Here is a 142,470-nt window from a genome sequence, read left to right as displayed (position 1 = left end):
AATAAATAATTATTATTATCATCATCATTATTATTATTATTATTATTATTATTATTATTATTGTGATGGATTTTGACCAGACCCTCCAGATGAAACCCCACAACAAATCTACTTCAAACCTGGCTGGGTCAACAAAGGGGAAATTACCCAGTCAGCAGGCAAAGAGGAAAAGGAAACGCTCAGTCACATCTGCAGCAGGATGTTTAAGGCAGCATTTCCCCTTCCTTTCCACAGATGTATTTGCCGTGCATCTGCTCTTTGGAGAATACTCCAGGCTCCTCCACCCTATTCTAAGCTAACAATTGCATTGCATGTTTTTTTATATAGCATAACACAATCAAAGTAGCTTACATTGATACCATAAACACACACAATGCCTTGCGGCACCTTGAAGACTAAAGGCATGTACACATTAGCAGCTTGAAGCACAATGAGGTCATTTCCCCCCAACCCACCCAGCTGTGTTTCAACCTAGGTTTCACATTGCTGTACACAACATTACCTGATTTGTTTTCCCGCGCAAAACCTGATTTCCTCCCCATCTTGTGCCTGCAACCTGCAAAACGCTTATCTAGGGGTCAGCAAACTTTTTCAGCAGGGGCCAGTCCACTGTCCCTCAGACCTTGTGGGGGGCCAGACTATATTTTTGGGGGGAGGGAAGAATGAATTCCTATGCCCCAAAAATAACCCCGAGATGCATTTTAAATAAAAGCACACATTCTACTAATGTAAAAACACCAGGCAGGCCCCACAAATAACCCCGAGATGCATTTTAAATAAAAGCACACATTCTACTCATGTAAAAATGCCAGGCAGGCCCCACAAATAACCCAGAGATGTAATTTTAAATAAAAGCACACATTCTACTACAGTGGTACCTCAGGTTAAGAACTTAATTCGTTCCGGAGGTCCGTTCTTAACTTGAAACTGTTCTTAACCTGAAGCACCACTTTAGCTAATGGGGCCTCCTGCTGCTGCCGCGCTTCCAGAGCACAATTTCTGTTCTCATCATGAAGCAAAGTTCTTAACCCAAGGTACTATTTCTGGGTTAGCGGGGTCTGTAACCTGAAGTGTCTGTAACCTGAGGTACCACTGTACTCATGTAAAAAAATGCTGATTCCCAGACCGTCCGTGTGCCGGATTTAGAAGGCGACTGGGCCAGAGGCATTGACTGGCTTCACGGTTTTCCCCACATTGTTATTTCTGCATAACACACACACACACACACACACACACACACACACACACACACACTGATTTGGAATATATTGCCAGGTCAAAAATTATGAAACCGCTATCACGATATGGACTTGAAACTGGTTTTGGACAATATATCAACATATTGCCCAACCGTACTGCTAAGTTTACTTATTGTTTGTAAAAGTATTGCTATATTGCCATATCACAACATATAAAGGAAGTGTGCAACCCTAAAACACAATTAAAAACAATAGGAGGAATTCAACACAGTGCTAAGCAGATTGCTCCGTCAGCTTGCCTGATGGACCAACCTGCCCTCTTTCCCCCCTGCAGACCCCTCTCCAAGAGCCAATGGGGTGCACAGAGGGGAAAGCCCCATTGCACCAGTTTAAGTCCTTGCACGGGCTTCTGTCGGTGGGAAATCCCAGAGGATTGCTTCCAACAAAATTCTACTCCAGAGTAGACCCACTGAAATTCCATCCAAACATTAAAAACATCCACAATTAAAATATACAAGACAACAAGCTAGTAAAAAAGCACCTCAATTTAAACATTTAAAAGAGCAATTAAAACAACTTGGTCAAGAAGTTCAAGTTCAGGAGAATGTTGGTCTAAACAGGTGTATCTACAAGAGCCAGGAGCTGCTTATTCTTCTTTGATGATCACTCGTAGCCAAGTAAGATTGTCTTCCATAAACATGGTTTTAACAGTGAGTCCATAAGTGACTGTGGAGGCCAATTCTGGATCCACAAGTCCTTCCACAGTGGGGACATAGGTTTCTGGGTGGGACTTGATCATGGTGAAGGTTTGCCAAGCATGCCTTCCTCTTAGCACTCAAAGCCCATGACACCTTTGGTAAAGGCTGTTCTCCAACTGGAGCACTTGCAGGCCAGTGTTTCCCAGTTGCCAGTGTTTATACTACATTTTTAAAGATTTGCCTTGAGACAGTCTTTAAAACTCTTTTGTTGACCCACCAGCATTATGCTTTCCATTTCTAAGTTCTGAATAGAGTAGTTGCTTTGGAAGACAATAATCAGGCATCCGCACAACATGACCAGTCCAATGAAGTTGATGTTGAAGAATCATTGCTTTGACACTGCTGATCTTTGCTTCTTCCAGTACACTGGCATTAGTTGCCTGTCTTCCCAAGTGATGTGTAAAAAATTTTGGAGACACCATTGAGGGAATCTTTTGAGGAGTTGGAGATGGCGTTTATAAGTGGTCTGTGTTTCACAAGCATACGGTAAGGTTGGTAGTACAATAGCTTTGTAAACAAGCATTTTGGTTTCCCTGAGAATGTCCTGGTCCTCAAACACTCTGCACTTCAATCGGGAGAAAGCTGCACTTGCAGAGCTCAGGAGATGCTGGATTTCGACATCCGTGTTGGCCCTTGTGGAAAGATAACTGCCAGGAGTTTGCCAATTCCAATAGATTTTCTCTTATTTCAGCAGGGGAGGGCATTCCACAGCACTGGTACCACCGGTGGAAGAAGCCCATCTCTGTGTTACCACAAGATCATGGGTCCATGGCAAAACTACATAAATTGTATGTTTCTGGTCAAAAGGCCACCGAACCCCGGCAAACCTTCTTTGCATGTTCTTGATGGAAGTTTGTTCATTTAGATTCCTCTGCAGGAGGGGTCTGTCTGTCTGACCTCTTCCCCTCCTTACTACAGTCTTCAGTTACAAGGGAAGGACAATTTCAGCCAGTACGTCATGAATAAAAGTCCCCATGGCAACTGGGAAGGCTATGAAGTTGCTTGGCTACCGGAGCTTGTTATACCATTTTGCCCCTTAAACACGGAGCGAGGCTTTCTGCAATGAATCAGCCCCACCAGTTTGCATTGTCTTGTGGCATTTTAGGATCTTGTTTACAACGTACAGTTTTCCTGTCTCCCCGCTTCCCCGGATCCTTTGTGCACATTAAGCAGCTTTTGGCCTGGCGTTCTTGCAGAGGAGGAATGCAAGGTTTGAGGTGCTAGGAATTCAGTCCGGTACAGGGAAAGAAGTCGCGTTCACTCGAGGACCTGTGCATCCCGTTCCGTTTTTCAAAGCTTCAAAAAGTCTGCTTTGTTTGTTGCATTTATTGTTTCCTTTTGTGAGTCAGAAAGCTTCTTCTTTTGCTGCCTCAAACAGAATGACAAAAGAAGCGAGAGACTGTAAAACAGCAGCTTCCAAACGTTTTGAGGGAGTGTTCTTGTGCCTGGGTCCTGCTTCCAGTAGACATCTGGTTGGTCCCAGGGAGAAGAGGGGGCTGGATTAGATGAGCCACTGGCCTGGTCTAGGAAGACTCTTCTTAAATTCTAAAGGGTATTAGACAGAGTCAGGAAAGGTAAGGCTATCAGTGACTCCTAGACACAAGGACCATGTTTTAGCTCCACTGTTTATCTCCACTCTTCTGCTCATGTCCTCCTTGCATAAAGGTAAAGGTAAAGGACCCCTGGTTTTGAATTATGGTGCTGGAGGAGACTCTTGAGAGTCCCATGGACTTCAAGAAGATCAAACCTCTCCATTCTTAAGGAAATCAGCCCTGAGTGCTCCCTGGAAGGACAGATCCTGAAGCTGAGACTCCAATACTCTGGCCACCTCATGAGAAGAGAAGGCTCCCTGGTAAAGACCCTGATGTTGGGAAAGATTGAGGGCACAAGGAGAAGGGGACGACAGAGGACGAGATGGTTGGACAGTGTTCTCGAAGCTACCAGCATGAGTTTGACCAAACTGCGGGAGGCAGTGGAAGACAGGAGTACCTGGCGTGCTCTGGTCCAGGGGGTCACAAAGAGTCGGACATGGCTAAATGACTAAACAACAAAGGACCCCTGGACGGTTAAGTCCAGTCAAAGGTGACTATGGGGTTACAGCGCTCATCTCACTTTCAGGCCAAGGGAGCAGGCGTTTGTCCACAGACAGCTTTCTGGGTCATGTGGCCAGTAGGACTAAACCACTTCTGGCACAACGGAAAACCATGACGGAAACCAGAGCGCACAGAAACGCCGTTTACCTTCCCACCAGAGCGGTACCTATTTATCTACTTGCACTGGCGTGCTTTCGAACTGCTAGGTTAGCAGGAGCTGGGACAGAGCAATGGGAACTCACTCCGTTGTGGGGATTCGAACCTCCGACCTTCTGATTGGCAAGCCCAAGAGACTCAATGGTTTAGACCACAGAGCCACCCATGCTCCTCCTCCTGGTGTGCTTCTCATTGGCATCAGGTGTGCCGCTGTGAGAACAGGATGCTGGACTAGATGGGTCAGTGGACTGCCCCAGCAGGGCTCTTATGAGATCACGGAATCATAGGATTGTAAAGTATTTCAGAGGTCATCTGCTCCATGCAACCACAGTACCTATCTCCTATAAATAAATTCAAATGTGTATCCCATTTAGCGTAATTCAGTGTGGCTAGAAGTTCAGACACACATGCTGCACATCTTCACTTCCTGAACCAGGGAGGGGGAAACAAATGCTGGCTGCCTTCTTGAGCTGACCTACTGAACTTCCTGCCATGTGAACCTTATACTGTACTCTTAGGGGTGCTGACATCACTTCCTCTTCCTTCTTTTCTATGCCTCTCTTGTGAGAAGAGACATCTCTCTTTTGAATCTCTCTCCATCCGAGATGCAAGAGCAGGGAAGGCTCAGTGCATCATCTTCACCTTAGTTAGAACGAAGATCTTTCCTCTATCAAGTTATGTATTTCCTACAATAAATGTAGCTGTATTATTTTCCAAACTCAAGAGTCTCAGTGTGCTTCTCCAGCAGGAATTCAATTTTCCGTTCAGCTCCTGTCAGCATTTTAACTCCAAACAGCAAACATGAAAACTCAAGATCTCCTTACTAGGTGTAGGGCAGCAATTTGCGGAACTACCTCTTTTTAAAGAATTGTTGGAATTGCAGCTTTTGAGAATACGGGAAGTTCTTTGAAACTTTGGGGATTCCCAAGAGTTCTTGACTGCGAAACCCCTTCCCCCTCTGATTTTCTTTAGATTTTTAGTATAAAGACATCATGTCAGGTCTCTTGACTGCTGCTGAAAATGAGGAAATGAAAGCCACTTCTCTGGAAGCCGTTTCTGTATCTGTTTCAGCAGCATCTTTCATATGGCAAAGGACTTTTCTGAAGGTCTTTTCATAGCGTTCTCCTGCTGGATATCCTGTCTGCATCACTTTTATTAGAAGTAGGATATCTGTTGCATTAGCCAGGATAACCTTTACCCTAATCTACCCATTATAGACCTTTAACGGTGACAATAGCAATCTTTCATTTCGCAGTATAAATAAACCCAGCTGCTATCTCGAAACAGAAGGCAGAAATGAACAAGCAAGACTTGTCAAAAGATTAGAGCAATTTATACTTGCCATATTTCCTGCTATTATTTCTCTGGAAGTGGCTGCCAAGATACAGCCCACTGTTAGCATGTTGCCTGTTTTGCTTACATCTTCCTTCTCTTGTCCCCCCTCCCCTTATATTTAAAAGGGGAGGGGGGACAAGAGAAGGAAGATGTAAGCAAAACACCCAAATGCAGCTGTGGTGAGTACTCTATCCAGTTAGCACAGCAGCCCCCGTGGGAGTTAATACTTAGGGAAGAGCAGAAACCCAGAGATAGAGCATGTGCTTTGCATGCAGTGGATTCCAGGTTCAATCTCTGGCATTTCTAGGTAGAGATGGGAGCATCCCATCTGAAGTCCTGCAGAGCCATTGCCAGTCAGTGTACTGAGCTAAATGGACCAGTGGTCTGACTTGGTGTAAGCTATATCCATGGTGGCGCTGTGGTCTAAACCACTGAGCCTCTTGGGGTTGCCGATCAGAAGGTTGGCAGTTCAAATCCCCACAGCGGGGCTGTAGCGATCACACAGGGTCCCCGGACGTTTCACCGTCTATTGATCCCTGTACCACCACTTTATTTCTCGCTTTGGAACATAAACTTATGTTTATTTATTGCAGTTTAACAAGCGTGTGGTTTCATAAACGGTATCAGTCAATTACAATCATGGAGTGCCTATCCAGACCTATAACTTTCGCTACCTGCTCTCACTCACTAAACCACCTCTCAGATGTTTACTTGTCTTCCTAGCTCCTAACTGTTCCTGACTCAGCTTACTTACACTAACTCAACCTACCCACAGACTCTATCTCAATTCACTCCCACTCCAACCAACCACCCAACTCCCAACAAACTTCCCCCCTTCACCCCTCCCAGAGCTGGTTTTATAGTCCCTCTGACTCCACCCCCTGGGTTCTGATTGAGTAACCTGTTTAACTAGTTCACCTCCAGCACTCTCATATGTTAACGTCACAGGGGTGAGCTCCCATTGCTCTGTCCCAGCTCCTGCCAACCTAGCAGTTCATTTTTTTTTCATACATAATTTTTATTGTTTTTAAATCATAACAAACAAAAAATAAAACAATTTACACCTTATTGTCACAGATTCCTTTCTTTGAGACTTCCTTCAGCTTCCCCTCGAATCATCCATGCCCTTAATTAACACATTCACACAATTCCTAGTCTATATTGACATTATTTTCTCTCTCCTTCTTTTTCTCTTTGGACAATATTCCAACCTTTTCACAGAGCCTTTTTAAACCCAACTAGCGTTATCTGACCCTCACTTATATTATCCAGATATTCCACAAATTTCCCCCAGTCATCAATGAACCTTTGGTCTTTTACATATCTAATTTCCCCCGTCAATCTATCCATTTCCGCGTAATCTAACAGTTTTGCTCTCCATTCCTCAAGCGTCGGTATATTCTGTTGTTTCCAATTTTGAGCTAATAGGACCCTTGCGGCCGTTATTGCATATTGAAAAAATTTACCATCATTGTTCTTTATATCACTTCCTGCTAGTCCTAACAAAAAGGTCTCCGGTTTTTTTACAAAGTTGTATCTTAATATAGTCTTCATTTCATTGTATACACTTTCCCAAAAACCTTTGACCTTTCTGCAGTCCCACCACATGTGGAAAAAGGATCCCTCTTTTTCCCTGCATTTCCAGCATTTATTGCAAGTTTTATAAATGTTTGCTAATTTTGCAGGTGTTATATACCATCGGTAAAACATCTTCATGAGGTTCTCCTTTAACGTTATGCAAGCTGTAAATTTGAGGGTTTTTTTCCAAAGTTTCTCCCATTCTTCGTAATATATGTTATGACCGATGTCCCTTGCCCAATGAATCATCACCGACTTCACTTCCTCATCTATCAGGTTGCACTCTAATAGCAAATTATACATTTTAGAAAGAATTTTATCATCATTATTTATTATTTCGGTCTGGAATTTAGATTCTTTGTCCGCATATCCTCTCTCTTTAATATCCTGTTTAAACATTTTGTTTATTTGGAAATAGTGTAGCCAATCAAATACTTTTTATTTAACCTGGTCATATGGTTTCAGTTTCCATGTCCCCCCTACTTTTGTTAACAATTGTTCATAAGTTATCCAATCGCCTCTCATGTTTACTTTTTTCACGCTCATAACTTCCAGTGGGGATAGCCAGTGTGGTACTTTAGGTTCAAGTAAGAGTCTATTCCTCTCCCAGACTTCTATCAGAGGGCCTTTAAAGATATGTGTTGCAAAACCCTTGTGCTTCCTCTTCCCCCGCCATAAGTACGCGTGCCATCCTGCTCTGTTGTCGAACCCCTTCAGATCTAATAGTTCCTTATTTTCCAATTTTATCTACGTTTTCACCCAGCAAAGACACGATGCCTCGTAATATAGTTTCAGATCTGTCGGGGCAAATCCCCCTCTTTCTTTAGCTTCTGTTAACAATTTAAACTTAATCCTAGGTTTTTTGCCCTGCCAGACATATTTTGAGATTTCTCTTTGCTACTCTTTAAATATCTTGATGCCTTTGATTATCGGTAAACTCTGGAACAAAAATAACATCCTCGGGAGTACGTTCATCTTAATTAAGGCTATCCTACCCCAGAATGACAATCTCAGCCTCCCCCACCTCTCGACCTAGCAGTTCAAAAGCACACCAGTGCAAGTAGATAAATAGGTACCGCTGCAATGGGAAGGTAAATGGTGTTTCCGTGCTCTCTGGTTTCCGTCACGGTGTCCCGTTGCACCAGAAGCGGTTTACTCCTGCTGGCCACATGACCCGGAAAGCTGTCTGTGGACAAATGCTGGCTCCCTTGGTCTGAAAGCAAGACGAGCGCCGCAACTCCATAGTCGCCTTTGACTGGACTTAACTGTCATGGGGTCCTTTACCTTTTATTTCCCCCTACCTTTTTATATATTCCTATACATAGGCACCTACTCCCTGGGTGCCCAAGCATCCACAAAATTCCCCATGAAGGGGCCGGGCACCCACAAATTTCAGCGCCAGGGCCATGCACACTGCATGGCACCCATGGCACTCCTGTTCCAATGCCACCTCTTTGGTAGACTGATTTTACTACCCCGGATAAAGCTAGTGATTGATTCAAATACATGAAACTATCTTGTATGCAGGCCTGGTTCTCACGGATTAAAAGTGTCTAGGATGAACTATGTTATGAACCTGGGGGTGGGGCTCACATGGCTGAATGGTCCTCCCTAGAAGAACTAAGGCTGCACACTGAAAGCTAGCAGTTCAGGAGACTAGGCTGAAAGGATCCTATAAAGTGCTAGCAAAGTTGTCATTGGAGCATTGATTCTGATGTAACCAAAAGGGCACCATTCACACACAAGAGGTTGAGATAACCTCAGGGGTTATAGAAGTGATATAAAAATTTGCAGGGTGGAAACTTAGTTGATGCTGAGTGTCTCTTGTGATGAGGAAGGGATGGGAGAGCAAATGAAAAAGCAATGACTGCTGGCTGGCACACTGAAAAGGAGAACTCCACAAGTAGAAGTCTCACTTAAGGCTCCCAAATTTATGGTCCCTGTTTAATCACCCATTCCTATTTTTGCCTTTTTGGTTCTTCTTCGACATTTTGTTAGTGTCACGCTTCAAATGTCAGTTCCTGTTCAGAGTTCTTAGAAGTTAAATCTTAGAGAGATTTACAGGAATCCAGGAATGGCCTCGTAAGGGATTTTAAAAAAACAACCCATGATGGTGATGATTTATTTCATTTACGAATTGCTTCCCGCCAGACACCCCGATGCAATTTACAATAACATACGTAAAAACAGTTAGAACAAAACAATTGTAAGTATAAAAACAGTTTCAAGCAATAACGGCCCATACATAAAATCGATTCAAGTCCAGCAGACAGCAGCTGGGATAAAGATTTTTAGAAGGATTGCATCTGGACCATTGTTTTTTAAAGTGTAGAATGAAGGTCTGGTGGTGGAGGGAAGCAAATAAGCAGGGATGTGGCAACAGACATTTATAAAATTACGTGGTGGAAAGAAAGTGGAAAAACAGGTGGTTTTCTCTCTCCCCCATAATACTAGATCAGGGTTTCCCAAACTTGGGTCTGCAGCTCTTTTTGGACTACAATTCCCATCATCCCTGACCACTGCTAGCTAGGGATGATGGGAGTTGTAGTCCAACAACAGCTGGAGAGCCAGGTTTGGGAAACCCTGTACTAGATCATCCAATGAAACTGACCAGCAGGAGGTTCAGGACAAACAAAAGCACTTCTTCACACATCACAGTTAAACTATGGAACTCACTCCTAACAGGAGGCAGTGATGATCCCCAGCTAGGATGACTTGAAAAAGATTGGACACATTCATGGAGGACTAGGCTGTCAATGGCTAGTAGCCATGATGGCTGTTGCTCTGCAGCCATTATCAGAGGCAGGAATCGTAGTTGCTGGAAACCACAGGAGTGGGGAGAGGGGGATCTTGTGCTCAGGCCCTGCTTCCACCTGGTTAAAGGTAAAGGGACCCCTGACCATTAGGTCCAGTCGTGGCCGACTCTGAGGTTGCGGCGCTCATCTCGCTTTATTGGCCGAGGGAGCCGGCGTACAGCTTCCGGGTCATGTGGCCAGCATGACTAAGCCGCTTCTGGCGAACCAGAGCAGTGCACGGAAAAGCCGTTTACCTTCCCGCCGGAAGGTACTTGCACTTTGAGGTCCTTTTGAACTGCTAGGTTGGCAGGAGCAGGGACCGAGCAATGGGAGCTCACCCTGTCGCAGGGATTCGAACCGCTGACCTTCTGATCGGCAAGCCCTAGGCTCTGTGGTTTAACCCACAGCGCCACCTGCATCCCCCACAGCGCCACCTGCGTCTGGTTAGCCACCGTGAAAATAAGAGGTTGGACTAGATGGGCCATTGGCCTGATCTAGAAAGCTCTTATGTTCTTATCTTATGTGTGATTTTTATGGAAGCCACCATCCCATGTTGTGGGGGCAGCTACTGTGGCTTAGATAGCATTGAAAGAGAACTGGGCAAACTCCTGTAAGGAAAAGGGTGTCAGTGACTCAGATAAAGCTCCCAGACAAAGAGGCGTTGTGCTGCTAAGCTCCAGTTGCTGAGAACAAGGCCAGGGGGGCAGTTGCCTTCATGTCCTGCCTGTGAGCTTCCCAGGAACATCTCATGGGCTCTTCTGCCCCACAGGAAGCTAGACTTGATGAATCACTGGGCTGATGCAGCAGGTCTTTTGGTAGGTTTCCTTGGCATCAGGAACTGGCTGTAAATGATTGTTTAAGGCACAGCAGGAGTGCACAGAATCATCGTATATTTTCGAGTTAAAAGGAGACTTTTTAAAAAAGGTAGGGGAGCTGCATCATCCATCGCGAAAAGCATCAAAGGGAATGTCCAACGGGGACCAGTGATAACACTTGTCAGGGGCTCAGGAGCTGAGGCACAGGGAAGATGGGAGATGGAGAGCGAGGGGGAGGGGGAGGAATCCGAAGGGAGCGTAGGAGGGGACAGTGGTCCGAGGGATTCCATGAGCCTCTCCAGCGAATTGGAAGATTCACAGAGGGGAGCGCCAGTGGCCAGGGGCAGGGGGGTCCCAAGGGGAACGCCCCAGGAGCAAGGGGGCAGCAGGGACTCCCAGAGCAGTAGTTGGAAATCAGGAACAGCTTCCCCACCAGAGCAGAGTGGGGGGGGAAGAGTCCCAGGCATCGGGGCCAGTGCTTTCCCCACCAGGGAGAGGAGACGAGGCAGAGCCTACCACGCCTCCCTCGGAGAGTCAGACAACGGAAGGGAGGTCAGATCCGGCCAGTGTCACGGAAGAGGGAAGCAGTGATAGAAGTAGTGTAACGGTTAGGAGAAAGGTCACTGGGTTGGCGCGAGAAGCAAGTTCAAATGTACAGGAGCGCGGGACAGCAGAGTGAGGATTGGGAACCGGGTCCTAAAGCCCGCCGGAGGCAGGGGGAGGAGCTAAGCGACTCAGCGTTGGAAGAGTCCAGAAAGGGCAATGCCCCAGAGGGCAGGAAGACCCAGAGGAGAAGAGAGCAGCGCAGGAGGTGGAGCAGGGCTAGGATCTTAAACTGGTGTGGAAGGGGCGGAGACTCAGACGGGACTTCGTCGATCTAGAGTTTAGACGTAGGGCTGCACGCTCTGGCTTTGAAATGGAAATTAAACTTCAATAAAGACTTTTGTACATAACATCAGCCTGGCATTGGTCCTGTGAGCTGGGACCTAGAGGCAGCTCTGACAACACTGGTTCACATTTTGTGCATCGGTCACAACAGCAGGTGATGTGCTATTTGGAGAGAGCATCACTTATTCTTACTTAGCAAAGGTTCCCCCTTTTAATGCCAAATCCCTTCGACAGAAGCGGTTCCTTGCAAGACTGTGTATTGCGAGCAACGAAGGAGCATCTATTGTGCATTAATGTTTCACGGACATAATTATGTAGAACACCTTCCATTTTCTCTTCTTTTGCAAGACTTTTCAGGGAATCTTCTACCTCCAGTCTTCAGGGTGAAACCTTTCACTTGGTCTTCTTACAATGCAGGACTGCTGCCCTTTCAGGAAATGCCTAGCTGCTTACACTGCCTGAAGAAGTAGGTGCCTTGCTAAACAAATTTAGGATGTGGGGAGGCAATGGGCCCAGAGCCATTGCTCTCTGTTTCACTTCACATGCTAGAAAGAGTTCCATTGACTATATACTATACACAGATACTGAGATTCCCTCCTGATCTCAGAAAATCAAGCCAGATTTGCTTCTGTTACACCCCCCCCCCATTAGCTCTTTTTCTGTATACAGTGGTACCTCATTTTAAGAACAGCCCTGTTTATGAACTATTCGGTTTAAAAACTCCACAAAACCGGAAGTAGTGTCCCGGTTTGCAAACTTTACCTCGGTCTAAGAATGGAATCTGAATGGTGGAAGGGCACCGGAGGTGGGAGGCCTCATTAGGGAAAGCGTGCCTCGGTTTAAGAACAGTTTTGGTTTAAGAACGGACTTCTGGAAAAGATTAAGTTCATAAACCGAGGTACCACTGTATTTTGATTGCTCATGTTGTTGCTTTGGGAGGCGGGTTTTCTTCACCGCTGTGTATCAGCTGGAAACTGGATTCCCACATACAGTGGTACCTCGGGTTACATACGTTTCAGGTTACAGCCTCTGCTAACCCAGAAATAGTACCACGGGTTAAGAACTTTGCTTCAGGATGAGAACAGAAATTGTGCTCTGGCGGCACGGCGGCAGCAGGAGGCCCCATTAGCTAAAGTGGTGCTTCAGGTTAAGAACAGTTTCAGGTTAAGAACGGACCTCCGGAACGAATTAAGTACTTAACCCGAGGTACCACTGTACAGTGGTGCCTCGCAAGACGAAATTAATCCGTTCCGTGAGGCTCTTCGTATAGCGGTTTTTTCGTCTTGCGAAGCAAGCCCATCGACAGCTTAGCGGATTAGCGCTATTAGCGGTTTAGCGGCTTTTAGCGGATCAGCTGATAAGCGGCTTATCAGCGGATCAGCTGATAAGCGGCTTAGGGCTTAGGAAAAGGGGGGGGAGGGGAAAAACCCCCGCAGGAACTCGCAAGACATTTTCGTCTTGCGAAGCAAGCCCATAGGGAAATTCGTTTTGCGAAGCGCCTCCAAAACGGAAAACCCTTTCGTCTAGCAGGTTTTCCGTCTTGCGAGGCGTTTGTCTTGTGGGGCACCACTGTACTGTGTAGTATACTGTGGAAGCAGAGGAATAGTTTGGCACCCAGTTACCAACAATCACACAGGATGCAGAGGAGAAAGTGGAAGGCAGGCCTCACAGTGCCCCACTTCCTGCCCCACCCACGCATACAGAGGCTCCTATGTGCAAATAATAAACAGATCTATTCAGGTCAGTTACAGTACAGGCTTGGCAGCAGACAGAGTTCAGTAGTCACGATTTAGGAGTTCAAGATGCTCAGAACTGGATGGAAGCAACAAAAGCGTCCTGACGGTTTCCACGCCCTGCCATGCTTTTAATGATGAGGCATGACCTGCTCTTCAGTGAGACTTTGCAGGAAGCTTGGGATTGCGAACCACACTCCTCCGGGATGGGAAAGTCGGCTGCTCCCACCTGATGGTTTCAGGGTTCCTAAGCCTTTAAAAAGGCCAGCCCTAGACTGCCATGTGCTGGTTCAAAAACTACAGCCGGTGCAGAATGCAGTGAGTCGCACTGCTGGTGGAAAGTAGGCGGTCAGGACTTATGGCGCCAGTATGAGCATAACTGTACTGGCTGTTTATACATTTCTCTGCCCAATTCAAGGTCTTGCTTTTCACTTTTAAAGGCTTCTGTCTCAGAACCACAATAGCTGACTGACCACCTTTTCCAACAATGGCGTAGTGATTATTGCTTGATTAGGACCTGGAATAGGGACGTGGGTGGTGCTGTGGGTTAAACCACAGAGCCTAGGGCTTGCCGATCAGAAGGTTGGCGATTCGAATCCCCACAACGGGGTGAGGTCCCGTTGCTCTATCCCAGCTCCTGCCAACCTAGCAGTTCGAAAGCACTTCCAAGTGCAAGTAGATAAATAGGTACCACTCTGGCGGGAAGGTAAACGGCGTTTCCGCGCGCTGCTCTGGTTCGCCAGAAGCGGCTTAGTCATGCAGGCCACATGACTCGGAAGCTGTACGCCGGCTCCCTTGGCCAATAAAGCGAGAGGAGCGTCACAACTCCAGAGTCGGCCACGACTGGACCTAATGGTCAGGGGTCCCTTTACCCTTTAGGACCTGGAATACCAGGGTTCAAATCTTCTCAGCCATGAAACTCACTGGGCAACTTTGGGTCCACTGTTGTCTCTCAGCAAAACCTGCCTCACGGGTTGTTCAGAGTATGAAGCACATACACCACGTCAATGGGACCTAAGATAGTCTGGATCCAACTCCATCGCAGAGAGGGGAGATCCAAATACCTCTGTCCATTAATAACAAAAAGCCTCTTTCCACCATTTAACTCCGGGGAATTTACTTTCATTTAATCAGTCACTCGAGCTTGTCAGGCGAAGAGCGGAGACACCTGCCATTGAGTTGGAAGGAATTCAGGGAGACAGGCAGTGCTTGGTTTGTTTTCATTTGATTTAAAGCTAAAAAAGAAAAAAGAAAAAGTACCAGCAAAGGAACAGGAGCAATTATGCCACATAAAGGTATCCCGTCTGCTCTGGAAACCTGGGTATACTACTGCCTTTAGCAGATGATGGCTAAAGTATGTTGTTGCACAAGGCCACTGTGTTCATTCTAGCATACCCTCCAATACTCTCAGGGATATGCTTTTAACATTTATATTTTTCATTCCTGGGATCACTTTGCAAGTTGCATTCCCTCTACTATTCATACATTCGTGAAGGCTCTTTGCCTTGTGTGTGCTGCATTAATTTACTCTCCATGCGTCCACTAATATAAAAGCTGGAAGAAAGTTTGTTTGCTTAAATAAATACCAGATAAATCATAACTGCTGTATCTCACCAATGGTTTGGAACAGACATCAGTTGGGTTGGGATGTGGCTCAGCAGCCAGTCCCCTTGCTCCTCTTTTTTATGCAAGTGAGCAAACAAACCAGAAAGCCTTCCACTAACTTCAGCTTCCCACCCGAGCTCAGATTTTCACTTCTTGAAATATGGCAGCCCTAGGTTAACAGTCTCAGAAAAAGCCAAGACATTAAGCCAATTGCAGGCCATGGCTTCCTTCTTTCCACCCTATTTGTGGGCTGAGAAATGGAAAGGGCAGGGCAAACTGTTTTAATGAATTTCTCCACAGAGAATAAATTCTCCAACAAATTCTCAGTGGCAGTAACTACCTCTTTCTTCCCCTAAGGTTTTTAATTTTTTTGCCGCTGCTATAAAGGTGCCTGTGTTGGCAGCCTGGCCTCCATTTCACATCCTCAGAAATGTCCTGGACTAAGCATCATTGTGAGGCATGGTGGCAAGGGAAATGGCAATTGCAACAAGACTGTTGCAACAAGACTCAAGCATAGTTGAGAAAATTCTGCAGAAAGTAGCCTTTTTCCAAGAATGGGTTGACAAAATTAAATATCTCAAAAGTTTCACAGAAACCTCCAATGGAAAGCTTTCTTCTTATTAAACACATCAGTCATTCACTCTAGAGTCACAGCCAAGAAAACTCCTAAAAGGCAGCAGAGGTACAATTAAAAAGGGGTGTCTGTAGAAGCAGAGCATTTACTTAGGGAGGTTCCGGAAGGCCTGGTTAAGTTACTATCGATGTTCTTGGGAATCAGAAGCCGTGTGCTTCCCCAAAACAGCCAGGATCATTAATATTTGGTCTTTGACTCACTTCTTTCACTGTGCCAAATTACAAGCGGTAGTTATGGAACTGAAATACTTGCAATGACTGGAGCTCAGCCTGCAATCAAGGAAAGGGCTCCCCCCACTGAATTCACATTGTCCTTCTAGTACTTAACACTTATTAATGTTTCCTGTTGGCAAAATTTATATTTCTAGAATGCCAGAAGTTTTTAAGGACGCACTGTATTTTAAGGCTTCTGTCCAGAATCAGTGTTGGTCTCTAAGTGTCATTTTTTTATTTTATTTTTTGCAAGATAGAAAACTGTGGCCAATGAAGTAATTTTCCATCCAGATTTTTAATGCACAACTGTCAAAACCGGTTGGCCTAGAGGCAAGCAAAGCACAATTTTAAATGCTTCCTTACCCTATGCCCAAGGGCTAAAAATGAAGTATGATTTCTATTATTTCCCATATTAGGGGGGGGGGGTCACACAATGGTACACCATTACATATCACACTTACATGTGACTACTTTTGCTGGTGTAGAATCTACACTCTAGATCATGGGTCGGATCAGGCCCAATTGCCTTCTAAATCCGACCCGCGGACGGTCCGGGAATCACAGCGTGGATTGCCAGCACAAGAGTTCTTTCCCTCTCACGGTGGAGCCTCCTCCTCCTCCCTCCCTCCTCCTGGCTTCTCCCCGCCCTGCCTAGAGGAGGAAGGGGGCTGGCTTTGTTGCTGCCAGCCCCTCTCCGGAGCCCTTTCGCACACCGCTTATCATTGTCCCACTGCCACCACCATTTGCAAGACACAGGAGCCGCAGTTAGCTAAGCACCCCTCTCAAGCGGCCACCATCTAAAGCAGCCCGTGTTCAGAGCCCTTTCACGCGCCACTCATTGTTCCTCCACCACCATTCATCCCCCCCCCCAAAAAAAATATAGTCCGGCCCTCCACAAGGTCTGAGGGACAGTGGACCGGTCCCCTGCTGAAAAAGTTTGAGGACCCCTGCTGTAGATGCTATTGGAGTCCACTGGACACTGAGGCTTCTCATGCACTTGTCACATGATAGCATGTCACAGTATGTGAATAGCATTCAGTTATGAGAACTCTCACCAATGGATGAGGTTCACCACCTCAACTACAGTTTGCACAAACTACGCCTAAGGCAGTGGGTCCATGCACTGGCTCCCTGCTAAGCCGTTAGGAAACTTGGGAGCCATGCTTGCATGTTCCGTACTCAAATGCTCTCTGCTTCCCAGAACAATTTATTTAACTGTGGCTATGAATTCTGTCCGCTTAGTGCTAACCATTTTTTGTTTGTTTCTAAAGCAGGGTATTTAACCATACAGTGGTACCTCGGGTTACAGACACTTCAGCTTACAGATGCTTCAGGTTGCAGACTCCGCTAACCCAGAAGTAGTACCTCAGGTTAAGAACTTTGCTTCAGGATGAGAATAGAAATTGTGCGGTGGCAGCGGGAGGCCCCATTAGCTAAAGTGGTACCTCAGGTTAAGAAAAGTTTCAGGTTAAGAACAGACCTCCAGAACGAATTAAGTTCTTAACCCGAGGTACTACTGTAGTTTGAAACAGGTTCCAGGTCCTGGGTTAAGGTTGGGGAAATTATTTATCAATATTTCTTGCTATCCTGGCTTTCCTCGAAATAACTAAGGATGGTACTTCTTTCCCTTGCCTAAGACCAAAAGACTGTGGCTGACCCAAAGTCACCCAGTGAATATCACAGCTGAGTGGGGATTTGAATGTGGGGCTCCCCATCGTCTGATGCTTCAGCCACAGTTCTACAACAGAATTGCTCCTGGGAGGCCGCATTCCCAAGGTGCATGTTTGCTTACACCTGAACCAGCATTACAGTGGTGCCCCGCAAGACAAACGCCTCGCAAGACGGAAAACCCGCTAGACGAAAGGGTTTTCCGTTTTGGAGGAGCTTCGCAAAACGAATTTCCCTATGGGCTTGCTTCGCAAGACGAAAATGTCTTGCGAGTTCCTGCGGGGTTTTTTCCCTTTCCCCACTTTTCCTAAGCCCTAAGCCGCTTATCAGCTGATCCGCTAAAAGCCGCTAATAGCGCTAATCCGCTGTCAATGGGCTTGCTTCGCAAGACGAAAAAACCGCTATACGAAGAGCCTCACGGAACGGATTAATTTCATCATGCGAGGCACCACTGTATACCCGAACCAGCTCAATGTGCATCCTTCTCAGTTTATCAGGTATCCTTATCCTATTGGAAAGTCTAGAAATAACAATACATACGTTCAGGTGAAGGCACCTAGTTCACACCTCACACAATGCATCTCTGCCCATTCCCCATACATTAGCCACTGTTCCCATTAATGAGTCAACTGGCCAGCTCGCAACTTGAAACAGAATGGAGAATTTCTTAGCTTTTTTCACCCCCCTTTAAATCTCAACATACCTAATAAGTACGGCAAATAATTAAGAATTGTCTTTCACAGCAAACAAGTATTGTGTGCAGGGGGAAAATATTTGGCAGCTCCTACATAATCCTTTGGGAATGTCTCTTTTTGCATTCAGACACCGCAAAATGGAATGCAGATGCATAATAGGGCATAAGCTGATTTGTTAGTGCCTTAACTATTTTGTTTTTTAAACTTCCAGCCGAAGCCAAAAACATCAACATGAACATACAACTATAAAGAATACTATAATTTTTCCACAAAAGAAAGTTCAGTGCTCTCAAACCTGCCTCCTCTGAACCATAAAGAGTTGAGTCTGAAGAAATAAAGGTAATTCTTTTTCATATTTGATGGAAGAATGTAGGAGGAAAATGCACACTGGCACCTCAAAGCATCCATTTTCCAACATTCACTAGGAGAGCTACATCATTCTGGTAATTTCCTAGTAATGTCACTTTCCCAGTAGGAATGTTATGAAAGTAATAATATTATTAATAATAATAATTTATTATTTATACCCCGCCCATCTGGCTGGGCTTCCCCAGTAATGTTATAAAAGGTTTATAACCTATTGTATCAAACACATGTAGTTGGGCGAGGCATGGAATAATTGCCTGAGATTCAGTCTCTCTCTCCCACTATAAGAGCTGCTGCCACCAACGGAAAGCTTTTGATCCTGTGGAGAAATCTTACTGGCGCAATCAGGAGACAATTATAATCAATTCATGCCTCCCCTCTAAAGCCCTGTGTACCCTAAAAATCTGCTGGTGCGGCTTGATATTCTATTGAATAGTATGGAAGGTGACATGGGGGAAAGGAAAAGGGGTGGAAACTCCTCCCTTCTTCTGATGGCAGAGTACCCTTTAGTAGATCTTTGCTCAGGGGGTATTTCTGTTGCCAGAGCAACATCTGGATTGCTGCTATTAAAAGTTTTCAAAATGATTGTTTCGGTGCTAGCCAGGCAAATTGTTTGCCCAGAAGTGCCTGGGTGGGCAAACATGCCTGCAGCTAAAATGAAGACCTGGAGTAGATTCTTTAAAGCCCTAAACCAAGTTAGTTTAAGGCCCCCTTCCATATACTGGGACTTGAACAAGCCTTGAGATTGCCATTAGAGGTTTTGATGTCTGACCCATCATTCGTAAAAGAGATAACTGGCGAACAACTCGTCCATAGCAGAACTGAAGTTGTAGAATTCTCTCTTAAAGGAGGTTCACAAGGTCCCTCTCTCTTTTTAAGTGGTTGCTGAAAACCCTTTAAGTGCATCAGGATTCTTACGATTGATTTCTACTGTTTTTATGTTGTTTCCTTTGCTTTTAATGTTGCTTGGTTTGTGTTTATTTGAAATCTCGTGTGTGTGTGTGTGTGTGTGTGTGTGTTTTACTTTGTAAACAACTTGGGGGGGGACTATTTCTAAAAGTAGTATATAAATATATTTTCAGATGCAAAATGTGGTGTTAAAACATGGCATATATACAATAATGGTAAAATAAGCCATGGATAACCGGAAGATTAATAGAGTAATAAAATTGTGGAAGAGACCCTGAGGGTCATCTAGCCAACTCCCAGCAATGCAGGAATCTCAACTATTATTTTTTTTAAAAAAATTTTATTGGATTTTCACATTTTATAACAACACATACAAAAAAACCACACGAAAAAACTACACATGAATATTTTCATATCCTTACTTTCATAACCCTCTTTCCCTGACTTCCCCCCACCCCCCCATACATCCCAATTTCCATATTTAATTCAGCAAGTTCTTGTTTCTCTCCTTAACCCTATTCTTATTATGTTTAGACTTAATTCTTTCTGTTAGGCCCAATTTATTGTCCCATTCACTTATATACATTAGATCCTTTATCTAAGATCGATCAAGGTTCTTATACCATAAATTTCCCTTTTTTATATTAAAATATAAATCAAAATTATAAAACCCCAAAATCATAAAATTTTTGAATTCTGTTTTTCCCTCTTCCTCCCTGCCCAGGTATCTGTCCCTTCCCAAATAACTGTCCTCCCATGAAACTCCTAGCCCGGATTCCTCACATCAGAGGATTTAAGTCTCTTTCAGTCTCTCTCTGTCTGTTCTGTTGGTAGTCTTTTTTGTTGGTCTTCAGATCTCGAGGGATGTCTGTCACAGTCACTTCATCTTTTCTCGAATCAAACCTAATTGGAAAAGCTTGCTGCCAGGGTTCTGCCAGGGGTCCCTGAATTTCAAAGTCATCCAAGCCAGAAAAGAGGAGGAAGTCCCAGTTATGTTTCTTTACTCTTTTAACTTCCCATGTTCCATAGTGTCCAATGGCTTCCTCCTTTGCTTTTCTCTTCTCATGGTTTGTAATCCAAAAAACTTCTCTGTTCCCTGACTGCAAAAGGTCCTGTTCGAAATTTTTTATCTGTACTTTTCCCCCTCCAGCCTCCTTTTCCACCAGCTCCAAAGATATCTTTTCTGTTTCAGCTGCAGAATCTTTCAGAGTCAGATCCTTAGTTCCATCAGCAAGGTTGCTTGTTTTAGCGATCAAGGTCGTGAGTTGTTTGTCCATAGCCATAGCTTGCTCTTGTAAAGTTCCCACGAGAAAAAAGGCTCTTTCTATTTGTGCTAGTAATTTTCCTTCTGCAGCCATTGTAGTGTCACTGGTTCCCCCTAGAGGGATTGCAATTGTTAGAGTTCTTTGCCAACAGTCTTATACCTTGTTATTTACTTTGTTTCCAACCACTTCTAGTTAAATGTAACACCTTTAAATCAGAGAGATATAAAGTAATGCAGTTCTTATCTTGATCCAGCCGTTTGACAGCTCAATTAACAGCTGTCAAACTGTTTTTTTTTAAAAATTATTTTTTTTAAAAAAATTTTATTGGATTTTCACATTTTATAACAACACATACAAAAAAACCACACGAAAAAACTACACATGAATATTTTCATATCCTTACTTTCATAACCCTCTTTCCCTGACTTCCCCCCACCCCCCCATACATCCCAATTTCCATATTTAATTCAGCAAGTTCTTGTTTCTCTCCTTAACCCTATTCTTATTATGTTTAGACTTAATTCTTTCTGTTAGGCCCAATTTATTGTCCCATTCACTTATATACATTAGATCCTTTATCTAAGATCGATCAAGGTTCTTATACCATAAATTTCCCTTTTTTATATTAAAATATAAATCAAAATTATAAAACCCCAAAATCATAAAATTTTTGAATTCTGTTTTTCCCTCTTCCTCCCTGCCCAGGTATCTGTCCCTTCCCAAATAACTGTCCTCCCATGAAACTCCTAGCCCGGATTCCTCACATCAGAGGATTTAAGTCTCTTTCAGTCTCTCTCTGTCTGTTCTGTTGGTAGTCTTTTTTGTTGGTCTTCAGATCTCGAGGGATGTCTGTCACAGTCACTTCATCTTTTCTCGAATCAAACCTAATTGGAAAAGCTTGCTGCCAGGGTTCTGCCAGGGGTCCCTGAATTTCAAAGTCATCCAAGCCAGAAAAGAGGAGGAAGTCCCAGTTATGTTTCTTTACTCTTTTAACTTCCCATGTTCCATAGTGTCCAATGGCTTCCTCCTTTGCTTTTCTCTTCTCATGGTTTGTAATCCAAAAAACTTCTCTGTTCCCTGACTGCAAAAGGTCCTGTTCGAAATTTTTTATCTGTACTTTTCCCCCTCCAGCCTCCTTTTCCACCAGCTCCAAAGATATCTTTTCTGTTTCAGCTGCAGAATCTTTCAGAGTCAGATCCTTAGTTCCATCAGCAAGGTTGCTTGTTTTAGCGATCAAGGTCGTGAGTTGTTTGTCCATAGCCATAGCTTGCTCTTGTAAAGTTCCCACGAGAAAAAAGGCTCTTTCTATTTGTGCTAGTAATTTTCCTTCTGCAGCCATTGTAGTGTCACTGGTTCCCCCTAGAGGGATTGCAATTGTTAGAGTTCTTTGCCAACAGTCTTATACCTTGTTATTTACTTTGTTTCCAACCACTTCTAGTTAAATGTAACACCTTTAAATCAGAGAGATATAAAGTAATGCAGTTCTTATCTTGATCCAGCCGTTTGACAGCTCAATTAACAGCTGTCAAACTCCTGTTCTTTCACGCTAGGTTGATGCAGGACGCTCCCGGGTCCAGGGGGGGTACACAAAAGTTTTCAAAGTTCACCTCTTCCCTCCAGCGCAACTTAAAAATAAATAAAAGCTTGTTCTCACAAATTAATGGAATCTCTTATCAGTCCCAAAAGACACGAAATTTTTTATTCCGATCTTAGGTTTTCGCTCCTTGCTTTAAATTGTCTGTATGTAGGGGGGTGCGGACTTCCCTTTAGCACATCCCCCCGTTCGTTCCAAATTAAAGGTATAAATTTCTTTTAAAGTCCAAATTTCCTTCTACTCACGGGGTATTTATTTCCAGTCCAAATGTCGGGAAGAAAGTTGACGCTCTCCGGTAATGGCTTGCGGCTTCACTCCACTGAAGTAGCGGTCTACTCCCAGCACCACGCCATTCCTCGTACCCTCTCCGCAGCCTTTAAAAAGGCTCTTCGATTGTCGAGGAGGGCGCTTAAGGTGCCCACTGAGTCACCAAGTCCACAGGTATCAGCACCTGTGGTTTCTAAGGGTCCCCGCGTCGCGCGGAGCCGATTCCCTCCGGAGCTCGGAGGGGATCCGCCATTAGACCGATTGCGTCAACCCGGAAGTGCAGGAATCTCAACTAAAGCATTAAAAAAAAATGGAAGGAAGAGAACCAATCAACTGTTTTAAAAAAATGGTCATGAACTCTACCGGCAGCAGCAGCCTAAGCACAGAGGGTGTGGTGCCGATAGTGTTGACTGAGAAGACACTGGCCGTAAGAACCAGAAACCCCCAGAGACCAAGCCCCTTTCCACAGAGGGGCTTGCATCCTCCAAGGGACTCACATTCTACCAAGCTGGCTTTTCACATACAGACAGTGGGCTCAGTATGAGATCCTGGCAGGGGTGTTGCGTCCCATTTCGCCACTTGAGGAGAAACAGGAAGTGCCGCCCAGCTCCGCCTCTAATTTTCAGCAAGTTCTCATGAGATCTTGCAGAAATCCCCCGAGATCATCTTGCACTCTGCGAGATCTCTCGAGATTTCGGTGAGATGCTGCCGGAAAGCAGTGCCAATGGTGCAGCTGCTGCTTCTCTGCCAGGGCAGGCACCTGCGGGAATGCTGCCTTGGGGGCTTTGGCCGTCTGAGGCAGCTGCTTCACCCTGTTTCATGGGCAGGCTGGCCTTGGATCCTGGAGAGGCACTGGAGCGCCAGGCTCTAAGCCAAGGGATGTGCACTAACTAGCAAGAGGGTGGAGCCTTGAGAGGGACAGTCAAGGGCTCAGCTGAGATGGTTCTTCTCAGAATAAGCTGCCTGCTCCCTGGGCTCTGTCCGGAGTCCTGAAAGATTTGCCTTCAGCTGTCATCATTGTTCAGATTTATGATCCTTACTGAACCCTACCTTTCTGTTTTCCGCATCTGCACCCTCTAGACCAGCTTTGTCCGACTCCCAAGAGACTGTGATCTACTCCCAGTATAAAAAAACTGGCAGTGATCTACCCATTGTCATTGGAGGTAGGAGGAGCGTGTGTGGGGTGGGTGGATTGCCCAGTGAAGTGCCCAGAGTTGTTGAGCTTTTTTGGGAGGAGGATTGGACAGAGTTTTTTTACTTCCCCACCCCATAACTTTTTGTACACAATAAGGATCTCATGATCTACCAGGATCAGCCAGGGATCTACCGGTAGATCGTGATCTACTGGTTGGAAATCCCTGCTCTATAATAATAATAATAATAATAATAATAATTTATTATTTGTACCCCGCCTATCTGGCTGGGTTTCCCCAGCCACTCTGGGCGGCTTCCAACAGAGATTAAAAATACACTAAAATGTCACATATTAAAAACTTCCCTGAACAGGGCTGCCTTCAGATGTCTTCTGAATGCCAGGTAGTTGTCCATCGCCTTGACATCCGATGGGAGGGCATTCCACAGGGCGGGCGCCACCACCGAGAAGGCCCTCTGCCTGGTTCCCTGCAACTTGGCCTCTCGCAGTGAGGGAACCGCCAGAAGGCCCTCGGAGCTGGACCTCAGTGTCCGGGCAGAACGATGGGGGAGGAGACGCTCCTTCAGATATACTGGACCGAGGCCATTTAGGGCTCTAGACCACGGGTAGGCAAACTAAGGCCTGGGGACTGGATCTGGCTCAATTGCCTTCTAAATCCGGCCTGCGGATGGTCCAGGAATCAGCGTGTTTTTACATGAGTAGAATGGGTCCTTTCATTTAAAAAGTATCTCTGGGTTATTTGTGGGGCCTGCCTGGTGTCTTTACATGAGTAGAATGCGTGCTTTTATTTAAAATGCATCTCTGGGTTATTTGTGGGGCATAGGAATTTGTTCATTATTTTCTCTCTCCAAAATATAGTCCGGCCCCCCACAAGGTCTGAGGGACAGTGGACCGGCCCCCTGCTGAAAAAGCTTGCTGACCCCTGCTCTAGACACACCCATGGGCTTCATCATAGAGGGGGATGGAGATAGGGAAAGAAACTGAAGACTGGATGGACAAAAACAAACAAACAAACCAAAGCATGCAATGTTACTGTCATAGACGTAGCCAATATCCACAACTTTGAAAGTAGCAATAATTCATGTGGCCAATGAAACACAAGTAGAGTAGAGATATTTTTTGATTAAGAGGTATACAAACATTGCGAAATAAAAATAAATAGAAGCAAAACACACTGAAGCATTAAAAAGCACATTACAAATTCTGAATACTGGTGGACCAGTTCATGCTAAGTGAAACCCATGGCACACCCTAAGTATAAAATGAAATGGTCTGTATTCCCATTTTTTGTAATATGTAGATCAGCAAAATATTGATGTTCACGGCATCATCAGATAGCACAGGGATTTTACATCAACCAAGACATAAAATGAAAAATTTATTTGATTAAATTTTTCAAGAACAAACCTGCATTGGCTACATCTAAACACCCAATGCTTTAAAATAGGTTCACATCAAAGCTATACAAACCAAACATGGTAGATACAAGATAATTGCTATTTACAAATTCCATATACATAAGGTAAAACTCACAGATAAAACGGTATCAAGACCTTACAAAAGGAGAAAGACAAAACTTTAAAAATGGAACACATTCAGATGCATTTTAATGAGTTCTAAAATTGTTCAAGATTCAATGATTTTAAAAAATTATCCTTCAGCACCATCTTACCACTAGGACAAAAGAGAAATAAGTGCATCCAGAAATTTGCTCCGATCTTCCATTTTCAATTCAATAACTAAAACAATAAAAGAAATGTCTGTAACGGCACAAATACTGTAGAGATAGCATTTCACAGCATGATGGACCTGTTCTATATTACAGTGACAACTTGATTTAAACATTTTCTGGTGGTAATAATAATAATAATAATAATAATAATAATAATAATAATAATTTATTACTTACACCCCGCCCATCTGGCTGGATTTCCCCAGTCACTCTACATTGCTAAGAGTCAATTTAGAAGCCACCGCTACCAGTATTAACTGGTAACCGTTACACTTGCAGAATTCATTTTAGGACTAGTTAACCTAAGGGACGTGGGTGGCACTGTGGGTTAAACCACAGAGCCTAGGACTTGTCCATCGGAAGGTCGGTGGTTCGAATCCCCGCGACGGGGTGAGCTCCCGTTGCTCGGTCCCAGCTCCTGCCCACCTAGCAGTTCGAAAGCACGTCAAAGTGCAAGTGGATAAATAGGTACCACTCTGGCGGGAAGGTAAAGGGCATTTCCATGCACTGCTCTGGTTCGACAGAAGTGGCTTAGTCATGCTGGCCACATGACCCGGAAGCTGTACGCCGGCTCCCTCGGCCAATACAGCGAGATGAGCACCGCAACCCCAGAGTCAGTCACGACCGGACCTAATGGTCAGGGGTCCCTTTACCTTTACCTAACCTAAGAAAAGCCATTTTTTCCACAGTGGTCAGCCATGTCTGCGGGAAGGCCGCAAGTTGGACATGAGGACAGCAATTCTCTCTTAACAGTTGTTCTCCAGCAACTGCTCCTCAGAGCCACCCTGATGCTACTTCACAGCCATCATGCTTAGTAGCTACTGAGAGCGTTATCCTCCACTAACTTGTCCGATCCCATTTTAAATATGTCCATGTTGGCGGCCATCACCACTTCTTGTGGTAGAGAATTTCACAGTTAAACTATGCCCTGTGTGACATTCTTCCTCTTCCACTAAGTTGGATGGCTCTAAAACTATGAGAGAGAGAAACTGCTTCTTTCTATCCACTTTATCTACACCATACATAATTTAATGTGCCTCTATTATCTCCCTACTCTTACTAATTTCCCTAGAGTAAAAAGCTCCCAACACTGTAATATTTCCTCATAGTTCATTCATTCATTCATTCATTCATTCATTCATTCATACATACATACATACATAAATGATCATCAATCAAATCACTCAGTGACTCACACTCAAAGATAAATGTATCAAGTGTTCCCATCAAAAAGCACTTTAGTTGAAAGAATATCAGGTCATTAGTCTGTGATGTGGGGTCATTTTTTTATACATGCCAGTCATCAGTTGGTCTTGTGCTCATCAACTGATGAGTGTGCACGCTTGAAACTTTAAAACTAGAAGCTGCACTACTTCAGTGCCAAGAAGTAAATACTTGGAGCCGATAAGCCTTTTCCCTCTTTGATCCATCATCCATGCAAAGCAACAGCAGCTACTTGGTTTTAGGGCACATCAGTAGGTGAAGCACATTGTTGGCTCCTGGTGCACATTCCAAGTCTCAGTGATGTTTGACTGCCACAGCTCTTTTACAAGCTTACAAATACTCAGTAAAGTACTCAGACTTGCACAATTTTCTCAGAAATGTGCCTCATTAAAAAACAAGTAAACAAAGGCATGCATGGAAAAGCCTAAAAGTTGCTGATGCTCTCGCTTATATAAGATATGCAGCATTTACTTACTAGACATGTCAAAATGGTTGTGTAAAGTCCGAGAACTGGTGTTTTCTGCAGCTTTTTCAAATGCTCTTCCAAAAAAGCTAGAGAGGGAGAGAAAAACAAGCATTTTGCATTTCCCCAGAAAGGAAAAGTCAACAAGCATTTAGCCTTTCTCTAAAAAGTACCCCAAGCATCCGTTAAATAAGCACACGCACCAAAAATACAACCATCTAAGGCAGGCATAGGCAAACTCCGGCCCTCCAGATGTTTGGGACTACACTTCCCATCATTCCTGACCACTGGTGCTGTTAGCTAGGGATGATGGGAATTGTAGTCCCAACCATCTGGAGGGCCAGAGTTTGCCTATGCTTGGTATTTGGTCCTAGAGTAAAGCGCTGATCTTCCCTCGGTTACAGCCCCCTATACTGCTCTAGAAAGTCCTCCAACCCCCAGGAGCAGTTTTTCAGGGAATGTGGGAGGCTGTAGGGGATTGGCAAAATCCAGGTGCCCCACGTTATACAAGTGCAAAATCGTTTGATACAACAGCTTAAATTTAACAAGCTGCAAAAATGGCAACTGTGCAAACTATTCCCATACTTCCTTTCCTCCAAAGAGTTTAGGACCCCACCAACACTTCATTTCATCTTTGCAACAACAACAATACAAGGTAAGATAGACTCAAAGAGTGACTGGCTCAAGACCACCCAGAGGATTTCATGGCTAAGCAAGGTTTTGAACTTGAGTCTCCTTGGTTCAAGTGCAAAATGCAAGCCACTATACCAGGCTAGTTCTCAGCATGCACCCAAACAACCATACAGAGTTGGCCTGTTTCATTGCAAATGCGTATCTGTTGTTTCTCCTCCCTCCCCACACATACTCCAGAACAATGATCAGACTTGGAACAGCCAGCTCAGTTTATGGAGCATCTTATCTAAAAGGGCCAGCAAATAAAACTCTTACTTCTTTTTGTCTGAGCTTTCCAGATGAGGTGGAATCCCCACCATGATCACTGTGCCTTGTTCAATGTCCATTGGTGTGGCCATAACCATTGGCAGCAGCTTACAGCGTTTGTTTTTTGTCTGGAAACCAGAAACCACATTGATTACATAAACTTCAAAGACAGAATCAGAAAACTTCAGCTCTGCTTTTTAAAGTACTGATGAGGAGTTAATTTGAGGGTTAAAGTTATCTAAAAAGGATTATAGATCAAACGTTTGCTAGACATTTTGAGGTTCCTTAGGCAGCAGTAACCAGACAGATGTTGTTTCCAGCAATCACACACACAGATATTTATTTATACTTACTGCTCTGCTAGGTTTATGAGATTTTATCTTACCCATATTTAAAAGGAACTCATGTGTGCCTTACAATAAAAATAGTTTAAATGCTATGCTAATTTGCTTAAAATGCAATTTAATAAAATTTAAAAACAGAAATTGTTACAGCACTATGGTGGATGAAATGCATAATTCTTTTTTGAATGTGCTTTTCTTTGGAAAACCTAGTCCTTTTGTAGATTTGCAATGTTCTGCCTTACCAAATGAATAAAAAAAAATCATCCAACACATGATGCTCAGAAATAAAACTGTCCTGTAGTATTACTCTTCCAATACAATGCCTTGTTTAAGTCAGTTCTTGAGTTAATTTAGAGTACACATAAGAAAGCCTGGGGGAAAACAGAAAGATTGGGGGGAATGTGGGCTCCCTGCATCGTTCCTTTCCCCCCGCCCAGGCCTTCACATCTAACTCTAGAGCCAAAGTAAGGAGCTATATTAAATTGCAGCAAATGGGGAGGGGAGAATTTAACCCTTTCACCCCTTGCCCCTAACCTAAGAAAAATTGCTTGCCCAAAAGTGCCATTTGTACTGTGAGTAAATTTCCCAGTAGCATCACTGGCGCTATTTGTTTGTTTTTTTTTAAATCTGCACATTAAATTCAACTACAGTAAACCCACAACGTGCACACATTTAACTTGTGTGCATTCAGCTTTATGCTCTTGGAAAAACAAAAAATTAAAAAGGAAAGAAAAAGGGGGCAGACCCCCAGGAAAAATGATTTTGCCAATCCCACCCACCATTGCAACTAATGTTTTTTGCCTATACAGTGGTACCTCTGGTTACATACTTAATTCATTCCGGAGGTCCGTTCTTAACCTGAAACTGTTCTTAACCTGAGGCACCACTTTAGCTAATGGGGCCTCCTGCTGCTGCCGTGTCGCCGGAGCCCGATTTCTGTTCTCATCCTGAAGCAAAGTTCTTAACCCGAAGTACTATTTCTGGGTTAGCGGAGTCTGTAACCTGAAGCATATGTAACCCGAGGTACCACTGTACACGGTTTTGGCTTTAGGTGTGATCCCTGAAATACAACCAGGAAATACAATACAGGCTTACTGTATGCATTTCAAGCCATGTCCTTTGTAATTTGATCCTTATGAGTACAATTCTATATCACTTTGGCACACCTCTCTTTAAGAGTGCATTTTAAAAGAAAATTGTGCTGTTCAACATCATGGAGATGATGAGTTGTATCCAGCAGGGCCACTCAACACCCCCTCCTTTAAATGTGTTCAAGAGGTGTAAGGGAGCTCCTGGAGCAGATTATGTGGGTGTGGGGACTGCAAGACATCTCAGAAAATTGCTCCCCCCCCCATTCTGCTGTGGGAAAAGGTCTTGTCTGAGCAATGCTGCTAGATGCAGAACATCAGCGTAACTTAAGCAAACCCAGAAGGGGAAAAAGAAAATGACTTACAGAACAAACAAATGACTTGAGTAAGTATTTACTAAGCAAGCATAATGATACTGGTCTGGAGAACAATTTCACATCTGGTGTGCCCTGGGAAGGAAAAAAGAGATATAATTACTAAACCCGCCCCCAAAGGCAGTAATTTCCACATACAGGTTATAGGGCAGATGGTCCTTTTAGATGTGTGCCAGAGCTTGTACATGTATACCAGGCCACTGGGTCTTTTTTCTCCCTGACAGATTCTCTTGCTGAGATTCAAAAGGTTCTTGTCAAGCAGTATGCAGGGCTATTATTAAGATAAATAAAAGTTCAGCTGAGCAGCTGCTTTCCTGAAGGTGATTACTGAACCTCCTGGATCACAAATCTACCACCATCAACATATAGTATTTCTTACCTGCCCTTCACCACAAACTCCCTGGGGCAGGTTGCAACAATTTTAAAAAATACAATACTAAAATCAGTTAAAATGAAGTGTACAGTGACTGGTATCCTTGCAAGTTTCACTCAAAGCCCTGTTTTCATGCAGAGTGAAATCTTAAGATGTTAAAGGAAAAAACACTGCACTCTCCTGGACTCCATAATGCAGGGCCAAACATTGCAGATTTGCAATCAGATCTCTTTACATTTCTTTTAAAAGCACTTCCACCATCTAATCTAAATTTGGCTCTGAAAAGCTGTAGATACAGCATGTGTCAAGTGTGTGAAGCTAAAACCATTCAGTTTAGAACTTCAAGCTTGTTAACGTAAATGAAGTGTTTTAAACGTACAGCACAGAACTGAGAAACAAGTCCAGGCAAATTTTACCTCCATGAGATAACAGTAAAGGAACGGTCCCTGATTGATTACAAGATTGGTGCAGATACAGCTGGCTATGGTCTGCTGAATTGCACGAAGTTGCTTTTTGGCTAGTTCCAGCCCTTGATGCAACTTGTCCAGGTTACTCCTGAAAAAAAAAAGGAAAACAGAAAGAAGCTTACTTTACCAGAGAAGAGGAAAACCTGTACTGAAGACTTCTTAATTTATTATCAGTAACCACTTGCTTGGTACATTCTTACTGACCTTGAATTTTTAATGTAACAGTTTAGAATGCCTTACTGCCAATCAGTTGTGGGTAAAAAAAAAACTAAAAAGCAGATTTGAATGAGCTTGAAAAACTATGTGTGTTACCTGGAAAGACTATCCAAAGCTTTGATGAAATTGTCAGTTCCACTTTCGTCCTTCTCCATGTTCTCCATTAAAGAAGCAGCTGCATACACGACATCACTTGCTAAAAACTTATTTTTAAAACCAAACTGGATGCTGAAGGTTTGTACTCTTAAATTCTTCATTCTGCAAAACCAAATGAAGCCAACAGAGAGATGTTAAAAGCTTTTTTAAAATCCCTGCTGTCTTAGCACTGAACATACTGTATACACACACCATGAAAGTAGCTAAAGAAATCATGAATTTAATGTTCTAAAGGCCATTTCTGGAATAACAAAACTCTGTCCACCTGAATCCCTTCCCTATGTAGCTCATGGCAATATGTAGGAGCTTGTCTTTCCCTCAGTTTTCCTTATTCTTTTCCTCTTCCTCTCATTTTTCTAGGCATTTCCCTGCTCCAATCCTCATTTCCTTGGCCTAACACTTTCTGCTTGCCTTGACCCTCTCTAGGATTAGATCAGCTCAGTTCAGCTGGTGGCAGCTGAAGAACTCTGCCTGCCCTGCCATTTCGGTGATATCAGGGCAGCTAGTCCAATCAACAGTCAAACAGTTCCTTTTAGAGCATTACTATTTATAAATAGTACTTTTCCCCCTAGGCACACACCAAAAAATCATGTTTTTAAAAAATCATGTTACTTTAAAGGTAAAGGGACCCCTGACCATTAGGTCCAGTCGTGACCGACTCTGGAGTTGTGTGCTCATCTCGCTCTATAGGCCGAGGGAGCCGGCGTTTGTCCACAGACAGCTTCCGGGTCATGTGGCCAGCATGACTAAGCCGCTTCTGGCGAACCAGAGCAGCACACGGAAACGCCGTTTACCTTCCCGTCGGAGTGGTACCTATTTACCTACTTGCACTTTGACGTGCTTTTGAACTGCTAGGTTGGCAGGAGCAGGGACGGAGCAACGGGAGCTCACCCCGTTGCGGGGATTCGAACCGCCAACCTTCTGATCGGCAAGTCCTAGGCTCTGTGGTTTAACCCACAGCGCCACCCGCGTCCCTCATGTTACTTTAGAAATTACTAAAACAACCCTGCAAATTAGGTTTGTGTTATAATCTCCATATACCACCCTAAGACTCTGAGCTCCTTGGAAGGGGTAATAAATAAAAATATTTGTGAAATAGTAAGCAGCAAGGGCAGACCTGCTAGCAGTGCTTTAGTTTATTTTTTAAAAAATTGATGAACTGTTCAATAGTTGGTTGAAAGTTTAGTAGAAATGTAAGGGCAAGGGTGGGTTTCCGCTTCTGCTCAGTCCAGACAGGCTACAATACACTTTTAGGCCATCACACAGAGATGAAAAGGTTTACTAAGACTTGCAAACTTACCCAAACTTATTTGCAGATTCTTCAATCATCTCCTGTAGATTCTCTTTCAATGAAATGTCCATAGAGTGGAATTTCTGTTTTACTTGCTTCAAAGGTAAGCTGAGGGAGAGGAGTGGGGGTGGGGAAGAGATCACATTTTCAGTGATGAAGCAAGTCTGTCAAGTCACAATCTCTTCATGTTCATTATTCAAAAACTATTAATAATAATAATAAATTTTTATTTATACCCCACCCTTCCCAGTTCATAAAACTGGACTCAGAGCGGCTAACAACAAATTTTAAACACTTAACTGATGTAACAAAAAACAGCATAAAATACAGTATAAAACGTGAATAACAATAAATTCAGAATTCAAAAATCAATTTAGGGGGGAAATCCATCCAATAAACATTAGATGACCACCAGGGCTGGTTAGTTAATGGCTGTTTTCTAACTGACTATAGAAGACTGCCTTAAACTGAATCAAGCCATAAGGCCATATAGTTCAGTAATTGTCTACACTGATTGGCAGGATTTCAGACCAGTTGTACCTGGAGATGCTAGATTTTAAACATGGAACTTTCTGGAGACATTCCCAATAGTCTAGGTGAAAGCACGTCAAACTTCGCCTGGCTTGGCAGCCTTGCTCATGACCTTTACTCGAGCTCCACTACCTTCAACCATACAAATGACTCTCCCAATTCTCCTTTTGCCCCTTATGCAAAGGCCTGCATGCAACATTATCCATGCAATGCCTCCTCTTGCTTCCTTCAAAATCCACCTTCAAAACCATTCCTGCAAATCCTTTGTCTCAATCCCCTAGTCCAGGGCCAGTGAACTGGATCCAGCTAGTGCTCCGGATCCTGATCTCTCCAAGATCTACAGCGTACTCCTGTCAATCACCTAACATCACGATGACAGCAGATGAAGTATTTCATTCCCGGCATAACTGGAAATCAAACTGCAAGGGCAAAGGCAGAGGGCTTTGCAGACACTGCCAATCAGCAGATTGAGAATGCCTACAAACCCTGCTGTGGGCAGGGAATCAGTCGGGCATAGGGGTTCCCCATCACTGCCCTAGTCCTCATGCCCTACTGTGAATAAGCCTGTTAAGTGAAATAAATGCAAATCCCCCCCATTATCCCTTTCTCCATTTTGCTCCCCTTTCTATGTTGTATCCCCTGTGCTTTCTATTGTAACAAGGGCCCATTCTCCTGAACTTTGTAAAAGAGCCACACACATTGATGCTGCTATATATTATATACAAACTCCTTATTTATTTTAAACCTCCTTATTAACTCACCCCATATCAGCAAGGAATTCCTGAAGTCTCTTCTGACCTTGCACAGACCAAAGCTTGAAGCTGGCCGAAGTGTAGCAGGTATTACAGAGGCTTTCATACAGAGACCAATGTTGATAGAGCGCAAGGCACAAGCTAAGACCATCGATAAGAATTAGGAAAAGTAATTACAGCAGGTTGGATCAAAAAAAGCCTATTGCATTCTAGTTCAAAATGACTTGTCTGGATCACAATGACCTGCAGATATGGCAGGGCTGCTTCAATAAACCATAGTTTGTTGGAGCATGACCAAATGGCAACCCCAAGTCCTCCCTCTCCTGTTGAGGGACTTTCCTGGTTTCGGAGACCAGCTTCCAGAGGGGAAAGGAAAGGTAAGGGCACTTGAATTCATCACTCACTTGTGCTCCAATAAACAGGTTGCTTTGAAATAGTGCCATTATGTCTGAACTGAACCACTCACAGACTGAGGGCCCAAACTGCAAACCAAAACCCACTTATTTATTGCAAAGTGCCCAAAGTTTTTCAGCTTTTTTGGGGAGGGGAGACAACAGAAAAATCCCTGCGGGTCTTGCCATCTCCTTCACTCTTCCCCCCCACCCTGTGCGCCATGGCGCGCTCCCCAGCTGGCTCACTCTTGGGCTGCTACGATGGGGAGGACAGAGCAGCCCTTAGGCCAGGTGAGCGGCGGCCAGGAGGAGGAGGAGAGCCCCCACCCCAGCCAGCCAGCACAACAGCCGTGGCTGCCTGCCTGTTCCCCACCCACGATCCCAGCGTGGTCTTCCCCATCTTCCTCCCTTCCTCTCTCCAGCAACATCACCGCGGCAAAGGGGTGAGGCTGGGTTGGGCCAGGCACGCAGGGAGGCGACGGGCACAAGTGCCCTCCTAGCCCAGGCAGGTCGGGCCGCGGGAGGCGAGGGGCCTGTGGAGGATTGGAGCTGGGGGAGTGGTGGAAGGGAATGGGTGAGGCCTGGGTTGGAGGGGGGAGGTGGGAACTACCATGCAGCAGCAAAAAAAGCGCAGAAAAAAAATCACAAGGAGGGTCAAATAACGAATGCTGTTGCGCCCAATCAGAAACAGCCACTGCCAATTGAAAAACAGACCAATTGCTGGTTACCAACAAAAAAAAAACCCTATGCGTGCCATAGGTTCGCCACCACTGGCATAGGCAATGCAACAACTGGTACTACAAACCACTTCACCCAAGTCTTAGAAATATTTCCGCAAAGTTATTTAGAAGGATACTCATATTCAAATGCTATTCTCATGCAGTCAATAGAAAGAGAATTTTCTTCATCCCCGTTGCGATGGTTATGCCGAGAGACATGCCGCTGTAGAGACCCAATGTCTGTTACGTATTTCATTCTTTTTACAGAGAAAACAGATACGAAATAGTTAGTTCAATCTCTTTTCCCGGCAGCTCTATTATCTGCCTTTTAAATATTAAATGTCTTTTGGAGAAAGGATGAGCAAATAAATATACTGATATCTACCAGTAGATCTCTAGGGGATGAGCAGATTTGCAAGGGTTTATGTTTGACAGCAGTGAAGGCATTTTCTAAGTTAGGTTGGTGAAATTAAGAAAAGTATGGGAGAAGCCAGAAGTGGAATTTAGGAAGGGCTGCAAGATTAGTTCTGGTACTAAACACAAATCACTGAGCTCAGCATGTGCTTTGTAGATGCCCTGCTCCTTAATGGTATGAAAGTATATGTCTGCCACCCTCACCCACTGTTTTGCAACTAGCTCTGATTGGTGGAGTTCAGGGTTCTATAGAAAAGGAGATAAAGTTTCACCATTCCTGCTTTCAGGATATTCAGTGTGGAGAGAAGTCAATTCATTAGAAACAGCTTGCCAGTAAAATGCATGCTGTAAAATTCCTTTGACATTATAAAGGAATGAAGTCTATTGTCTCTCAAATACAATGCAGCCTTAGCAAACGCTATAAATACTGTGCTTCTCAGAAAAAAACAAGTTTCCCAGTTCTTTGCAGATTTGGGGATCGCCCCTAACACATGAAACGGGCATGCTGCTTTAAAAAGTAATTTCTGTCCTCACCATAATTGTATAAATTAAAGGATTCAATTTGTTATAAAATTATTTAATTCCCTCTTTCTGTCCAGTCACAAGGACACCCAAAGCAGCCAACAATTTAAAAATACCTATTTGAATAGAATATTTACTGCTCACTTACTGAGTGATTTTGTCTTGAATCCACTGGTCTGTTAGTCCAACAATAGCCCACCTAAAAAGCAAATCAAAACAACTGAATCAAGAATTTGTAGATATTCTCTGTCTGTCCCTGCTGAGACTGAAAAGTGAACAAATATTTAAAAGCTTCCCTGAAGACTTTAAGGTGCTATTCTATACCTTAGCCTACCTCCATCGTACAACTCCCAGTAAGCATGCCCAATAATCAGGGATGGGCTTTATATTTCAAAACATCTGGGGGGCAGCACAATACAAAGCTGCTATACATACATACCTGGGAGTAAGTACCATTGAACTTAACTGTATTTCTATGGGTCTTTGGACCTCAATAAAGGGGATATATCTATCTATCTATCTATCTATCTATCTATCTATCTATATCTTGGAGCAGACATGTCTAGGCCTTCACTTGAAGTATTTCAGATAAGCTTTCAGGTACTCACAGGTATGCCTAAATAGCAAGTATAAAATATTTCCCCACACTTTCCAATGTTCCAATGGAACATTTGAAGCTGCTTCATACCACCTCAGACTACTGGTATAACTACCCAGTTCTGCCTATTTCAATTGGCAGAAGCCTTTCCAGACCTTTTCCAATTCTGCTCCCTGGGTTCCTTTTAACTGCAAATATCAGGAACTGAGCATGCATGATTCTGGATATATTTCTACTGGATTTGAAATTGTTTTGATGTATGAATTTTTTTTATTGTTAAATCATCTTGTTTTAAAGGAAGAAATTATTAAATGGAAATAAAGAATAGAATGTATGAAAATACATATAGCTATGAATGACATTTAATGCATGTGCCTCAAGGACATTTCCTTTTATATCTGCCTTATTAATAGCATACAACCAGTGTTAGAAAATCAGATATATAAGCTAGGTGCCAAATGGCTCCTTAAACCAGGGTTACCAAAACGGAATGCCTAGTTGCCATTTGGGGGCCAGACAGCTCCAAAGTTGTATTTTCCAATATGACTTTCTGGTTCCTGAAATTCATTCTGATTGTGCAGATAAGATATCACAGACAGAATTCTACAGGATGTGTTTCTAGTGTGTGAAAACAGTCAAGATGCAAGGGCAGCCCAGGCATGCACCTCCAGATGGTGGAGACGACAGGTGCCATCCTGGCACCCGGGCATCTTCACTTGGTCGCAAGTGGTCGATAAAGGTAAAGGGACCCCTGACCATTAGGTCCAGTCGCGGGTGACTCTGGGGTTGCGGCCCTCATCTCGCTTTACTGGCCAAGGGAGCTGGCCAGCATGACTAAGCCGCTTCTGGCGAACCAGAGCAGCGCACGGAAATGCCATTTACCTTCCCGCCAGAGTGGTACCTATTTATCTACTTGCACTTTGACGTGCTTTCGAACTGCTAGGTTGGCAGGAGCAGCGACCGAGCAACAGGAGCTCACCCCGTTGTGGGGATTCGAACCGCCGACCTTCTGATCGGCAAGTCCTAGGCTCTGTGGTTTAACCCACAATGCCACCCACAATAGTCAGGTGCAAAATGTGCCTGGCGAATTTCAAATGCTGCATTGAATGGAGGGCCTCATTTGTAGAATTCCACCATTAAAAAACATGTTTAGTAAAGCATCAGGGATTATGATCTCACCCTAAAAAACTTGAAATAGTATTTTATATGACATCTGTAAGAGCATAATGAGAAATGCTTTCAATGGATTTTCCTCTTTGGTAGAGCAATTGGCAGGGGCATTTCTATACAGGTTGGAACATATCTGGAAGCAAGTCAGCAATACTACTATTACAAACTAAATTACGTACCACAACATATCATTTAAGTCTTTAGACATTATCCATGCCAAATCAAACATCATCATGGCAGACTACAAGAGGGGAAAAAACAACAATTAATAGCTGAGTGTGATTGGGGAAGGACAGATTTTTCCACACAAGCAAATGTTTTCAGCATCTAGCAGCACCAGTGTTACTACTCTTATCAAAAGTAAGGGGCAGCCGTGGCTTGTTACAGTCTCTTCAGAAACTGAACTAATTACAACATCTGTTATTTACTGTTGTTGCTTATTTCTGAAAGCAGCAGCAGACAAGAGCTCAGCCTCAAAGTGTACAGGAGTGACCTGAGCTTTCGGCTCCCTCCCCACACCTGCACATTCAGAATATAGCACCACCACTCAGAAGTCTGTCAGGGGCAGCTGAATATGTAACTCATGTCATCACCAAGGTTTGGGGGATAACAAGACAACCAACATGCTTATGTGTAATTAACATATGAAGGGGTTAATATCATAGAGTAAGCTGTCCTGCTGTGTTAGCTTCCTCTCACCTTGGGAGGAACTAGGTAATCATGCCTCTCTTTACCCCTAGTCCACCTATGAAGCTCAACATGTGAGGAGGTCTGAGCTGGTTGCTCCAACTCAGACTGCATGCCTCTCACTAGTCAATGCTGAGTTCCTATACCAATATTTAAGAACTTTCACCACTTTGTAACTAACCCAAGTTTTACCGCCTGTGCAATTTTCTGAAGTACAGTGGTACCTTGGGTTAAGTACTAATTCGTTCCGGAGGTCCGTACTTAACCTGAAACTGTTCTTAACCTGAAGCACCACTTTAGCTAATGGGGCCTCCTGCTGCTGCTGGAGCATGATTTCTGTTCTCATCCTGAAGCAAAGTTCTTAACCTGAAGCACTATTTCTGGGTTAGCGGAGTCTGTAACCTGAAGCGTATGTAACCTGAAGCGTATGTAACCCGAGGTAGAACTGTACAGTAATTGGTCCTTTGAAAAGTTTGTAAGTAAACCAATTTTTAACCTACCAAGTGTGCGGTTTTGGAATTCACAAGGGCATGTTTTAAAGGTCTAGCAGCCTGTATTTCCACGCTTTACTTTGCTGCAAATTTTGTGATTTTAAATCTCTGCTGGGGTTCTCTCACCAAATAGTACTTGCCCCAAATTGGATCCTGGCATTCAGGAATTTGTGTGTGTATGTGTTCCCAATATAGTATTTCCCTGAAGTGAAGATGCACTCCCATTAGAAATCACTCTCTTATTGTTTGTGTATAAGTAACACTAATTGCTAAACTTATTTATCCCTGAAAAGCAGCATGGTTCAAACGTTTCCCCATTCTCATAGAAAGGTTAAAAGCTACTGCAAAAATGTATACCCAAGAAGAGAGTCAGGGGCTTTTCTAAAGATGTGGCATGACAAAAGAGCCAGAAACACAGAATTAATTTATAAAGAATATACTATGCCGCTACTAGCTGAGCTTCCTTTCCTCAAAGTAAGGCATCCTGAACTAACTGCTATTAATTTTGCAAAGTAATAACATCTTCACTTGAAAAAATGGTTCTCCTTCAAGGTCTACTGACACTGATATTTGATACTCACTGAAGTACCGTGATATTCATACTGCTCATAGTCAAACAGAATTTCTTGCCTGAAGAACAGAAAGAAGTCATGGGGTTTATTCAACGCAGCACTAAGTTAAAGGCACCTAGCAATAGAGTTGTGCTGAAGGACTGTCGTTGTGCAAGGGAAAACACAAGTACATAACTGAAGATTTATTTATTTCATAAAATTTATACAGCGCTTGACTGTAGAAAAAACTGCACAACAAGAATCATCTGTTGAAAAACAAGCTTCTGCTAGTATAATTGTTGCTTAGGGTTCTTTTGCTCTGCAGCTTTAAACGTTGTCCTCCACTAGCACAAGGGCTCTTCCACTAGTGGACAAAGAACGCTGTACTCCAACAATTGTTATGTACACAAGGTTAAACTTGTAAAAAAATATTTCCACTATGTAATGTGGAAAAAGAGAGCCAACCCAATCAAAAGCACTCCATTGTGTATACAGAGCTCTTACATGCAAAGGTTGCCCTGTTTATTTTCATGCAAGGAAAAACGAGATCTAGATATATTATAACTGCTGCCTCCACTGAAGCAACTGGGGAGTCTTTAGAGGCCGGAAAAATTTGTGTGCAGGAGAGATCCTGTACCCACAAGAAATACAGGGAACCTCAGTTTTCGAGGGTCTTGGAAGTCGAATGTTTCAGCTTTGAAACGCCAAAAACCCGGGAAGTAACTGCTTCGGTTTTTGAACGTTTTTCGGAAGCCGAACATGCCATGGTGGCTTCCGTTTTGAGTTTCCCTATTGTATTGAGGCTTCCACTTTCAGTTTTCGAACATTTCGGAAGCTGAAGGGTCTTCTGGAACGGATTACGATCGAAAACCAAGGTTCCACTGTATTTGGATTTGGGGAGGAAACACAAAGCGGTAATCAATAAAGCCTTTCCTACTAAACGTGACCAATTTCTATCCTTGATAATATCCTTTCATCCAATTAATGCCACATCATAGAATCATAGGCTTGGGAGGAACCCCAAAGGGTCATCTAGTCCAACCCCCTGCAATGAAGGAAACTCAACTAAAGCACCCATGACCAATAGCCGACCAACCTCTGCTTAAAATGTGACTGCCTGAGAGCTATATTTGAACCTATAACATATTTTAAAACACAACTGCTGAGCACAGATCTTTGTGTTCAAGATATATAAGCTAAGCAATTTTTTTAAAAAAGGAATAGATACACTTTCTATGATGCACTAACCACGTCAATATTTCAGAGCTTGCAATCTCAATTTTACCATTAGACAGAACAACAGAAGTATAATGTGTACAATCTGAAGACATACCTGCGTGCCTCCCACTCTCTTCTTTGCCGTCTTTTCATTGTTCTTTCCACTATTTCCTGCAGAGATGAGAATAGCAAATTACGTTTCCCTTCTCTGTCCTTGTCACAACTGATTATAAAGTAATCCTGCAAGTAATGCCTGAAAGAACAGTCGCCTACTGAATTCTAACTCCCTGAACTTGTAGTTTTTATGTTTATATAGAACGAAGTTCTCAGAAAAAAAACAATAACCCATTTGCTTGCTTAGTACATCTTCCTTCACTTCCTTATAGCAAAGTGGCTAGTAAATTATGAACGCCTATTTACAAACTTTGCCCTGTGATAGAAACAATTATTTCCCTTTAATACATGGGTATATTTTATTTAAGCTTCTGTGATTTAAGGAACTAACCTCTTCAAATCGCCTCCGCTTTCCTGAAGGCTCTGAACCATCACTTTCATTACCAGAATCTTCCTCCTCCTCATCGTCCCTAAAGATATCATCATAGGCAGGAATTTCAAGGTCATCATCTTGCTTTACCAATAGTTTGATCTAGTAAAAGAAAATGCCTAATTAAATAAAACATTTTAATGAAATAACGATTCAAGTGAAAGATAATTAACAATCATTAACAAGTCAATAAAACAATTACAATCTATAAAACACTATTAGCTAAACAGCAATAAAAAAATTAACTAAACTAAGCATCACAACTACAGCAAAAGTCATCTTATATGGTGAACAAATCAATATGGAATTTATGATCTATAAAACAAGACAATCTATTGGAATTTCACCCATGCCAGTTTAAGGAGCCAGAGTATGTCCTAGAAGCAAAGGATCCACCTATAAATTCCTATCTATCACAATGTGAATGGATTCCGGTCAACCATTTTCTCAAGAAGCAGAATTTACCTGTGACTCGTTGTAAACATTCACTATATTGATAGGCCTGTGTGTGTCACAGACAAAGAAAACACAGTCTTCTTCAGGTTGAAGGACATCAAGTAGATCAACATTGGCACCGCAATTTATGAGAACAAAATACTGGAACTGCAAATAAGGAAGTCATATTAATATGCAAGCAAGACTGTTGTTGTTTATGAAATGCTGGCCCATATCCAATAGATTAATGCTTCCTTTAGTCTCATATCCTCAGGGCTATTATGAAATATTAGCTCTTTACATTTCCTGAGAGAAAATATAGCTAATTCCCTGGGACTACAGAAAGCAATTAGTCTTCCTCTAAGTTGTCCACAACAGAATCTAACATGACACTGTTTAATCTAAGAACTCAGGCTACCCACAGCAATAAAAAGTAATTAACTCCCGTGCAGAATCAGTCACATGTGGAGAAGTGATATAACTCAGTGATACTGCATCTATGTTGCATACAAAAGCCCTCAGGTTCATTCCTTAGCATCTCCAAGTAGGGCTAAAAAAGGAAATTCTGGAGAGCCATTGAATATTACATCATGTGGATCAATGATCTGGCTTAGCTTCATATGCTAACTCTAGATAAGAGGGGGCTGGACTGCTGTAATAAGATGTACAATTATTTGGGAGGAAGCACCAATGGAATTAATAGGATTTCCTTCTTATCAAATACACATAGCGCTTTTAACATGAGATGCTAGAAAGGAAATGGATTTTTTTTTAAATCCTAATTATGTTTTTACCTGATCTTTATGTTCAAGAAATGAAGTTTCCAGTTCTTGCCATCCAGATACCGGGACTAAAGTATACTGCACATGATCACACTGAAATAAAGCCTCAAAAGAAATGAAAGTGACATTTTAGAGGAAGAGGTAGGCAAGCCATCACCATTAGTTTAATAATGAAATTTATGGCTTTTGCTCAACAGCAGTTTGAGCAAGGCCAAACATGTATCACACTGTCATATAAAAATAAATAAGATTTACTTGAAGACAAGTAGAAGAATCCAAGCAATCAAAAATTCACAGAGTTCTGTAAATAAAACATTGTTTAATCATAAATTTTTAGTGCCTGTTTTGCACTCTAAATATGGTAAAGTGTCCCAAATAATATAAGTGTGAAAAGGACTTCACTGCTTATTAGCCTTTGGCTAATTAAAAAAATCTATGGCCTTTTAAACTGGTGTGTCTGTGTGTGTGTGTGATTGTTTTTGTTTGTTACGATGGCGTGTATTTTTGTGTTTTTATATTGTGAAGCCTGTGATTCTCAGAGGAAGGGCAGTATAGAAATTTAATAATAATAATAATAGTAATAGTAATAGTAATAGTAATAGTAATAATAATAATATATCTACTTATATATACTCCATCTTTTTCCTTGACAGGAACTCAGGGCAGTTTAAATATAAAACACTGTTAATTTAGATATAGTTTTGCTTATCAGGTGACAGTATTTTAACTGCACAAAAAAAGGCTGCAGATTCCCATCTCTCCATCAACCAACAAAAACTTTCATGCTGGGTTACATCCAATGGAGTAGATCCATTGAAATAAATGGAAATGACAAAGTTGGACCCATTAATTTCACTTTGTCTACTCTCAGTAGAGATTAGCTGGATATAATATTAGAAAAGTAGACTCCCCACATCTTTGCACACAGGTCAGTTTACACCCATTTTGACTTCTGCACATTAACAGGACATAAAAAAGAGACTTACTTGGAGTATTTTACAAGCGCATAACGCATCTACATCTGAAGCAACAAGAAGTAGCACCCGCTACCAAAAAAGAAAAGGAGAGAGACAGCATTTTAATTAGTGTCTATGACAATAGCACACTACAAAATAACAATCTGTAACCACTTCATTCATCACAATTCTGGATACAGAAAGAACTTGAAAGAAACTTCACTTGAAGGTGTATAAAAAGTATCCTAGTATATGAGAAAGGACTCAGTCTAGCCACCTCTCCAGCATTCTATATTGCTTGGTCAATGTTGCTTTTCCACACTGCAGTACAGTGGTACCTCGGGTTAAGTACTTAATTCATTCCGGAGGTCTGTTCTTAACCTGAAACTGTTCTTAACCTGAAGCACCACTTTGGCTAATGGGGCCTCCCGCTGCCGGAGCACGATTTCTGTTCTCATCCTGAAGTGAAGTTCTTAACCCGAGGTACTATTTCTGGGTTAGTGGAGTCTGTAACCTGAAGCGTATGTAACCTGAAGGGTATGTAACCTGAGATACCACTGTACTGAAATGCAAATGCCAACCTGGAGCATGAATTGGGCTTTCCTTTTGGGAGTGCAGTTGCTTGTCCATTTATTTTATTGTGTTATGTTTTTGTTCATGTTTGGTAACAACAGAGGAGCAGCTGTATTAGCCTGCTGTAGCAGAAACAAAGCGGAAACTTTGGGCATCTAAAAGCCAAGCAGATTTAGAAAGCCATCCCATTTGAACAGCTACTGAGGATGGACTAAGCCCAGTTGAGTTCAGTGAACCTCTGAAGTAGTAGACAATGTGCAGGTTAGCACACATGCCTAACTGGAGAAAAGCCCCACTGAACCTACTGGCCGTCCCAGTTTCTGATTAAATCTTGGAATGTCCTGTTGTTCCTTAGGACGTCCCTATTTTCAGTGGAGAAATGTTGGAGGGTATGCAGTTATGCAACCCCCGAGCCAAGGTGATAAGTAACTATACAACCTTTAGAAGACATCTGAAGGCAACCCTATTTAGGGAAGGTTTTTAAAAAACGTTTAACGGTTTTATTATGTTTTTCTATATGTTGGAAGCTGCCCAGAGTGGGTGGGGCAACCTAGGAAGATGTGTGGGGTAATAACAACAACAACAAAATGTTATAATTATACATGCAGTGGTGCATCGCAAGACGAAAATAATCCGTTCCGCGGCTCTCTTCGTCTAGCGGTTTTTTTGTCTTGCGAAGCATCCCTATTAGCGGCTTAGCGCTATTAGCGGCTTAGAAAAAGGGGGGGGAGGGAAAAAACCTCGCAATACGTTTTCGTCTTGCGAAGTAAGCCCATAGGGAAATTCGTCTTGCGAAGCGCCTCGAAAAACGGAAAACCCTTTCGTCTAGCGGGTTTTTCGTCTTGCGAGGCATTTGTCTTGCGGGGCACCACTGTAGTTCCGTATAATTATACAAACGTCTGTATAGTTAAAGCTATGGTTTACCCAGTAGTGATGTATGGAAGCGAGAGCTGGACCATAAAGAAGGCTGATTGCCGAAGAATTTATGCTTTTGAATTCTGGTGCTGGAGGAGACTCTTGAGAGTCCCATGGACTGTAAGAAGATCAAACCTCTCCATTCTGAAGGAAATCAGCCCTGAGCGCTCACTGGAAGGACAGATCCTGAAGCTGAGGCTCCAATACTTTGGCCACCTCGTGAGAAGAGAAGACTCCCTGGAAAAGACCCTAATGTTGGGAAAGATGGAGGGTGCAAGGAGAAGGGGACGACAGAGGACAAGATGGTGGGACAGTGTTCTCGAAGCTACCAGCATGAGTCTGACCAAACTGCGGGAGGCAGTGGAAGACAGGAGTGCCTGGCGTGCTCTGGTCCAGGGGGTCACGAAGAGTCGGACACGACTAAACAACAACAACATGGTCATAAGAACAAGAACGGGCTCGCTTCGGCAGCACAGATACGAAATACAGTGCTATCTCGGGTTACAAATGCTTCAGGTTACAGACGCTTCAGGTTCCAGACTCCGCTAACCCAGAAATAGTACCTCGGGTTAAGAACTTTACCTCGGGATGAGAACAGAAGTCGAGCAGCGGCAGCGGGGGGCCCCATTAGCTAAAGTGGTACCTCAGGTTAAGAACAGTTTCAGGTTAAGAACGGACCTCCGGAACGAATGAAGTTCTTAACCCGAGGTACCACTGTAATATTAACCACATCGACCGAGGCCACCCAACGGGCTTCGGGGCTGAGCGAGGCCTTCTCCGTCGGGGCTCTCCTGGCCCCGCCGGGACCTGCTAACACACACAGGAGGAGCCCCGCTCACCTGGTTCACGACCACCTCATAGAAATCTCTGCGAAAGTCCGTCAGGAACATGGCCGGGAAGGCCGGGCTTTCAACCCCCTGAGAGGAACCCGACGGCGGCAAAGGCGAACTGAGGCGGCGATTTGGGCTCCGCTCAAAGGAAGGCGCCAAACCCCTCCGGCTTCGCCCATTGGTCGCCGCGCTCCGAATCTCGCCCAATAGGCTTCCCGACCCGCCCACCATGCGGCCTCTCTGGCGCTTTGATTGGACGCGTGCTCCACCCTCCTCCGCCCATCAACCCAAACGGGCAGTTCTGAGGCGGACCGGCAGAGGCCTTTTTGCACAGTAAGATTGAGCGGCAAGGGGAAAGGAGGTGCAGTCTTGTTCAGTAAGACGTGACGTCCGGTTCCCGGGTGCGTGTTGGTAGTGGCAGCCTCCATTTGCGAGAAAGAGTGGCTGAAATATTGCAGGGAATGGATGTAAAATTGCATAGGCGTGGGTTAGAGGCTGTCTTTCCTACCATCGCTTGAAATAATCATTCCTGTATTAAAAAAAAAGGTTGGATCAAGGTTATCACTATTTTCTGGGGCTGCGCTTGCGGGGTGAACCCTGCTAATCTTATGTACATGCTTACGCTGGTTGCTGTGTATAAAATGTATAAAATATAGGATTACACCGACAATAAGGTTTTTCCCCAGGGTGCTGCTTAAAGCTCAAAAAGGGAGGCATAGCCGCTTTCTGCCAACCTTGCCCCGCAAGAGGTCTAATCAGAACCGGAAGAGAGGATTGTGAAGAACACTTCCGTGTCGACCCTAACAACTCTTTGGTCACAGGAGAGGGCGTGCCCATCCACCATTTTGTTCGTTTTAGAAGAGGGAAAAAACAAACAAAACCACCCCCGCGAAGGAGGGAGCCGGAGTTTTCCATTGTAGTAGGGACAAGCAACGCCGTGGTCGCCATGTTTGATTCGGGCAGTGCCTTTCCTTTTAATGTCCTCCTACACTGTGGGCTGATAAAAACACCAAAAAAGCGCCTCACAAACCCCGAACCGATGCAAAACGCTGTGATTTAAAAAAAGAGAAATTAAAAACGAGACGTTAAAAAGAAGGAGAAACACGAGAGCCTTCCCCGCCTCCCCCCTTCATTTGAACTTCACACGGAACAAAACCTTGGGCGGACCGAGCCTTCGAGTGGCATTCTGGGAAATGTGGTTTTTGTTGCGGTTGTTGTTAATGCCCGAACGAACGTGAGGGGCGCGATCCTGTTGAGGTTTTCAACCCACGGCAATGCCGGCTTACCGGGCGTCGAGTGCAAAGGCGGCTTTTGAGTAAAGGTCGCTGATTTCCAGCCCCTGGGAAAGAAGCCCCCACCCGCTTACCGCCCTTCGCTCCGTTTCCCTCGGCGCCTCACGAGGCTTCCTGTCGGCCTCGAAAGAGGCAAGTTGGCCGGAGCTCCCCGGCCCTTGAGGAGGCCTCTGCGGGAGGCCTGTCACTAGCGAAGGGGACGAGGAGGAGGAGGAGACGCCACCATCATGGTAGGAGGCCTTGGGGGGGGGTCTTTCTTTGGATGGGGGGGGGACTGATGGTGGTGGTGGGAAATGCAGAATCATCCTGGCTGTAATTCCAGTTACAGATAGGTAGCCGTGTTGGTCTGCCATAGTCAAAACAAAACAAATTCCTTCCAGTAGCACCTTAAAGACCAACTAAGTCAGTTCTTGGTATGAGCTTTCGTGTGCATGCACACTTGTGTATCTGAAGAAGTGTGCATGCACACGAAAGCTCATACCAAGAACTGACTTAGTTGGTCTTTAAGGTGCTACTGGAAGGAATTTTTTTTTGTTTTGATCCTGGCTGTAAGGAATTGCAAAAGGACACACACACACACACACACATCATCATGGAAAAACCATCTTCCGCAGAAACTGCTGCTTGCCTTCTATCACTGTGCCATTGAGAGCGTGCTCACTTATGGCTTATGTGTGTGGTACGGAAGCTGTACTACCCAGGACAGGATGGGGTTGTGCAGAGTTGTGAAGGCAGCAGAGAGCGTTGTTGGCTGCCCCCTCTCCACCTTAGAGCAGATTTATGCCACAAGGTGCCAGAGGAAGGCACTGGACATAGTAAAAGATCCATCGCATCCTGGTCACTGTCTCTTCGAGCTCCTGCCGTCGGGACGGAGATACGGGACGATGGAGACAAGAACGAGCCGTCTCAAAAACAGCTTCTTCTCCAGAGCGATCTCGGCCCTGAATGGGAAACCTGGACTTTGAAAGTCATCTAATCTTCCTTGCTGTACTATACTGTATTGTTTTAATTAGTGTTTTTATAGTTGTTCTGATTTTGTGTGGAGTGCCCTACCTGGGTGGATGGAGCAGCCAAGTAATTTTCGTTGTCCCTGAGAGGGGGCAATGACAATAAAGATATTATTATTATTATACTATTATCATCATCATTTATTATTTGTATACCGCCTTTGCACAGTTAAAAAACAATTCTCAAGGCTGCTTACAGCAAAAAAGATATACATCGTTACAAAAGTCATAAACAATAAATAAACCACATCAAAAAAATACACAACAAAATGGGAAGCAGTTTCCACACAAATCAAAATCTAAAGCTAAGTGTACAGCATTCATATCACACTTTAAAATGACATAGGTAAAAAATAACAGCAATTTGAACAAAATCAAAACAAAACTGAGCCCTCACACACATACACACCCCATTGTAGTTCTGTGGTACCTCAAAGAAAAGTTATTAGGATGAGGGACGGGGACGATTACGATTCACATTTTTCCACTCAAGTAATAATATACAGCCCAGAAAACCTTGCAAATCTTTTAGCAAGGATACTAAGAATAAGATCTGTTGTTTGATTGACTTTCTGACATTGCTCAGTTGTTGTTGTTGTTTGTTTATGATTAAAACAAAAATCAAAAGGAAGCTTATCGGTTCACCTGTCTTATCTGCGGATGAAGGATGATGTGTCAGGCTCTGTCATTCGCGTCCACGTGAGCCTCTAGAACGTATTTGGTATAGCTCAGCATTTAGCTCTGTCCTCAATATATTGTATTTTATTTTATTGCTACGGCCAGTGGCGAATGTAAATAGGGTTTCTATGCACTTATGCCTTGCAAAGTAAAAGTAAAGTGACAACATGGGTGAAAACCACAACGAGCGAAAGCACACCTTGGCAGTATGTTTAAATGGAACAAGTCATGCCCAACCCACTTAAAGGTTTAGATTTGCAGCAGCACAGTCCCCATTTTACTTTTGTGTGCATACAGCACCGTAACAGCAGTTTGCGCGACGGACAGTAGATTCAGGCAGGTAAGATCCAGAGAAGGCTGGAAAAAAACAAAAACCCTATTAAAAACTAAATGGCAAAAGAGAGTTTTGACTAAAAATTGCCCCCAGGTCAAGTAGGAATCTTAACCAGTCAGTCGCCAGGCCGGTTTCCTGGGTTCAGGGTAAATTATATGCAGATTGCAGTCTTACCACGAGAGCAGCTTTTGTGAGCTCTTGTTTATGTATTTATTTACATTTATACAGCTGCCGCCTATCAGAAATTCTGCAAAGTGAAATAATAAAGACAACAACTTTAAAGCATAGTGTACCATTCTTGGCCTGGGAAAGCCCAGATTCAGTCAGCCATGCTCTAAGAACCTCACTGTTGGAGACTACTGCAATGCGTTCTGTGTGGGGCTGCCCTTGAAGATGGTCTGGAGGCTGCCACTGGTACAGGATACTGCTGTCAAGTGGGACAGCGAGATAGAATTGTATGTGGTTGAGCCTTAAAGCACTGTGCTGGCTCCACGTGAGCAACAGAGCTCAATTCAAGGTCTTGGTTCTCGTGTACAAAAGGTTGGAACAACTTGAGGCCCCAGGACTGGGCATATTGCTTTGAGGCCTACTTGTCTCATCAGTGAGTATGTGCTCCCATGCTCTGAAAATTTCCAGATTGTATCACTGTAATCTGCTCTATGTGGGACTGCCAGTGATGATGGAGGAGGAGGAGTTTGGATTTGATATCCCGCTTTATCACTACCCGAAGGACTCTCAAAGCAGCTAGCATTCTCCTTTCCCTTCCTCCCCCAAACACTCAGTGAGGTGAGTAGGGCTGAGAGACTTCAGAGAAGTGTGACTAGCCCAAGGTCACGCATGTGGAGGAGCGGAGACTCGAACCCAGTTCACCAGATTACGAGTCTACCGCTCTTAACCACTACACTACACTGGCTCTCTTGATGGATGTTGTAGTCCAAGAACACCAGGAGACCTAAGGTTGAAGAACACAAAAGTTGACAGTACTAAGCTAGATAGACGAATGGTCTGATTCAGTTCGGCAGCATATTATATATAACTTGCCTCTTCTAATGCATTCTCTTGTTTTTCCTCCCCAGTTTTCTTTCAATATGTTCGATCACCCAATTCCCAGAGTGTTCCAGAACCGCTTCTCGACTCAGTACCGCTGTTTCTCAGTGTCCATGCTTGCTGGGCCTAATGACAGATCAGATGTGGAGAAAGGCGGGAAGAGTATGTGCACATTTTTCTTTTTGAATATTCTCTTGAGGGCTAGATGGTTTTGTGTTTTGCAGGGGGTGGTACTTGAAAGAGCGTTAAGCAACACGTGCTGGCTAAGCTCCCCCAAATAGCATAAGAGGAGCCTACTGGATCAGGCCAATGGCCCATCTAGTCCAGCATCCTGTTCTCATAGCGACCAACCACATGCCTGTGGGAAGCCTTCAGGCAGGACCCAAGCACAAGAGCACTCTCTCTTCCTGCGGTTTCCAGAAAATGGGATTCAGGAGCATTACCTACGGGACCGCCTCTCCTGGTATGTCCCACAGAGGAACTTACGGTCTTCAAATAAAAACATCTTGAAGGTCCCAGGCCACAGAGAGGTTAGGCTGGCCTCAACTAGAGCCAGGGCCTTTTCGGCCGCGGCTCCAACCTGGTGGAATGCTCTGTCACAAGAGACAAGGGCCCTGCAGGACTTGACATCTTTCCGCAGGGCCTGCAAGACAGAGCTGTTCCACCAGGCCTTTGGTCAGGGCGCAGCCTGACTCCCTCCTTTGGCAATCTTTACAAAACTTTAGTTTATGGTTGCCATCAATTTTGATTTTAATTAACTTTTATAATGTTTTTATAATGTTGCACTGTTTTAGTGTTGTTAGCCGCCCTGAGCCCGGCTTCGGCTGGGGAGGGCGGGATATAAATAAAATTTATTATTATTATTATTATTATTATTATTATTATTATTATTGAAGTCCAAGGGCCACATTCCCTTCTGGACCACCTTCCAGGGCTCGCATGCCAGTTCTGGGTGAGGCCAGAGGCACAAGTGGATGGAACAATGAATGTGACATTTTGCCTTTGTATGGTAGGATAGTTTCTACACACATGCACGTGATGACCCTCTCTGTTATCTTTCCAGATAAGCAAGAGGTATTTTCTGTGGTCAAGGACCCATTCCATCCAGTAAGACGGGTAGCCTGGGGAGAGGGCTAAGGGCTCAGCCTAAGGGCCAGGTTGAGAGGCCTAGCACTGAGGTGGGGAACCTGTGACTCTCGAGATGTTGATGAACTGCAATTACCAACAACCCCAGCAAGCTCAGCAAGATGAGGGGAGATTTAGTTCATCAACGTCTGGAGGGCCACAGGTTTCCCACACCTGACCTAGAGGGTCACATTTGGGCCACAGGCCTGGGGTTCCCCATCCCTGTGGTAGCCTCGTGTTGAGTCTCCCTCCCCACTGAAATGTGTAGTATATAGGATACTTACTCTCTTGGTTTTCACACCCCCTGCTCTGAATCAGGAGAAGGAAATCTAGGTGTTATGACATAGGACATTGGATAAACTTCTCTTTGTGTTAATGTCTGCGGGCGGGAATTCAATGAAGGAATATATTCTCGTATTAAAGTACATGCCTTGATTTTCCTGTGCTTGTTTTCCATTGCCATGCCATACCTAATCTTACTGTTAATTTCCTTTTTTCGCAGTAATTATGCCACCCTCTGCTTTGGATCAACTCAGTGAGTATCTTCTATTCAGCCTACTTATGAAGATGTAAAGTGTATTCTCTCACTGCAAGTGTTTTCAGTGTTTTCCGACCCACCTTTAATCGTAACAGGGGTTTAGAGACCCTCATCTTAATTGTTTTAATCTTGTATTTGTATGACAGCAATGTCATCATCGCGCCCCACTTTGGTTCAGGACACAATCCAGTTGTGGGTCCTGACCTACCAGTTAAATATTAAGGTTGTAGCTGGTTAAATCAGTAAGAAGCCAATAAGCATTTTGGATTGGCAACGTATGTGAAATTGCTGCTACGGTAACGCTACAATTATTTCCTCTTGACATTCCATCCCATAGGATGTGGAAGGGCACAATGATGGTCACCTCTTTTCCCAACTTCTTCTTGCTCCAGAGTCACACAGTGCTCAGACAAAACTATTTTTTTCTGGGTTTTTTGCCACCACATTACACTGCTACTGAATTAATTGCACTGGCTGTCAATAAGGTACAAGCCTTCATTCAAGGGGCTGCTACTGGTGTTCAAAGCCCTATACAGCTAGGGACCAGGATGCCTAAAAGGTGGTCTCACCCCTTATATACCCAACTGTTATAGGAATTCTAAGGTCTCACATATATATATAAATCATGTGTTCATAAATCTACAAGGCAAATATAAGTATATAAACCACATCTGTAATAGTACAGGAGAGCAATCCTGAAGCCATTTTGACTTTTCCAGTGATTGACCTCAAATATTCTCTGCTGTGAGGAAGGAAATGGAAAAGGCCTCCCCATGGTCTCTTTGCTCACAAATCCTGTCTTAAGGGTGTATTTGTGCGTGAATAGGGTGAGCCTGTGACCTGGTTTCAGGAACTAAGTAGTTAACATCTCAGAAGGAATGGCTAGGTTGCCCTGGTAAAGCAATCAAGTGACCAGTATCCTGCCAGACAGGATTTCTGTTGTAGACCGCCCCACTGTGATGTATTTCTGCTGTAGCCCACCTCTCTGTAGGAGAGGGCCTCCTGCAGATATCCCATTAGGAGGTCAGTTCTGTATGATTTCAGGTATTTAGGTCCCAAGCCAATTAGGGCTTTATATTTTGCTACTAACACCTTGAATTTGCAACGCTTTCAAGGCTGAAGTCACATGGTCCTATCAAGATTCCTCACTTACCATCCTAGCAGCCATATTCTGCACTAACTGAAGCTGTCTTCAAGGGCAGCCCCATGTAGAGTACATTACAGTAGTTCATGCAGGAGGAATAGGAATACTGTGTTTAGTGTTGCAGTGCCTACTCCTTGGAGCTTGGAAACCCTGAATTAGATCAATGGTATTTTCCTATATTCAACCCAGTCCTACACAAGTATTGTTGGACGCAAATCATACTGAGTTCAGTGAGGCTTACTCCCAAGTCAGCAAGTGTAGGCTCACAGTCCAAGATTCTTTATGCGAGCTTCCAAGAAAATTCTATTTGATATAATGCAGTGCTTCTCCCCCCCCCCACCCCCATTTTTTTCTAGGCCGTCTTAATATCACCTATCCTATGTTGTTTAAACTGACAAATAAAAATTCCGACCGGATGACGCACTGTGGCGTGCTTGAGTTTGTGGCCGACGAAGGCATTTGTTACCTTCCACACTGGGTAAGTAGACACCTTGATTCTCTTCTCAACTTAAAACTTCTACAAGGGTTGTTTGAAATGAGTTATCCTCTTTTTTTATTTTTTTAAAAATCATTTCACTATAGCACAGGCTTGTGATGATGTCTCATACAGACTCCGGATAGACTGTACATTCCATCACGGAGCTACAATTCTCAGAGTAGTTTATACTGTTGGTCCCTCTTCCCAGGGAACTTTGGGAATTACAGTTCTGTGAGAGGGAATAAGGGTCTCCTGGCAACTCTCAGGACCTTAACAAACTACAGTGGTACCTTGGGTTAAGTACTTAATTCGTTCTGGAGGTCCGTTCTTAACCTGAAACTGTTTTTAACCTGAAGCACCACTTTAGCTAATGGGGCCTCCAGCTATCGCTGCGCCGCCGGAGCACGATTTCTGTTCTCATCCTGAAGCAAAGTTCTTAACTCGAGGTACTATTTCTGGGTTAGCGGAGTCTGTAACCTGAGGCATCTGTAACCCGAGGTGCCACTGTACAGGCCACAGGATTCTTTGCGCGAAGATCTGAGTAGCTCCCAAGACATCATTTGAGCACCTGTCTTTATTTCCTTTTGACAGATGATGCAGAACCTGCTCTTGGAGGAAGGGGGCCTGGTGCAGGTAGAGAGCGTCAACTTGCAGGTGGCGACGTACTCCAAATTTCAGCCGCAGAGCCCTGATTTCCTTGATATCACCAACCCCAAAGCAGTGTATCCTTTTCGTTAAACCTCAGGGGAAGCCGCAGAGGGTGGTTTGAGCTGTGGCCCCAGGGAAGGAAGATGAATTGCCTTTTTCCAACAAGGGAGTAAGGAACCTCAGGACCAAATGTGGTTCTCCAGGGCTGTCCATCTGGACCTTGGAGCTCTTATTGGTGTTTGGCAACTTTGACCAGTTGCAGGACCTTGGCCAGACCTTAGCAGAGCATATGCAGAGTTCTCGAAAGCAATCAGCTGCAGGCAGGATGGATGAAGCAGGAACCAGTAACTTGTTACTTATAGGTGTGTTTATTATGTATAGCAGACTTCAAGTTACTATGTACAAGAACAGAACAGATACACAGATCTTAACTAACTCTCTCTCACTCCAAACAACTCTTAGATTCCACACTGACCAACAACACATTCCAGTCATTTAGGCCATAAATCATTATGCCTGTGTGAGACTTTAGCCAATGGTAAAGCTGTTTCCAGGCTTCTTATCTCTAGGCAGATACAGTGGTGCCCCGCAAGACGAACGCCTCGCAAGACGGAAAACCCGCTAGATGAAAGGGTTTTCCGTTTTGGAGGCGCTTCGCAAAACGAATTTCCCTATGGGCTTGCTTCACAAGACGAAAATGTCTTGCAAGTCCCTGCGGGTTTTTTCCCCTCCCCCCCCCTTTTCTAAGCAGCTAAGCCGCTTATCAGCTGATCCGCTGATAAGCCGCTTATCAGCTGATCGCTAAAAGCCGCTAAACTGCTAATAGCGCTAATCCGCTAAGCTGTCAATGGGCTTGCTTCGCAAGACGAAAAACCGCTATACGAAGAGACTCACGGAATGGATTAATTTCGTCTTGCGAGGCACCACTGTAACTCCTCTTTACTCAGTCGTCGTTGGCTGTTGGCCAACTCTTAATTGCTTTGTGTGAAGCTGCACAGAATTGCACATAGTCAAAAAACCCAACAGCTCTGCCTAGCATGCACTTCCTCCCCAGGCCACACCCCTTCCTGTCTCTTCTTTGGCCCGGCTGACCCTGAGGGTCACGTAGTCCAACCCCATGCAATGCTGGAATATGCAGGTGACCCATGTGGAGTTTGAACCCAGGCCCTTGGCGTTATCAGCACCACGTGCTAACCAGTTCAAGCTGGCAGAGCCTCTGAGTGTACAGAGTTGCATTGTCTTCCCTCTGGCCTTGCCTGCCATTGGCCTGCAGCCCCAGAAGGTTACTTAGGAGGGAAGGTGGCCCCTGGGCTCCAAAAACAGGTGCTATCTGAAAATGAACAAGGGCCACTTCAGAGACAGCTTCCTCTGATGTAGCCTCACTGACTTCAGTTTGCGGTGGACGCCAGTGACACCAATCTGTGTTTCTCCTTTCCAAAAGCTGGTAACATGCCATGAGCTGGTGACTGAGGAGGGGAGAGTTTATCTTAGGAGAATAAGATGTAGGAGAAAGTCGACAGACCATGTTATTCTAAAGCAGATTTTCTGCACCATGGAGGTTGGGGGTCTATTTATTTTCAAGTATCTTTACCCGGCTTTGCAGTCAGAAAGGCTCCCAGGGTGGCTAACATAAGATCAATAAAGAGTAAGTCCTCCCTGCCAATAGGCATAGCACAAAAGGAAAACGAGTGAGGAAGGAAGATGGAAAAAAAAACCCCACACCAAGCAGACACAGGCACTGGTTCATATAAAGACCAGCTAGAACAGAAAGCTGTTCAGGGAGAAGAGCCTGAAAGAGCCAGACCCAGTAAAGTGTTCCTGCTTCACCTCTCTTCCTCTGCTCTAGCCCAGTGGAATGGCAGCCTGCCAGGTGACAGTTGAAGGAGAGAGGGAGCCTCAAGGAGATGGGGAGGGTTAAATGCAGCTGCTGATGTACCTGCGGTTGTGAAATGTAACCTTCTATGCTACCAGCATGGTTTGTTTTTCAATTTAACATCCTGTAAAGATTGGAAAACGCTCTCAGAAATTTTGCTTGCCTGACCACCGGAGATGTTATAGCCATCAACTACAATGAAAAGGTAATACATTGCCATTTAAAGCGGAATAAGCTATACCCGAGGAGCCCTGGAGGGAATGATTACCGTATTTTTTGCTCTACAAGACTCACTTTTTCCCTCCTAAAAAGTAAGGGGAAATGTGTGTGCGTCTTATGGAGTGAATCCAGGCTGCACAGCTATCCCAGAAGCCAGAACAGCAAGAGGGATCGCTGCTTTCGCTGCACAGCAGTCCCTCTTGTTGTTCTGGCTTCTGAGATTCAGAATATATTTTTTTCTTGTTTTCCTCCTCCAAAAACTAGGTGCGTCTTATGGTCTGGTGCGTCCTATAGAGCAAAAAATGTGGTAGGCATCATAATCCAGAAACTTGTGCGTGCATCTATCTGTGCTAATGCATCCAGGGCTGTCTCCTGGGTTTTAAGTGGATTTTTAGGTGACTTCTAGGTATTAGATTGAATTTGAGAGCTGGCATGGGGCAGGGCAGTGTGCGAGTAAAAGAGTTATAAGAATGGTAAGGCAACTTGATAAGAGATTAGATTGATGATGAGATCGTCTGTCTTTTTTTAGATCTATGAGCTTCGAGTGATGGAGACGAAACCCGACAAAGCTGTGTCCATCATAGAGTGTGACATGAATGTAAGTGGGAGATGGGCGTCTTCAGTCTCACTGACTGCTTAAAACAGGGGTTGGGAACCTTTTTTAATTCAAGGGCCACATTACTCCAGTGGAAAGCTGTCAGGAGCCTGTGTTCCAGTATAGCCCCCCCCCCCAGCTATTTCCCACGGGTTCACATTCCCATTAAAATATATTTAGCTTTTAGTAGCTCCGTCCATGTTTCACTTTAATTTTTTTATAGGCTTTTAAAAACAGCAACCAAGTTTGTAAGCCCATTATCTCTCCTGGCTGTCCGAAAGTGAAAAAGCATCCGGTGTTTCCAGCAGAATGATTCAAAAACCGTCAATGCACACATTGGACTCCAAGTCCTGCCTTGCAGCTTTTAAAGGCCTCAAAATTCAAAATGCAATTGCAGAGGCAAAATTTAGGATGCAATTGCAAATGCAGATTGCACGGGCTGCTTTTTGCATTTTTTCCCCAAGTATCACAAACCCACCAAATTCCCCTCCTCTGTTTTGATCTTCTTGCAGAGAAAGGAGCTACAATTTTGCACAACATCAAAACCCTTCTCCCTTCCCATTGTACAACTGATGGTCTTAAAGGGGGACCCAGAGGATCCCGTGAAATCTGGCTGTAGGAATAATTGCTTTAATTCTACTTCTGGGGAAGGACTAAATCACTTTGGTAGATTAAGGGAGGAAGCCATTTCTTAGGAATGTTGTTCTTGTTTCTTACCCTGATTGTGAATTTGATACTGACTCTATACCCAGCCAGATGGGCGGGGGTATAAATAAATTATTATTATTATTATTATTATTACTACTACTACTACTACTACTACTACTACTACTGTATTTATACAGGTGGATTTTGATGCACCCTTGGGTTACAAAGAACCAGAAAGACAGACACACCACGAGGAGTCCACAGTAAGTGGCCTTGTATATTCTTCTCTCTTTTTACTTGCTTTTTCCTCCCCCCACCCCCCAAAAAAAACCCCACTCAGAAGAAGCGGTGAATGCGACAAATAAATTGATAAAGCTGGTTGTCAAGTTGATTTACTCCTTGCTTTTCATTTTCTTGATTGTGTTGGTCGACAGAGCGGTCCTTTTGTTGGAAGATTCAGGATTTCTTAACAAAGTGCATGATTAAACTGTGGAACTCACTCCTACAAGAGACAGTGGTAGGCACCAATTTGGATAGTTTTTAGAAAAGGATTAGACCAGTTCACTGTCGGTGGATATATTCCACCTCCACGGTTTCTGAGCATCAGAATTGAGCGGAAGGAATGCTGTGGAGCCATTGTAAAACAAGTCAACTTGTTTCCCCGCTTGCTTTCCAGGATGTGGAGGCAGACCATAGCGGCTACGTGGGTGACCTGGGATTCCGTGTAAGTCTCTTTGATTAATTAAACTATATTTATTAGCTGCTTTTTAAGAAATAACAGCAACAACGGTTTTATTTATACCCCGCCCATCTGACTGCGTTTCCCCAGCTACTCTGGGCGGCTTCGAGCACGTACAAAAACATTTTAAAAAAGAACTCAAAGCTACTCACAAACACAGAGATTAAAAATAGGGATATCAAACATCCCACAAAGGGGGACTCAACACCCTCTGCATCACCCCATATGAAGGAAGCTGCTTAGATATTCCAGTGAACCCACTGAAATGTTTCACTTATGATAAGACTTGCAGCATGTTGAGAATCCAAATTCAGAATATACTGTACTTTTCCGTGTATAACACTCCCCCATGTATATGATGCCCCCTATTTTGGGGGACTAAAAATTAAGAGAATGGGGGGAGATTGCACAGAGTTGCTGTGATGGTTTGTGTATGCTCTTCGCAATAAGCACCCTCTGCTCACTCAGAGAGGTATTTACAGTATTTTATTTTACATATGTACAAGCAGCACAGTACAACTTATGCATCCGAATCGTCCCTGCGCTTTAACGCTTTCCTTTCCTGTGCTGAAGGTACAGGCATAGGCTCTCTGACTGTCCCTGAGCTCCCTATGTGGTGCTGGGGCTCTACTTCAGCATCAGAGAGCCTTGCCACCTCATGGCTCTCCCCCTCTTCCCCTTCCGTCATGTCCTGATCGTTTCCTTCTGACTGTTCCTGCTCTGACTCTTCTCCTCCCCCCGACTCAGAAGGCGTTCCTCGGCAGTCCCGTGACAGTTGTTCAGCTTTGGCGGCGGGGGGGGGGGGGTTGCCGAAAATCACTCACCCACCTAGGCAACGCTAACACTCGTACCTCCTAATGTCTGTCCCCTTGCCGGAAGAAGCAGCCTATTGCCCGCCCAATTGCCACAGCAACACCCAATCAACACCACCCCAATCCCACGTCACCCCTACTCCCTACCCAAGTATAAGATGACCCCCGATTTTAAACATAATACTTCAGTAAAAAAAAAAAAAAAACTAGTCTTCTACACGGAAAAGTACGGTAGATATAATTCCTTTCCAAACTGTAGAACAGTTGCAGTCTAATAGGCAGCCTTTCAAAGACAATCCTTAGTAGAGTTGTTGTTGTTTTCCTGCTTAGTTTCCTTGGGTGATTGCCTCTGGGGATTTCTTGGATAAATTGGATCAGGACTGTTCAGGTGGATATAGGCATCATCCTACGCGGGTCATGACTTGAGATGCTCCATTTTACAAGGATGATGATTTCACAATGATGACTCTACCTTTCTTATCCCTGCAGGCCTTTTCAGGATCTGGGAACAGGCTGGACGGGAAAAAGAAAGGCGTTGAGCCAAATCCTTCTCCAATTAAACCAGAAGACATTAGAAGGTTGGTTTGCCTTGATGCAATTCTGTGTGTCCTCCAAGTAAAATGACTTGGGCCGTTTCCATCTCTTTCTGCAGCATTGCCATGGCTTCAGTATTTGTGCGAGTTGGATATTCTCGCTTGGAGTGTCGTAACATGGCTTGGAAAGGAAGAAAAGAAACAGCAGCTATGTCGGAAGCAGGAAATCTCAGGTCCAGGAGGCAAATGTGGCCCCCAAGCCTCTCTATCCAGCCCTTAGAACTCTTCCCCAGGCCACACCCCATTATGGGTCCCTGCTTCACCTCCTGAGCATTTTTGCCTGGTTAGAAGTGTGCATTCATTCCTTTTGCTTGTCTGTATGGAGGACAGAGAAGAGTGTGTAGAAGCAGGTCTTTAGTGGTTAGCCTAAGAATGAGCAACTAGCTCAAGGTCACCCTGTTTGAACCCAGGTCCTCTCTGGTCACTGTCCAGCAGGCTAAAGAAGCTCCACGTCACAACACTTCTCACTGTGGATAATATGGTGACTTTACCTTCCCCAAACCTGGTGCCCTCCAGATATTGTGGACTAAAACTTTTATTCATCCCTCACCCTCGGCTGTGCTGGTTTGGAAGTGATGAGATGCGCAGTCCAAAACATCTGCAAGGCACCAAACAGGGAAAGGCTGGCTCATTTGTTTACAGCGGCAAGTCTCACACAAGCTAGGATAATGCGTTTCGACAACTCCAGCTGAGATCAACCTGCGACTTAAAGAAGCCTTGTGAAGCCACGTGTTTAAAATTGCTCATCCACCAGGAACCAGTGAGGGGGATAATTACTCTTTCAGTAGAAGCCAAGCAAAAGGAGACAGCTGCATCTGGCTTCCGAAACGCACTATCTACCTATATCTCTCTGTCTATGTATATACAGTCAAACCCTGGCTCTCAAATGGCTCCATTTTCGAACGATTCGGCTCCCAAGCACTGAAAATCTGGAAGTAAATGCTCCAGTTTTCAAACGTTTTTCAGAAGCTGAACATCCAATGCGGCTTCCACTGAGTGTAGGAAGCTTTTGCAACCAATTGGAAGCTGTGATTCAGTTGTCAAACATTTCAGAAGCCGAATGGCTGGCCATGCCTACCTTTAGGAGACCCCATCCTGTTCCCGGCCTCCAGCTTTTCCATTCTCCTTCACCCGCCCAACCATTAGTCAACATTCTGAGCATGCTTAGTCTTCATTGAATTGTTTTTGGGGTCCTCTCATCACCCCAGCTTAAAAAATATTAAACCCAAATAAAAAAAAAACATGCCAAGTTTTTCCTTCTTTCTAAGCAGGAGCAAACCCTTAACTTCATGCTTCTTTCTCAGTTTGATTTGGATGTTAATCTTTTTTCTGTGATTTGTGAGCTGGCTCCATAAGGCAGAACAGAAATGAATATATGAAGCACATGTACCTCATTTGTCTCTTCTGCAGAGGGATTCCCAACTATGACTTCAAAATTGGCAAGATCACATTCATCAGAAATTCTCGGCCGCTGGTCAAGAAAGTAGAAGAAGTGAGTAAAACTAGCTTTTTCACTTGAGGTTGTCCCCAGTGAAGGGATGTGGGTGGCGCTGTAGGTTAAACCACTGTGCTGTTTGGGCTTGCTGATCGAAAGGTCGATGGTTCGAATTCCCGCAACAGGGTGAGCTCCCGTTGTTCGGTCCCAGCTCCTGCCAACCTAGAAGTTCGAAAGCACACAGTGCGAGTAGATAAATAGGTACCACTGCAGCGGGAAGGTAAACAGCATTTCCGTGCACTGCTCTGGTTTCGCCAGAAGCGGCTTAGTCATGCTGGCCACATGACCCAGAAAAACTGTCTGCGGAAGTGGACAAACGCCAGCTCCCTTGGCCTGTAAAGCGAGATGAGTGCCACAACCCCAGAGTTGTTCGCGACTGGACTTAATTGTCAGGGGTCCCTTTACTTTTACCTTTTCTGTCCCCAGTGAAGTATCCCGTTTGCAGAAGGCCTTCCACCTTTGTAGTGGAATGTTTTCTCTCCTGCCCTGCCCTGCTCTGCCCCACTCAGCCCTGTTCATGCAGTGCTGGTTAAGACCAGCACCTAAAAACAACAACCACCCAAAGAATCTGACAAGAGAGCTCAGGAAGAGATATTGGTCAGTTACAATAAATCTGTTATTTGCACTTCACCCAAGACAGACCCTAAAACTCGTTTACCTCGTGTATTTTGGCATTTCTAAGCATTTTCAATAAATAAGTGAATAAGCAGAAGTCAGCTCAGCTGAAATCACAGGATCAATGCAAAACTGGAACTACTCATGGTGCCTGAACAGGTCACTGCCTGAAAAGCCCAGGTTTTCACTTCTTGCATGTGTAATAATGAATAATAATGTGAGTTTATAAAGTAATGTTTCCCATTACCCACCCCTCTGTTTTCAGGATGACTCTGGAAGCCGCTTCATTGCCTTTTCTGGAGAAGGCCAGTCACTCCGCAAGAAAGGAAGAAAACCGTAACTCCCGGAACCAGGAGTTGGTCAGGAAGAATAAAATAACACTGCAGCGTTTCTGACTTATTTTAACTTTTCTTTTGTAAAAGGACGTTGTATTGGGGGGGTGGCGGCACTCTTGTTCATAAGCAACATAATGACATTCTAATCTGGTTCTGCACTTTCAAGTGAATGTGGTTCAGTGGGTTTTACTTAGTAGAAGATTGTAAGTTGCAGGTTGATGAAGACAACTCTGGTAACACTGAGCAGCAGAGACACGAAAAGAATGTGGATTTCTGATGGTCCCCTGGAAGGCTGTTTTTGATTTATGGCAGCAAAGGGTTCTTGAATAATAATAATAATAATACTAATACTAATAATAATAATAATAATAATAATAATAATAATAATAAATTTATTATTTGTACCCCGCCCATCTGGCTGGGTTTCCCCAGCCACTCTGGGCGGCTTCCATAAAAACCAAAAATACACTAAAATATCACAGATTAAAAACTTCCCTGAACAGGGCTGCCTTAAGATGTCTTCTGAATGTCAGGTAGTTATTTATCGCTTTGACATCTGATGGGAGGGCGTTCCACAGGGCAGGCGCCACTACCAAGAAGGCCCTCTGCCTGGTTCCCTGCAGCTTTGCTTCTCGCAATGAGGGAACCGCCAGAAGGCCCTCGGCGCCTGGTCCGGGCAAAACGATGGGGGTGGAGATGCTCCTTCAGGTATACTGGGCTGAGGCCGTTTAGGGCTTTAAAGGTCAACACCAGCACTTTGAATTGTGCTCGGAAACGTACTGGGAGCCAATGTAGGTCTTTCAAGACCGGTGTTATGTGGTCTCGGCGGCCGCCCCCAGTCACCAGTCTAGCTGCCGTATTCTGAATAAGTTGCTTTCTTGTATGTTAACTTCCCACACTTGGAAAATAGGCATGGTTTCCTTACAGTTTAGGGCAGGGCTGTGGAAGCCTTGTGGGCAACCTTCCAGGGCCCGCATGCCAGTGTTGGGCAGGGCCAGAAGCAAAAGCAACATGTATGAATGACTGGTTTTTGTACTTTTACCTTTGAATGCCTTTGTATGCCAGTACATTCACCTGTACTGTGAAGTGTTACAGCTCAGGTGCAGGTTTCTTAGCTAGAACTAGATGGAATAAAATTAGTGGTTTACATGCATGTGGAATGGATGGTAAAGATACGGTTTCTTAATAGTTGTCCTGGTTAAATAAGAAAAGCCCTGCTTAAACCAAAGGCCTATCTAGTCTGGCCTCCCGCCCTCACAGTGGCCAGCCAGATGCGCATGGGAAGTTTGTAAGCAGGACCTGAACGCAACAACACTCTCCCCTCCTGTGACTTCCAACAACTGATAATTCAGAAGACAGTGGAGCTAGAACCATAACCACCAGGGCTGGTAGCCATTGATCGTCTCATCCTTCATGAATGTTTCAGCATAAATAAGCAAAGCAAAGTTTCTACCTTCTGATGGCTGAAGAAATGGCCACACTGTACTGTTGTGCTTTCACATTGTGTAGTTAAATTGGGTCAGCAACCTTTTTCAGCCACCCCACCGTCCCTCAGACCATGTGGTGGGCCGGACTATATTTTGAAAGAAAATAAAATGAATGAATTCCTATGCCCCACAAATAACCTAGAGATGCATTTTAAATGTTGTTAGCCGCTCTGAGCCCGGCTTCGGCTGGGGAGGGCGGGATAGAAATAAAAATTTATTTTTTATTATTATTAAATAAAAGGATATATTTTACTCATGTAAAAACACGCTGATTCCCAGATCTCCAGCGGGCCGGATTGAGAAGGCGATTGGGCCACATCTGGTCCCCAGGCCTTAAAATTACCCCTGAGTTAAATTAAGTGCTTAGGCAATTACACCATTATGCCTAAGTTGCCATGTGGGGCCTTAGTGACACACTGTAAATTTGGTAGTACAGTGGGAAACCAGTGAATCCAAAAAAAGGACTCATTTAGGCTGCAATCCTGTCCTCAGCCACCTGAAGGTTCCATTCAACTCAATATTTACTTCTTAGTAGACTGTCAGGATAATATTTCATTGCGTTTTTCTAGGCAACGACCAAAAGAAGCCACTCTAACCAACTGAGCTCTCCAGACTGAGTTGATATTGCTGAAGAATAATATCGTTACTAAATAAGGAACAGGAGTCAAGCCTTTTTTTAAATAAAAAATGTCGTTTTGTTGTTCTCTGTTTTGCACAGGCGACAATTATTTCAAAAGCACTGGGTGGGTAGGGAAAGTGTTTATACCCCTTGCCCAATTATCCCCTAATCAGCCTTTCCCCGCCACTCTTAACCCCCCCCAATGGCGGAGCCTCAGCCAAACTGCCGCAAACGGGAGCCGGAAGTCGTCTCTAAGCGAACCGCTGGAGCTTTTACCTCTTTGACTTCGACTGCGTCTGGGCTCGCGGACGGTGGCGCGGCTGGGTCATTCCGTCACAAAGCCCCGCCTCTTTACGGAGAGGGAGGGAGGGAGGGATGGACGGAGCAGGGAGCAGCATGGCTGACAGCGATACCTGGAGGGTAAGCGGGGGGCGGGGGGGGGATAATGTGGGGCTCAGAATAGGAAAGCTGCTTTAAAAAGCCTTCGAGAGAGACAGTTGTGTGTAAGCCTTTTATAAAGGCCCCTCAAAAGACTGCTCTGTTGTGGCAGAAGGTGTGCAGGCAGCAGAATTCCTTGTGCCTAATGCAGGTATAGGAGTCGAATAGGTCCCTTATAGCGCCATCCGGATGTTTTGGGACTACAACTCCCATCATCCCTTGCTAGCTGGGAGGATGGGAGTTGTAGTTCAACAACAACAACTGGGGCTGAGAGCATTGTTTCTCCAGCTGCTTTTGGACTACAATTCCTATTATTATTATTATTATTATTATTATTATTATTATTATTATTATTCCCCACCCATCTGGCTGGATTTCCCCAGCCACTCTGGACGGCTTACAACATACAGTGGTACCTCAGGTTACAGACGCTTCAGGTTACACTTCAGGCTGATGCTGATGATGATTTAGTTGATGAACTATCGAGCACCTCGAAGCAATTTCACAATACAGTGGTACCTCGGGTTACATACGCTTCAGGTTACAGACTCCGCTAACCCAGAAATAGTGCTTCAGGTTAAGAACTTTGCTTCAGGATGAGAACAGAAATCGCATGGCGGCAGCATGGTGGCAGCGTGAGGCCCCATTAGCTAAAGTGGTATCTCAGGTTAAGAACAGTTTCAGGTTAAGTATGGACCTCCAGAACAAATTAAGCTCTTAACCCGAGTTACCACTGTATTTGAAAACATAATAAAAACAGCAATCCTTAAAAACTTAAAACTTAAAAACCACCAGAAGACCCTTGGCAGAGGACCTTAGTGTCTTGGCTGAATGATGGGGGTGGAGACGCTCCTTCAGGTATACTGGGCCGAGGCCGTTTTGGGCTTTAAATGTCAGCACCTGAATTGTGCCCAAAAATGTATTGGGAGTCAATGAAGATCCTTTAGGACCGGTGTTGTATGGTCTCAGCAGCCACTCCCAGTCACCAGTCTAGCTGCCGTATTCTGGATTAGTTGTTGTTTCCAGGTCACCTTCAAAGGACCCCCACATAGAGTGCATTGCAGCAGTCCAAGTGGAAGGTAACCAGAGTATGCATCACTCTGGTGTAACAGTCTGTGGGCAGGTAGGGTCTCAGCCTGCATACCAGATGGTGCGGGTAAACAACTGCTGTGGACACAGAATTGACCTGCACCTCCATGAACAACTGTGAGTCCAAAATGACTCCCAGGCTGCACACCTGGGCCTTCAGAGGCACAGTTCAGGACTAGGGTTCCGCCCCTTGTCCCCAAGAACAATATTTCTGTCTTGTCAGGAATCAGCCTCGGTCTGTTAGCTGCCATCCACCCACCAACCGCCTCCAGACACTCACACAGGACCTTCACTGCCTCCACTGGTTCTTATTTGAAGGAGAAGTAGAGTTGGGTATCATCCGCATACTGACAAACACCCAGCCTAAACCCCCTGTTTATCTCTCCCAGCAGCTTCATGTAGATGTTAAAAAGCATGGGGGAGAGGACAGAACCCTGAGGCACTTAGAGCCCAGGGGTCTAAGCACTCACCCCACCCCCCCAACACCACTTTCTGGACACAGCCCAGGAGGAAGGAGCGGGACCACTGTATAGCAGTGCCCCCAGCTCCCAACTCCTTCAGACTATCCATAAGGATGTCGTGATCAATGGTGTCAAAGCCACTGAGAGCTCCAGCAGGACCAGGGAACAGCTTTCACCTCAGTCTCTGGCCTGCCAGAGATCATCGACCATCGTGACCAAGGCAGTTTCAGTCCCATGGTGAGTCCTGAATCCCGATTGGAAGGGATCCAAATGGTCCGCATCCTCCAGGCATGTCTGGAGTTGTTCAACAACCATGTGCTCAATCACCTTGCCCAAGAATGGAAGATTTGAGACTGGGTGATAGTTGGCCATGATGGCTAGGTCCAAAGTTGTTTTTTTAAGAAGCGGTTTAATAACTGCCTCTTTCAGCAGTTCTGGGAAGGCACCTGGAACAGAAGAGCACTTTGCACTGCAACATTTTGATGCAGTTTCTATGGTCCTCTCTGTCTTGTAGACGAGTGTTGATTCCTTGCTTATACATTTTGTGTGTGTGTTTGGCAGCCCCCACGAGCCTGCAATGACTACTGGTCTGAATGGAAACATTGCAAGAGCATCCCAAATCTGTTCCATTACTACTATACCTACGGAGAGGCGCCTTCCTGCAAGCAGTGGAAGAGAGATTATGAGAACTGCAAAGCATGGGAGAAGACGAAAAGTTCAGAGGCTAAGGTATGCCAAGGGACAAGGCGCGGGTTTGCAGCAATGGAAAAATCCATTCATAGGAAGCTGCCTTTTACTGTGTCACCCATCAATGTACAGTGGTACCTCAGGTTACATACGCTTCAGGTTACATACTCCGCTAACCCAGAAATAGTGCTTCAGGTTAAGGACTTTGCTTCAGGTTGAGAACAGAAATCGTGCTCTGGCGGCGCGGCAGCAGCAGGAGGCCCCATTAGCTAAAGTGGTGCTTCAGGTTAAGAGCAGTTTCAGGTTAAGTACGGACCTCTGGAACGAATTAAGTACTTAACCCAAGGTACCACTGTATCTAGCTCAGACTAGTCTTCCGTAGGGTGGGCAGATGTCAGATGTGTCAGATCTATGTTGCTTTTCTTTACTGTAACTTCAGGATTGACCAACTAGAGCCAGGTGCAAATAACACACCGTCAAAACTAAATAACAGAGTAGCTCAAAACAGTGGTTTGCCTGCTGCTCTCAAACAATGGTTCAACTCAATCCCACACAGAGTAAGCAAAGAGAAATTGATGAGCATAGAGTGGGCGTATTTCTTAATGCCATTGGGTCTATTCTGAGTAGGACTGGCATTGGATGAAACCTATTGTGTGGTTCGTAACGATGGGGAGTACAAACTGGTTTTGCAATACAGGCAACCCCCGATTTGCACTGGGGTTGCATTTTGGGTCATTGCATGTGACAGTGTAGTGCAAACCCACCCCGTCCAGATTACGTCCTTTTCCGGCTCTGACCAGGCGTGCGCATGGCTGGAATGCGTGCAAAATGGCCGTTGTCTGTATGTCCTAACCTAAGCACAACAGAAATGCTAAATATATTTGGTTCACTGTATCCCGTGTTATCCATCCTCAGCATAGACTCATTGAAGTTTAACAGACATAATGAACTTGGATTAATTTCTGTGGTTGTACTGAAGTGAGTAGAACAGGTGCGATGAACTGTTGGTTCCCCAATGTTGCTGAACAACTCCCATCAGCCCCAGCAAGCATGGGCAGTGCCCAGGGATGATGGGAGTTGTAGTTCAACAAGATCAAAAGCTCACCCACACCTGCAGAACTAGCTGGATACAACCTTTATTTTCAATACCAGAACTACTTTGGCACACAAGCTCACATCTTGTTGCCCCCAAGTTTGCTTTATTGTAGCAGTATAATTTTTTTAACAACTATTATTGTTGTTTATTAGTTCCTTTAAAGGTAAAGGGTAAAGGGACCCCTGACCATTAGGTCCAGTCGTGACCCACTCTGGTTGTGGCACTCATCTCGCTTTATTGCCCAAGGGAGCCGGCGTACAGCTTCCGGTCATGTGGCCAGCATGACTAAGCCGCTTATGGCGAACCAGAGCAGTGCACGAAAACGCCGTTTACCTTCCTGCCGGAGTGGTACCTATTTATCTACTTGCACTTTGACGTGCTTTCGAACTGCTAGGTTGGCAGGAGCTGGGACCGAGCAACGGGAGCTCACCCCGTCACAGGGATCCGAACCGCCGACCTTCTGATTGGCAAGCCCTAGGCTCTGTGGTTTAACCCATAGCGCACCAAAGTACATCAACACTGATTGGCAGCTGCTCCCCACCGTTTCGCACAGGTGCTTTCCCCAAACCTTTACCTGGAGGTGCTAGGGATTGAACCTGGGACATTTTGCAGACACAGCTCCATCCTTCCCTTAATACTGAGGGACATAGAAAGCTGCCTTACACTGAGTCAGACCATGGGTCCATCAGTCTACTGTCTACACTGGCAGCAGCTCCAGTATTCCAGTCTTTCCCAGTCCTATATGGAGGTTGAAGCTGGGACCTTCTGCACCCAAAGCAGGTGTTCTATCAGTGAGCCATGTCCTACAAGATAGCTCAGTTGGTAGAGCATGAGACTCTTGATCTCAAGGTTATGGATTCAAGTCCCATTTTGGGCAAAGGTTTCCAGGGGGCTGGAGTAGACGATGCTTGTGGCCCCTTCAACTCTACGATTCTAAGATTGCAGACAAAGCTTTCTTTTACCAGCTGGGACCATTGGCCTGCCTGGGTCAGCAACGCCCACCCTGAGATGCCTATCCAGCTCTCCAGGATTTCACAGTTGTTTCAAGCCCTACCTGGAGACCCCAGTTTGCACCTGAGATCTTCTGTTCTGCATAGCATCTATGCTCACTGAGGGCATTGTATGAATAATAGTTATTATTATTGACGATTCTGTCTTTTTCCAGGACTCCCTATGCAAGAGCGAAAGAGAGCGGGTTATGGAGAAACAGAAGTATGCTCCGGTGTGGAACTTGAGGAAAGGTCCTCCCGTAAGCTGGTATCTGCCTCTGGATGAAGACAAACCCAAATGATGAGGCCCTGGAATACCAGGTGTTGGACTTCTGGGCGATGCCTTCTATGGAATCCTAACACTGTGCTGTATAGAAGAGTTCTCAGCCATAAACCCATGCTCACAGCAACCATATACTTCACGATAGTGGTGCTCGATATTTTTTTAAAAGTACAATCTGTTCTGAACTATTTAGTAAACAGTGTGTTAAAGAGATAATTTTGGGGAGATAACCCTGTTACAAGTCCCCATATTTGATAGTTAAGAGGTATATTGTCTCCAAACATGAAAGTACCATTTAACTGTCACAGCTAACAGGTTTTATTTAATGTTGTGAGCTGTCCTCTGGCACCCTGTTTTCCCTCGCGCAACAATGTTCTAAACAGTACCGTCAGAATATCACTGACTTTCAGGACAGAGCTACAATGGACACAATCCTGTAGGTTTGTACACAATGGGTGAAGGTGGTTTAGAAGTTCTTGTGTACAGTCAAAGCTTGGCTCCCAAACACCTCTGTTTTGGAACATTTTGGCTTCTGAACGCCGAAAACCCGGAAGTAACTGCTCCGGTTTTCGAACGATTTTTGGAAGCTGAATGGCTTCCGGGGAATTCTTTTATTTTCTCTCCATTGACTTTGCCAACCGTCCTTTGATCCTCGGTTGTTGAATGTTTTGGAAACTGAATGGTCTTCCGGAACGGATTACGTTCGGCAACCAAGGTTTGAATGTACAGTCATACCTCGGGTTGAAGTAGCTTTGGGATAAGTATTTTCGGGTTGCATGCTGCGGCAACCCGGAAGTAACAGAGCGCATTACTTCCGGGTTTCATCGCTCGTGCATGTGCCGACGGTCAAAATGACATCACGCACATGCGCGGAAGCAGCGAATCGCGACCCGCGCACACGCGTGGACACGGGTTGCATTCGCTTCTGGATGCGAACGGGGCTCTGGAACGGATCCTGTTTGCATTCAGAGGTACCACTGTACTACAAATGCAGCACGTACGTTCTGAATATGTGATAAAGCCGGGGCTGCTAACCTGGTGCTGTGGGACCTGGGGAAGACCTTTGTTTGGCACCCTGACATGAGCCGCAGACTCGTGAGTTTTCATTTTTTAAAAGATCTCTAGCCTTCCTATGAAGCAAAATGTGCAGAAATCCTTCCAAGGGATTTTTGTGAAATGAGGGAGCCTGGTTGTTCCTTCCTGTGTTTTTAGACAATGAGTGGTCAGAGCTGTGATTGGTGCGTGAGTTGTTTGGACCCCAAGTGATAGGAATCCCAAGGCCCTAAGGAGCTGCTGTTTCCCTCTCACCCTTAATGTGCTGTTGCAGCTTATTTTCTACATAACATACAAGAGGTTGGTTAAGCCTCTTCTCATAGGAAATATGATTATGGTGAAAGCTTCACCAATATATGCCGACCATGTGTTATGCCACCCTCCCGTGGCAGCTGTTTGGGGACTGGTGTCCCCAGAACACACTCAAAATTCAAAAAGGTTGGTAACCCCATGGGATGTACAATCTTCTGACCTCTCCATCTTTACAATTCCCAGAGTCCTTGTTGTGGGGTGCGGCTCTACTCACTAGGGCTCGAGAGGGGTTGCTATGAGAAGCAGGAAAGAACCCTTCCCTCCCCCTCCTCGCATAGCTTTACTTAGAATGTAGACCCAATAACATATCCTAGCTGAACACATTCTGTCCAATCTGGTGCTCAGAGGAAAGGTGGCTAAGCAATCAATTTCCATCAGCCCCAAACAGCATAAGCAACAGTGAGGAACGGTGAGAGTTGTACTCCACACAACAGCTGGCAGACCAGAGGTTGGCTACTAATCAGGAAAAAATGGCGAAAAAAATCATCATAAAAATGTTGTTTATGTCACATATTCTTTGCACAAAGAGAGAAGGATAGTGGATGTCTAGAATGTACCCTATTCTAAAAGGGAGGCTTGCTCTTGTGTTCTGTTCATTTCTGGTAATTCAGAAGTAATGAATGACCACACATTGTTCACGCTACTGTGTTTTGCATTTGCTGAATCTTCCAGTAGTTCCTTGGCAACGTTTCCGAATCACTGTGTATATACTTTGGTGACGTCGACACATTTTCCTTCGGGAGCCTCATACTTAGGCAGCGGCGGTGAGTGCATAAGCTCCTGCCTCTCAAAACGGAACAGACCATCGTCTCGCTGAATTGCTGCCTCGTACAGTTCCTCCGATTCAAGGCGCAGTTCTTTTAACGCTGCCTCCTGGGCATCCACAAGGGATTTGATTATACCTTTCTCTGCCTCATGCTGCTTTTGCTTGTAAAATGACCACTTCTTCATAAGCAGAGCTCGCCTTTCGCTTTCCTCGGGGGAGAGCGGAGGGGTGTCTCGCACCCTAAAAGAGAAAAACAAAACACAATTTCCAATTAAACTTTTAATTGCACTAGCCATAGGCCACGGCATCATTCAGAAGGAGAACAAAAGAAAAAAAGAACAACAATAACCATAAAAATTGTCGGGCACAGACATACAATTAAACCACGGTCACGGCTACTAAAATTATTTGTTGCATTAAATAGAATAGAATAGCAGAAGATTCTCAGGTAACATGTCCCAAATTAAATATCCAAATCCCCTTTGTAGTTGACCGCTATTTTGTCTAGTTCCTTCCTAAAAAACAAAACACAGTTACATACTTGGGGCCAACCAGTTGGAAGATTATTTTTACAAGACCTGCACAGGTTCCTGAGCTGTTAATCCTTGTTTCAGAAGGTGAAACTACGAGAGCTAAAATTTCTTAAGCCACACTGACATTGAATCTCTGGAAAAGAAGCAATTTTAGAAGTGTGCCTCTGTGGTTACAAGGTCCATTGTGCCACATTGCAGCACTGGGTTCTTGACTTTATTGTGAAATACTTCTGTTACATTAAAGCTGAGCAACATCAGCGTCTAATAATAATTCCTTTGCCTTAACAAATACCCTTTGGCTGATCAGTGTAATTTGGGGGCATCAACTATCTTTAAGTTACTTAAACCACACAGAACTGTAATCCTGAAGCAAGGGAACCCATATCACGAACAAGGAATTTGTACTTGCTTTGCATACAGATGTTTCCCATTTCAATCCCAGACATCTCCATATAGGGCAGGGAAAGATGCGAAGTGAGCTGTTACCAGTAAGCAGAGACAATTCTCAGCTACAGTGGTGCCTCGCAAGATGAAATTAATCCGTTCCGCGAGTCTCTTCGTCTTGCGGTTTTTTCGTCTTGGGAAGCACGGCTATTAGCGGCTTAGCAGCTATTAACGGCTTAGCGGCTTAGCGGCTATTAACGGCTTAGCGGCTGTCGAGTTGCAATCATTTTCCCACAAGCGGCTTTATGAAAAAGGAAGCAAACTCGCAAGACGTTTCGTCTTGCGAAGCAAGCCCATAGGGAAATTCGTCTTGCGAAGCACCTCAAAAAACGGAAAACTCTTTCGTCTAGCGAGTTTTTCGTCTTGCGGGGCACCACTGTAGATGGACCAAGGGACAGGCAGCATGCTATATTCACTATATTTTGTCTTCACATGAAAATAGCTACTGATTGCTGAAACTTCGAGTGCTATTTAATATCCAATCCACTCCTTGAACATGTCAGTGAATCAGAAGTTGAACTTAACTCGGATACAATAGTCTCAGGCTAGCACTGGCTTCCTTTGGACAACCATATCCCATATTATGAAGTACAGTAGTACCTTGGTTTACGAACTTAATCTGTTCCGGAAGTCCGTTCTTAAACCAAAACCGTTCTTAAACCAAGGCGCGCTTTCCTTAACGAGGCCTCCCGCCGCCGGTGCCCTTCCACCATTCGGATTCCGTTCTTGGACCAAGGTGATGTTCTCAAACCAAGACACTATTTCCAGTTTTGCAAAGTTTGTAAACCAAATCGTTCTTAAACCGGACTGTTCTTAAACCAAGGTACCACTGTACAAGTCTTTTACTTATGCATACAACCCCTTCTTCTCCTTCCTGGGCAACAGAGCTCAATGAAATAAAGAAATTTCCAATTACTCGTGGTTTCCTTTTTTGTCTGAACTAGGAAAATAGGTTTACCAGCTTCAGAACAAGCCACGATCTTAAACCTCCTTCAAAGTGTGATTTAAAATTCTGGCTTGGTCCAAGGCTAATAACCACCTATGTCCCTGGTCTGGATGAAATGGGAATCACAGAGTTGTAGAGTTGGAAGGGACCCCAAGGGTCATCTAGTCCAACCCCCTGCAATGCAGGAATCTCAACTAATGCATCCATGAAGGATGGCCAGCCATCCTCTCCTTAAAACCTCCAAGGAAGGAAAGTTCACCAGTTCTCATGAGAATCTGTTCCACTATAGAACAGCTCTTATCGTCAGAAAGTTCCTCCTGATGTTTAATCAGAATCTCCTTTCTTGTCACTTGAAGTAGTTGTTTTGGGTCCTACCTCTGGAGCAGGAGAAAATAAGCTTGCTCCAGTGGGGCTGCCCTTGAGACTGACCCAGAAACTCCAGCGGGTGCAGAATGACGCAGCGAGACTCCTTACGGGGTCTTCGCTGCGAGATCACATTCATCCGGTGCCATACCAGCTGCACTGGCTCCCGGTGGGGTACAGGATCAGGTTTAAGGTGCTGGTTTTAACCTTCAAAGCCCTATATGGCCTAGGACCCTCGTACCTACGGGACCGCCTCTCCTGGTATGCCCCACAGAGGAACTTACGGTCTTCAAATAAAAACATCTTGAAGGTCCCAGGCCACAGAGAGGTTAGGCTGGCCTCAACTAGAGCCAGGGCTTTTTCAGCTGCGGCTCCAACCTGGTGGAATGCTCTGTCACAAGAGACAAGGGCCCTGCAGGACTTGACATCTTTCCACAGGGCCTGCAAGACAGAGCTGTTCCACCAGGCCTTTGGTCAGGGCGCAGCCTGACTCCCTCCTTTGGCAATCTTTACAAAACTTTAGTTTATGGTTGCCATCAATTTTGATTTTAATTAATTTTTATAATGTTTTTATAATGTTGCACTGTTTTAGTGTTGTTAGCCGCCCTGAGCCCGGCTTCGGCCGGGGAGGGCAGGATATAAATAAAATTTATTATTATTATTATTATTCTATGTGACAGCCCTTCAGATATTTAAAGACAGCTATCATATCTTCTCTCAGTCGATATTCCAGGCTAAACATATCCAATTGCCTCAACTGTTAAATGCTTGATTTCCAGACCCCTGATAATCTTGGTTGCCGCCCCCTGCACATATTTCAGCTTGTCAATATCCTTCTTAAATTGTGACGCCCAGAACTGGACACAGAAACAATGGTTAGTCGGATACCACTGCCTTTCACTGAGACATACCCCATAAAGGGTGTATCATGCAAACGGATGAGAGAAAGGTTTGTATATGCTAGGAAAATACATCACTTATTAAATTGAAATATGATTGCACAAATGCAGCAAATGTATAAACTATCCCCTCTCTCAAACATGCACACAACTGAATTTTTTCACACAACTAAATCAGATTAATACTGCTACTCCAGAATCACTTCCCTTAGAGAGAACAAAATACTGAAAAATCTGCTTTGCAAACCGTGCAAAATATATTGTGGCCACACTGTATGCATGGGAATGCGTGAAAATTACCTTTTTTCATCTAGAAATCTGAACGGTGTTATAAAGTCTTCAATAGGAATTAGTTCTTGAGGGGCTTTTTGTAATTTTTTTATTTTCTTCCTCAACCGGTCTCTTATGGCTATATCTCTCTTTTGATCCACCTTCTTCTTCTTCCTTGGTTCTGCTCTAATGGAGACAGAGAAACACTTTAAAGAGTTCTTATCGGCAATTATAGGCATGCAATATTATCACTCAGGCCGACTATATGCTACATTCCAACAATGCCTCTGAACAATTACCTTGATGGTATCAAAAACAGGCTGGACAGAAAACATTTCAAACTATACGTTATACTGCAGGATTGGTGAGCTTGTATCCTTCCAGACATTGGACTACAAATCCCATCATCTCTGCCCACTGGCCATGTTGGATGGTAGTCGGAGTCCAGCTACATCTGGAGAGGCAACAGGTTCCCCTTCCCTGTTTTATTGGATCATCCATGAAATACACAGAACTCTTCTTAAATGAACAATGCTACATATGTTTATTTGAAAATAAGTCTTGCTGTATTCAGCGGGGTTGACTCCCAGGTAAATTTGACTAAAATTTTTGCCTTGGAAACCCCCTGCAATGTAGGAATCTATTTGCCCAACATGGAGCTCAAACCCACAACCCTGAGATTGTCTGACTAGGACCAGGGAGACCTGGATTCGGTTCCCCACTCAGCTACAAAGCTCACTGGTGACCTTGGGCCAGTCACACTCACTCTCACAGGCTTGTTGTGTACCTATAAGATCGAAGCTGACTTGGGTTTTACCTCATAGGCAATGCTGCCCTCAGTCCAAGAAGTGAAGACTGCCAGTGGTTCGCTCGACCTTGGACATTCCAGATTAGCTGAGAACTAAGAAATAAGCAATATTTCATTCATTCCAATATTTATATAGCAGGCAATAGCAAAGATTACAGGCATCACCCAACACCCCATTTAAATCTAGCTCAACGTCCTCTATGCCATCTTTGTGCCCCTGGTGCCCCAATTGTGGGCAACTTCCAGTGACAAACCCAACTGCAAACCCTTCTTCACTTCTGTGATGGTTATTTCTTCTACTCCTGTTTGCAAATGTTTCAAACCAACTTACTGAAGCTAAGGCATAAAGGATTGTGGATTGGGCCCATCATGTTTTTTTTCCATTTTTTGTGTGGCATAGCCACTGCGGGCTGGACCAAGCAGTGGTGTCTCACCATTTGCCCAGTGCACAGCAATGTCACAGGAGCAACCTGAGTATTTGAAACTGCCAATAGGTAGCAACTTGGGGCCACAAGGGTCATCAAGTCCAAGCCCCTGCAATACAGAAAATAGGGACGCAGATGGCGCTGTGGTCTAAATCACTGAGGCTCTTGGGCTTGCCGATCAGAAGGTTGGTGGTTCGAATCCCAGTGACGGGGTGAGCTCTCATTGGTCTGTTGCAGCTCCTGCCAACCTAGAAGTTCGAAAGCACACCAGTGCAAGTAGATAAATAGGTACCACTGTGGCAGGAAGGTAAACAGTGTTTCCATGCACTCTGGTTTCCTTCACAGTGTCCCGTTGCGCCAGAAGCGGTTTAGTCATGCTGGGCACATGACCCAGAAAAGCTAACTGCGGACAAACGCCGGCTCCCTCAGCCTGAAGCATGATGAGTGCCGCAACCCCACAGTCGTCTTTGACCGGACCTAACCATCCAGGGGTCCTTTACCTTTACCTTAATGTAGAAATATTTAGCCTAACATGGGGCTTGAACCCTCAACCCTGAGATCAAGAGCCTCATGCTCTACTGACTGTACTATCCCAGCCTGAATGATTCAGACAAAAATCTAAATCTTTTTTTTAAAACCCCCACCCTGTTTTAAAAATGCACCTCCATGCCCCAGTGCAGTCTATCCTGCTTGAATGGCAAACCGCAGGCCATGGCTACTAATTTTCTTGCAAGGTCAATTTTGGAAAGAGGACGCTGGTCTACACGGATTCTTGGCCTGATATTAGCAGGCACGCCTTTTATGTATCTGGATACACATGAGGAAACGTTTTCCTTTTGATGGGTGATGGATGGATCAGCCCTCCCACCCTGTCTCCCATCCAGTGCAGGATTTAGGTATAAGCTAAACAAACTATAGCTTACAGCCCCCCTCTCTTGGTGGCCCCCAAAAAAATTAAAGGGGGGAAAAACCTGGATGAACATTTTCAAAACATAACATAAAAAAACAAATAAAATAAAACCTACATACAGCAACAGTGTTTTGTGTTATGTAGACTTCTATGATGTAAGTCAGGCTTCCTCAAACTCGGCCCTCCAGATGTTTTTGGCCTACAACTCCCATGATCCCTAGCTAGCAGGACCAATGGTCAGGGATGCTGGGAACTGTAGTCTCAAAACATTTGGAGGGCCGAGTCTGAGGAAGCCTGATGTAAGTAATGGGCCCCAATCATTTTAAGTTAGAGCTGAATAATCATTTCACTATTCATATACTTCTTCTTAATTGTATTTCACTATTAATATACTAGGGACGCGGGTGGCGCTGTGGGTTAAACCACAGAGCCTAGGACTTGCTGATCAGAAGGTCGGCGCTACAGGATGAGCTTCTGTTGCCTGGTCCCTGCTCCTGCCAACTTAGCAGTTCGAAAGCACGTCAAAGTGCAAGTAGATAAATAAGTACGACTCCGGCGGGAAGGTAAACGGCGTTTCCATGCGCTGCTCTGGTTCGCCAGAAGCGGCTTAGTCCTGCTGGCCACATGACCCGGAAGCTATACGCCGGCTCCCTTGGCCAATAAAGCGAGATGAGCGCCGCAACCCCAGAGTCAGTCACGACTGGACCTAATGGTCAGGGGTCCCTTTACCTTTACCTATTAATATACTTCTTAGTTGTATTTCAGTTCAACAATTACTTTGATAATATACATATTTTGTTATGTGCAAATGGCTTTAGACACCTAATAGGTCTATCAATTACCATATAGCATATATTCAACACAAAAAAACTACCCTGCCCCCTACCTAAGTAAAGAGCTTCCTGCCCCGCTGCGAAGGAGGCTCAGCGCCCCAGAAGCGACAACCTGGCCCAACATTCCTCTCCTCCGCTCTTCACCGCAGCGAACCTTCCCAAGTGCAGCAGTGCACCAGGTCTCTCCGTTCCGGAAGGGGGACACTTCCGGCGTTGCACAACGGTCCTGCCGCCATTGAGGTCCTCCCCACTCAGGAGCCCTGGCACAAAGGTTCCGGGGGGGAACCGACTCGGTTGGGAGTTGTTTTCCCGTTAATAAAAGAGTTTTATCTCTACAGGTTGTCTTCCATTCTTTTATTGGCTGTCCCAGAGTTTTGGGGAATTCAGGTTACTGTATATTAATCTAGGGAACAGTAGAAACCCAATGCTCCAATTCTTTAGCTGTTGTTATTGTATATATTTATTTACTTTGAAGAATCATAACTAGGTACAGGTTAATTAAAAAACGTCTTCAGCAGTACAGATATTTGCCATTTTTAAAAAGGCGGTTGCAAAGGTTGGTGAGTGCAATGGAATGGAAAAGTAACAATGGAACGAAAAAGGCTGTTTGCCACTGACCCCCCTCCAAAATAATGATTTTAAAATGTTAGCAAGCGGCGCACAGGGCCTCCTCCATAATAACACTTCAGCAAAACTCAATTACAGTAGGAGACAAGATAAATAAGACCAGGAAAACTGCTTACATGGCAAGATATAAGAGGATAAGATCATCACAAGTAAGCACAATGTACGTGTTGGGAATGCATGAGTAATACAGATGTTATGTATTCCTGATTTTTACATAGTATGAGGAAGGATGTTGTGGATTGTCTTCCTTATAATTAATATATATAAACAAGCTCCAATTTTAAGTTAATTTGTCTGTCTTTGATGTATCATGTAAAACGCGTGATTTGGGGGTTAGTGACTAGTTTCTCTATAAATGCAATCTGCCACACTTTGTGGTACCAGTTCTAAGCACAGTAACTGTCTGTTGGTGCGGTCCTATCCATATCCACCCAGAAGTTAAAACCCCACTGACTTGGTGGGACTTACTCCTGTGCAGTCTAAATCAATTCCCTTTAAATACTTTTAAGAAAGGTCTGTAATCCTATTTTTAATAGGACAATTTCATGTAACGTAAACCGAAAAAATGCAATCTACAGTTTTCAATGGGATTAGCTGCCTGGAAAGTCTATATAAGGATTGTAGTCAGTTCATTATATGTTGTAGTCGACTTAGTAAATCTGCATTCCTTTGCATATGAGGGGGAACAATATTTGTTGCACATGGGAAAGTAACAGTTCTAGAGCAGAGAGGAGGAACCAACGTGATCGGATTACGACTTTCATCAGGCACAGTCAGCATGCCCAATGGCCAGGGATGATGGGAGTTGTGAGTCCAATAACAGCTGGAGGAAGTCACATAGCTGTGTTGGCCTGGAAGGGTAACATTTCTTGTTATATTCAATGCAACACTGTTGAAGTCACTTAATAGTATTCTTGTTCCGCTCAAGAATGTTTTGTGCTGGAATAACATTGTTGCACAAGAGAACGCATAAGGTCGCTGGTAACTTCGTTGCACAATAGATTGGGCAATCTCTTGCATGAGATTCCTCCGTTGCGCAACATTTTGAATCTCTTTGATAAGGAGATGGGCCAGGCTCAGACCAGTGTTTAACAATGTGTTCATAATGTATGATATCTGGAAGTATGCTGTACTGTACTGTGTATGAAAAGTGAGGCATGCTTTTTCACTGTGCACTAGTATATGAGAGATTTGTTATAGCATAGCAGGTGCTATAAATTTAGACCAGAGATGCAAAAAATGTGAATCTAATACTGAAAGTTTGTTTATTTTATTTATGGTAGAAATGCACCAAGGCAAATAAATGTTGGATACCAGAAGAGGTAATGGAAATAAAAATGCAAGTACAAAAAGAAAACCAATTTTATGTTATTATTTAAAAAAAACAAACCCATACCTGAACATTTCTGAGAGTTAATGTTGTATATTGGGGTGGGGAACCTTTGCCCTGCAGGCCAATCTTGGCTGACTAGAGTGTCCAATTTGGCCTGTGATGCCATTTCTCCCAAATCGTTTCCACCTGCCAATCAACCAACATCATTTGTGTATATGACAATCTATATGAATGTTGGCATCAAGCTTTGTTATGCAAATATTAAATTTTGACAATGGTTGAATGGAAATAAAAGTTGCAATGATATGTTGCAATGATAAACTTTAAGGTGGTCAACAGAAACGTATACAGAATTGGGAATCCTTTATTATATTTTTCCACACAGCAGCGTATTCTTCAGAAGGTGTTAAGATACTTTATGAGATGTCATAAAGTATATAAATAAAGTTTATGCAATTCAATGGATTATGAGTTGGGATATATGAGATTCAAAGACTTTATTGGGCAGTTTTTAGGATGATTAAAATAGAATTAATGCAGAGCTACCTGAACATTCTTGGTCTCAGGTGTGGTTAAGTTTAATTGAAATTAAAACAACTTACTTCTAAGTAAACATGCACAAAATTGTACAAGTCAATAATTAGTCAATCAAGCCCTTCATAAAATCATAGAATTATAGAGGAGAAAAAAAATGATAAAAGGTTTATTTATTTATTATTTGCTTCTGCCCTCTCAGCCTAAAGTCTCCATCTAGACTATGGGGAATAATACCGACTGGGATTGTTGTGAGGAAGTCAACAGTATGTATACAGCAGAGATCGAGCCAGGGATGATGGAAGCTGTAGCCCTGCAACAACTGGAGGTCTACACCTGATATATGAAGGCATTTCAACACCTGCTATATCCAGGATGTTGCTGGGCTCCCATCTCCCAATGCTGAGGTTCCTGCAGCATTTAGAGCAGTGTTTCCCAACCTTGGGTCTCCAGCTGTTTTTGGACTACAACTCCCATCATACTTAGCGAGCAAGACCAGTGGTTAGGGATGATGGGAAGTGTAGTCCAAAAACAGCTAGAGACCAAAGGTTGGGAAACACTGATTTAGAGGACCGCAGGCAGGTCTTGAAGCAACTTCCTACACCTGTGGCCTTCTAGATGTTGTTGGACTCCCAATGCACTCGGTCCCAGATAGCAAGTCCAATAGTTGGAGATGATAAGAAAGCTGAGTGTGGGGTGTGTCCTCCTGCGGCAACTGGAGGACCACAGGTTCCCCAATATGGCAGGTCTTGGAGCAACTTCATGCCCCAGGAGTGAGGATTTGTGTTGGACTCCCAGCTCCCACCATCCGGATTTGTGTCGGACTCTAACTCCTATCCCCCCTGACTGTTTCCCCTGCTGGCTGGGACCTACAGGTGTTGGCAGCCCTGGCAACAATGGCAATATCCAAATGGACCATTTCAGGAACTACTGCTAGGGTGGGGCAGTTGGAGGGGTGTGTGTCATGTCATTGATTTTATTTTGCCTCTGGTCCTGAAGTCACTTCAAAGCAATCCATTCCAATCAGTTGCAGCCTGACAGGATGACCCCTCTGGAATTTGTCATACACACGTGTGAGAAAAATTGCCAATCTGTCTATGCTTGGCTACCCAGAGCTAAACCACATGACCTTTCTTCCCTCCTCCTCATTTTATTTTGACAAAGTAATAATCATAAATAAATAAGAATAAAAATGTGCACCCCACCACCGAGACCATTCTATTGTAACTACCCAACCTCCCAAAATTTCAGCACCTCTGGCGATGGTTTGACCCCTTTCCGTTTTAACAGTACAAATTCTACAAACACCCTCCATATCTCCTCGAAATCATTTCTCCTGCATATCCCCAGTCTTACCTTAATGGCACTTGTCAATTTATCATTAATAGTTATATCCCACACCTCTTTATGCCATTCTTCCATTTTATATTCTGCTTGCCCCTTCCACTTCCTGGCTATAATAATTCGTGCAGCTGTCAATAAATTTGTGAGCAGGTCCTTCATAGTCTGTGAACCTTCCCACCCCATGGTAAATGGATAATAATAATAATGCTACCTCTGGACTTTTCACACACCCTTCCAAACATGCGGAGAGGACACACGACTTGACAGAGAGAAAGAAAAAGAGAGAGAGAAAGAGAGAGAGAGAGAGAGAAATAGGAGACAGCCTTTTCCAATTGGAATAAAGGACAATCCTGTATCATATAGCACAGGAGCAGTGCTGGATTTATGTATAAGCTAAACAAGCTATAGCTTAGGGCCCCACTCTCTTGGGGACCCCAAAAAAAATTTAAGGGGAAAAAACCTCAATGTACATTTCAAAAATATAAGAAAAAAAAACAAATTAAACCTACATACAGCAACAGTGTTTTGTGTTGTGTAGGCGCCCGCTTGCTGGCCTGCTCCCTAAAATATCACTGGTTTGCTCATTTCTATATATAGGGTGCCTACATTCTGCATGTGCAAATAGCTTTAGATACCTATTAGGTCTGTAAATTACCATATAGCATATATTCAACGGAAAAAAGAGCGACAATTTGTTGTTGGCAAAGGACAGCTGGACATATAAAGGCCCCCATGACCTTCAGTAGCTTAGGGCCTTATCAAAAACCTAAATCCGGCCCTGCTTCCACCCCATGGTAAATTGATAATAATAAAGCTACCTCTGGACCTTTCACACACCTTTCCAGACATGCGGAGAGGACCCACGACTTGACTGAGAAAGAGAGAGAGAGAGAGAGAGAGATAAATAAATAAATAGGAGACAGCATTTCCCAATTGGAATAAGGGACAATCCTGTATCCTACAGCACAGTAGGGCCCCCTAACTGCACTCTAGTCAGTGCCAGATTTACGTATAAGCTAAACAAGCTATAGCTTAAGGCCCCACTCTCTTGGGGGCCCCCAAAAAATTTAAGGAAAAAAAAAACACCTTAAGGGAAAATTTTTAAGGGGAAAAAATAAAGTGAGATGGGCGCCGCAACCCCAGGGTCGGTCACGACTGGACCTTTAATAAAATAATAATAATAATAATAATAATAATAATAATAATAATAATGCTGCAACCTCTGGACCTTTCACACACCCTTCCAGACACGCGGAGAAGACCCACGACTTGACAGAGAGAGAGAGAGAGAGAGAAATAAATAAATAGATAGATGATAGATAGATAGATAGATAGATAGATACAGTATGATAGATAGATAGATAGATAGATAGATAGAGTAGATAGATGATAGATAGATAGATAGATAGATAGATACCGGTAGATAGATAGATAGATAGATAGGAGACAGCATTTCCCAAGTGGAGTAAGGGACAATCCTGTATCCTGCAGCACAGGAGGGACCCCGAGCTGCACCCCAGCAGCCCACCCCCCTCTCGGGAAAGGGGAGCCCAGGGAGCTAGCTGGCCGCAGCTGCTCTCCCCCCCCCCCCCTTCCTCCTCTTCCCCACGCTGGATATCGCCCCGTCGAGCCCAGCCGCCCTTTCCCTCCCCGGCCTCCTCCCTGGGCGTCGCCTCTTGTTTCCCGCCGGGCCGCTTAGGTCGTCGCCCTCCGCTGACTTCCGGCGTTGCCGGGGAGCCGCCGGGAGCGGGGGATGCTGCCGGGCGGAGGCAGAAGGGGCGGCTGGCGGGACGGGCGGCCGGGATGGAGCTCCCGTGAGGCGGCGGCGGAGGAGGCGGCGGCGGAGGCGGCCGGTGGTGGGAGCGGGGCGAGCGCAGGAGGAGGGTGGCAGCCCATGGCGGCGGGGCGCCGGCTGTGAGGCCAGCGGCGGCGGCGGCGGCGGCAGCGACTCCCCAGCCCTCGCCTGCCTTCCGCCGCCCCCAGCACCCGCAGCTCCCTCGCCAGCCTCGCGGAGCCTGCCCCGACCTGCAGCCGCCCTCAACACGGAGGCCCAGGCACCCGAGCGGCGGCAGGAGGCGGAGGAGGAGGAGGAGGAGGAGGAAGAGGAGGAGGAGGAGGAAAATGAAGCTCCTGAAGCCGACCTGGGTCAACCACAGCGGTGAGCCAGAGGGGGACGCGGGGCTCCTCGGGCAAGGTGTGCGAGAGCATGTGCAGAGAGCCGACCCACGCCCCCCACCCCACGCCCAAGGCGCTGGCCAGGTGCTCTCGGGTTCTGGGCATGTGCCCTGCCTCTCCGGCAGGCCCCGGAGAAGCAGGGGGAGGGCTGAGCATGTGCAGAGCTCCACACACACCTGTTCTCCTGCAAAAAGGGGTAGGGTTGGCTCCAAGCATGTGCAGCTGGAGGGATCTCGGAGCATGTGCAGAGTTCCACACACACCTGTTCTCCTGCTAAAGGGGTAGGGTTGGCTTGGAGCATGTGCAGCTGGAGGGATCTCGGAGCATGTGCAGAGTTCCACACACACCTGTTCTCCTGCAAAAAGGGGTAGGGTTGGCTCCAAGCATGTGCAGCTGGAGGGATCTCAGAGCATGTGCAGAGTTCCACACACACCTGTTCTCCTGCAAAAAGGGGTAGGGTTGGCTCCAAGCATGTGCAGCTGGAGGGATCTCGGAGCATGTGCAGAGTTCCACCCACACCCACCTGTTCTCCTCCTAAAGAATTAGGCTTGGCTTGGAGCATGTGCAGCTCAAGGGATCTCTGAGCATGTGCAGAGTTTCTCTCTCTCTCTCTCTCTCACAAACACACCCACCCACCTGTTCTCCTTTTAAAGAATTAGGGTTGGCTTGGAGCATGTGTAGCCTTCTATGGTAGGGCTCCAGAGAAGCTGAGAGATCTCTAGGCATGTGCAGAGTTTCACACCCACCCACACCTGTTCTCCCCCTAAAGGAGTTGGGTTGGGCTCCGGAGAAATCAAGGGATATCTGGGCATGTGTGGAGTTTCACATACAAACACACCTCTTCTCCTCCTAAAGAATTAGGGTTGACTCAGAGCATGTGCAGAATCCTCAGTTGGGCTCCGGAGCAGCCGAGAGGTCTCTGGGCATGTGTAGAGTCACTCCTTTCTTCGTTGCTGAGGAAGCCCTGACGCAGTTGACGGGTGTTCCACAGCACACACCTAGGAACCTGCTTTGCATTGAATCAGGTTGTCAATCTGTCTCCGAAGGGTCTTTGAGCATCTGCAGAGTGGTGGCCCCTTCTCTTTATTACTGAGGTATCCTTTGGGTGTACCCCACGCACTTGGTGTGAAACAGATAGGGGTTTCCAGGGTGCAGTTCAGTGAACGTGACTTTCTCTGAGTAAGATTTTTACTTACCTTATTTCCTTGCATTTACATTCCATCTTACTTCCATCATGAAACCCAGAGTGGCTTAGCTTTAGAAAAATACTTGTCCTGCATGCCTTCTGGCTGTGCTCTGAGATCAGACCATACTTTGGGACACAAAGGGCAATCTCTGAAAGTTTCTGAGCACATGCAGTGTTGAAAACTCATATATACATATACATATAAAGGTAAAGGGACCCCTGACCATTAGGTCCAGTCGTGGCCGACTCTGGGGTTGCGGCGCTCATCTCGCTTTATTGGCCGAGGGAGCTGGCGTACAGCTTCCGGTCATGGGGCCAGCATGACTAAGCCGCTTCTGGCGAACCAGAGCAGCGCACGGAAACACCGTTTACCTTCCCACCGGAGCGGTACCTATTTATCTACTTGCACTTTGACATGCTTTCGAACTGCTAGGTTGGCAGGAGGAGGGACCGAGCAACGGGAGCTCACCCCGTCGCAGGGATTCAAACTGCCAAACTTCTGTGGTTTAACCCACAGTCCTAGGCTCTGTGGTTTAACCCACAGCGCCACCCGTGTCACTGCATATACATATGCATATATAAAATACAAAGCTAGGTGCCAAATGGCTCCTTAAACCAAGGTTACAGTTGCCAAAATGGGATGTCTAGTTGCCATTTTGGGGTAAGACGGTTCTAAAGAACTGCTGGCGCAAGTCTTTACTGCACCATAGAGCTCTTTGCATTAAGCTAAGTAAGTTTTACAATATGTCAACTGCAAGCCCTTAATCTGACAGTTTGCAAAAGGAGCAGAGCAAGGAAAGAGCTTTTCTGTGCTACTTTAAGTAGGTGTTAATAGCATACTGCTTCAGTATAATCATACCCCATGACAGCTGTGGGAAACTAGGCCTGTGGGGGTGGAGTGGGGTCATCATGTTGTTTGAGCCTTGAGGCCATTTTGATCAAGTCATACCTACCTCCCATACACCTGATCAGGTGTGTTGCAGGTAAAGATGTGGCTGAGCAGAAACAGGGTTTACAGGCACTGCAAAGCACTGTGCCCTTGGCTTTATAAACCCTGATGATCAGCTGGCCGTTATGTATGTATGTATGTATAGTCGTGACCGACTCTGGGGTTGCGGCGCTCATCTCACTTTAGTGGCCGAGGGAGCCGGTGTACAGCTTCCAGGTCATGTGGCCAGCATGACTAAGCCACTTCTGGCGAACCAGAGCAGTGCATGGAAACACCGTTTACCTTCCCGCCGGAGTGGTACCTATTTATCTACTTGCACTTTGACGTGCTTTTGAACTGCTAGGTTGGCGGGAGCAGGGACCGAGCAACGGGAGCTCACCCCGTCGCGGGGATTCGAACCGCCAACCTTCTGATCGGCAAGCCCTAGGCTCTGTGGTTTAACCCACAGCGCCACCCACGTCCCTGTATGTATGTATGTATGTATGTATGTGTCGCTTGTATTCCCAAATGGCTGTGTGACAGTGACCTGACTTGGCAAGCTCCAGCAATCAGCTGATCCTTGGCACTTGCAGAATGCTGTTCACAGTACTAAGTTCACAGGACCGGAGACCAACAGTTGATCCTTGACACTTTCCACTGTGATGTCTGGTGATTAACAGGTGGGGCAGCCCCATCTTCCTGTCAAATGTGGCCTGGGGCAAGCGGGGAGGTGATAAGGGAGATAATGATTTGGACTGTGGGTCACATACAGTTCTCTACCTTTGCTCTGATATGTAACGCCTGATTGTATGGTGACAGTGGGAATGTGTATCAGGCTAAAGAAAGGATCTACAGTTTTTAAAATGCTGTTGTTCCTCTTGGGGTGGAGATTGACCAGAGAGGTTCCCAAGGCTCGTTGCTTTGTCATTCTGAGAGAATTATAGGATGTGAATAAATGGTTCCACTGGACCAGACAGGCTGATTGGGTTGCATAGCAAGCCTCCTTACTGCATCAGACCAGGCCTAATTTAAATATTATTTACCGAATGCACAGAACACAAGAAAGCACATAGTCTGAGGATGCGGAGCTTAACTTTTTAAAAGCCCCTTACCAGGTGTGCATCACCCAGATTTCTGAGCTGCTGCTACATGCACATTGTCCAGTGCTTTCAGCACAGTCTTGACCATGTCTACTCAGAAGTAAGTTCTGTTGAATTCATCAGGCCTTACTCCCAGGTAAGTGGGGTTAGGATTGCAGCCTTAAACTTTGTTCTTTGCATACAGCATCAGTATAAATAAGTGGTTTTTTTCAGTGGGGGGGGGATGTGTTTTATTGGATTAAATAACATCTAAAGTGGGTCACCATTGCTCTGTCCATTTATTCAGCACGGGAGACAAGTGCATCAGAGAGCTGAGCTTTAATCTGGAAGGACAGGAAATTGGAAGTCTGTGTGTTTGAGGAGAGAGGGGCGAAGTAATCCACCCCACCTACCACATGCTGCAGAAGTTCAGCTGGATACCGTATCATTTACCTTGTCTCAGAAATATCCCCTTACCTGATGGTCTGCAGAGACAGGCTGGTGCAACTTCTTTTGGTGTTTAGGGTGGTTTAGTGTTAGGATAGCTTGCTGTTGTTTAGGGGAGCTTTAGAGCCTTGCTAGGGACACGGGTGGCGCTGTGGGTTAAACCACAGAGCCTAGGGCTTGTTGATCAGAAGGTCGGCGGTTTGAATCCCCGCGACGGGGTGAGCTCCCGTTGTTCGGTCCCAGCTCCTGCCAACCTAGCAGTTTGAAAGCACGCCAGTGCAAGTAGATGAATAGGTACCACTCCGGCGGGAAGGTAAACGGTGTTTCCATGCGCTGCTCTGGTTCGCCAGAAGCGGCTTAGTCCTGCTGGCCACATGACCCGGAAGCTGTATGCCGGCTCCCTCAGCCAACAAAGCGAGATGAGTGCCACAACCCCAGAGTTGGTCACGACTGGACCTAATAGTCAGGGGTCCCTTTACCTTTTTACCTAGAGCCCTGCTAGAGCAGGTTGGAAGGAATTCCCAGGGCGCACATGTCCTCAATTTATTCTGGGTAGGTACATAGTTCTGTCACTACCCATTCTTCTATTTAACACTGAGCAGCATTCATTGTCTTACCCTTTTCAAATCACCCTTTGTCAATAGCCTAGAATAGTTGGTCTATGAAGCAAGCTTACTTAACCGGAAGTCCCATGCTTTGTGGAAGAGGTTTCATGCTCTAACGTTGCATCTCTGTGTGATTTCATATATAATGCTGCAGTTGACAGCTCCTTTAGAAATTTGTTGTAAAGGCTGATCCGGTCCCACTCCGAAACACACATACACAGCAATGAAAAGGTTGGGTCATGTGGCAAAGACCGCCCTGCAAGAATGCAGGGGTTGGCATCCCTCGGCTAGGACTTTCATGCCCTGCTGGCCTCTGGGAAGCTCACATCTATGATCTATTCAGACACTGTAGGAAGCAGAACGCCAGATTAGACCTTTAGTCTGATCTAGCAGGGCTGCCCTTTTTGAGTTAAGCCTGCTTTAGAGGTCTGTTGCTTGTGGATTTCGAAAAAAGACTCCGGCAAAGTTGCTGATATTGAAGATCACTATTAACCACACTAAGAATTCCGACTGAAAATGCTCAGAAGCATTGGTTTATGCCATGGTCCTCTTCAGTGTCTGAGTAATATCTTGTGTTGGGCCTTCAAAAAGTGGCAAGTTTTCATGGTTCACAAAGTGCAAAAAAAGGTACCAGTTCCGAAGAGGATAGGTGAACACAGATGTTTTAGCAAGTGAAAGGAAAATGATTAAGTTTTTAACGTATCAGATGCAGTCTGTGTTCTTGATATCGTCTATCCCTGGGGGGTGGGAAGAGGATGCCTTAAAGAAAATTAGTGTGACTTTTGATGAGAATGCTTTCTAAGTGTCAAGGTGTACTTATTTACTACACTTACTGTATTTTTCGCTCTATAGGACGCACCCGACCATAAGATGCACATAGTTTTAGAGGGGGAGAACAAGAAAAAAAATTCTCTCCCTCTCTGCACAGTGCCCCTTCAGCGACGCGGCAGGAGAAACAGAGAGGGAAAGCTGTGCAGCGCCTCTCCAGCAAAGCGAAGTCAGGAGAGCAAGAGGGATCGGTGCACACCGACCCCTCTCGCTCTCCAGGCTTCAGCGAAAGCAATGCGAAGCCTCCAGAGCGCAGTGGGAGCTCCCGCTGCGCTCCGGAGGCTTCGCGTTGCTTTCGCTGAAGCCATGGATCCTGCATTCGCTCCCTAAGACGCACACACATTTCTCCTTAATTTTTTTTTTGGGGGGGGAAGTGTGTCTTATAGAGCAAAAATACGGTATCTACCTGCTTTCTTCTGTCATGGAACTGAGGATGCTATGGATAGGGTTTGCCAGGCATTGCCCAAACCTAGACAGTGCCCTCAGTCCAGTGTAAGAAATTTGCTAGGCTCGTTTGTTATTGGCACGGGTCCAGTTGTGACCATGTGGAGATCTCTAGATGCCAGGCTGGCAACTGACATCTCCATCTGGTTGGCCCCTGTAGCAGGTAAGCAGGAAGAGTTCATTTATTGCATTTATATCCTGCCCTTTTTCTCCAAGGAGTCCATGGTTCACAGACCACCCCACTACCTCACTTAATCCCTACAGTGACCTTGTGAGGTAGGTTGAGAAGGTTTGACTTGGCCAAGGTCACCCAGTTAGCTTCATGACTGAGTGGGGATTTGAACCCTGGTCTCTCAGGTCCTACACTGGCTTCCTAGAGTACTCCTCTTTGGGTCAGCTATATAAATTAAGTAGGTAAATGTCAGGGAACTGCCATCAGAGACAGAGGTGGAGGGAAGGCTCCAGAGCGATGCTGGAGAGGGTCCCAGCAGGGAGAGAGGCAGCCCAGCTGCTGGGGAAGGAAATCAACGTAACACCAGGAAAGAAGGGGGGCAGATGGGGGAATCGGAGAAAAGGCTCCAGGACTCTTCAACGGAGACTAGTGGGGAGAGCACGGGTGCTCCGCTGCCCACACCCTCCCTGCGCAGAAGACTTCCGCGCATGGAGAGTAGGAGGAGACTTGGCGTCAAAGAACTTTTTTGCTGGAAGAAGTTTAAGAAACGCCCACTGACGGATTCTGCCAGTGACTGAGACAGCCATGCAGTGAAGGGCTGTCCAGACAGAAAGGGTTCAACCAGGCAACCAAGCCAAGAGTGGCGGCAACTTACGCATGAGCAACCCCCTAGAACCATTACAGTAAACAAATATGGGGAAAGCAGAATGCCAGTTGTAGAAGGATCTGAAATATTTTACTTGAAGTTAGAATTGGTTTTATTCTGGATTGTTTTATTTTATATTTTAATGCGTTGTAAATCACTTTGAGGGTTTCCCCCAAATATTCTTTAAAATACAAAGTGGTATAGAAATGAAATGAAAAATCATAATAATACCTCTCATAAAAAATTTTTTAAAAAAGGTGCCTAGACATTCCAATGTGGAAAGTGCAACCTAGGTTTAAGGTGCCATTTGGCGATTAGCTTATATTTCTGGGTTTTTAACACTCTTGTTGTGACTGTATAGGCTTGGCAGGTACAATTTGTTAGCTAGGCCAAAAGCTGTACCTACTGAAATTTTGTTTTCTGCACCAGTGTCAAAGGTAGAAAGAGTTCCTTCCACCTTCTGTTGCTTCTGTGCTTTTTCTTCCTTGTTTATTTCCTCTTTTAAAAACAAAACAAAAACCTAAATATACAAGCAGAAAGAGATTGTGGTAGAACCGCTGTTGTGGCTAGGGCTGGGTTATGGTATATCAGTATAGCGTCCAAAATGGGGTTGAAGTCCAAATTGTGATATTGGTTTCATAGTTTTTGACCTGGCCAATATATTGCAAATCATGGGGTGTGGGTGTGTGCTATGCAAAAATTGCAATGTGGGAAAAAGCATGAAGCCAGCCAATGCCTTTACATAGCTCCATCCTTATTTCTGACATTGTGATATATCAGTATATTGCGATGCTTTGTTGTTGTTGTTTAGTTGTTTAGTCGTGTCCGACTCTTCGTGGCACCATGGACCAGAGCACGCCAGGCACTCCTGTCTTCCACTGCCTCCTGCAGTTTGGTCAAACTCATGCTGGTAGCTTCGAGAACACTATCCTTGTGCCCTCCATCTTTCCCAACATCAGGATCTTTTCCAGGGAGTCTTCTCTTCTCATGAGGTGGCCAAAGTATTGGAGTCTCAGCTTCAGGATCTGTCCTTGCAGTGAGCACTCAGGGCTGATTTCCTAAAGAATGGATACGTTTGATCTTCTTGCAGTCCATGGGACTCTCAAGAGTCTCCTCCAGCACCATAATTCAAAAGCATCAATTCTTTGGTGATCAGCCTTCTTTATGGTCCAGTTCTCACTTCCATACATCACTACTGGGAAAACCATAGCTTTAACTATACAGACCTTTGTTGGCAAGGTGATGTCTCTGCTTTTTAAGATGCTGTCTAGGTTTGCCATCGCGTTTCTCCCAAGAAGCAGGCGTCTCTTAATTTCGTGGCTTGTATCACCATCTGTAGTGATCATGGAGCCCAAGAAAGTAAAATCTCTCACTGCCTCCATTTCTTCCCCTTCTATTTGCCAGGATGCTTAACTGGTGATATATCACGAAGCTGAAAACCAGATATTGCCCAGCCTTAGTTGTGACCTACCTTAGATCAGATCTTGTCTTCCATGAATGCTAGTGCACACTTCCAAACGCTAATAGCAGAAGGCTTAGTTGGAGCCTGGTTATGACCCCTTCAAAGGTGGGAAACCCCGTAACTGTGAAAATAACGAGACAGAAAGCAACCTGGGCCATACCATTTTGGAATGTGTACCTTAGGGCAGTTGATATTGACTTCAGGGGGAAACGGAAGAGTAAACGCTAGTTCCTGCAGCATAATGCACTGTTGTGCTTGGTGCTTGTGTGCGGCGTGCCTTTGGGCTGGAACGCTGTATCTTGGATAGTTGCGGAAGAAAATTTTGTCCCAAACTACACAAGCATTCCAAACCAAGGCAAGCTGTCATTAGGGAAATTACTATAACTAGGCAACTTGTTCATAAGAATGCTGATTGTAGGGTATTTGGCTAGCAAAGCTGGTTGTAAAGTGATGCCCGTAGAAAATAACGGCATTGATCTGTCCCCATCCAGCCATCATAGCTCTGAACTGCTGTAGTAAGAAAGGAAAGAATCGGAAACCCTCTAAATTAAGTAGTATTAAGAGGCATATCGGGACGCAGGTGGCGCTGTGGGTTAAGCCACAGAGCCTAGGATTTGCCAATCGGAAGGTCGGTGGTTCAAATCCCCACGATGTGGTGAGCTCCCGTTGCTCGGTGCCCTGCTCCTGCCAACCTAGCAGTTTGAAAGCACGTCAAAAGTGCAAGTAGATAAATAGGTACTGTTCCGGCGGGAAGGTAAACGGCGTTTCCGTGCGCTGCTCTGGTTTGCCAGAAGCGGCTTAGTCCTGCTGGCCACATGACCCGGAAGCTGTACGCCGGCTCCCTCGGCCAATAAAGCGAGATGAGCGTCGCAACCCTGAGTCAGCCACGACTGGACCTAATGGTCAGGGGTCCCTTTACCTTTACCTTAAGAGGCATATCACACTCCTTCCTAAGTAATAAAACCATGGAGAGGGAGAAATGCTTGAAGCATGTAGATGTTCTGCGACAAGGGTCGGCAATTTTTTTTAGCGGCGGCCTGGTCCACTGTCCCTCAGACCTTGTGGCAGGCTGGGGGGGGGTGGGGAGCTGGAAGAAGAGGCGGGGGGGGGGCCAAGTACCGTATTTTTCCATGTATAGACTAGGTTTTTCCCCTTTAAAATAATGTCAAAAATAGGGGGCGTCTTATACACGGGGGCATCTTATAGATGGGAAAATATGGTATTCCTTCTCCCTAGCCCCAGCTGCTGTGCTGCTGCCACTGCCACTGCCACTGCCACCGCCACCGCCACCGCCACCGCCACCGCCACCGCCACCGCCGCGTCGTCTTGTGGGTAGGCAGAGTGAGCTCCTCCACTCTGCTGTCTGGCCCCCAGGAGCACCAGGGCTGTGGCATAGCTCAGTTGGTTAGAGTGTGATGCTGATAACACCAAGGTTGTAGGTTCAGTCCCTGTGTGGGACAGCTGCATATTCCTTCATTGCAGGAATATGATTCTAGCATATTTTAACTCTGAGATGCTAGCATGTTCAGGCTTTTAAGATCTTTGGAATAAGTTTGTCCTCAAGAAAAACAGAATATACTCAAGCATATTGATTTAAATATTTTAGGGCGGAATGGGACCTCAATGGTTTATCAAGTGCAATCTCCTGCACGAAGCTAAAATCCTTCCCAAAACTATCAGTTTTGGTAGGTTTGCAAATAGTGCTATGAAAACATAGCTGTGTGTACCGTTCCTTATCTTGCTGTTTCCAGACAGCTAATCCCTGTAATCCCAGTGTTTCATCCTTTGCTCATCTGTTACCAGATGCTCAATCCTTGGTGGAAGAAAGTGTTCAGTAAAGTAGCTGAAGCTTCATTCAGACCTCTGATGGCTGGCAGTGGGCAGTAATATCACCAATCCAAAAGATTTCAGAAAACGTTATCATTCAAAATGCACATTTGGATAAACTTTTCCTTAGCTTTGAGTCTTTATTCTTTTCTCCCACCCCACCCCCCATAAAAAAACAACCCGGAAGGTTTTGAAGGGTTTTTACAATGTCTGCTTCAGTGCAGTGGTACCTTGGTTTTGAAACTTAATCCGTTCTGGAAGTGCGTTCCAAAACCAAAGCGTTCTAAAACCAAGGTGCGCTTTGCCATAGAAAGTAATGCAAAATGGATTAATCCGTTCCAGACTTTTAAAAACAACCCCAAAACAGCAATTTAACATGAATTTTATTATCTAACAAGACAATTGATCCATAAAATGAAAGCAATAAATTATGTACTGCAGTCACACAATCAATCCGTAGCTGAACTGGGTCCACACAGTCACAAAAACAAAAACAAAGAGCCGCAAAAACAAAAACAGACCTCAAAAATCAATAGCAAAAACAGACAGACCTCGGCGTAAAACTCAAAACAGAAGTGTGGCAATCAAATCAGAAGCGTAACACTCCAAACGGAGCACGTTCGACTTCCGAAAAAAGTTCGCAAGCCGGAACACTTACTTCCGGGTTTGCAGTGTTTGAGTTCCAAGTTGTTTGAGTACCAAGGCATTTGAGAACCAAGGTACCACTGTATAAGGACAACCTGTGCGCCAGATTGTCACCTAACAGCAGCTATTCTAGTAGCAAGCTGCAGAGCAAAGGGGGAGAAGGGAAGCAGGACTCTTCCATCAGTTTTGCTGAAATACCAGCTTCCCAGACTAAGCTGCCTGAACATTTTCCATTCTAGCTGGTCAATATAAAAAACTGAAGCTTCAGAAACAGGTGCCTCCACACACTGCCTACTGCTCAATCCCCATCTTTCTCTTTTCAAAATTTTGTGCCAGGTCTAAAAGATTGTAAGCCTGAGAGCGGGGACCCTCTTGGTTTTCTTTATTGTTCTGTAAGCCTCCCTGACAAACTCTTTGACACTAAAAAGCAAGGTAAAAATGCTTAAACAGACAGTGTAGAAAATGGTTGAATTTTGTTCTGTTTGAATTTATTGATCCCTTTTATAAACTGGTGTGTTGCCACCCCCCACCAAAATAAATGTTTTGTGCTTCGATAACTGGTGGACATTTATTGTAAGGTGTTTTCGGCACAGCTCAGTATGGAAAAGAGGCATGCTAATTAGCTAAATCAGTCAATAAAAGCATCTTGCTGTTAGCTGAAAAATGTGTGCCATCATTCCTGCAACGGAGACGCTTGGATGCAGGATACAGTGGTACCTCGGGTTACATACGCTGTAGGTTACAGACTCCACTAACCCAGAAATAGTACCTCAGGTTAAGAACTTTGCTTCAGGATGAGAACAGAAATCGTGCTCTGATGGCGCAGCGGCAGCAGCAGGCCCATAGGCTAAAGTGGTGCTTCAGGTTAAGAACAGTTTCAGGTTAAGAACGGACCTCCGAAATGAATTAAGTGCTTAACCCGAGGTACCGCTGTATATGGCTAGCTACAGAAAGCCCTATGCTTAGCCTCCAGCACTTTGTTGGACGAGTGAAAAGTCAGCAGAAACCAACAAAAAGTGCCTTCTCTGTCAAGAAGTATTGAAGAAATATTTCACTTTTGCTTTTCTGTTTTCCTTTCAAAGAAAGTTGACATCTTACTAAAGATGTGATTACTTAAAATATTTTGGGAGTATTGGACCTTACAGTGGTACCTCGGGTTACAGACGCTTCAGGTTACAGAAGCTTCAGGTTACAGACTCTGCTAACCTAGAAATAGTACCTCGGGTTAAGAACTTTACCTCAGGATGAGAACAGAAATCTTGCTCCGGCGGCGACAACGGGAGGCCACATTAGCTAAAGTGGTGCTTCAGGTTAAGAACAGTATCAGGTTAAGAACGGACCTCCGGAATGAATTAAGTTCGTAACCAGAGGTACCACTGTACTGTAACATTTGAGCTCTGAAAATTTATTTTATCATGTTTGAAGAAGTGTTATATTATTTGTTGATTTGCTATTTGCCGAATTGCTGTTTTTCCTCCTGAACTGGTCAAATTTCACCAGAAGCTCCGAGTTTCCTTTTTCTCCTCATGCCTCTGCCAAATAGGGCAGTCATCAATCCCTGTCAGACAGGAGCAAATACCTTTTTTGGCTTGTTTCAACAGGATATAAAAATAGGCCAACTGTCGGGGGAAGAAGAGGGACCAAAGAATAACGCAGCCGCTGCAAATCCAAATAAGTTGTGGTGTTGGTGCTGGGAAGTGAAGCAGCCATCTTGATAGATGCCTAAGCCTTTAGCTTTTAAAAGTTCCCAAATGGGGCAGGTCCAGAGTGGGAAAGGGCAGAGGATGAAGATGGTGATGATTTAGTTGATGAACCACTTCCTATCAAGCATCTCGTAGCAATTTCACAATACAATAAAGAAATAAATAACATTACATACATGTTTGTGTCCAGTTTTGCTCCCTAACAATCCATAATCTACAAGTCAGTAACAGAACATGGTTTTAAGTCAGACTAGCAGTTGTGGCTTGTTGGGGAGAAACAAGCCACAATCTCGGATTCAGTCATAACGCCAGGTCCCCTCTCCCTGGTCTTTTTCTTGTGCAAGGAGGGAGTAAGGTAGAGGGACCCCTGACCGTTAGGTCCAGTCGTGGCCGACTGGGGTTGCGGCGCTCATCTCGCTTTATTGGCCAGTGGAGCTGGCGTACAGCTTCCGGGTCATGTGGCCAGCATGACTAAGCCACTTCTGGTGAACCAGAGCAGCGCACGGAAACGCCGTTTACCTTCCCGCCGCAGCGGTACCTATTTATCTATTTGCACTTTGACGTGCTTTCGAACTGCTAGGTTGGCAGGAGCAGGGACCGAGCAACGGGAGCTTACCCCGTTGCGGGGATTCGAACCGCCGGCCTTCTGATCGGCAAGTCCTAGGCTCTGTGGTTTAACCCACAGCGGCACCCGCGTCCCAAGGAGGGAGTAACGCAAGAGAAATGAGGCTGCATGTCTCGGCACAGTTTATTGAGCAAAGTTTCTTGGCTTAACTCAGAAATTGACGGAGGTAAAGGCTGTCAGCAGCTACTAGACACAGTGGCTTTGCTCGGCCTCTATGCTTGGATTCGGATTGAGCCAGTTGTTGGAAACTGCAGGAGGGGAGAGTGCTGTCTCACTAAAGACTTGCTTTTTGGCTTTCTTCATTCATCTGGTTGGCCACTGTGAGAACAGTGGGTTCCAGAAGACTTTCCCAAAGCCATAGACTCTTCTAAAGTCATAGGAAGCTGCTTTAGAATGCTCTGGACCATGGGCCCATTTAGCTCAGCATTGTCAGAGTTGACTGACAGCAGCTCTACAAGGTTTCCGACAGAGAATCTTTCCTAGCCCTACTTGGAGATGCCTGGGATGAACCTGAGAACTTCAGCATTCAAAGCAGACGTTTTGCCACTGAGCTATGGCTTTTCTGCAAAGGTGTTACTGCTGTTAGTAATAAAATAAAAGCAGCCTTTCTATGAGTGGAACATGCCTTCCCCATTCGAAGGGCACTGCTGCATCCAGCCCGATGTTCTGTTTCGGCAAAATGCAAATACAGAGAGCTGCTATTGTACTGGAATAACAATTATACTGCACTCTGGGTAAACTCTTGCTGTGTTTCTTCTTTCTCTTCCCCCACCTTCCTGCCACACACACACAACTCTCATTCCCCTTTGTTTTTAGATTCTAAGCCCCTTGGGCTATGATCAAACTTGTTTATTCTAAAGTGCCATGTGTATAATATGGCGCCAATTAAATAAATTGCATTCACATAACTGAAACAAATATCATTCATGTAACTTAATGCTTGGTACAGAGGATCTGTTGGAGGTACTCAGTACCATAAGGTGTGATCTCTTACTTGACTTTGTATCCCACTGGGTTCATAAGATGGAGAAACTGTGATAAGATCTTCAGATGAGCCGCCTTTTGAACAACTGTACTGTCAATTGGTGCAATGTGCTAGGTATGTTTAAAGGAGAGGGATTTGTCTATAGTGCCACCCAGCTTAAGGAGGTTCAACACATGCCAACTTCAGGCTTTCGTCTTTGCCTGTTTTTGATCCAACATTTTAAAACTAACTTTACGGTCTCTTCCAGCTTTTCAGTTTCCTAAATCATTGGATGTTCTCAGTGGTTGTATTGTACACTGTCCCGGAATCTGATGGAAGTGGTATAGACATCTTAAAAGCATGATTTCCTGTTGCTTTTCTAAAAATAAAAGAGTAACACCTGCCATCAGTCATGTGCTGAAATGATGCCTGCTTTCAGAACAAATTTCAAAAGTCACACTCAGTGCTAGATCGCTATTTGGCTTGGACTGTGCCGCAGCATGGCAGAACATCAACTGGTGGTTTGGATGGCAGGGAGACATTTGGTATCGAATTCACTCTGTGTACAACCTGGTACATTGTGGGAAGAGGCTCCCAAGTCATGTGATTTTGTTCCTCTTACTGTTTTTCAGGGAAGCCAATATTTTCAGTTGACATTCATCCAGATGGGACCAAGTTTGCAACTGGAGGGCAAGGTATGTTCACAGATTATATCCTCTAGAGAAAACTCTGTTTCCAAGTTGATTACTGGTTACCTTGAAAATGAATCATGGATCATGTTTTTTCAATGCAGTACCAGACAGTTACATGTGGGGCTGATTGCATGATAACCATTGCAAACCATACATCCTTTTTTTATTTTGATGCAGAGGTGGAAGGTAAAACTGCATAAGCCATTTCTCGTAAAACTGATCTACCCTCCTTTCATGCACGCAGAAGTAACGAACCACAGTTTGTGGCTTAACGTTACGTCTGAACCAGTAATCTGCTTCATTTGGACCATGATTGTTAAGACAAGGTGTGTTCTTGGCTTTTGTTGGCATGAAACAACCCATGATGCTCAGCTTGGATGTAAAAGTGTGCTGTGGTTCATGGTTTGCTGCTCTCGCTTGTGCAATAGGAGAAGCAAAACGCGAGAGATCTTTGCATTTGGGCTAAACTATGGTTTAGCATGAGGTCCAAACCATAAATGAGACTTGCTGTAAATCTTTCAACACTCATATTTTCTGTAAAGGTAAATGTAAAGGGACCCCTGACCATTAGGTCCAGCAGTGACCGACTCTGGGGTTGCGGCGCTCATCTCGCTTTATTGGCCGAGGGAGCCGGCGTACAGCTTCCGGGTCATGTGGCCAGCATGACTAAGCTGCTTCTGGCGAACCAGAGCAGTGCACAGAAACGCCGTTTACCTTCCCGCCGGAGCGGTACCTATTTATCTACTTGCACTTTGACACACTTCCGAACTGCTAGGTTGGCAGGAGCAGGGACCGAGCAACGGGAGCTCACCCCGTCGCGGGGATTCGAACCGCCGACCTTCTGATCGGCAAGTCCTAGGCTCTGTGGTTTAACCCACAGCGCCACCCGTGTCCCTCATATTTTCTGTAGGATGTCCAATATAACATATTAGGACATTTCTTCCTTAAATTACCGTACAGTCAGGCTTCCCTTGTTCTGTTGAATAGCGTTGCTGTTGAGATATGACAGGCGGTCACAGTCTGTACTTTCCAGGAACAATGGAAAACGTTTTTGTTCCAACAGGCTTTCCCAGCTGCATAAACGTGTCCTTGCCATGAGTGTGTCTATTTGGCGTTGTTTTAGTTTTGTTTAATTGTATCAGTTGTGTTTTTGTGTGCGGTGACTGCCTTGAGATTATTGTGTGAAAGGTGATTAATAAGTGAATGACAATGATAATTCATTGCTGTTTGATACCAGTTCAGAGCTAGTTCAGATCTTTGGCTCCTGTTGATACTGTCTTTCACATGGGGAGGAGGGGATGGAGTGCACAAATTATAATGTGACGGGTGTTTTCCCCTGTTCTATGATTCTTTGCCTCCCCACTTAAAAGAGATGAAATAGTCACAGATAACATGCAAATGGCCATTTCACTTATCCAATATAAATTGAAGGGGATGGCAGCATTTCAATGGGGACAAAACCTGATACCTTCCCTGCCACACTAGAGATCCCATTAGGCTTTTTCATGCATCACACAGAATGTGGGTACACTGCATACATGTGTTTGTTTGAAAGCGGTGCTTACTTGTTCATTTGAACAGCTCAGCTAGCATGTAATACCTACAGACTGTGCACTTGCCGGTGGTTACATGTGAATAAATGTTCAGTCCAACTGTTGCGTATAAAGATTGTGTGCTTGTTGAAAATATGTTTGTGTGTGTCTGTGGGCTGTGTAAATCCTCTAAGAAAAGGAAACAGACAATGGAATGTTATTAAATCACACATTTTAAAATCATGACAAGCAATGCCTGCTTGTTATACAACTATTATCGCTCAGGTTCTTCTCTCCCAACCATTTCTTTTCCTTGTTAAGTTTTCAAATTACAGTGGTACCCCGCAAGACGAACGCCTCGCAAGACGGAAAACCCGCTAGATGAAAGGGTTTTCCGTTTTGGAGGCGCTTCGCAAGACGAAAATGTCTTGCGAGTTCCTGCGGGTTTTCTCCCCCTTTCCCCCCCATTTCCTAAGCCGCTAAGCCGCTTATCAGCTGATCCGCTAAAAGCCGCTAAACCGCTAATAGCGCTAATCCGCTAAGCTGTCAATGGGCTTGCGTCGCAAGACGAACAAACCGCTATATGAAGAGCCTCACGGAACAGATTAATTTCGTCTTGCGAGGCACCACTGTAAAAGGTAATAATTTATTATTAGCATCATTGCTGATGCTATTTTAACTGTCCTTTTCTACTGCTTGGAGTGACATGGTTTTAAAACTACAGAAATAATTAAAAATCTCTATCCTCACCATAGAAAAGAACAGAAACAAGAACTGGCAGCAACGTAACTGCTAGATCATCATCACAATACAGCTTTGCCTCATACAGATAGACCTTCTCCACACACAAGTTTCCCCTGCCACAATGAAGGGCATTTTGTTAGCTTACATTCATCTTGACATTGCTCAGCGTAGTTTAAAACGTGTAACTTAATAACAGTCTATAACTGGTTTCCTTTCTTTGCTTTATTTACATTGGCCGGCTCAACCCCATTTCTGTTAATCAAATCAACAATGCAAGCAAACCTTGTTGCTGTTTCTGAAGAGTGACATTTGATAATCTGACTAAACCGTCTTGGCCATTTCCCTTTCTTAGGTTATAAGTTTGAATAATCATTCTAGCTATTTGTCTCCATATGATCCTGCTTTGTTGCTTTGATTTCCTCCTGGAATCCAACCTGCAATTACACAATCCCTTAAATCTGGTCGATTTTAGCAAATCTGGTGCATCTGTATGCTGTGGGCTGGACTGCAACTTTTGCTTTTTTGTAGACAGTTTAGTGTCCCAGTGGCAAGGACAAATTAGCTGAATATATTTTGAATGGGAATGCATGGGATAGCTCAGCTGGTAGAGCATGAGACTCTTAATCTCAGGGTTATGGGTTTGAGCCCCATGTTGGGCAAAAGATTCCTGCTTTTCAGGGGGGTTGGAATAGATGAGCCTTGTGGTCCCTTACAACTCTACAATTCTATGATTCAGCAGTTCTGAATTCTGTGGTTCTATGAAACACCACTTGGGTGCCAAAGAGCTGTAGGCTGTAATCCAGGGGTGCCCAGACTTTTTTCAAAGAGACCCAGATTTGATGTACATGCGTGATGGCCGACCAAAGTTTTTTTACCATTTCCCATCAAAGTTGTTGAGCTTTTTAAAGGATTTAATCCCAAAGGTGTTCAGCTCTTTTTAGGATTTTACCCCTATTAAATCAACCGGCGGGCCAGATTAGGACTTTGCACATGCCTGCTGTAACCCTATATAGTTTTACTTGGAAATAGGTCCCATTGGAATCAGTAGTGCTTCCAGCCAGTGGCCTTCAACCAGTCAAGACTTGAGACCCACCTCTGACCTCCAAGCTCCAACATAGGACCCATCGGATTTATAGCTGGTAGCGTTATAGCAATGCATATGATTGAACCCTAAAATGGCAATTCACTGAGCAATATACATAGTGTTACTTCTGCATCACTGCTGAATGAAAACGAATCCTGCAGTATGGCAAGAGAAAGGCATGAGCATGCAGTAGCTCAGAAATATGCATTTTATTTTATTTCTTAAATGGCTCCTGCCTTCCTCCTTCTACATTGCAGCACTCGTGGAAATTGATAAAATGAGCATTTTGTCCGGTGAATGCGTTCTGGTACAGATAAGCATGTAGTCCTCCTTTGGTCTGCTCAGCCGAAGCTGGAATCCAACATGGCGGCAACAGCTTTGCTGCGGACCACCTGGTGTGGCCTTGCGACCCATCTCTGGGTCCCAACCCAGGCTGAAGACCTATGGCCTGAGCAGATTTGTTGTGTGCTCTGTCTAAAGCAGCAAGTGCAAGTATTTACTCTTGTGCAATGGAATTTACCTCCCACCCTCTTGTTACCCCTCTCCCCCCCCCAAAAAAAAAATCAGTTCTGGGTTTCCCCCCAACCCTCTGGAGCAGATTGGAGAGGAGGGTGCAAATTGGGCTTGGGGGAGTTCTGCTGTGCAAATGTAAATGGAACTCTCTAGTTGGAATCCACCCACCCCACAGTGTTGCACTGTCAGTCTTTCTCTATTTGATCATCATCATGGCTGCATGCAGGTAATGAAAGTACTCTCTGTGGAAACACCAGCGCTTTTTTGTAAAATGGTATGTTGGTTTCTCTTTGTCCTTAGGACAGGATTCTGGGAAGGTTGTGATATGGAACATGGCTCCCGTCCTCAAAGAGGAAGACGAAAAGAACGAGAATGTACCCAAGATGCTCTGTCAGATGGACAATCATTTAGGTATTGTAGAACAGGGGAGGGCGGACTTCAGGTGTGTGGGATCCAGGAGAGCTCCAACATCCACCAGGGTGGTTAGGTGCAACAGGCATACGGTGGTACCTCAGTATACGAACAGGATCCGTTCCGGAGCCCCGTTCGCATCCTGAATGGAACGTAAGACGTGACGGGGCGTCTGCACGTGCACGGGTCGCGTTTTGCCACTTCCGCGCATGCGTGTGACGTCATTTTGAGCGTCTGCGCGAGCGGCGAAACCCGGAAGTAACGCGGTCCGTTACTTCCGGGTTGCCGCGGAGTGCAACCCTGAAGTGCTCAACCTGAAGCACATTCAACCCGAGGTATGACAGTACTGTAAGGATTAAAGGATTTTGAGACCTGGAATTTGTTTGGCTGCTTTTTAGTACGGTACCAGAAATGGACAGAACTCACAATTCTTCAGCAGAGAAATCCACTTCTGGTTTACCCTTCACCCCCCAGCTCTCGTAATTTCAGACGTATAATTTAAAGGGGCCAGGGCTGGAATTTTGTTATTTAATAATTGATAGTCAGAAATCCTTGACCACTTACTGAAAATTGCCCAGAGATATAACACTACATCTCTTATCTACCTTCTATCTATCCCTCCTGGAGAATTACATTTCCATTTCGGTGCTGGTTGGTCAGTAAAGTGCAAGGAATGGCATGGAGTAGTGTTCTTCAACGTTGGGTCCCCATCATCTTTCAACTCCCATCATCTTTCACAATTGGCTAAGCTGGCCAGGGATGATGGGAGTTGTAGTCCAACAACACAAGGGACACTACACGGTTCTGGTGTAGAGAACCATGGGCCTTAATTGCATATCAGAGGAGTGTAGACTTTGAAAACTGCCTTGAATGTTACACTAAGCCATGGTTTGGTGTTAAGGAATGACCCATCTTATTGCATGCTCCCCGCCCTGCTTGTTCCACTTTTTAGAAATACCTTTCTGATGTCCAGAAATGAGTGGGTTGTACTATAATGCCAGATGGTACCCATTCTCAATTGCACCATTTTTTAAAGGATCTTAAGTTATGCCACTGAAATATTTGCTCAGTGACCCATTCATTTAAAGGAGAACAGAAGGCTGTAAAGATTTAGGTGCTCATACACACCACCTTCTCCAGTATGACCCTGCCCAAGTTGTGAGATCAACATCTATGGCCTTGCCCTTTATCCACCACCAGAACATGTATGTGGGTACAAAAGTAGTAGAGGGGACCTGAAGCATTGAGCATATTGAATCTTGTCATTGGCAGTTAATTCCTGCTTATCAAACAAATTCCTGCTTATCAATTGCTATTGAGTGCATTGATATTTGTTCGCCTCTGATGTCGCTGAGTTTTCGTTTCGTTTTATTTTGCTTTCCTGGGTTACTGTTTTACAGACGTGACATTATGCCGCTTTGCTCGGCTTGTAAGCTGTTTTGATCATTGCATGATCAAAAAAAAAAAAGAGCAAAAATTCCAAACAATAAGTACATTTCAAATACTTGTTTTATTGGTAACGCAACATCTCTGAAGGAAAGCATTGTTTGAAATGTAGGCAATCACATTTCCTTCCCTCTTCATTCATGGCTAGCTGCCCCTCCACTTGTACTGTTTGATGGGTGCAGCTCCCACCGGTGGGACAGAAACACAATCTGTTTCTGCAGCTGAGATCCAGTGCATGAACACTGCAGAAAGATAAAGACGCCATTACGATTATCAGAAGCATACAGAGAGAATTGCGAAGGGTGTGAACCCATAAAAAATACTGTGAACTATTCTGACATGCCTCGATATAAAAATCCACCTTCTTTCCGTTTGTGTGTGTTTCTTCCATGTTAGCATGTGTGAACTGTGTACGATGGTCAAACAATGGCATGTATCTGGCTTCCGGGGGAGACGACAAGCTGATCATGATTTGGAAGAGAGCTGCGTAAGTGTGCTGTTCGCCCCCCGCCCCAAATTTACATCTTTCCTCGTTCTCTAAACATTTGTTGAATTATTCCTTGTTTATTATCTCCAGAGTTGTGTAAACACTTTCTAGAATACACAAAGCTAATTTTTTGTCCAGGCTTTCCCTGACCCACGAGGTTGCACCCTGACTTATGTCTCTTAATCCCCTGAATTCCAGTTTTACTTGCTTTTACAGTCGTACCTCTGAAGTTGAATGCCTTGTGAGTTGAACGTTTTGGCTCCCGAACGCCACAAACCCGGAAGTGAGTGTTCCAGTTTGCAAACGTTCTTTTGGGACCCAAATGTCCAACGCAGGTTCTGTGGCTTCCAATTGGCTGCAGAAGCTTCCTGCAGCCAATCGGAAGCCGCGCCTTGGTTTCTGAACATTTTGGAAGTTGAACGGACTTCCGGAACAGATTCCGTTTGACTTCTGAGGTACAACTGTATATGTTTTTATAATGGTTTTGTTTGTTTTAAGTTTGTATTTTTGTTCCAATGAATGTTTTTTTTCTATCGTACAGAGTCTACACTGCTTAGAGATTTTTTTTAAAAAAAATAATGTGCTTAGGTTTTTGAATAAAATGAAGAAATTAAATAAATACAGGTTCTGTATTAAAAGTCTCCTCTAAATGTGGGGTGGGGTGAGGTTTTTGTCTGCTAAAGTTCATTTCAACTGTTGTAGTGGTTCACAAAGGAAATCTGCCGTGTGGTTGCTTTTGGTGACTCTTGTTCCCATCTTCCATAGGTACATTGGGCCGAGCACAGTGTTTGGTTCCAGTAGTAAACTTGCTAATGTAGAACAGTGGAGGTGTCTCTCAATCCTTCGAAGCCATTCGGGGGGTAAGTGTGTCTGAAACACTGGAAGGTGCTCACAGTGCAACCATTGATCTCTCAACCCATCCCAAAGTTCAATCCCCGTTATCTGGTCTGCTTTAGATAGATGCTATTTGGCACCCAGTAGAATGGTCAGCAGGTATGCGGGTGGCGCTGTGGGTTAAACCACAGAGCCTAGGACTTGCCGATCAGAAGGTCGGCGGTTTGAATCCCCGCGACAGGGTGAGCTCCCGTTGCTCGGTCCCTGCTCCTGCCCACCTAGCAGTTTGAAAGCACGTCAAAGTGCAAGTAGATAAATAGGTACTGCTCCAGCGGGAAGGTAAACGGCGTTTCCGTGCGCTGCTCTGGTTCGCCAGAAGCAGCTTAGTCATGCTGGCCACATGACCCGGAAGCTGTATGCCGGCTCCCTCGGCCAGTAAAGCGAGATGAGCGCCGCAACCCCAGAGTCGGCCACGACTGGACCTAATGGTCAGGGGTCCCTTTACCTTTACCTAGAATGGTCAGCGTTGCTTTCCATTGCACTGCTTTGTGCAGTTATTTACATCCTCACTTAACAGGTGGCCGGCTAGATAAAAGGCAGCAAATAGCAAGAGTCATACCCTATGAGCTCATCACATAGTCATTACCGCACTTTCCCGTGTATAACCCCCCCCCCCTATTTTGGGGTACTCCCAATTTCAGAAGATGTTGAGCTTTTTTGGGGGGGAGGATTGGAGTTGTTGAGCTTTTTTTGGAGAGGATTGCCCAGAGTTGTTCAGCTTTTTTCGGGGGGGCGATGCAATAAATCACTAACCCGACAGTTAAAATCGCTCGTACCGCTCGCTGACCATCGCTCGTGTCTGCAACAAGCAGACGGCTGTGAATTTCAGTTCTCTGAACTCAAAGGGAGCTGTTAAGTGGATGGGTGGCTAGTTTTCTGTTTCCCCTGAGAAATGGTTCACATAAGGTGTGTGTTTGTTTGTTTTTTGTATCCCCTACAGATGTCATGGATGTGGCGTGGTCTCCTCATGATGCATGGCTGGCCTCTTGTAGTGTGGATAACACTGTTGTCATCTGGAATGCTGTCAAATTCCCAGGTATAACGCAGAGTTCTGACTATCAAGAGGTAATGATTTTGTTTCGCGGGGGCCGCCGCTCAATACGGCAAACCTTTTTGAACAAAACTAACCAGAAGCTGTGCTTTGGTTTTTGAACGTTTTGGAAGTTGAACAGACTTCCGGAATGGATTCCATTCAACTTCCAAGTTACAAATGTATGTTAGAGTGGGATTTTCCACTGGTGGCAGATGACAAAAACTGTGACACCATGAGACCGGTGTAAAACCAAATAGAATAAAGGTTTTATTTCAAAACAACAAACAGCAAAGCTTGTGGGTGTTTTTCCTGCAGATTCTTTCATATCTCGTAGTTGCATTTGTATGCAAGCGTCCTTTAAAAACAACAGTAACTACTATGAATTCAGCATGATTGAATACCAGCTTGTACCAAGACGTTGTCAGACTTCAGTAGCACTTTAAAGCTCTCTCAGCTTTATTCACTTAAATCGTTCTCGAAAAAGTCAGCATGTCTTTTTTTTAATTTTAAAAAATCTTTTTATCTCTTTGCTTCATGCAGAAATTCTCGCCACTCTGAAGGGACATTCTGGCTTAGTTAAGGGGCTCACCTGGGACCCAGTTGGGAAATATATTGCGTCGCAAGCAGATGACCGAAGCTTGAAGGTGTGGCGTACCATGGACTGGCAGCTAGAAACCAGCATCACCAAACCGTTTGATGAGGTGTGTGTTGTGTTAGCCATTTCAACAACTCATCCCATGAACAAACATAACTGCAGATGTGGGGTAGCTGTTTTAGCACAGGGGCTGCATTCCTTTCCAGGTTGGAGGGGCACAGGCCATTGATGGGCAGGGCTGGAGGAAGAAGTTGGAGGAGCAATAAATATAATTTTAAACCTTTGTACAAGAGATGTCTTTCAAGACCTCCACAAGGGACTACCATATTTTTCGCTCTAGAAGACGCATCAGACCACAAGGCGCACCTAGTTTTTGGAGGAGGAAAACAAGAAAAAAAAACATTCTGAATCTCAGAAGCCAGAACAGCAAGAGGGATCGCTGCACAGTGAAAGCAGCAATCCCTCCTGCTGTTCTGGCTTCTGGGATAGCTGTGCAGCCAACATTTGCTCCATAAGACACACACAAATTTCCCCTTACTTTTTAGGAGGGAAAAAGTGAGTCTTACAGAGCAAAAAGTATGGTATTTATCTGTCCCTTATGCATATTCAACCCCTAGCTTCAGATCAAGATGTCAGGGCTCCCAGGTTTGCAGTTCCAGCTCGCAGGACAAATGCAAACCGTTGTTTGGCGGTCCACATCCTGCAATCCAGGGGGAGGAGGAAATTACAATCTGCAAAGAGAAGTAGGCAAGTGTGAGTCCAAGGCATCTGCCATCCAAGACAGGACTTTGTGCCAAACATCCAGGGCCCCACCCAGCCAATTAAGTAGAACGGCCCCCAAACACAGCAGAGTAATTGAAGTAATACACATTGGCCCCTAAAGATGTACATCTGTTAATCTCATATAGTCAAACCTCGGTTGTCGAACGTAGTCCGTTCCGGAAGACGGTTTGACTTCCGAAACGTTCGACAACCAAGGCACGGCTTCCGATTGGTTGCAAATGCTTCTTGCACTCAAGCGGAAGCCGTGTTGGACATTCAGGTTCCGAAAAACGTTCGAAAACCGGAACATTTACTTCTGTGTTTTCGGCGTTCGGGAGCTGAAACGCTATAAAATGGAGCCGTTTGAGAGCCAAGGTTTGACTAAAAGCACCTAACTGAACTCCTGCCTCCTGGCCTGTTCTTCATCTGAGCTGAGCCGTAGCAGCTGACCGATTTTGCCTTCTTCAGTCAGGTGCCTTTGAAATGAGCAGGTGCCATCATTTCCAAGCTGAGCACCTTGTGCGGTTTTCTCCATATATATTTGGCTGCATGTGGCTGTTCTCTCTCCCACATATAGCTTAGGAATTCAGTGCCTGTTCTTCCCAGTTGCTGCATTCTGAAACTGGGGGTTCACGTAGTATAGGCTTAAGACAGTTGCAAATCGTAACCTCTGAAAACGTAAGAACATATAAGAACGGCTAAGGGAGCTGGGCATGTTTAGCCTGGAGAAGAGGAGGTTAAGGGGTGATATGATAGCCATGTTCAAATATATAAAAGGATGTCACATAGAGGAGGGAGAAAGGTTGTTTTCTGCTGCTCCAGAGAAGCAGACACGGAGCAATGGTTCCAAACTACAAGAAAGAAGATTCCACCTAAACATTAGGAAGAACTTCCTGACAGTAAGAGCTGTTCGACAGTGGAATTTGCTGCCAAGGAGTGTGGTGGAGTCTCCTTCTTTGGAGGTCTTTAAGCAGAGGCTTGACAACCATATGTCAGGAGTGCTCTGATGGTGTTTCCTGCTTGGCAGGGGGTTGGACTCAATGGCCCTTGTGGTCTCTTCCAACTCTAGGATTCTATGATTCTATGATATAGGGAGCCTCCTAGAAAATGCCAACGGCCCATCTAGTCCAGCACCCTGTTCTCACAGTGGCCAAGCAAATGCTTGCTAGCAGGATCTGAATGCGACAGCAACAACTGGTATTCAGAGGCGGACCGCCTCCAACAGTGAAGGTAGAATGCAGCATACCCAGCTACTAGCCATTGGCAGCCTTATCCTCCTGGAAGCCAAAGTGGTTGGGTGACATGGGCACCTGTGAGTGCCACCCCAGATGATGCCAGTGACAGATAATACATGTTGAATCTGGTAACAGATTTTGGTGTCATTTATCATCCATGAACATTTGGCAAACGTGATGCTCAGTCCCTTCTGCCGACTGATTTTACTTTTCAGTGTGGAGGAACGACCCATGTTTTACGTCTCAGCTGGTCACCCGACGGACACTATCTCGTCTCTGCTCATGCCATGAATAATTCTGGTCCCACGGCACAGATCATTGAGCGAGACGGGTGGAAGACCAACATGGATTTTGTTGGCCATCGCAAAGCAGTGACAGTGGTGGTAGGTTCATTTATTTAAAAGTGTTTATGAACTGATATATATATATATATATATACACACACACACACTCTCTCGTACATATATATACAGTGGTACCTCGGGATGCGAACAGGATCCGTTCCGGAGCCCCGTTCACATCCCGAAGCGAACGTAACCCGTGTTTGCGCATCTACGCGTGCGTGAGTCACGTTTCGGCGCTTCCGCGCATGCGCATGACATCATTTTGAGCGTCTGCGCATGTGTGCGCAGTGAAACCCGGAAGTAACACACTCCATTACTTCCAGGTCACTGCGGAGCACAACCCGAAAATATTCATCCCAAAGCGTATTTATCCCGAGTTATGACTGTACATACGTGCGCGCACCCACACACACATACACACACAGAGTGGTACCTTGGTTCTCATACTTAATCCATTACGGAAGTCCGTTCCAAAACCAAAGTGTTCCAAAACCAAGGTGCACTTTCCCATAGAAAGTAATGCAATATGGATTAAGCCATTCCAGCCTTTTAAAAACAACCCCTAAAACAACAATTTAACATGAATTTTACTATCTAACGAGACCATTGATCCATAAAATGAAAGCAATAAACAATGTACTGCAGTCACACAATAAATCAGCAAGCTGAACTGGGTTCCACACAGTCACAAAAAACAAAAAGAGCCACAAAAACAAACCCCCAAAATAAATAGCAAAAATAGGTGGACCCCAGTGTAACACTCAAAACGGAAGTGTGGCTCTCAGATTGGAAGCATAACACTCAAAATGGAGCACATTCAGCTTCTGAAAAAAGTTCGCAAACCAGAACACTTACTTCCGGGTTTGCTGTGTTTAAGTTCCAAGTTGTTTGAGTACCAAGACTTTTGAGAACCAAGGTACCACTGTATTGAAAAACTAAGCAATGTACTGCATCAAAAACAAACAACGTTATTAAACTAAAAATAAAACATAAAAGCATATAGAAATAAATAAAAACAGGAATGCAGGACATTCAAACAAATGAAGATAGGGCTTGATCTTACCAGTCAGGCAAAAAGCTACACCTTTACAAGATACCTGAAGCAGGTGATAAACTGCTACCTTGTGCATATGGCGGGGGAAGGTTGTCCTATAGTGCAGGAGCAATAGCAGAACATGGCCATTTTCAGGTCAGTGCCCTGTTATTTCTTTAAGGTGTGGCACCACCCCTAGAATTTCCCCAAATGGTCTAAATTACTCCCTGTCCTGATCGTAGACAGAAGTGAAGCAGAACCGAAGAGACAATTGTTCTTATTTTAGGTAATTATTAAGCCAGGTCTTGCATGGGGTGGCTGGGGGGGGGGGAGGATAATAGTAGCGTAGGCTTCAGGAACAAAAAGTGACAAATGTGCTTATTTTAGCTATTTATTAAGGTCTTGAAGGAGAGGAAGAGGGTAGTTGAGGAGGCTACAGGAGCCAAAAGAGCTTTTTTTCATTTTCTTTTTCTTGCAATAATTGTATTTCATTGCAGCCATCCCAGAAATACAGAGAATAGGCATGTTAGGAGAGATTGATATAATTCTTTGTTTGGGTCATGCCTGACACAAGTTTTAGCGAGGCCCCAAAATACCTGCTCGGTCCTCCTTTGCACCTTAGCTCGGCTTCTTAAAGCAGATTAATTTTTAAGAGGACCCTCTGGTCATTTCCCCTTCCCTTCCCTAGAAATTCAATCCAAAAATCTTCAAAAAGAAGCAGAAGAATGGGAGCTCAACCAAATCTAGCCACCCTTATTGCTGCTGTGCTGTCGGCAGCAAAGACCGGTCTCTTTCTGTCTGGGTAAGTATGTCTTCTGTTCTAGCTGACATGGCCCAGCTCAGGCTGAGGTAGACATGTGTATCTTGATCAGTGGGCCCCACTCTGGTTCTGCCTTTTAGGACAGGTGTATGAACTTAATCGAATTGTGCATAGGAGCAGCTGGTTGTAAACCGGCTGTGCAGAGTGCTGATTGGCTAGTCTTTGCGACCATCATGAAGCCACCTTTCTCCCGCCTTCTTGTCAGGCTGCGGAGAGTGCTGACTGGCTGGCCCTTGTGGAAATCACAATACTGCCACCAACCACCCTGTTGTGGCTGTTTAAAGAAAGCTTAAATGATACTGAATTAGCTGGTTGATAAGCTCTAAATTATTTATGGTAAGGTCTAAATTATGGTTACCAGATGTTTTTCAATGAATCCGGGGACACTTTTTTTTTTTTTTTGGAAGCTGAGTAGCAACAGGGAGTCAGTAGTGGGGATGGTGAGGCAAAAGACCCTGGGCCCAAGCACACATACGTATTGTATAAAGGTGCAAAGCCCTTGTTTTGCACCCTGTGAAACATAAATGCACAGTTTTTAAAAAACCGGGCAACGGCGCGCCACCCACCCGTGACTCCCAAGCCACCCCATCTTCTGCCCCCTTCCTCCCTTTGTTTTGACAGATGGGGGAGGCTCAGGAGTCGTGGGCAGGTGGCCGTTGCCCAGGAGGGGCACAAGGCGCATGGTTTCTCTGCCAGACAAGGTGCAGCCAGGAAGTCAGTAGTGGGGATGGTGAGGCAGAAGACCCTGGGCCCAAGCACACATGCATATTGTATAAAGGTGCAAAGCCCTTCTTTCGCTCCCTGTGAAACATAAATGCACAGTTTTTTAAAAAACTGGGTAACGGCTACCCACCCACGACTCCTAAGCCTCCCCTGATCAGTCAAAACAAAGGGGGAAGGGGCAGGAGATCTGTACCGCCGGACATCCCTAGTTCCCTTTCGGCAGCGGCGATAGTCAGCAGCCCAGAGCCAGCCTGGTAGTGCAGTTGGCTCTGGCTGGCTTCAGGAGCTGCTCGCTGCTGTGGCACCTGCCATATTTCCTCTTCGGAAGTCCTCATATGATGTGTTGCGCACAAGACACATCATATGGGGACTTCCGGAGAGGAAAAATGGTGGGTGCCGCAAGCAGCTCCTGAAGCCAGCCAGAGCCAACTGCGCTACCAGGCTGGCTCTGGGCTGCTGAGGCTGCCACTGCCATGTTTCCTGGGGATAGATTTGCAAATCTGGGGACATTCCGGGGACGGAATTTGTCCGGGGACAGATTTGCAAATCCAGGGACTGTCCCCGGAAACCGGGGACCTCTGGTAACCCTAGTCTAAATAATTTTTTAATTGGATGAATATGCTAAGTTCCTGAAAGAGAACATGGGCAGTGGCAGGGAACAAATTTCTGTTAGTGGTAGAAGGGATGTAGTTCCGTTATAGAGCTTCTGCCTTGCAAGCAGAAGATCGCAGGTTCGATCCCCAGCATTGCCAGGCAGGGCTGGGAGAGACCCCTGCTTGGAAACCCCGTAGAGCCACTGCCGGTCAGTGTGGACGATACTGATGCCCTCTGCCCTGTTGTTAGGCAGATATGAGGGCAAACCATATGAGTCACGTGTTTGCCCATGTGGCTCATCGGAAGTGGAAACAAGTTTGCATGTATTGCTGCACTGTAGTTATTACGAGGATCTACGCCTGACCTTTATTGCCCCAGTTTTACAAAAGCTTAAAAATGGACCAGAACTCCAATGTATGAGAGCCTTGGTAGAAGATAAGGTTCCTGAAATCACGATCAATGTTGCTAAATTCTGTGTAGCCGCTATTAGGCGCAGGAAACAAGAGCTTTCCAATGTCAACATGCAGGCAAAGGCAAATACTTAATTTTATTCATGCTGTCTAATTTTAAATTGCTGTTATGGCCTAATCTGTATTGAAATTGTCCTTTGTTTTCTCCGGTGTTATGCTTCGCTGACTAGCTGTACGAGTTAATCTGGTCTGTGACCGTTTAATAAAATTTGATTTGGACGATACTGAGGTAGACTGGCCAGTGGTCAGACTCAGTATCAGGGCCGTCTTAAGCATATCCGGCGCCGTGGTGCAAAGATTCCTCCGGCACTCCACCCCCTGTTTCCCAGAGTTGTCGACCTTTTCCCAAGCCTCTGCGTGGATCGCTCTCCTCCCACCGGGGCTTGGGAAGGAAGCTGCACGCCCGCCAGCCATATAGTTGACGGGGCGCAGCTGGCAGGCGTATAGGAGGGAAAGGGGAGGCCGCCGGCAAAGCCACGCAGCTCCCCTACTTGCTGAGGCGCCCATTAGAGCCTGGAGCCCTGGCGCAACGTGCCAGTAAACCCAATGGGAAAGATGGTTCTGCTCAATATAGGGCAGCTTCTTATGTTCCTGTATATTTAGCAGTAAAAAAGCGAAGCTTAGGGGTCGGGGAGAGTCACAACAGTAAAACCCGTGCTTGTTCCTAGGAGTTATGTCTGTCTCTGCTAGTGTGTGGTGCATTATGGCCCAGTTGCTGTTTTACTGGGAACGTCACTTTCCCTCCCTCTCTCCTTCTAGGTCAGGGCGGCCCAACACAGAACCCGTGGGCCGCAAACTGCCTTGTCACTCAGGGAGTGGGGGAAGCAAGGCCTCTAACTAGGCTTTGGGAAGAAGGAAGGATGACTTTAGGACCCTCTCAGAGCCCTCATGCCTCCTTCCCAACGCCCAGCACCTCGCTTACCCGCCTTTGGGAAGACAGCTTGAAGGCTGGGGGGGGGGGAACGTGTGGTGTCAGATGTTGTTGAGGGCCACCAAAAAAGGCCTTGAGGGCCTCATGTGGCCCATAGGTTGTGCGTTGGACCACCTTACTCTAGGTTTTCCATTGTTGGGTATTCAGCTTGCATGAATTAATATGTTTCATGATCTTCCACATGTTGATGGATCTTGGAGAATGGGATGTGAGATTTGCGTATGACAATAACCACCATGCAACTTTCTGTTGTTTAGCTGACGTGTCTGAAAAGGCCTTTGGTTGTCATACATGAGCTGTTTGACAAGTCAATCATGGACATCTCCTGGTAAGATATTATTCATTAACTACATTTTAAATTCCCCCTTTCCTCACAAGAGCAAGGTAGCGGCTAAGGTTCTCATCACTTCCATTCTATCCTTGCAACAGCCCTGTGTGGGAGGTCAGGCTGAAAGAGAGTTGCCCAAGTTCAACGCATGAGCTTCATGACTTGAGTGGCGATTTGGACTTGTGTCTCTGTGGTCTTAGTCCAGTGATCTAACCACTGCACCACACTGGCTCTCAAAATAGGGCTTTGATTGCAACAAAAGATATTTCCTTTGCTGTTCACTGGGAAATAGTGATCTCCTGTTGGCAGCACGCCCAGTCATTCTGCAGTTTCTTTAAACTGTATCCTTGTAGTCAGCCATCAGTTCCCATTTAATTCTGTAATGTCTGGCTTCCCAAGTTTTCAGCTATTTTTTTTAACAAAATATAAACATTGTGGTTTACAACATATCCTTGATTTTGTCTTTTGCTTGTGGCCAAGGCACCATGGTAGGGATGCGGGTGGTGCTGTGGCTTAAAACACAGAGCCTATGACTTGCCAATCAGAAGGTCGGCGGTTCGAATCCCCGCGATGGGGTGAGCTCCCGTTGCTCGGTCCCTGCTCCTGCCAACCTAACAGTCTGAAAGCATGTCAAAGTGCAAGTAGATAAATACGTACCGCTCCAGCGGGAAGGTAAACGGCGTTTCTGTGCGCTGCTCTGGTTCGCCAGAAGCGGCTTAGTCATGCTGGCCACATGACCCGGAAGCTGTACGCCAGCTCCCTCGGCCACTAAAGCGAGATGAGCGCCGCAACCCCAAAGTCAGTCACGACTGGACCTAATGGTCAAGGTCCCTTTACCTTTACTTTAAGGCACCATGGTGAGTGCCTTAGAAACAATAAGTAGTCTTATAGACTGCAGCGCAGTGCAAAAACAAATGGAATAAATTTCTGGGGGTTTGTTCAGGTTGGAAAGGCAGGTGCAGTGACTGGACTCCAAGTCATAGTTGACAGTGCTCAGTTCAACTATGGAGCTCCCCGCCCAGGAGGCTATGTTTATGTTCTTATGCCACATTGCAATGATACCTCCCTGCCACTTGAAGGCGCTGCAGTGCTGCTTCAGTTTCAGTAAAAAGCCTGTTCTCTCGCTCCTCTTTCTGGTTGCTCCCTCTGCAATGATTGAAATGATTAGGTGGGTAAGAGAAGCAAAGCTGGTGATCTGGGCCTTAATTGACCTCAGCAGGATAATAAAAGGTGTGCCGAAGCAGGAAGTGGGTGGTTAGAAAAAGTGCTCCCCCCCCCTTTGTTTAAAAGATTTTTAGGCTGCAGATTTCAGCACTGCTTTCGGGGCGGAGTGTACAACCAGAGTAGTAATGCCCAGTGGCTTTTTTTCTGGAAAAAAGGTGGAGGATCTTACCATGAAGTTAGTTAGTTAGTTAGTTAGTTAGTTAGTTAGTTAGTTAGTTTATTGCAGGCTCAGTCGCAGCGCTGCCACCCCCCAGGGCAGTGGCTAAATTTAAGAATATTTATTCATATTTCAAAAATAGTACAAAGACAAAAAAAGAACAAAAAATAACAAAAATACAACTAAAAACAATTAAAAACAGATAAAATTTCAATTGCTTATTTTCTTTTAACTTATTTCCCAGACCTCCTTGCACCTCCTCTTTTTGTATTCCAATTCAAATTATTAGCTCAGCAAATCCTTATTATAACTTATTCTAACTTATTCTAACTTATTTCTCAACCTTTACATTACAGCAGGGAACCACTTAATTTCTGTCCAACATCATTCTAACATTCATTAATTTTACAATGTTTCTGTAGATAATCTTTAAATTTCTTCCAGTCTTCTTCCGCCGACTCTTTTCCCTGGTCTCGGATTCTGCCAGTCATTTCTGCCAATTCCATATAGTCTATCACCTTCATTGCCATTCTTCCAGAGTGGGTAGATCTTGTGTCTTCCAGTACTTCGCAATAAGTATTCTTGCTGCTGTTGTAGCATACATAAAAAATGTTCTGGCAGTGGCTAAATTTAAGATGCGATTAATAAACTCGAGCAGACAATGATCTGGATTGGCCACAACTTTATTGATTACAGATATAGGTGGATTTTTGGCTCGGGCATTGGGTGTATATCCATTCCAGGACAAAACAAAAAGGAAGAAAAAGTTTATTATTTAATTTTAAAAAGTTTAAGGAACTCAGTTCCACCAAGTTCCTGCTAAAAAAACCACACACCCCGGTAATACCAATAATATAACGTAAGACCACAAATTTAGTCCCATTAGAAGGAGAGAACAACACTGTAAAATGCCCAAGAAGGTTTCGGCAAAGTAAAATGAAACCATCCATAAAACTGATAACGGCAATCAAATGAAGTCTGGCGGATGTCAGGGTAGGTTGCCATGCCTGGGTTGTTTAGTGAGCGCCCAAGTAAGTAAAGCATGTTAACATCTCCGAGGAAATCTGAGGGTTTGAATTTACATTTTTTTCCAGTTTGCGTTTATTAAAAAGGAAAGGGGGAAAAAGGTTTGTTTTAAAGCGGGCTGTTTTCATTGTGAGCATCCTACTTATTCCCAAGGAGTTTATTTTATTTATTTATAAGAAATATTTACTTGCTGCTGATTCATAAAGAAAATAATGAAACAGTTTCACGACAGCTGTACATAATACCATACAATAAAAACCATATGAGAAAGGTGAAATTGGATAACTGTTGTGGAAATATGTGCTCTGAGTTGCTGGCATAAGCCTGACTGAATAGAAAAGTTTGCAGCAGGTATTTAAAAGCTGATGCAGAAAGCACCTGTTGAACCCCAGGTTGGGGGAGGCTGGTACTGTCTGTAACACACCCAACACATTTTGCATTTGCACACCACAAGCTATCTTTCCGGAAGCTTATCTGTGGTTCTTTTCTGGCAAGTTTCCCTATAAGCTGTTGAAGAACCTCCACAGTCTCTGGAATATGTTTCAAAAACTGTTGGCCTGAACCTTTTTGTATCCTGGCAAAAAAGAAGGCATAATATAGAAATTTGTTGTGGGAAGGAAGTATTTGAGATAGCTCAGTCTTTTCCTATTGATCTTATGAATTCTGTAATGACCATTATTTACTCATGTATGAAATACTATGGTATCGATCATAACAGCAGCATAGTCACTCGCCAGTTGTTCCTGCTTTCGCTTGAAATGGTGTTGTGAGTGTTTGGCTGATTTGTCGGTCCGTTAGCACGTTGTTATGGTATAAAGCAACATGGACGGCCAGCTTCCATTTTTGAATAGCTGCACAGGGAATGGTGACAGCACAACATAGGGTCAGTAAGGCATGATTTGCCTGTTGCCCCATATACATAAAGCCATTCCTCTGACCACAGTTCCATGGCAATAGACTCCTTTCTTAAGGAGTGCAGCTTGTGCATGCTCTGAAGCTGAACTGTGTAAAACCAAGGCCACCTGAAGAGCACATGCAAAAAAAGGCCAGAACTTAGAGTTTCTCATCCTGCTCCCTGCTGCATTATTTGAACACCCATTTATCTTCTGCAAGACTTTCTTCACTAGTAGGGAAGCTAGGTCTGGGTATTCCTGTTGCCTCGATGGCATGAGAGGTTCTGCAGTGCCACTCTTTCCCGCTCCGCCAGGGTCATGTTAGAAGTTCCAGACCTGCCGTGTGGAGTTTCACTCTGCTAGCGGTCAACTTTGGCTCATGCTGGCACGAGGAGGGGCTGCAAGGAGGACTTCTCCCACTGTGCTTGAGTCTCCCCATGTTAATCCTGGCATTGCAGGAAGGATCAACTTCTACAGCAGCTCCCAGGATATGATGAGTACTTGGGCTCAGAAAGCATACTGCACGCTGCTTGGGTTTGCTAAGTTGCGACGAAGTTTCTCAGGAATATCATTCAGGATGCCTGATGATTTTGCAGGCTGGTTGATGTGAGAACGTGTGTGTGTGTGTGTGTGTGTGTGTGTGTGTGTGTGTGTTTCTGGGTTTGCCAGCAGGTTAACTACATCCCACCAAACCGCTGGTCTTCCAGTTACATGAGCTGTTCTTTCCAGTCTAAGGTACTAATCAAAATCCTCCATCTTTGTCTTCCCAGGACCTTAAATGGGCTTGGCATCTTGGTGTGCTCCATGGATGGATCAGTAGCGTTTTTGGATTTTTCCCAAGACGAGCTTGGTGACCCTCTGAGCGAGGAAGAGAAGGTATCCTGCGCTATTTTGGACGGGCTTGCTAATTAAGGCTGCAGCCCTAACTTCACTTACCTGGGAGTAATCCCGATTGGATTCAACAGGACTTAATTCTGAGTAGACATGGTTAGAACTGTGCTGATCAGTTGCATCTTAAGGATGGGAGAACCTTTTGTTGCCAGGGTGGGGGTCATGTTGCCAGTTCTAACACATCCTTTGGATCACAGCTGGGAAAATGTGGCAGGTGCACTATAAACAGGTTATGTGCATGTATTCCTGCACTCAACAAACGCCTGTTTTTTTTGTGTACATCCCTATGCTTTTCAAGTCTTCTTTCCTTTTTCTGCCATCATTGAAAGGGGATGTCCATTAGCTCAGTGCAGCATTCCTCAACCTGGTAGCTGGCAGATGCTTTGGACTCCCCCCATCACCCCCCACCCAGTATGGCCACTGGGCAGGGGTAATGGGTTTTGTTGTCCAAAATATCTGCAGGGCACTAGGCTGGAGAAAGCTAGCTTAGTAGCATGCTCAGTCTACAGAATCATTGGTGTTTGAAATGTCCTCCATCGCTTCATTCAGAAATTCTCATTTATCTCTTGCTTTTCCTTAGTCTACTGTCTTTTCTGCTCTTCTGGTCCCTCCTGTCTGCATACTCTAAACCTCTTTCTCAGAGTCCGTCTCCTGCCTTTATTTTTGCATAGCACCTGAATCATTTCTAAATAATGGTGAAAGCCGGCAGACAAATGCAGCCGGAAATAAATGAGTCAGTACAGCTGAAGGTTTCTGCATTATTTGGATATTCAGTCCGTTGCCTGAGTCCTTTGTCATTTTTGATCAAGATTCGTGCACGCAGTTTAAGCGGCTGCTTTTGTGTTCTCACCTTTGCGCCCCTTAGAGCAACATCCACCAGACCACGTATGGCAAGAGCTTGGCTATAATGACCGAGGCACACCTGTCTACTGCTATAATTGAGAATCCAGAGATGCTGAAGTACCAGCAAAGGCAGCAGCAGGTGGAAAAGAAGAACGAAGCAGCGAGAGATGCAGCTGGCTCAGCAGCAGCACCTAAAGTAGCAAGCATGGTGAATGGGGAGAGCTTGGAAGACATTAGGAAGGTAGGTAACTCTGATGGTGGTTCTTTTCCTTCATGTCACCTTTGCAAAAGGGGAAAGCTTGGCATCTGGCTCCTCCTTGACGCAGCACAGAAGGGTTGTTGGTGTGGTTCCCATGTGTCATTTACACAAACCTCCAGCCACTCATGCTTAGTCCTGGAGAGGCTGTGACATGGACAACTGGAGCCTTGGTGAGGCATTGAGTGATTCAGTCATTTCTTAGATCCATTTCAATCTGGGTTTAGGCCGGGTTTTGGCTCAGAAACTGCTTTGGTGGCCCTGTATGATGACCTCTGTCGGGACAGAGGCAGGGGAAATGTGTTCCTCTTCATTCTCCTTACCTCTCAGTGGCTTTTGATATCACTGACCGTGGTATCCTACTGGTTCTGCTGTCTGAGTTAAGGGTGTGTGGTTCCTCAGGGTTCAGTTTTATCCCCAAAGTTCGAGGTTTTAAACCTTTTTGAATCCATGGCTCCCTTGACCAGCTACAGTGGTACCTCAGGTTAAGAACTTAATTCATTCCGGAGGTCCGTTCTTAACATGAAACGGTTCTTAACCTGAGGTACTAATGGGGCCTCGTGCTGCTGCCGCACAATTTCTGTTCTTATCCTGAAGCAAAGTTCTTAACCTGAGGTACTATTTCTGGGTTAGCGGAGTCTGTAACCTGAAGCGTCTGTAACCCGAGGTACCACTGTACATTCTTTCTGCATCACCACTGTGGGGCTCAGGAGTCCAGTAATGTCACCCCTTGCCTGCAGAGCTGGCAGCCTCTCACCCTTTTTTGAAAACCCTGGTGGAGTGTTCTCTCAGCCTCCTGTCCTCTCCCCTCCGGACAGCCCCAGTCGCTGCCCCTGGTCTCTGAGCTGCCCTCCCCCCCGCCCCAAAGAGAGGTGCCTCCTCACACTGCCCCACAGCCACCTGGGACTTGTCTGTCCATTCCCAACAGCAAGAGCTGCCGGACTTGATGGCTGGGCTCCCTCACCTGCTTGCTTGCTTAGTCCAAGGCCGCCTTGGTTCCTAGCAACCAGCACCCCCTGGCCAGCCCCAGAGACACCATTCACCTACAGAGTTTGCAGCCAAGGCTGCTGCAACCAACAGCTGTGCAAGCCTTTGAGAGGCAGAGACACAAGAGGGCATCAGAGGGAGGGAAGGAAGGAAAGAAGGACAGAGGCCAGTGTTGCCCACAGCACCCCTGACCATCATTCAAGGCACCCCTGGGTGCCACAGCACGCGGGTTGAAAACCACCTATGATATTTAACATCTACATGAAACTGCTGAGTGGGCTTATCCAGAGTTTTGGACTTGGGCTCTAGGAGATTCAGCAGGCATAATCAGTGCTAACTTTCAGACAGCTCCTCAAGCCTTTTTTCATCACAATAGGCCTATTTACCTGCTCAAATTTTCTTATGATGAGCTGGCTATCATTATTATTTTGTATTCTCTTTATGGTACCTTACATTTTATTATGACTGTTTTATTGTAATGGTCCTATGCGGCCTTATGGTTTTATATGAGTGGGAGGGGTAGGAGTATTTTAACAAACTGAATAAACAAAATGTCCACTTTATAGGCTTTTGATGCTTTGCAATAGGCCTTTATAGCAATTACAAGCAAAAGTTCCAACAGCCATCTTTCCCCCCAACAGAATCTTTTAAAGAAACAAGTTGAGACTCGGACAGCAGATGGACGGAGAAGAATCACACCTCTCTGCATAGCTCAGCTGGATACTGGGTATGTATGTCTGTATGCGTGTGTATAGATATTCCTCTCACTCTATAGGCCGAGGGAGCCGGCGTTTGTCTGCAGACAGCTTCCGAGTCATGTGACCAGCATGACTAAGCCGCTTCTGGTGAACTGGAGCAGTGCACGGAAACGCTGGAGCGGAAACGCCGTTTACCTTCCCGCCGGAGTGGTACCTATTTATCTACTTGCACTTTGACGTGCTTTCAAACTGCTAGGTGGGCAGGAGCAGGGACCGAGCAACGGGAGCTCACCCCGTCGCGGGGATTCGAACCGCCAACCTTCTGATCGGCAAGCCCTAGGCTCAGTGGTTTAGACCACAGCGCCACCCGTGTCTATCTCTCTCTCTATATATATATATATCTATGAAATATAAAATGACAGGCTTTATATTTTCTTCCGTTGAGATTTTCTTAAATCATTTGTATACTTAAAAAGAAACCCTCATGTCTTCCTGTTTTGAAAATACTTCTATACTACTCTGCAACTTGTCTTTTGATGTATGTACTTTTTCTAAGTTATTGATGCTTCTGAAAGATTCAGGGTGAGAGTCAGCTAATGACTTATGTAAGCGGAGGCCCTGTGCAAGTTCTTCAGATAGCCTAGACCTAAGCAGTTTAGGTTCTTCCAGGGTCTGCAGGCTGGTTGCCATTGCTCACACCCTGGTAACTGCCAAACCCATTGACTACTGCGGTGTACTGTACCTGGGACTACCCTTGGGAAGACTTCCCGGGAATTTCAAGATCCCTGCATGAACTGGTAGCCTCCGACTGTTTTTGACACCACAAGGGTGGGGGGCAGTTGCTACAATGGTGAAAATGGCAATGCCAAATCGAACGCAGCCATTTCTGATTGTGTGACTCAGATATGCTGAGAATCCCAGAAGGAGGTTGATGTACTCACCTCTGACTCTGCATGCAGCATAAATCTTTGTGCTGATCGAACGTGTCTCTTAGTGCTACTTTAGATACAATCTCTTCCTCCTTTTTATTATATAATTCAATGCATACATTTGTGTTTAAAATGTATACACCTTCGATTATGTGGCACGTATATAATCCAGCTAATCTCTTGACTGTTGTCTGTTTGTTTCCCCCCCGAAAAACAGAGATTTTTCTACAGCTTTTTTCAATAGTATTCCTATATCTGGATCCTTAGCAGGCTCAATGATGTCAGCTTCTCAAACCAATCAGCTGATGTCATTAGATTACAATGCAACCAATATCCTCTGCACGTCTAAGCCTGCCTTAGAGCCGGTGGCAGTGAGTGTTAAACCAACCGAAGACGCAGGCAACAAAGATGGGTCAGTACTGGGCAATGGAGATCTCATCTTCTAACTTTTTGTGACTTGGGGGCTCTGTCCATGCACTGCATGCCGGTTGCTCTGCGACTCTTGTTAGCTATGATTTTGTGTTTCTGAATGAGCCCATCACGGCAATAACTTTCATATTGCCTCTCACTGATCCTCAGTGATTTGAAAATGTGTTTGGAAAAAAAAAACATTCTGTGTAGTTCTAACAACGCAACAGAACGGGGGAGACAATCTCTCTTGGGACTATGTTAAATGGTTACAGGGAAATAGTCAGACACCACTTAACCACCGCTGTATTTTTCGCTCTATAAGACGCACCCGACCATAAGACGCACCTAGTTCTAGAGGAGGAGAACAAGAAAAAAAATGTTCTCTCCCTCTCTGCTCAGCGCCTCTCCAGCAAAGCGGGAGGAGAAACGGAAGGGGCTCTGTTTCTCCTCCCGCTTTGCTGAAGGGGTGCTGCGCAGAGAGGGAAAGCTGCGCAGTGCCTCTCCAGCGAAGCGAAGCCAGGAGAGCAAGAGAGATCGATCCCTTTTGCTCTCCTGGCTTCAGCAAAAGCTGTGCAGCCTGCATTCGCTCCATAAGACGCACACACATTTCCCCTTACTTTTTAGGAGGGGAAAAGTGCATCTTATAGAGCAAAAAATACTGTAATCATAAACTGAGGCTGTGTACGAACAATACATTTAAAACACACAACAGCAACACTCCCAAGAATTCTGGGAACAGTAGTTTGTTAAGGGTAACTCTGAAAGGTAAACTACAATCCCCAGGATTCTATTGGATAAGCCACGTGCTTTGAATGTATGGTGTGTGTGTGTGCAGTCTTAACTTTGTGGGATTCTCAAAAGCACACACAGACCCATTAAGGGTTGCACACCTGCTTGCATCACTTGCCAACTTGATAATATTTTAAGTTTCTCACAAAAATAGTCTAGGAACATAGAAAGTTGCCTTATATGGAGTCAGACCATTGGTCTATGTGGCAATATCCCACACTCCAACACAATATCGGTTGGTATTACTTATCAGTTGTTTAAATACATAAGCTGGAGTCAGATACAGTAAACTCTTTCCAGTGTAGTCGGGAATTCATGGTGATATAATCACCAGCCACTTCATCAGAAGTGAGACGTGCAGAAAACACCAGCCAGATTTACTACAACTGCTAGTATGCAAAGTGCTAGATGCAGAGGTGTCAAAGTAACTTCATCACAAGCCTGGCAATTCTGGAACTATACATGATGATATACATGATGATCTGTTGGAAGTTGATAGTCTTTGTGGTGTGGTGTAGTGGTTAAGAGCGGTAGTCTCGTAATCTGGGGAACCGGGTTCGCGTCTCCGCTCCTCCACATGCAGCTGCTGGGTGACCTTGGGCCAGTCCCACTTCTCTGAAGTCTCTCAGCCCCACTCACCTCACAGAGTGTTTGTTGTGGGGGAGGAAGGGAAAGGAGAATGTTAGCCGCTTTGAGACTCCTTCGGGTAGTGATAAAGCGGGATATCAAATCCAAACTCTTCTTCTTCTACTTCCCCTTTGTTATTTTAACTCATGAGTAACTACTCATTCCGCATGCACATTTTATAGTTTCCTTTTTCATCTTTTAATTTTCGCCCGTTGTTATAAGTGTTCTCCCTGTTTTACATACAGGGGTACCATGGTTCTCGAACGGCTTAGTAGTTGAACAAATTGGCTCCTGAGCGTCGCAAACCCGGAAGTAAGTGTTCCAGTTTGCGAACGTTTTTCAGAAGCAGAACATCCGACGTGGCTTCCGCTTGAGAGCAGGAAGCTCCTGCAGCCAATTGGAAGCCATGCTTTGGTTTTGAATGGTTTTGTGAGTCAATCGGACTCCTGGAATGGATTAAGTTTGAGGACCAAGGTACCACTGTAATTTCATAAAATGAAATTTATAAATAACCTTCCCAAAGAAGTACCTGGAAGACATGGGGAGGGACAAGGCAAGTCACTGGCTTCCAGTGGCTTCATTCCAGTTCTCTTCACTCAGCTGGAGGCCCCTCCAATTACCCAGAGGGGCAGAAGGGGCCACTTTAACCAAGATGTACCACGTTAGGATGAAAAACAGCTTCCATCCTGGGGACTGATGTGAAACAATGGTGATTGATGTCGCCATTTTCCACTGCTTGTGATCTTTCATTTTGGTGTTTTGTTGGCCTGTAGAACACTCCCCCCCCCCAAATATATATTGCCCCAACTCAGCTTTTTCTTCCTTTTTTTACAGTGTAAATGCTACCTCTGCTTCAGCTGCTCCACCTGCATCTTCGCCCTCTGTGCTGCCAGCCTCTTCCAAGATAGAGCCAATGAAAGCATTTGATTCGAGATTCACGGAGCGATCCAAAGCCACCTCAGGGACTTCTGCCATAACACACACAAATCAGATTGCCATAGACAGGTGAGGAATGAGCTGTGCCCAGGTGAGAGTGAAGGAGGAAATTCCACTTCCTCCAAAGTTGCAATATCCGTTTTCTTGTTGTGTAGCCTGGTACATGCAAATGAACTTTCGCTAACCCTTCCCAGCAGAAAAAAAAAGTATATGGGCAATAACCATGGAAACCTACACCGTGGCACATTATAGGAATGCAATAAATCAGCTAGGCAGAACATTATAATTAACCTTAGGCTACTGAGCAAGGAAGAAACAACTAATGAATAAGACAATTAATCAAAAGTTAATGAATGAAGACACTGAAGAATGCGTGTTTATTCAGAAGTTAATAAAGAAGGACATTGAAGAATGTATTCAATCACATATTATTAAAAATGGAAAGTTAGGGAGGGGTATTCAGAGGAGCTAGAAGATTCCTGAAATATATACACAGAAATATATAAGAATGCTTTGTAATCATACCACATTGCTGTCTTCCTCTGTTTTTCAGGAGACTGTCCCTGTGTGCATTTGTAGCCATTAAGGCCTAAATAATAATAATAATAATAATAATAATTTTATTTATATCCTGCCCTCCCCAGCCGAAACCGGGCTCAGAGCGGCTAACAACAGTAAAATGATACAACATTCTAAAATCATTTCATTATAAAATCAGTTCAAATCAGATTAATGGCAACCATTGGGCTAAAGTTCTGTGAGGATTGCCAAAGGAGGGAGTCAGGCTGTGCTCTGGCCAAAGGCCTGGTGGAACAGCTCTGTCTTGCAGGCCCTGCGGAAAGATGTCAAGTCCTGCAGGGCCCTAGTCTCTTGTGACAGAGCGTTCCACCAGGTCGGAGCCACAGCCGAAAAAGCACTGGCTCTAGTTGAGGCCAGTCTAAACTCTCTGTGGCCTGGGACCTTCAAGATGTTTTTATTTGAAGACTGTAAGTTTCTCTGTGGGACATACCAGGAGAGGCGGTCCCGTAGGTACGAGGGTCCTAGGCTGTATAGGGCTTTAAAGGTTAAAACCAGCACCTTAAACCTGATCCTGTACTCCACCAGGAGCCAGTGCAGCTGGTATAGCACTGGGTGAATGTGATCCCCCAGCGAGGACCCCGTAAGGCATTCTGCACCTGCTGGAGTTTCTGGGTCAGTCTCAAGGGCAGCCCCACATAGAGCGAGTTACAATAATCCAGTCTGGAGGTGACCGTCGCGTGGATCACAGTGGCTAGGTCAGGGCAAAGCCCCTGCTTAGTCCCATATTCAGACCACAGGATCTCTAGCTGGGACAGAGAAACTGTGGCTGCCAGATTAAACTTGCATCAGCAAGGCCAAAGGTTCCCAGGTTGCTCGTTCCTGATCTGAAGTATCTGTTGTATCTGAGCTGTAACTGGCCATTTAGATTTCAGCCAATTTGTGTCCTGAATGGGATGGCCGTTCCCACCATGTTTAGAGTAGTGCATTTTGTCGGGACGTGGGTGGCACTGTGGGTTAAACCACAGAGCCTAAGACTTGCCGATCAGAAGGTCGGCAGTTCGAATCCCCGCCACGGGGTGAGCTGCCGTTGCTCGGTCCCTGCTCCTGCCAACCTAGCAGTTCGAAAGCACGTCAAAGTGCAAGTAGATAAATAGGTACCACTCTGGCGGGAAGGTAAACGGTGTTTCCGTGTGCTGCTCTGGTTCGCCAGAAGCGGCTTAGTCATGCTGTACGCCGGCTCCCTCGGCCAATAAAGCGAGATGAGCACCGCAACCCCAGAGTTGGCCACGACTGGACCTAAAGGTCAGGTGTACCTTTACCTTTACCTTTATTTTGTCCTTACTGCTGCTGCTAACGCTACATCCAAAGTGCTTGTCACTGAACCGGGCCATTAGCCCACCTAGTCAACATCCTGTTCTCAAAGTAGCCAACCCAGTGTGTATGGGAAGCCCAAAAGCAGGAGCTGAGTGCAACAGCGGTCTCACCACTTGTGATTCCCAACGACTGGCGTTCAGAGGCTTACTGCCCCCAACAGTGGAGGGAGAAGAACATAGTCCTCATGGCCAATAGCCATTGGTAGCTTCAGCCTGCGTGGAATTTGTCTATAACCATCTTTTAAGGCCGTCTAAATTGATAACCATCACTGCTTCTTGTTGGAGTGATCTCCATAATTCTATTGTGCGCTACATGAAAAAGTACAGTCGTACCTTGGTTCTTGAACAGAATGCGTTCTGGGTGTCCGTTTGACTCCCGGAACCGTTCGAAAACCAATGTGCAGCTTTCGATTGGCTACAGGAGCATCCTGCAGCCAATCGGAAGCTGCGCCGGACGTTTGGCTTCTGAAAACCGTTCAAAAACCAGAACACTCACTTCCGGGTTTTGATCGTTCAGGAGCCTATTTGTTCGGGAGCCAAGGCATTTGAGATCCAAGGTACGAATGTACTTTGTCTGCCCTGAATTGTCCAGGGTTCCACTTCATTGGATGGCCCTGAGTTCTAGCGTTGTGAGAGAAGGGGGAAAACGTTTCTCTATCCACTGTCCCAACACCATGCACAATTTTATATACCTCTGTCATGTCTTCTCTGCCGTTTCTCTAAATTAAACGTCTCCAAATGTTGTTTGAAAACGTGTGGATTTTTAATCATTAGGCCACTCCCACCCCCACGAACCAGCCCAGAAACTGCTTTTGAAACTTTGTCGAGTAACCCTGTGTTTCTCTTGCAGATTGAAGGAGCAGAACTCAATTAGGGAAAGCAAACCCAAGGATATCTTGGAGAGTAGCAGCGACAGTGAGGAAAAGATCCCAGCCAAGCCTATGATTCTGTCCAAGCGTAAACTGGACCTTGAAGTAGAAAAGAAGAAGAAAGGCCGGCCTCGAAAGGACTCAAGACTGATGCCTGTCACGCTAACAGTTCAGGTAACTGGGGTGCCTGTCATCTTCTCTTGTTCATTTGCTTATGAAAAAAAACATTTATCTGTACTCGATTTGCATCCTGTCTTTTGACTGGCAACCTTGAAGTGGCACATTCTTTACCAAATACACAAAGAGCTCATAGCCCACCTACTCTCAGCAGCCAGAAACATCATAGCCAGACACTGGAGAGACCTGTCAGGAGTAAGCATAGACAGTGGCGTCGCGTGGGGGGTGCAGGGGGGGCCGGCTGCACCGGGCGCAACATCGGGGGGGGCGCTCGCCGCCTCCAGAGTCGCCGAAGAGCCTCGGGCGCAGGCTGTAGCAGAGCCCCATGTCTCGCGGAACCGACGAGCTGTGCGCGCGTCCGGGCTGAAGGCGTCCAGCAGGCAGCGGCTCTCAGCGCTCGCCGCGGTCCCCGCGCGTCAGGGCCACAGAGGGCACGCCAGGCAGCCCCTCCTCACAGCCCCACCACCACCGCCGCTGCTGCTGCTGCAGCGGCTGGGCCATGTTGCATTTTCCTCGCCTCTCTGCCCTCCTCCTCCTCTGGGCAAGCGGCGTCGTTTGGGCAGCAGCGCCAGTGGCAACTCGCCTCAGATCACCTGACACGGACCCGCCGCCGCCGTGGCTACCTTACCGTAAATACCCCAGCCCAGGCAGCAGCAAGAAGAAGCTGGCAGCGGCGGCAGGTTAGGGGTTAGGGGTGCAAATTACTTGCCTTGCCCCGGGTGCTGACAACCCACGCTACGCCGCTGAGCATAGACGAGGGGTCAGCAGATTTTTTTCAGCAGGGGGCCAGTCAACTGTCCCTCAGACCTTGTGGGGGGCCGGATTATATTTTGAAAATAAATATGAACGAATTCCTATGCCCCACAAATAACCCAGAGATGCATTTTAAATAAAAGGACACATTCTATTCATGTAAAAACACGTTGATTCCTGGACCGTCCGTGGGCGGGATTTAGAAGGCAGTTGGGCCGGATCCAGCCCCCAGGCCTTAGTTTGCCTACCCATGGCATGGACCAATGGTATCAGATAGTATGGGAAACAACCTTATTAGAAAAACTAACCAACAAACTGAAACTGACACAGGGACAAATAGAAGAAGATGCCTTCATCCCGGTATGGTTACTTTTTATCACATACACAGCCCAACAGGACAATGACAAGAATCTGCCAACAGCATTCGAATCAATCTGGCTAACCTGATCCAAACACGCACACACGGAAACAAATTTAACCACAGCCAGTCAAAGACAACCAGCCACACCCTAGCCCCCCCACAACCTCTCTCACCCCCAAAGGAATACAAGCGAATAGTAAAGGGAACCCACACAAGTGACGCTGACACAAAACCCTACACATACACTAAGCAGAATAGAAGCATTGCCCCCCCACCCCACTCACCATTCCCCCTCCACCTCTTTCCCCCCTTTCTTCCTAATGTAACACTAATGTCTCAACAAATGAAACTGATCTGTAGAAAATGTAACCTGAAAAAAGAGACATTGCACATACATTTGTAAATCAAGAAATCTTTAATATATATATATATATATATATTTAAAAAATATGCAGATATGTAAAGAACTGTGAAAAAAACAAAACAAAACAAACTCTTGGTGGGGCAAGAGCAGGTGGTAAAAATGTCCCCTTCCCACTGAGAGCTTCGGGGAAAAGAATCTCCAGGAAGGAGAAAAGCAGGTGAAGACTACAGCATCTTCCTGCTCCTTCTCTGTTTCCTGGATTCCTTTCCATAGATCGCTTGGTGGGAAGGCAAGGGCTCCAGCTGGTGTTTGCAGTTAAATGGACACAGGCGTTTTTACACCAATCAGCCTAGTTGAGTTCTCCTTCTTGCCTTTCAGTCTCCCGCAATCCTGGCTTCTGAGAAGGATGGTGCTTGCCACAGTGCACCGCTAGCACTTAAACTGCCAACCCCAGTCCCTCAGAAATCGTTTGCATTGCAAGTAAGTGTTGGATTAAAAAAAAAAACAAAACTACACTGACCCTTCTGCAGTTAACATCAGGTTAGTTCCAAGAGAAGAGCCAGGATCGGCGTGGACAGCCAGCTGCGGAAACTCCGGAGCATAAGGAGCGAAGTCTTCACAGTTTCCCAAAGCAGAGGTTCCCAGCAAAGTGTTTGGGGGTATAAAAGGGGTTGGGGAAAAGATGACATTTTGGTCTTCCTGCCAACAACCCGGACCCATAGAACCATATTTGATCCGGACGTTCCCAGAGATAAGAAAAATGTATTCCTTTACGCAACAGCAGCGGCCGGAATACTGATCACAAAGAACTGGAAGAGAAAGATAATACCATCATTATTAGAATGGCAAAGTAAACGCTGATTTTGTGGAAATGGCAAAAATGACGGCAACAATTAGAGGCCATTCAAATCAGAGAATAATTAAAGAGTGGGAGGGAGAGAAGGAATATATGAAAAAAATATGGTTCTGGAACTGGAATATTAATAGATAACGTGTAAAACATGTAGGGGTAAGCAAGGAAATAATAAAAAATCAGCTGAACAATAATTAAATTATAACAACACAACAAGACGGAAGAAGTAAAAATTTCACACATGGGTGAAGGGGAACGGGGGGTATAGGGGAATTTGAAATATTACTTATAATATAAAACTTTAATATAAAATTTCTAACTGTGTTGTATTTGTATACAGCAAAGAGAAGTTTAGAGTAATTAGATATATTTTAATTTAATTAATTATGTAATAGGTTTATGAATATGGATGTTGAATTTGATGTTTGTAATTTTTCTTTTTTCTGTTTTGGAAATAAAATTTAAATTTAAAAAGGGGGGGGGGACCATATTTGATCCGGCCCGCTTCCTCGTTTCATCTCGTGCCTATTAAAAAGGATGGAGCTGAATCCCATATGCTTTATTTATTGCATTTATAACCCACCCTTTTTCTCCAAGTTGCTCAAGGTGGCATACAGGGTTCTCCCTCTCCTCATTTAATCGCCACAAACAAGCTTGTGAGAGGGGTTCAGCTGAGAGGCAGCGACTGGCCCGAGGTCACCCAGTGACCTTCATCGCCCAGTGGAGATTTGAGTCCTGGTCTCCCAGGTTCATCCAACATTCTAACCACCCCACCCCACTGCCTCTCTGTTATCTTGCCACTTGGTTCAGAACAACAGATTGGGCGAGAAAACAAAGGGAAAAGCCAGATAATAGGAGGTTGCTAATTTTGGGTTAAAGTATCAGGTTATATTAGGGACGCGGGTGGTGCTGTGGGTTAAACCACAGAGCCTAGGGCTTGCCGATCAGAAGGTCGGCGGTTTGATTCCCCGTGACGGGATGAGCTCCCGTTGTTCAGTCCCTCCTCCTGCCAACTTAGCAGTTCGAAAGCACGCCAGTGCAAGAAGATAATTAGGTACAGCTCTGGCGGGAAGGTAAACGGTGTTTCCGTGCGCTGCTCTGGTTCGCCAGAAGCGGCTTAGTCATGCTGACCACATGACCCAGAAGCTGTACGCTGGCTCCCTCGGCCAGTAAAGCAAGATGAGTGCCACAACCCCAGAGTCAGTCACGACTGGACCTAATGGTCAGGGGTCCCTTTACTTTTACTATCAGGTTAAATTATAAATGGTGGCATTTCACTTCCTTTGTAATGAGCCCTTGTTGCTAAGTATTGGTGTAGTGTGGAAGTTCAGATGTGCTATTTTGCTGTAGCATGCCCTAAATGACTTATTGGGGGGGGGGTGTACTGTACAATTGACCTTTGGCAGAATAATAAAGACTTGGACTGCATTGACAGAGTAGAGCAAATTCACTGTACTTAATGCTGTTCCTTACCTTTCCTCTCAAGTCTGCAGTTGTAAACTGCAGAGAGCTGTTCTTTAGGAGCAGTATGTAAATTTAACAAGCTAATAAAATATGAGAAGGGCCTGGTAATAATGGTGATTCTGAATAATGCCGCTGGCAGGCACTTTTAATAACGTTTCAGTTACTACTGCATAATACAGTAGCTGTGAACGGGCAGGTATTTCAGATGAGCCACCGTGTTTGAGCAATGTGTGTTTTTAAATAAAGAATCTACTATTTTCAATGTTGGATAATGGCACCTTCAAATTTCCAGGGTGTGTGGGGGTTTTTTAATTGTTTGAATTGGGATATGTATTTGCCTTTCTCTTGCTCAGCTTTCATTTTAAGAGAACCAACTTTTGCAGGTCAGCTCAGATCCCTCCATGTACATTGAAGTGGAGAATGAAATCACCACAGTGGGAGGTTCAAAACTCAGCAGGTTAAAGTGCAACCGGGAAGGAAAGGAATGGGAAACAGTCCTCACCAGCAGAATTCTCTCAGCAGCAGGAAGCTGGTGAGTGTGTGTGTGTTTGTGTGTGTGTGCAAACACAGCCACAACCAGGCCAGGTTGAAGGCATCAACTTGGTATATAAAGCCCTTAATGTCTTGGCACCAGTTTACTCATGGGATCACCTTACCCCATAAACACCTATTCAGGCTCTGTGATCTGTGCTTTCCTTAAGAATGGATAGGTTTGTTCTTCTTGCAGTCCATGGGACTCTCAAGAGTCTCCTCTAGCACCATAATTCAAAAGCATCAACACCTTCTTAGTGCTCAGCGACCTCCTGTTCCCGTGCCACCCAATTCTCTGACTAGGCAGCTCTCTGACTAGGATAAAAACAAAATTAAAAATACATTCTGCATGTTCCACCAGCTGATGGAATGCCTCATATTGATAACAGAAGGGCAGGATAGGAATGTCTATCAGAAATATAATTTAGGTTTTCGGGTGGAAGCTGTCCCGTTCTCCCAAGCTTTCTCTGGGATGCAATTGCAGAGATGTTTGTAGCTTTCCCCTCTTGTTTACCATGGAGGTTGGGTTGTGCTTTTTCAAAATGTGTTTTTATTTCTCACTTTCTTGTTGTGTTTTCATTTTGTGCGCAAGCCAACTTTGGAGACTCTTCATGCAAAGCTTGACGCATCGGTCTTATTAAATAACTGGAAGTTCTGAGTTGATTTCTCTCTCCCCCGTCCCCTGGTTCTTTTCCAGCAAGGTAGTGAGTGTTGCTTGTGAGAAGCGGACCCTGTCTGTGTTTTCGGCTTGCGGCCGCCGCCTTCTCCCTCCCATCGTATTGCATTCGCCAATCTCCACTTTGCACTGCACGGGCTTCTACATCATGGCTCTCACCACGGCTGCAACCCTCTCCGTCTGGTAAGCACTAAGCTGTCGTCGTTTCAATGGCCCTCAGGAAGGTTACAGTCAACAGGTGCAGAGGGAGGAATCCAGCGAGTGCAATGGCAGTTGTTCAATCAGTTGATTCATTTCAGCTTACCAAATGAAGCAATCTCTCTCCTTCCCTCTTGCACTGTTCTTGGGATTCTCCCACCCCCCACAAGAGCCAATTTGGGGGGCAAGGGAGACGGCGTGGGGACCTCATTGTGCCAGCACAACTCCTTGCCTGAGCTTCCTCCGGCAGAGGCAGAACATAGTCATTGTAGCTGGTAGCCATGGGTAGCCTTATCCTCTAGTCTTTCAGTACAGGTTCTCAAAAGCGGGACCTGGTTCAATTCAGGCTTTCCCATGTGAGCCGGTGCCAATGAAGCGATAGTCCCCTGAATCTTACCAAGAATTATATTGGTGTGACGCTTAGCATCCTATGAGACTGGTGCCAAAGTTCCAGCGGCAATTCCTTGGTTTTCAGTTTTAATATTTTACCATGCCGTATTTCAGTTTCTCCCTTTGCAGAAATGCCTCTTCTGTGTTTTGCTGAACTGAAATGCCATTCCCTTTCTGTACTTTCCAGGAATGCTCAAAAACAGGCAGTAGTGGTGAAAGACGAGTCCCTGCAAACAATTTTAGCAGGTAATGAAATTATTTCCAGTTAGGGGTGCTTTGTAGTGCTGTGCATTAAACCAGGCATGGGCAAACTCGCCCCTCCAGATGTTTTGGGACTACAACTCCCATCATCCCTGACCACTGGTCCTGTTAGCTAGGGATGATGGGAGTTGTAGTCCCAAAACATCTGGCGGGCCGAGTTTGCCTATGCCTGCATTAAATGTCCTGTGTGGTCAAAACACATCACCCTAACACTTCACGGCCACTTCTCCCCCTCCTCCTTCTCCTTTGCATCCCCCTCCACATTTATTTTCTTCAGACATGATGGATTCTAGCCAACCAAGTTCTACTTAGACTTGTAACCCTGCTATGATTTTGCTCCAAGGAAGTCTCATTATCTGATTTGATTTTTATAGGAAGCGAAACAACTGTGTCTCAGATCTTGTTGACACAGCATGGCATCCCTTTAATGAACATGTCTGATGGAAAAGCCTATTGCTTTAACCCTTCTCTGTCTTCTTGGTAAGCACCTAAAGGAGGGGGGGAAATGGGTTTGTCGAGTGCGTTCCTTTGTCCGACCAGGGAAGCTCTAAACGTGAAAGCCAACCTTTGCTTATTTGTTTATTTAGAGCACTTGGACCTTGCTCTTCAGCCAGTGGAGGCTCCCGGAACGTCTTGCATATAATCAATTAAAACAATATAGTTCCTGTCTGCAGGCTTACAGTCTTAAAAGAGAGAGAGAGAGGACACAAAAGGGGAAATGGGCAGGGAGGGAAGTTGGGGCAATCAAACTCAGGCACCTGTTCTTAAACAGCTGTTATTACAATGATCTGCTGGCACAGTTTGGGGGCAAGAAGTGCCTGATAGAGCCGGGTTTTTATCAAAGTCCATGGAATGAACCCTACTTCTCATCTCTTCCTCTGAGGCAATCTGCTGGAGTGGCAGACTGCCCCTGTCCCAGGTGAGGTAGAAGAGGCTTGATGGGGACAGCCTCATTTGTGACCCTCTGCTTTACCCAAAACATGTTTGCAAGCCACATTTTTCTGCCTAAGCAAACAGCTTTGAGTACTTGGGGTTGAGACCCTAGGTAAAGGTAAAGGGACCCCTGACCATTAGGTCCAGTCATGGCCGACTCGGGTTGCGGCGCCCATCTCGCTTTAATGGCCGAGGGAGCTGGCATACAGCTTCCGGTCATGTGGCCAGCATGACTAAACCGCTTCTGGTGAACCAGAGCAGCGCACAGAAACGCCGTTTACCTTCCCGCCAGAGCGGTACCTAATTATCTACTTGCACTTCAACATGCTTTTGAACTGCTAGGTTGACAGGAGCAGGGACCGAGGAACGGGACCTCACCCCGTCGCGGGGATTCGAACCACCGACCTTCTGATCGGCAAGCCCTAGGCTCTGTGGTTTAACCCACAGCGCCACCCGCATCAGTTGAGACCCTAGTTGTATATAAATATTAAAACTAAGTAAATATCCCCCCTCTAATTTCAGTTTAATCCCCTCCCCACCCCCTCCTTTTTAATCACCTACAAATCTTTTTTTGTCTTTACAGGAACCTTGTTTCTGACAAGCAGGAGACTCTGGCGCAATGTGCGGACTTCAGGAACAGTTTGCCATCGCAGGAGGCTATGCTGTGTTCAGGACCGTTAGCTATAATACAAGGGAGAACGTCTAAGTATGGACTTACTAAGCCTCGTCTTTTTGTTGTTGTTGATGCCTCCCCAGTAGTTTCCCTGGCGTTATCCCTGGCAAGTAGCCGAATTTTGCATAGCTGGGGGCTAGTTTATTCCTCAAGGTTCACACTCCTTTCTCACTTGGTGCAAAACCTAATTATGAGAATCTAGAGCCACAAAAGCATAGAGCCACTGCCCTACTGGATTGGATTAAAGGTCTTTTTAGTCCCGCATTCTGTTCCCATCTGGAGGGCCAGGGACTAAAGACCAAGTGTGTGCAACTGAAGTAATTGAATAACTTTAATGGTCCAGTCATGACCGACTCTGGGGTTGCGGCGCTCATCTCGCTTTATTGGCTGAGGGAGCCAGCGTACAGCTTCTGGGTCATGTGGCCAGCATGACTAAGCTGCTTCTGGCGAACCAGAGCAGCGCATGGAAATGCCGTTTACCTTCCCACTGGAGCGGTACCTATTTATCTACTTGCACTGGCGTGCTTTCGAACTGCTAGGTGGGCAGGAGCTGGGACTGAACAACGGGATCTCACCCCGTTGCGGGGATTCGAACCACCAACATTCTGATCAGCAAGCCCTAGGCTCTGTCGTTTAACCCACAGCGCCACCCGCGAGCCTTAAGTAATTGAATAGTCACCCCCTGTTTACCCTGGTGCCCTTTCTTTTTCCTTCCTCTGTTGTCTCCCTCCTGTCTCCCTTTACGCTGCGAGCCGTTTTGGGTAAGGACTCGCCCCCTTGCTCTTTGTGAAGCACCATCTACGGGGATGATCCAGTATTAATGGCAGTAATTCAGAAGCATCTGCTATTGTTGGCTTGCCATTACAAGCACAAATAGCTTCTGGCTCGTACAATCCTTCGTCCCCCTCCATTCCTGATTTGTGAGCAGAAGCTTCTGATCTCTTGGCGAAGCTGTGTGGAGGTGGAGCAGGGAAAAGAGAGTGTGAGCTCAAGATTGCTGTTGAGTACAACATAGATATGGACACTTACAGTTGAAGCAGTTGCTTCTTCGCTTCTGAAAACATTCCTGTCACTGCTCTTCATTGCAGCTCCGGGAGGCAAGCGGCAAGATTGTTCTCCATGCCTCATTTGGTGCAGCAGGAAACGACTCTGGCGTATCTGGAGAGTCAGGTAGCTGCAGCGCTGACTTTACAGTCAAGTCACGAATACCGCCACTGGCTCCTTATCTATGCACGGTATCTAGTTAATGAAGGTGAGGCTCAGAGTGTGTATGTATGTGCTTCTTTGAGCAAATTTAACAAAAGAAGGAAGGAAGGAAGGAAGGAAGGAAGGAAGGAAGGAAGGAAGGAAAGAAAGAGAAAACATTAGCACACTTTAATGAACATTAATATATCCATCTCGCTTTAGACATATATAAGTTGATAGATATTTATTTACTAGATTTTATATACCACCATTCATCAGAAGATACCAGGGTGGTTCACAGGATAAAAATACAAGATAAAAAAGCACAAATAAATGGTTAAAACAGAAGCAATATCCCGCTTCCCCCCGCTCCAACAAACACATTTAAAAAGCTGTAGAATATGAATTGTCCAAAAGCCTGGTTGAAAAGGAACATTTTCACCTGGCGCCTAAAAATATATATGCCATCCCGATTTCCTGGCAGTTATCCAATCAAAATTGACATCTGTAAGAAGTGCATTAAAAATAGCAAGGGCAGTCAGCTCCTTAGACCATCACAGAATAAGTGGTGGGTGTCTGCCCTTCCGGGCTTGCAAAAGTCACCTGGCGGCCACAAGGGTTTGCAGAATCCACTTTTGTTGTACTGCCATTAGGTTTGGGTTGTTTACACTGCAGTAGTGAGTACAGCAGCACTGGGAGATACCTTTCCCTCCCCCCACGAAGTTTCTCTCAATGCTGCTTATGCATCTCTCGTTTGAGAGTTTTTGTCCCCAATTCACCTTTGTTGCCTTAACCCCCTGGTCAGCACCATGGTCAGCAACTGGTCCCTCTCCTTATGTGGTGAGTTGCTGCAAACTGACCCTCAAGGAACTCCTGCCCCTACAGAGCCTCCCAGATATTACGATGAGCAGAGGGGGCTCTCCACTGCCCTCAGAATTTTGGGCGGAATAGAGGTGGCCAGGAGAGCCGCTAACTTGCCAGATTCCCTCTCCGAGAGGTGCATCAGGAACCATGATTACACTGGTACCTCTGGATACAAACTTAATTCGTCCCGGGGGTCTGTTCTTATCCCGAAACATTCGTATCTAGAGGTGCGCTGTTCTGCGCAGGCACGGGCAACGGTAGCCCGCTTCCGCACAGGCGCTGGCAGCGGAAACCTTTCCTTTACTGTCGTGCCTCGGGTTACAGATGCTTCAGGTTACGTTTTTTCGGGTTGCAGACCGCCGAAATCCGGAAGTACCAGAACGGATTACTTCTGGGTTTTGGCGGTTGCGCATGCGCCGAAACGCTAAATTGCACTTTGTGCATGCGCAGAAGTGCCGAATCGCAACCCACGTGTGCACAGACGCGCCGTTGCGGACGATGCGGGTTGCAAGCATGCATCCCGCATGGATCACGTTTGCAACCCGAGCATCTACTGTACTTCCCGGTTTGCTGTGTGCATAGCCCAAAGCATTCACAAAGGGGGCAGTTCATATCCAGAGGTACCACTGTATGTAGTTTCTGTTCTATGTTGAAGATGAACCTCTTTACCCTTGTCTTTGACACCGAACATTCATATTTTAAGGACCCACCTTACACCCATGACTCTCAATTTGTCTTAAACTGTTTTACATACTGTGTTTTTAAAATGCTGCACCCTATTCTGGTCCTTATGGTGCAGAGCAGGCAATAAATCAAATCTAATAATATTAAATAAGCTTGGATTCAGCTGCCTCTGAGTTTTTTTCTGACGTTCACTTGGCTAGCTCAATCACAAAGTCAGTCCTTCGAAGAATGGAATAATATGCAGTGTCACTATCCATTTCTGGTTCTTCAATGTGATGCAGACAACAGACAGAACCTTAACTGTCATGAACATGGCTGGTCAACTTTAAAAAAACAAAACCTAGTTCATAACAAATTCTTAGCTCTGTCTTCTTGTTTCTGTCCTATTTCTTACTCAAGCAATTTATGCTACTCCTGGGATCTTGTAAGGGCTGCCCTCGCTACATTCTGCTATATGATTTATGCAAAGGATTTATTGTGATGCCTCTGAACATGATTTCACCTTCTGTCTTTTATCAGGGTTTGAATATCGATTGCGGGAATTATGCAAAGATTTATTGGGTCCAGTCCACAGCTCAGCTGGAAGTCAGTGGGAAGCAACTGTTGTGGTAAGGTGGCTTCCTTTCAGAATAGATTACACAAATTCCTTGCCTCTCTCTCTTCCTTTGTGAACCGGCAAAGTTACCAAGGAGAAGGTCGAAAGTATACAGTCCTGGTATTCTGACAATCCAGCCACTCATCAAACAAGCAATCATTTATCATACAGTCACAGACACCCCCCCCCCAAAAAGCAGAGCAGAGAAAGAATAAAATCACACTTGTTTAAAATACAATACGATGCACATGGTGAAACATATACATATGGGTTACAAACTACAACTAAATGAGAGCATCATATTCCGATAGCAACCAAGAAAGGTACCATTCTGGTATTCTTCCTGGGTGTTCCTGAAAAGAGGTGGCAAAGTAGCCTATTACATTCCACTCCATGAACATCACTTTCAAAGAAAACAGGACCCAACTTTTCGAAGTAGTTGGGACACAGACAGCCCTTATCTGGGACACCTTCCAATATTGCTGAAGGGAGACAGTTATATCTGCCTTTAAAATAGATGGCAATACTTGGGGATAGTCAAATTACCTAGCAGTAGAATAAAAACCCATTATCTCCATTCAGGCCACAAGCGACAAAATTGAACTTCTTGAACTCAAAATTGAACTCAGTAGTTTTACCTAGGCGTTCCTTTGCTCACAAACTGCCACGTTAAGGACAGCAACATCGTGTCCTGGGAGGCTGAAATTTTCTGCTACTCTCTTGTGAATACTGTCCTTCCTGATGTCAGATCTGTGCCCTTTCTCTTGCCACTGAGAATTGTATTGGTTGAGAGCTACAAATTAATGTTGCTTTTGTAAATATATATATATATTTACATACATACATACATATATATATATATTTACAAATATATATATATTTACAAATATATATATATTTACAAATATATATATATTTACAAATATATATTTAATATATATATACATATATATACATATATGTGTGTGTGTATATATGTGTGTGTGTGTGTATATATATGTACACAAATATATATACATATATTTACAATATATATATTGACAAAACAAGGAAAAGCATTAGTATTAATAGTCAGTACTGTCATCCCTTTAGTTGAGAAGAGGCTTTTAATGTGTTTTAATATGTTGGAAGCTGTCTAAAGTACACAACACAGTCAGATGGGGGCCCATAAATAATAATTAGTGATTACAGTCAAACCTCAGTTGTCGAACGTAATCCGTTCCGGAAGCCCGTTCAGCTTCTGAAATGTTCAACAACCAATGCGCAGCTTCCAGTTGGTTGCAGGAGCTTCCTGCACCCAAGCAGAAGCCGCGTCAGACGTTCAGTTTCCAAAAAACATTTGAAAACCAGAGCATTTAGCTCTGGGTTTTGGGCGTTTGGGAGCCAAAACATTCCGAAATGGAGGCGTTTGGGAGCTGAGGTTCGACTGTATATTATTATTTTCTAGGGTTTTTTCCCTATGAAGAAAGAGAAGGAAACCCAACTACCCAGGGCATGGTTCACTTGTCTTTGAGGGCTAATCGTCCCTTATTTTCAACCAGTTAATTCGCAGCTTTCCAGTCTGTGTGACGCGCCATGTTAGTGTGTCGGCGGCAGTGTGTAGGTGTGTCACGCAAACATTTCCTGCGCTCCTCCTGGGGCTGGAAAGGGGTTAGTTTAACGTCCTGTTTGCTAGAATTACTGTGTTGCGAAACAATGCACGTCTAAAAAGCTTGTCGCCAACGTGAAGAGTTAGGAAAGCTCTGAGTTAATTTGATGGCGAGGCCAGGAAGCGGAAGCCACCTGCCTCTCCAGTGCAGGACCCAATTTGTTTTATGTCGGGAGGCAACAAGAAGCATGTTGCTGGCTGCTCCCAGGGATGAGCAGTTGGGTCCTGTTTGCCCACCCTCCTACCTGTGTGATTATCCTTGGGCATGTATGTGAGCCGGTGCCTGCTTGGGAACATTATGCATCCATTTATTCTCTGTGAGTGATATGAAGCACTTTCCAGCACAACTGTGACCCTCTAGTTTTTCATGCAAGACGTCCTCCATGCAGCCACATACTTTGGGACAGTTGACGTAGAAAGAGAAAGCCCCCAATCTGCACAAACACATCATAGCTATAGGGACACGGGTGGCGCTGTGGTCTAAGCCAATGAGCCTAGGGCTTGCCGATCGGAAGGTCGGCAGTTCGAATCCCTGCGACGGGGTGAGCTCCCGTTTCTCAGTCCCAGCTCCTGCCAACCTAGCAGTTTGAAAGCATGTCAGTGTAAGTAGATAAATAGGTACCGCTCCGGCGGGAAGGTAAACGGCATTTCCGTGCACTGCTCTGGTTTCGCCAGAAGCTGCTCAGTCATGCTGGCCACATGACCTGGGAAAACTGTCTGCGGACAAACGCCGGCTCCCTCGGTCTGTAAAGTGAGATGAGCGCCGCAACCACAGAGTCGTTCGTGACTGGACCTAACTGTTAGGGGTCCTTTACCTTTACCTTTTATCATAGCTGTACAGGTGATTCCCCACTTACAGGGGGGAGAGCACCCTCCAAACACCCTTGAAATGCCCTCTCTGCCACTGTCTCTCCAATCCAGGTTTAAAAAGCCATACACTGTACCAAAAATGTCCACAACTGGAATTGAAGCTCTAGGGCCTGCAGAAGGCTGGAGGGCACACACAGTTGTTGTTGCTGCTGCTGCTGCGCTACCACACACATTAGATGTTAGGTGGGGAGGCTGATCAGCCTAAACAAAGCCCCACTGAGCATCCGGTCTCTTCTCTGTGCTTACTGATGTCCTCTTCGGGCTTCAGGGAACATCTCTTCGCAAGCCACAAGGACTCCAGCTCTCCTCTTCCATTTCCTGGTATGAATTAAATTACCGTATTTTTTGCTCTATAAGACTCACTTTTTTCCTCCTAAAAAGTAAGGGGAAATGTGTGTGTGTCTTATGGAGCGAATGCAGGCTGCGCAGCTATCCCAGAAGCCAGAACAGCAAGAGGGATCACTGCGCAGCGATCCCTCTTGCTGTTCTGGCTTCTTGGATTCAGAATATATATTTTTTTTTTTGTTTTCCTCCTCCACAAACTAGGTGCGTCATATGGTCTGGTGCGTCTTATAGAGCGAAAAATACGGTGATTGTTTCCCACTGTGCATACATGGTTGTGCATAAGTCAGCCACAAGTGGGGAGTCTCCTGTAATCCCACAATCAAACTCTGGTATTCGCCGTGTGATGAACATTAATGGATTTATTTTCCTTTCCCGTGCAGGGCTTACGCAAGCGAGAGCTCCTCAAGGAACTGCTTCCCGTCATCGGTCAGAACCTTCGTTTGCAACGGCTTTTCACCGAATACCAAGAGCAGCTAGATATCTTGAGGGACAAGTAGCGCCTCTGCAGATGTTTCTCTGGCCTAAGGAAAAAAGAAACAAATTGCAGAAAAGCATTAATAACAGGTGGAAATGGAAGGGGCCATAGTCAGAACGGAATACTCCTGGGAGAGATGTGAAGAAGAACCAGGCCCGAGGTGTTTTAATGAGCAAAATACTGATGATTTTTTGAAAGGAGGTGACAAGAGGAATGTGTGGGGGAAATGGGGATGAACAGAGCATGCTTTTGCACCCCCCCTCCCCATGTGAAATTTGAGCATCGCTACCGTGGCCTGTGGCCGCCATGGAAAAGTTCTGGAGAATGTCCTTCAGGGGTCCTTTTGATTCTATATCTCATAGGGACAAATATCAAAGAGACTACCTGGGGAACCAGTTGGGTTTTGGATATCCCGTGAAAAGCACATTACAAGAAGATAAACTGAACATCTTATTAACCCTCATTCTAGGGTTCTTTGCTAAGGATTTATTGAGGCTCTGTCCTATATTTGGGTTATATAAGAAGAAGCCCCATAAAAGAAAAAGAAAAATTCATAAAATACTTAAGGAATTATGCAGCCAACAGACTCTCTTAACTGTGAATAACAATAAAAATTAAAAAAAAAATATTACAGGCTGTTCTATCACATGGACTATTTTTGTACTAGAATTTGCTAACTTGTAATATGAAATTTTATTTGGCCGATAACCAGAATTCCCCGCCCCCTTTACCCCAAATCACCCTGGTTGTAATGAAACGTAACCCATTAATTATGACAGCTATATTGCTGAATAACTGTACCAAAATTAATGTCATCTGGTTTTTAATTTTTAACTATTTGTAAAAGGCATTTGTTGGGGGAGGTGGGATGGGGAGGTAGCTGAAAAGGGAGGGGCTGGGCTTTTGGGGGAGGGGTTTTGTAAGTACAAATAATAAATGAACATTGCATTGATCTAAGAACAAAGTGGAAGTTCTTGTGCTGCTTGTAGTAGCATTAAACTGTACGGGCCACAGCCTGTTTAAAACAAAAACTGAATGCAGCCTTTGTTTTCAGTCGGTAGTCATTTGTACAGTCATACCTGGGGTTACAGATGCTTCAGCTAGCG

The 142,470-nt window shown here is 45.1% G+C and overlaps 5 protein-coding genes and 1 long non-coding RNA gene across 7 annotated transcripts; 3 read left to right on the top strand and 3 right to left on the bottom strand.

Annotated features, from left to right (window-relative positions):
• Positions 1 to 25,083: 25,083 nt before the first annotated feature.
• On the bottom strand, positions 25,084 to 45,688 carry CDC45 (cell division cycle 45). Its single transcript, XM_081842782.1, has 18 exons — positions 45,475 to 45,688; positions 43,178 to 43,237; positions 42,204 to 42,296; positions 41,440 to 41,577; positions 40,936 to 41,076; positions 40,546 to 40,601; positions 39,243 to 39,291; positions 37,663 to 37,724; positions 35,864 to 35,914; positions 34,917 to 35,036; positions 33,678 to 33,809; positions 32,395 to 32,493; positions 31,035 to 31,196; positions 30,672 to 30,810; positions 29,874 to 29,957; positions 28,086 to 28,204; positions 27,150 to 27,226; positions 25,084 to 25,457 (listed from the first exon to the last, which is right to left on the bottom strand). Exons 1-18 carry the CDS (start codon positions 45,523 to 45,525, stop codon positions 25,393 to 25,395), a joined length of 1,698 nt encoding a protein of 565 aa, XP_081698908.1. The 5' UTR covers positions 45,526 to 45,688; the 3' UTR covers positions 25,084 to 25,392.
• Positions 45,689 to 46,666: 978 nt separating this feature from the next.
• Positions 46,667 to 61,735, top strand: UFD1 (ubiquitin recognition factor in ER associated degradation 1). 2 transcript variants are annotated; one of them, XM_081842850.1, is made up of 12 exons: positions 46,667 to 46,987; positions 49,853 to 49,985; positions 51,451 to 51,483; positions 52,987 to 53,108; positions 53,700 to 53,830; positions 55,762 to 55,834; positions 56,378 to 56,446; positions 57,289 to 57,354; positions 57,768 to 57,815; positions 59,132 to 59,220; positions 60,646 to 60,727; positions 61,611 to 61,735. In XM_081842850.1, exons 1-12 carry the CDS (start codon positions 46,985 to 46,987, stop codon positions 61,683 to 61,685), a joined length of 924 nt encoding a protein of 307 aa, XP_081698976.1. In that variant the 5' UTR covers positions 46,667 to 46,984; the 3' UTR covers positions 61,686 to 61,735. The 2 variants fall into 2 exon arrangements, with proteins under 2 accessions (XP_081698976.1, XP_081698977.1); XM_081842851.1 differs by lacking the exon at positions 46,667 to 46,987.
• Positions 53,837 to 55,753, bottom strand: LOC309330944. Its single transcript, XR_014151656.1, has 3 exons — positions 54,900 to 55,753; positions 54,776 to 54,849; positions 53,837 to 53,975 (listed from the first exon to the last, which is right to left on the bottom strand). It is a non-coding gene; the product is annotated as an uncharacterized lncRNA (long non-coding RNA).
• A 2,319-nt stretch (positions 61,736 to 64,054) lies between the features above and the next one.
• On the top strand, positions 64,055 to 68,968 carry LOC309330934 (synaptic plasticity regulator PANTS). Its single transcript, XM_081842890.1, has 3 exons — positions 64,055 to 64,206; positions 66,336 to 66,503; positions 68,723 to 68,968. Exons 1-3 carry the CDS (start codon positions 64,162 to 64,164, stop codon positions 68,846 to 68,848), a joined length of 339 nt encoding a protein of 112 aa, XP_081699016.1. The 5' UTR covers positions 64,055 to 64,161; the 3' UTR covers positions 68,849 to 68,968.
• A 1,709-nt stretch (positions 68,969 to 70,677) lies between these two features.
• Positions 70,678 to 77,604, bottom strand: MRPL40 (mitochondrial ribosomal protein L40). Its single transcript, XM_081842880.1, has 4 exons — positions 77,445 to 77,604; positions 75,233 to 75,316; positions 74,446 to 74,601; positions 70,678 to 71,200 (listed from the first exon to the last, which is right to left on the bottom strand). Exons 1-4 carry the CDS (start codon positions 77,513 to 77,515, stop codon positions 70,891 to 70,893), a joined length of 621 nt encoding a protein of 206 aa, XP_081699006.1. The 5' UTR covers positions 77,516 to 77,604; the 3' UTR covers positions 70,678 to 70,890.
• A 5,544-nt stretch (positions 77,605 to 83,148) lies between these two features.
• On the top strand, positions 83,149 to 142,249 carry HIRA (histone cell cycle regulator). Its single transcript, XM_081842748.1, has 25 exons — positions 83,149 to 83,387; positions 97,598 to 97,660; positions 101,831 to 101,941; positions 103,784 to 103,874; positions 104,640 to 104,734; positions 105,709 to 105,804; positions 106,342 to 106,502; positions 108,609 to 108,776; positions 110,459 to 110,572; positions 113,566 to 113,636; positions 117,707 to 117,812; positions 118,693 to 118,911; positions 120,555 to 120,640; positions 121,758 to 121,952; positions 124,202 to 124,372; positions 127,046 to 127,238; positions 129,098 to 129,199; positions 131,420 to 131,568; positions 132,265 to 132,426; positions 133,019 to 133,077; positions 133,467 to 133,572; positions 134,609 to 134,731; positions 135,787 to 135,950; positions 137,951 to 138,039; positions 141,270 to 142,249. The coding sequence occupies exons 1-25, from the start codon at positions 83,351 to 83,353 to the stop codon at positions 141,384 to 141,386; spliced, it is 3,048 nt and encodes a 1,015-aa protein (XP_081698874.1). The 5' UTR covers positions 83,149 to 83,350; the 3' UTR covers positions 141,387 to 142,249.
• Positions 142,250 to 142,470: the final 221 nt, after the last annotated feature.

This window comes from Podarcis erhardii (assembly GCF_964252035.2).
Source record: "Podarcis erhardii genome assembly, chromosome: 15".
Lineage (NCBI taxonomy): Eukaryota > Metazoa > Chordata > Lepidosauria > Squamata > Lacertidae > Podarcis > Podarcis erhardii.
This window is presented reverse-complemented; position numbering and strand designations above follow the sequence as displayed.

Coding starts and splice junctions, on each gene's coding strand:
- CDC45 (XM_081842782.1), bottom strand. CDS start 45,525: ATGTTCCTGACGGACTTTCGCAGAGATTTCTATGAGGTGGTCGTGAAC. Junction 39,292..40,545: donor AGAGAGTGGGAGGCACGCAG/GTATGTCTTCAG, acceptor TCTGTTCTTCAG/GCAAGAAATTCTGTTTGACT. Junction 27,227..28,085: donor GAAAGCTCAGACAAAAAGAA/GTAAGAGTTTTA, acceptor CTCCCTCTCTAG/CTTTTTTGGAAGAGCATTTG.
- UFD1 (XM_081842850.1), top strand. Junction 53,109..53,699: donor TTTGTTACCTTCCACACTGG/GTAAGTAGACAC, acceptor TCCTTTTGACAG/ATGATGCAGAACCTGCTCTT. Junction 57,816..59,131: donor TGGGTGACCTGGGATTCCGT/GTAAGTCTCTTT, acceptor TTATCCCTGCAG/GCCTTTTCAGGATCTGGGAA.
- LOC309330934 (XM_081842890.1), top strand. CDS start 64,162: ATGGACGGAGCAGGGAGCAGCATGGCTGACAGCGATACCTGGAGG. Junction 64,207..66,335: donor CTGACAGCGATACCTGGAGG/GTAAGCGGGGGG, acceptor TGTGTTTGGCAG/CCCCCACGAGCCTGCAATGA. Junction 66,504..68,722: donor CGAAAAGTTCAGAGGCTAAG/GTATGCCAAGGG, acceptor GTCTTTTTCCAG/GACTCCCTATGCAAGAGCGA.
- MRPL40 (XM_081842880.1), bottom strand. CDS start 77,515: ATGTTGGGCCAGGTTGTCGCTTCTGGGGCGCTGAGCCTCCTTCGCAGC. Junction 75,317..77,444: donor GCAGGAAGCTCTTTACTTAG/GTAGGGGGCAGG, acceptor CTTATTTCTTAG/TTCTCAGCTAATCTGGAATG. Junction 71,201..74,445: donor AGATTTCTAGATGAAAAAAG/GTAATTTTCACG, acceptor TTTCTCTTTTAG/GGTGCGAGACACCCCTCCGC.
- HIRA (XM_081842748.1), top strand. CDS start 83,351: ATGAAGCTCCTGAAGCCGACCTGGGTCAACCACAGCG. Junction 108,777..110,458: donor GCAAAGCAGTGACAGTGGTG/GTAGGTTCATTT, acceptor TCCCTTCCCTAG/AAATTCAATCCAAAAATCTT. Junction 129,200..131,419: donor AGAAATCGTTTGCATTGCAA/GTAAGTGTTGGA, acceptor CAACTTTTGCAG/GTCAGCTCAGATCCCTCCAT.